The sequence below is a fragment of the Leptodactylus fuscus genome, chromosome 8 (assembly GCF_031893055.1).
Source record: "Leptodactylus fuscus isolate aLepFus1 chromosome 8, aLepFus1.hap2, whole genome shotgun sequence".
NCBI classification, from domain to species: domain Eukaryota; kingdom Metazoa; phylum Chordata; class Amphibia; order Anura; family Leptodactylidae; genus Leptodactylus; species Leptodactylus fuscus.
Genome location: NC_134272.1, coordinates 48857810 through 49001988, shown reverse-complemented (window position 1 = coordinate 49001988; position 144179 = coordinate 48857810). Strand labels below are relative to the sequence as shown.

Here is a 144179-nt window from a genome sequence, read left to right as displayed (position 1 = left end):
TTGTGTAAATGAGACATTTGGTGCACTGAGGGTGGGCCTTCAGCCCTGGGAGCCTTGCTCTTGTTGGTTGTAGGATGATTGATGATATAGCAGTGGGGACATCAACTCTCTTTGCTCAGGGTGGTGTAGTCCAGGGGTCTGAGTGGCAAGAGCAGTGCTTCAGGGATCTGAAGGCCCGCCCCCAGTGCACCAAATCCCTCATTTGCATAAGACTTCAAAGTTGTTGTTCTACAAACTTCAGCAGTTGAATATGCTTTATGAATACGTTCTCTTTATGAAATAAAAACTGATGATGTGGTAGATGAGAATAATATCATTATCCCCTTGTTGTTTGCAGGCATAGGGATATTGTCATCCCGACAAGATGAAAATCCTCATTGGTGGAATCTAAATGCAGTGTAAGTATTTCATGTCCAACGTGAGGCCGCATATCAGACTAGGGACGTTATACAAGACTATAAACTATTTTAGATGAATATAATAAGCTGGTCATGGTAGAGTGACACTTGGTTACTGGTTATATCCCTGCCTAAAGTAGACAATGCTAGAAATACTTGTAGCCTTCTTTAATGCTACATTCGCGCAATAGTGCCCACGTGGAACCTTTAAAGCAAAGGTTGTGTGCATAGGTTTATGACATTGGACTTTTGTTGTGTGAATGAGCCCTAACTGATTTATCTGAAGCGGGGGTGCATAACCTTTTCTGAACCAAGGGTCACATTGTTAGATGGCAGCAATAACATAGAATGGGGCCTTCCCATCAGACATATGCCATAAACATCTGGTGATGTCTCTTGATCTTATCCAGAGAATTGGGTCCTCCTGCTTCCCTATTTGGTGCTGAATTAATTGAAGTGAGTATGGCTTTCTCCATTGTAGTTTGTGACCATTATATAAACATCCAAGTGTTTTACATCCGCCATATACTACGGCACAATGGAAAGAGCCACATTAACACACAACCTTCTTTTCATTTCTGGAGCACTAAGCGGAGAAGAGTCCTAAAAATATGGTGTCAGAGATGGTTTGGGGCTGCACAGAATAGCATCACAGGCATTTCTAACCTATTGTCAGGAAACCACACATGGCCTTGCTTTCTCTCAGGTAGTCTTAGGCCAGGTTCACACTTGCGTTGGGCTCTCCCATTGTTCGGATCTACACCCACAGACCCCATACACTATAATGAAACCAGCAGCGAGAGAGGATCTCCATGCAGGACTTTTCTCTCTGCCAATTTTTGGAAGCGGCTCAGGGTGTTCTCCTGTGGTGGTAAAGCGACCGGGACACACTCGATCTTTTAGGAATACTTTTCGCTAGTACCCAGTAATGGCATTTCAAGTTTTTTTTTTTCTTCTCTTTTCTACAGCTTTGTACCATATTGCTCAAGTGATGTCTGGAGTGGAAATATATCCAAATCCAAGAATGGTATCTTTATTTATTTAACTTTAAAGTAATCTTATTACAATGCCATAATACTTACCAGTGCAACCTGAAGCTCCTGGGCCTCAATACAAAATATGTAAAGGGCCCCCAATTATCTTGTGCCATCTATAATACTGCTGTCGTCTTATGTTGTAGAGTCTTTTGGGCCTCCTCAGGATTCAGCACCTGGTAGCGATTGCTACCTCTGTCTCCCTGCACCCCCTTCCCTCCCCTTCACCTTACCAGGGATTTGCGAGCTTAAGGCAGCCCTGGAAAGAATCTAAAAGTGTCTCCATGTTATAGTTGGGTTAAAGTAACAGAAGGCAGGGTCAACACAAGTTGGTATGTTGTGGTGGTTTGAGTATGCCTTAAACTATGGACCCCATGGACAACTTTTTGAAGTCCATGTGATGATTATAATCTCTCAAAGAGACTGAATCCTTGGACTCTAACTATTAAACTGTGTGCCACCTGCTGGAGTAAACCTTGAAATTCAGAGGTATAGGTGGGCAAGAGTAGAAAATAGGCCATGTTCTTGTGTGTGTCACTTCTCCACATGAGATGGGCCAACCAGCTAGTCCCAAGCCAGGTTTGACCCGAATATTACAAATTGTTCAGCTTTTTACAAAATTGAATAAATGGAGATTTGTCTCGGGCAAACCTAAAATGGCTGCAGCATCGTACTCTTCAAACGTCATATCTTCAGACCTCAGAATATAATAGGTGGAGGGCCAGGGTATGTATTTATATAAAAAATAAATAAAAATAAAAATAAATTTCTTTATTCTCTTCACGGTGTTTGGCGCTCTCCTGGTGACATCATGTATCCGGAGCCACCTCTGAGGCCTGTGATTGGGCCATCAGCGGTCCTATGGGCTCAGCACGTGTAATGATGTCACCAGGAGGCTGCGGGATGCCACAAAGAAGCCCAAAAGAGGTCCGGGTAGGAGAATATGAATGTCTCTATTTCACTTTGACATAACTTTGGCTGTGTTTGCCGTAGAGAGCTAGAAATTGGATAGAGAGGTTCTTAGGAGCCCTAGGAGTGTAATAAACTATATTTTAAGATAATTTAAGGTGTGGTTGAGACTGAAATTATTTAATCCAAGAAGAGTCTTCGACCCAAAACGAATGTTGAGAGGTTCGCCCACCTCTAATAGTTCCCTATAAGTATGTAAGTCCCAGTGAGGTCTTGGTGTGGTGACCATAAAGTACATTCTAAAATGCAGTATTGGTGCCATATTTTTTTTTTTTTTTTTTTTTTTACTCAGAAAATAATGGGGGAATTTCTGAAGACTGGCAGCAATTCATTCCCCCACTGGTGCAAAATGTGCCTGAATTAGTCCTGAATTGTGCCTTTAGCTGCGGTGTACACTGTAACTCGTACATGCCGTGTATATATGTAAAGGACTATTTGAAATATTGTCTTTTCAAAATGTTTTCTACAGACTTTGCATTTATGGGCTCAGCAATTATACAAGAGGTGATTCGTGAATTGGTTCCAAGAGGAATTAAACAGGCAAAAAGTGTCATTCTCGCTGGTTCCAGGTAACTATGTATTTTATCTATCTATATTTCAGTGCATGCATAGTGCAGATCTATTTTGGCTCAACCGTCTGGTCTCCTGGTCATGTAAGGCAGCTGTGTGGACATGCTATTGTGGTAAACTATCCCATCTAGCAGAACATGTCAATAAACGTGATTGCCTGTGGGCACCTGTAATATGAATGATGACCATCCCTGTAGGGGGTTAGGCTAGGTTTACACTTTTTTTTTTTTTTTTTTCCCTTTCATTGCACTGGAGAACTGCTTGCAGCTTGTAACTGCAGTAATAAGTAGCACATGTTACTATACATGTCACCCGCACACTAATGGGCATAACATTACTGACATGGTAGCAGTTCCGCAGGCAAAGGCCCCACATGGCAAAATACAGCAGGACTTTGTTAAAAAAAAAAAAAGAAAAAAAAGTGTGTAAGGAATTAGCCAGAATCTCATTTACCTTACTGGTTCTGTAAAATGTAGCAATTTTTTTTCCCTCTTTGGTGGCCTAATATAATTTTTTTTTTTCCCTTCAAAATACATATTTAATTAATATATATTTAGTTTTGCATTGACCTCTACTTGCATTGTCCAAATGTAAAAATGTCTATACCTAGGACACAAGCTGCTACACTTTACCACTAGGTGGCAATATACTACCTGCTTTCAAATGACGCCTCCTATGTAACTACTTTTAATGAATACATTGCAACATGTGATTATCAGCTGGGTAGCTCAGGAACAAAGGAGCAGAATAACAGCTAGAGTGCCGATAGGCATTAGAGAGGCTATTCCAGACTTCAGAATTGCTGGTCTATCCATAACGTAGGCTGTCTGTATTAAACACTGCTTGAATTTCAGCCCTACTGCCAATCAGCTGTTTACATAAATTGCTTATTGCTGGTCTAACCAGAGGTGTAACTCAAAGCTCCCAGGTCCAAATGCAAAATCTGCAATGGGGCCCCTATCTACTTGTGCCATCTAGTATATTTGATGTAGCAGAGAAATCTATGCAGCCCTCTCGGGGTTCAGGGCCTAGTAGCATCTGCTACTGCTGCAACTTGCTATAGCTATACCACTGATGGCTTCTCCAGTCCCAAGAACAAGAGTCTTTCCCCCATTATCAATGTAGTGGTGGACACAGAATTCACTCCATTCACTTCAGTCAGTGTGCCGGAGATATCTGAGCACTGCCTCTTCTATATCCGATGCTCCCATGTCCCATATGGCCTAGTTATAGGGGCTGCAGTGGTAGCAGCCTCTACCAAGCCTGGACCGTGATTGGTGGGATCAGCAATGTCTCCCCTATTCATAAAGCTAAATAACTTTCATGGTATAGCCCTTTAATTAGTATTCCCTAGGCCTCACTATGTCTCTTGCATAGCAAAAGAGATAAAGAAAACCTGTATACTGATAGCTAAGACTTCAGGGGAACATGGCTGTGCTACGCTGTTTAACCAAGTCCCCTGGAATTAATCAGGCGTGGCGGGCACAGCGAGATACGCAGTTTGTGTAAATCCTGAGCATTTCTGTGATATCCACAGAATATGCTTCATTGCTTTAGGTCTTTGGCTTGCAGTCCTCTCAATGTAGTCTAAGGGAGTCACAAAAGGCCAGATGTCACCTGCTTTTCTCAAAGGGGGAGGCACTTTAAATGAACGTTAATCTGATGCTGGCCACATCATATATGATGAAAACCACGCAGAGTGATTAAATGCCACATAGTGTCAGGTCAGGTTCGACTTCTATACATCCATCAGCTTTCATCCAACCCTTTATGCTGCAAAAAGACATTGATGGGGATTTGTGGCCACCTCTGTGGAGCATGGACAGGAACCTGCAAATAAGGACACTAACCCCCCCCCCCCCCCATTCGCCAATATGTGAAGGTCACACACTGATCAGACATTTGGATTCTACCCAAGAACCTCTATAACTCAAGCTTAAACCCTTTCCTTGATAACCTTATGTATTAATCTGCTAGTGGGTTGTATTTTATGTTTACCACCCACACCTAATACATAGTTATCCATTATACTAGGCTCAACAACCACTGACTTTATCAGGCCAGCCTTGGCATCCACATATTATGTACTTTCAATGTATCCTTGATCTATAAGTGCAGAATAGAGGAGGCGGATGGATGCATGTACTGTATACCAGGTATCTGCTTTATTATATACATATATTTAGAACAATAGGGAACTGCATAGATGGCTGTTCTCTAAAGTAATAGTATTATCAGTAAACTTCTCATTTGGCTAAAGAAGTTCTCTAATCATAACAGTACCTTTCAGCAGAAGCGCAACTTGTAGCTCCTATACCATATAGGCGTATAGCTATATGGGTGTAGAGGCGGCAGTCACACCTGGACCCTTGTACCCGAGGTGGGCAAATACTCCCCTGCTACATAAGAACCCTCTAGTATTATAAATTGCACATGGTAGGTGAGGACCTGATATACACTATACTTTGGGGTCTTCCAGTTATACCTCTGGCCAGGCTTCCTAAGGCTAGGTTCATACAAAGGCCTTTTCCATTCTTTTGGAATTCTACTAGAAGCTTCCATTGAAGTGAATATTAGGAAATCTTTCTGCCGTTGACTAGAAGATCTCTGTGGCTGACTTTGAATGGCACGTACCACCAAACACTCTGCAAGACTAACCTATCCTTAGTAAGGTTTCCTTACTTGTCCTGGTCTCCTATCAGTGTTGAGTCTTTTGCTCTCCCTCAGGCTCCAGGTGCAATCAGTCTCTGTCCCCTTGTAGTTACACACCTGTTGGCCTACAGCTTGTCAATGGAATCCAGTCCTGGAGTCTCGCAGCTCATGAGATTTTTCTTATAGTTGGGAATTGCTATTTCCGCAGTGAAACTTCTTTTCTTCATTGTGTCTTTCCAAGTTTTTATGAGTTATGTTTTTGTGCTAGTTACAATATTAATCTCTTAAGACTTGAAAAATAATGCATGCGTCTCTCTTTTTGAGATTGGTATTGTGATCTATAGAAGGCAGTTCTCAGGCCTCTCATGTTATGTCTTCCATCATGTGTTCTAGCGCTGGAGGTACCGGAGTCTTGATCAACATTGACAGGGTTGCTTCTTTAGTAGAAGAGATGACTGCTGATACCGTGCAGGTCCGAGGACTAGTTGATTCTGGATGGTTCCTTGAAGCCAAACAGGGAAAATCTGACTGTATGGATGGAGCTTCTTGCGCATTAACTGATGCCATTAAAAGAGGCTTAAAGTAAGTAACAAGTAACTATTCATGCCTGATATCACACAAAACTATAGCTGTTGCCATACGGTGATCCTGGACACATCCATTTACCACTATTTGGGGTCTGCTTATGGACAGTCATTGCTTCTGAGGGAAAAGTACAGGTGCATCCAAGGAAATGGCAGTAACCGCATGTATCCTGAAGCATCTGATGGCAGCACTTCTCTGTTATGGTTTGTGGTATATAACTTTAGTATAGGGGTCATCAGGCTGCAGATCTTCCTCACCTGAACCAAGAGTTTTTTTTTACATTATAAGCCATATTTTGGAACCAGCCAGTCCAGCAGTGTGGACCGTATACTGGAAAAGTGGACAAATCTACTCTTCTGATGCTTTTCAAATTTATAGAGTCAGAAGAAGGTTCTTTAGCTGAAAAGGTTTACTCAGTATTAGAGATGAGCGAGTACTGTTTGGATCAGCCGATCCGAACAGCACGCTCCATAGAAATGAATGGACGTAGCCGGCACGCGGGGGGTTAAGCGGCCGGCCAACGTCAAAGCGGAAGTACCAGGTGCATCCATTCTTTTCTATGGAGCGTGCTGTTCGGATCGGCTGATCTGAACAGTACTCTCTCATCTCTACTCAGTATGGGTCTATGGAGCGAAATTATGCAACTTGCTGTCTGTATCTGCTCCTGCATCTTTGTTACTGTATATACATTTGAAATTATCCCCCCCCACACTCCCCGTTTTCTATTTATCTGCAGACTTTGGAATGGAGCGCTCCCAGAAAAATGTAGGCAGCAATTTAAAAAGGAGGATGAGTGGCAGTGCTTCTATGGCCCAAAGTCCTACACATCCATGAAAAGTAAGCATCATTATCATTTATGCCATGTTTTTTTGAGCTTTCCTAGATTTTAGCCAAGAGGCACAAACTTTCAGAGGACGCACAGCGATGCCTACACATCATAATATTGCATCCCTGCATAGGGGGCATTAGGAAAAATGAAAAGAGCCAGAATGTAAAATGTTGACCTATGAAGTAGACCATATTAGATGGTTGTACTTCCATGTAGCTGTTTAGAATCTTTAGACACCACGACTAAGCCATGACTGCATTCTCTGCACCCAATATAGTTGTGCCCTGGCCTGTGTTGCTGATGGGTAACGTCACAATAAGTGAGTGCACCCAAAAATATGTCTATGAAAATTAGAAGTTTATTGGTTGATCTACTTCACTATATAACACTTGCCAACTATTTTGGCTGTAACCTCTGAATTATAGACATGCGGGACAAGTGGATGTCATCCGTGTGCCGCTTGTGTACTGGCTGTGCTTCAGTGGCTTCTTTCACTAAATGAATAGAAGTCACGGAAGCAAGCGCTACAAAATGAGACAGGAATAGGACCTGTTCTATATTTTGTGGCCTAGACTGTTGGCCCCCACACGTGACCGTGTAATTCACAGTCATGTGTAGGGGTCCATAGAAATAAATGGATCAGTGTGCTATCCAGGAAAAACCCAGCGCACTGATCTCGCTCACGATTGTCTGCAAAAGGTCTTAGACAGACAGAATTAATGGATTATCTGAGATGGGAATATAAAGGCATGGGCATAGCAAGTAACCGTGGGGCTCCATAGCAAAACTCTATCATGACCACCTCAAATTCAGACCTTGAAAAGTGATTCTTTCAGTCTTTTACACAGGGGGACAAAAGCACATCGGGGGTAATGCATCATTTCTTGCACGCCAGTTTTCTGGTGTAGAGGAACAATACTGAAGTGCACAGTTCACATATGGCCTTTTCTTGCACCAAATGTTCTCCTTGCTTACCACATTTTACAAATCTGCGTAGTGCAGAACGGGAATTGGGGTGGGCTAAAGCAGAGACCCCTTAGCCTGAATGATTTATTCCAAAATACACCAGTTTTCTGTTGCGAGTTAGAATGGAAATCTATGCCTGCTCCTGCTTGGCGTAGATTTCCATTCCGGCACCGGGACACCTGACAGATTCACATCCTCTTCATAAATCTCCCATTCCCTGTGCCAGTTGTGCTGTTAAGACTGACTTACAAAACATCAGTCTTAATAAATTTTCACAATATGGTAAAAATACACACCGTCACATCACACTGCGCCTCCATTACTTTATTAACATGCTGTAAATTTTCCACATCGCCTTCCATAGCTATCACTAGTTAAAAGGGTCCCGTAGTTGGTTTAATGATTGCTACCCTGGTAGTTATACTCCTATTTAAAGGTAAGCAATATGGCTGCACTGTCTGCCAGAACAACTAAATAGAAAAATGCCAATATTTCTAAAAAAAGCTGTTGCCCTAAATTCTTATTTATTGGTGTATACAGCCATTTGTATGTTTTGGGCAGAATTTTTTTTATTTATTTATTTTTTTCCTAATGGTTTCCAAGTGTTGTAGTAATACATTTTCAGCATTGCTCCATTAAGTCTATTTTCTTTTGTTAAAATATAATTATCGTCAAACATAGTTCTACAGAAGACATTGAAATCTGACTTTAATTAAATGTAATAACGTCCTTCATTAGAGTAAAAGCATTGCATTGATTCCATGTACTAGAAAGCTTTTAGAGACTTGCATTGTTGTTTGGGAGTTTTAGTTTGGAAAGCCAAACAACCAAAGGGATGATTCACGTGCAGAGGATAAAATATATATATATATATATATATATATATATATATATATATATATATATATATACACTCACCGGCCACTTTATTAGGTACACCATGCTAGTAACGGGTTGGACCCCCTTTTGCCTTCAGAACTGCCTCAATTCTTCGTGGCATAGATTCAACAAGGTGCTGGAAGCATTCCTCAGAGATTTTGGTCCATATTGACATGATGGCATCACACAGTTGCCGCAGATTTGTCGGCTGCACATCCATGATGCGAATCTCCCGTTCCACCACATCCCAAAGATGCTCTATTGGATTGAGATCTGGTGACTGTGGAGGCCATTGGAGTACAGTGAACTCATTGTCATGTTCAAGAAACCAGTCTGAGATGATTCCAGCTTTATGACATGGCGCATTATCCTGCTGAAAGTAGCCATCAGATGTTGGGTACATTGTGGTCATAAAGGGATGGACATGGTCAGCAACAATACTCAGGTAGGCTTTGGCGTTGCAACGATGCTCAATTGGTACCAAGGGGCCCAAAGAGTGCCAAGAAAATATTCCCCACACCATGACACCACCACCACCAGCCTGAACCGTCGATACAAGGCAGGATGGATCCATGCTTTCATGTTGTTGACGCCAAATTCTGACCCTACCATCCGAATGTCACAGCAGAAATCGAGACTCATCAGACCAGGCAACGTTTTTCCAATCTTCAATTGTCCAATTTTGATGAGCTTGTGTAAATTGTAGCTTCAGTTTCCTGTTCTTAGCTGAAAGGAGTGGCACCCGGTGTGGTCTTCTGCTGCTGTAGCCCATCTGCCTCAAAGTTCGACGTACTGTGCGTTCAGAGATGCTCTTCTGGCTACCTTGGTTGTAACGGGTGGCTATTTGAGTCACTGTTGCCTTTCTATCAGCTCGAACCAGTCTGGCCATTCTCCTTTGACCTCTGGCATCAACAACGCATTTCCGCCCACAGAACTGACGCTCACTGGATGTTTTTTCTTTTTCGGACCATTCTCTGTAAACCCTAGAGATGGTTGTGCGTGAAAATCCCAGTAGATCAGCAGTTTCTGAAATACTCAGACCAGCCCTTCTGGCACCAACAACCATGCCACGTTCAAAGGCACTCAAATCACCTTTCTTCCCCATACTGATGCTCGGTTTGAACTGCAGGAGATTGTCTTGACCATGTCTACATGCCTAAATGCACTGAGTTGCCGCCATGTGATTGGCTGATTAGAAATTAAGTGTTAACGAGCAGTTGGACAGGTGTACCTAATAAAGTGGCCGGTGAGTGTATATATATATATATATATATATATATATATATATATATATATATATATATATATATATATATATATAAAAATTATATTTTTCCCCTTCAGCAGAATCCTGAAGAATATGTGGTGCTTTTACTGCAGATTTCACCTGCTGAGCAGGCTGGTCAAACAGCATTGGCTTAATGAAACTACATTTATATATACTTAAAGGCAGGGGCATAACTACCGTGGTAGCAGTGGAAGCGGCTGCCACAGGGCCTGGGACATTAGGGGGCCCGGTGACAGCCGCTACCGCTGCGTTTTTTTTTTTTTTTTTTTTTAATAGGCTGTTACCGCTGAATTTACTACAGCCCGTAACTGGCCCTATTTACTTACCGATCCTGGCTGGGCCAGAGTATAATGATCGGAGGCCTGGGAGAAGTAAGAAACATAAAAAAACACAGTTACTTACCTCTCCACGATCCGGGCAGGCCTCAGCTCAGGCCTAGTTGTCTGACGTCCCATGACTGCGTCCCGGGTCATGTGATGTCCGACGTCATTGAAGAAGGCCAACAGCATAGGAGCCGGGGGGACAGGAAAGAAACAGTAGTTTTTTATGTTTTTTATTCACTCAGGTCTCCAATTATTATACTCTGGGGTCTGAAAAGACCCCAGAGTATAATAATTATTTATGGGTGTCCACAGTGGGGCATAATACTGTGTGCGGGGGGCCACTGAGGGGCATAATACTGTGTGCGGGGGGGTCACTGAGGGACATAATAGAGCATGCAGGAATTCGGAGGAGGGGGTCGGTTGAGGTCGTCGGGGGGGGGGGGGGGATGTCAAAAGTTCGCCACGGGGCCCCGCCGTTCCTAGTTACGCCACTGCTTAAAGGGCCTGTTCAGACAACAGTAAATGAAGAGGAAGTCAGACAGACTTGCTCTCCTATCCCTTCAACAGCTTTCCCTCCATGGTCAACCCCAAATAAATGGAGCTGATCAACTGAATGTCTCACACCGTGGGGATATCTGCGAAAACACTGAACAGGATGCCTCTTGTGTTCAATGGGAGGTAGATTCAGGGCAAAATTTGGTGCAGTTTTTGAGGCAGAATATGCCCCAAAATCGAAAAATTCTTGTGTGTCAACATAACTAAAGCAAAATACCAGTAATGATGAGATTGGTAACTTAGTATGAGAAATCTAAAAATCTAAATGATGTCTGGTGAGAACAGACAGGAGCCTGCACTGCATGTGTATTGCAATCAGGAATTTTTTTTTATTTTTTTTTTTTGCTGGTCGTCTTTTGGTCATACAGCTTCAATAGCTTTTGGTCAAATCCTTGATTATCCAACATCCAATCATCAATTCCTCCCAAATTGGCCAAAAGTGTAAGTGTTCTCAAAAGGGAGAGTGGACTAAGCCACAGTCAGACACCCATAGTAATGACTTGTACCCAATCCTTTGTTCTCACTGGAAATATCAAACTTCAACTTGTCTGATCCATTATTTATTTTTAACCTTCTCTACATCCACTGTTGTTGAGTGTTGGCTCCAACACCAATATAAAGGTGGTCTGGTTCCACCAAAACAATCAGGTTTGGATGATTTTGCATTTGTTCAGGCCCCTAACATAAAGGTGGGCAAACAAGCGGCAATGCCATGTACATAGACCTTTTGTGCAATGCATCTGACGTTCTGATGGACTTGGATAATGGATCTTTAGAAAGTCCATGTCCAAAGTGGTATGTTGTCTCCTTGAGTATATACATATAATACAGTATGAATTATAGTTTGTATATATTTTTTTTTTTTTTTTCTTTTCTTGCAAATTTTTAAGACTTCTGTGGAGGAGGCATATGGTAGTATAGTCTAAAAATCTACGGATATGTATCACTCAGCCATGTGACAAGACTAATATGCATTAGACCCTAATTGGTGCTTTAGCTGTTTGTTACGTTAGTTTCAGGCTTCGTCAGGCTGGTCCACCAGAGAATCCTATGGTAGTCCAGGCTTTTATACAATGACTTCCCAAAACAGTGGAACAAAAATTTAGCAAAAAGTGACAAGTAGGGCATAGAAGGAACAATGTGTGGGGCATATTTGAGGCAAGAAAAGACTGCGCCAAAGATGTATCTCAACTACACCCATCTACACAAAAAAACTAGCACATATGGGCTGATTAAAATGAAGATACGTTACAGGGAATTTGTTTGCCCTCGAGTACATGTAGTTAATCTATGTACCTTCTTGTAAAGAGAACAATACAGAAAACAATAGATAATCTATTAAATATCCTGTAAAGTTTTTCTTGCCTTTTATATTGCTTTTCTTTATGCTTCAGCTTCTGCTATTTGTTTTTCAGCCCCCATCTTTGTGGTTCAATGGCTTTATGATGTTGAACAGCTAAGAATAGAAAATATCCAACCGGACTTCCAATTCATGACAGCAAATCAGTGGAACAACATACAAAGCATTGGAAGAGAGCTTAAGAAATCCCTGCGTGAAGTCCCGTAAGTGAGAAACCTCTTTTTAGATCAAAGAGTTGAAAGAGACTTCACTGACATTCATCCATAGTGACACATGTCACGGTTCTGTTCTGTGAGGTTCTGTTCTGTTCCTATTACATGAGGAAAAATAACCAGAAGACAACACCTAATTCAAGCCTCTATCCTTATGTAGAAAACGATGCAATAACATTCTACAGTTTCCACTAGTGGCGCTATGCATATATGTTATCTATGCAGCTCTCATCAAAGTGATTATCCAGGGCTATGATGGTGATCTCCAGTTCTCTTCACAGGAAGTGACCTCTTGTCACGTGGCCATGTTCCAGATCAGTCCTGTTCATTTGAATAGGACTGAGCTATAGCATGGTCATGTGACTACAGAATTTGATGTCATTGCTGAAGAGAGAAAGTGGAGCTCCGTATCATAGCCCCGGATAAGCCCTTTAACAAACTTGTGTGCCTTAAGCCTTCAGTGGCAGGGATGCTACTATAAGTAGTGGAAAGGTAGCATTTGCATCTGGGTTGCCTCTGAGCCCTCTCCATACCCTCTTCTTGACATTATGACAAATATGTCTGTCAAATAATGGGAAAAGGTTGACTTATCTTTTGCAGCCCACAAAACCAATCAGAGCAAAGCTTTCATATTATAATATTCTGAAAAGTAAAAGCCATGCTGCCATCGGTTGCTGTAGGCAATAAAGACCAAGTTCTTTTAAACAGTTTCATAATTCTGCCCCATTGTGTTTGATGGACCTTTGTAATGTAGATTGTAGTGTTGAGCATGAGGAAGGCAAAAAACCCCATGAGGATGATGCCAATTGCCCCACATCAGGGGAAAAAAAAAATCCCTTCCTGACTTCAGCTCTGGTAATCCACATAAAACCTAGGATCAACTTGTCTTTATCAAAGATCTAAAATCTGTAACCGGTAACATTTTTTTCATTCAGGAAAGGCCTCCAGGCCCTCTCTGAACTTGTACGAGTCCACCATCACCAGATCCTGTGCCATAATCTTACAGTAAAGAATGCCTGTCTGATGCTGGGGAAATGTTCTTTCCTCTAAGAATAAAGGATGTCCCCTTGTCACTGTCACAGGCCTAGGAGTAAAATGATCATTAGAAAGGTCTTAGAAAAGTCAAAGTGTAATGACCCCACATTTGTTAATCTTTGTTTATACTGTGTGGAGTATTGAGGACTACACCACTCCTAAACTCTTCCTTTTATCCCTGGCATTCTAGGGCGGTATTTGCTCCAGCTTGTTTCTCCCATACACTTATCACAACAAGGTAAGGGAAATATTAATATTCAAGAAATAGAATATCTGTTTCTATAGTCTTGTTCTCTTTAATGTACAGAATGTTAGAATTTGCTAACCAAACTAAAATGTGTAGAATGTAGATATTCTAGTGTACCCCGATTCCTCGCCATTGTCAAAACAGTGAGGGTCTAATACAGACTGGGTACTGAGAATAAGGGTCTGCTGGTGGATACTGCGGTGGGACCCCCAGTCATCAATCACAAGAACAGGAGTTGCAAGTGTCATGGAGTCCTCCACTTCTATGGGACTGCCAGAGATGGCTGGTCTGGAAATTCCATAGAGGTTTACAAAGGACTGCTGCGTTTTCAGGTGGTACTTGGGAGAACCTGTGGGCCCTGTTCTTCTGATCACTGAAGGTCCCAGGGGCCACACACTTATCTCCTGTGAGTCGGAGAAAAGTATGTATTGTGAGAAAATTCCTTTTTAACTATAAATAATATACATGAGATACCTTATGTATGTATCACAGTTTTGTTTATAGTGATATAATCCATAATATTCAGTTGTCAGCGTTGTTCGGAAGAGCCATACATCTTAATGACTGAGCTCCTGTAGGTGGCCCTATGAATACCTATATTTTCTTTCTTTTTTTTTTTTTTCCCTCCTCCTCCTTTTTTAAAGCAATTGGTTGGAGTTCCAGGTGAAAGGAGTCACTTTATCTCGCGCTTTACAATGCTGGACCAAAAGCTTTCAGGACCGGAAAGGCCAAAAGACTGTTGTTCGTGGATGCCCCTTTCATTTGATAGACAACTGTCAATGGCCGCACTGTAACCCCACATGTCCAGCCCTTCACGATCCAGTGACTGGCCAGGAAGTGACTTTATTACAGATGTTTCTAAGAATAAGTATTGAGAATCAGAGGCGAGGACAAGAGCCTAAAGGAGACATGAATCAGTTGATGGCAATGTTGAGGAACGGTGGTTAACTGGGACAATGAAATTTTCTTAATTTTTTTTTTCTTATTTTATAATAATTTTCAAAACAAAATTCCATTTATATTATTTCCCCCTCTATCAGACAACATGGACAGTGAATTTCAGTGACTGATACAAATTTTATATTATTTGTTACACATGGGGGTCCAGGAAGTTTGGGAAATGGTAAGATGGGAGCTTGAGGGTAGAGCTGTTACCATTTGTATATTGTTTTATTCTGTATCTGTTGTGTTCATTGTATTTACTGATAATGGAGGATATATATCCATGTGATCATTGACCCTCGACAAGGACAAATCTTCTCCACCAGTGTCTCCAGTATGTCAGCTATGGCACATGAGATGTCTATTCTCTAGGGATTCTTTATTGGGTGCACTGATAATGCCTGCTATGAAGAGTGCACTGGAGGGCTAAACCTATGGACTATTTTAAGCAAAAACTGAAAATAAATGTATAAAGAATCTCCAAATTTGCAGTAACTTACAATGATTCTGATGATATAGAGATCTTCGAGGTACTGGTCTACCTACTTTGAGTACACTCCTTTTTATGCAAAGGCTTCCCCCTCCCCCTTCCTGATCTCCAGCTGTTCTAAAATGATACCTTGACAGGCACAGGCTGGGGCGCATACTCAAGGTTGTAGCTTTGTAACAGCTGGAGAGTCAAAGATTTGAGTCCACTGCTCTACTGGATCCTGTTTCGTCAGATACATGACCAAGTGGTTCACAACTCTTATATAGATCCTTTGGTTGTCATGATTTAGCGGCCTTAGGCCAGAAGAACCCTAAGTTTTCTGCATTGGGTGATCCCAACTATGTACTATTAAGGTATGGTTCAACAAAAACTGAATCTTCAGATGTAACTTGGAGTTCAACGTAAACTAATCATATAAGACTTGAGACAGAGCCTGAACACAACACCAACATGATGGAAGCTGCAAATTCTTCTTGACATTGCAACCCTGCCAAATGGAGTTAAATAACTTGTTATAGGACCAATTTTGTTCTGATACAGTAAGTACATCAACATTAGGATAAATATGTAATTGGGCAAAAATCAGATGGTAATATAATCTGTTTAATAGGAAAAGTACAGCAGCTAGTAGGGGTTATGGTCTTGGTGTTTCTTCCCTGATGACTGGTCTTCACCATGCTGATACATTTGGCACACCTTCAGTTTAATGCAATTTTTTTTTTTGGCCCCCTTTGGTTTTTAATAATGCATATGAATTCCCATTCCTTGAATTGTTGTACTCTATTACTATTAAATAGTCATATAATAGAATGAGTTATCTTTTAGTTGACAGGCTGGCTTGCTTTTGTTCTTGATCAACGTAATGATACTACATATTATGTATTATGATGTTTTACCATTTGTATTCGTATACATTAGAGGCAAGCATGCTATCATCATTGAGTGTTGGGTACTGAAATGACGTAAGGCTGGGGACATTTGAAATAAGTTAGTTGAAGCTGAATCACTGGTTGCGATGTACAGTAGTGGTATAGTGATGGGATTTGTATACAAACACACAAACAAAAAAAAAAAAAACCTGCCATGTCAATTATTGCTGCAGGCTTGGTTGCATTTTTCATCCTTTTTGTAAAGATTCAAGCCAAAGACTAATACCTAGGAATTGTGGCTGAATTCCATGGTGAAAACTAGGCAATTTTTTATTTATTTTATTTATTTATTTTTGCTGCAGGCGTCCTGCTATAGTCTTTCTTCCTAGCCTTAAGTAGAATTGTTACCTTATCTGCCACATAAATGAGAACAGTGATTGGTTAAGTAATGCATGACCCTTTATCACCTTTAGTTTGCCCTTAGAAGAGACTCTGTTTGAGACTGCGGCCCTACGTTTTGGAAATACAGCTTTTTGTTGTTGCAAATTTTGCTGCAGATTTTTTGAGCTAAAAAAGAAAAAATCTAAGTTTCTGCAACATGGGGCCTCAGTCTAAATAGCAATTCTGTCCCTTTCACATATGTACCAAGAATATTAAAGCTCAGTGACACCTGCATAAACTATGACCATCTACTTTGAAAGTAATCTTTTGCTTCTAGATGATGATTCCATAATTTATATGGCAATACGAGGCGTTCCTACAAATCTGAAGAGATTCTGTGCTCTGCCTCACAAGGTCCTTGCATGGGGTTTTACCCAGTGAAAAATAATCTTACATTTTAGTTCTCATAGGTACAGCTTGTAGAGTGCCCTGTCCATAGATTCATATCCTCCGTACAGTATCTTCTATGACTACTGTTTGGTTTCATCACACAACAAGTCATCAGATTGACTAGAAGTCTAGAGAAAGCTTGTACGGTATGTTAGGAATGTGAGAGCTCGGCGGACCCTGTATACAGTAATACTGATGTCTCAGACTTACTCACTTGGTACGGTATATGATGGGATATCTCACCATATTTCTACAATGAGATCACTAGATGTGGAAAATTCTGAGTATACAAATGTTTGCACAACATCTGCTTCACATCTGGCTATTAGATATGAAGCTGATAAGTCTTTGCCTCTCTAGGCAGCATATTGTCGACAATAGTGAATGATTGAGCCAAATGTCTATTTCTGACTTGCACCCTTCTCTATGTCAGCAAGACCCTTCCCCTCTCGGGAAACCCCCCCCCCCCCTTACTTTCTGATTGTGCCTTCAGACTTTACACCAGCCCCTCTAGAAGACATAGGTCTCTCCTAGGGAGTTGGTGTAATGCTCCCATCTCCCTTATCAAAGGTGGTGGAAATGTCCCAGAGACTTAGTACCAGATAGAATAGGTGAAGTGAAGGTATCTGATTTTACTGTTCAGTAGCCAGGGTGGAAGATGATCTGAACCCCCCCCCCCTCCTTTTTTTTTTTTTTTTTTTGGTGTGTGGGTGTCCTGCAATCTCTCGTTTTCGTCTTTTTCCCTCCACTCAGTCTACTAAACTTTCTTAATGAGAGGACTCTGAGGATTTGGCTTGATTCTTCCCACTTCCTCATCTAGTTCATTATTTCTCAGGGTCTTTGCACCAAGGTTATCCATTTCTGAGACAGGGGTTGTCCTAGTAACCCAGGACTTGGCCAGCTCTCTTTCCCCTTTTGTCATTCATGGTACCTCTGCCGAGAAGATGATAGTTCAGCAGAGCTGCTAAAGGAGCTAGGTACATCAAACCCTTTACTCTCCTCACCACAGTTCTAAATTTCCAGCACCTGCAAATCCGGTGTATTATTTAGTTTCCCTTAGCTGATATCCTATTTTGTGTCAGGAAGCAACTATAGACAATCGCAGGCCGCACACAAGTGACACATCACAGGAGTCATGTGCTGTTTGTGAAGAGGTCACTGCTGAGGCCTGTGATTGGCTGAAGAAGTCACCTAGTACAGACATTACTGCTATCAGACAGAAGGCCTGTGAAGGGGAGATCAGATCTGCTGCCATTGGAAACTTAGGACTTGGGAGAGATAAGTAAAGTTTTGTAATATTCTTGGCTCTTTCAGTAGCCTGCAAAATGGTCACTAACTTTTTAGGAGACTAAGTTGTCTGTCATAGAACATGTGATTCTGAAGCAAATTGTATAGCACTTTCTTTAAGAATGCGGTTGCTTTCTTCCTGGAGAAAAAAACCAAAACCCTAAGGGAGCCTGCACTCTGAGTTTACGCTCGCTCTTTCTGAACGTAAAACTCGTTCAGAGTGAGCGGCGTAAAAAAAACAGATCCCATTGACTTGAATGGGTGCTGGCATATGCCCATTGAAATTAATGGGAGGCTTTTTTTACCTATTGCTTTCAATGTGATACGAGCGTCCCATTCAAGTCAATGGGATCTGTTTTTTACGCCGCTCGCTCTGAACAAGTTTTACGTTCAGAATGAGCGAGTGTAAACTCCGTGTGCAGGCTCCCTAAGGTTAAGGCCCCACTTTGCGGAAACGCAGCTGATTTTGTTGCAGTTTTTTGAGCCAAAGCCAAGCATGGCTACCAATGGGATCAGAAACCTATAGAAAGCTCTTATACTTCTAACTTCTGCTCAATCTAGTCTTAGTGGCTTTGGCTCAAAAAAAACACAACAAAATCTGCAACAAAAAAATCTGTTTCCGCAATGTGGGGCCTTTGCCTAAAGTACCTAGTATAAGGTACAAACTATTCTGTGCAAAGGGCTGAAGAGTCTGCAAATCTCACATAGCAGACTCTTCTTATACTATTTCTGGCTGCCTGTGTGATTACAGATGAGATGTTGTTCAGAGACGCCGGATTTCCTAACTGCTCATAGATTTTATTTTTTCTCTTGTGTTTTAGTTGCTTGGCTACATGTATTTGTAGTCCAGTGTTCCTGCATCTCCTGTGTTATGGTCACTTGGGTGTTTTTCAGGTGTATAGTTGCTGTTGTATATTTAATCCTGGTGCAATGGTAGACCTATATCAATAATAGGGGACAGACATGGGGGGGCAAGCTACTTCTTATTGTACATCCCCCCAGCCTCCGAGACAACTGTAAAATGTGTTTCAGTCATGATGTGTTTATTAACTGCACAAAAACTATGGCACATCATGTAAAGAGACTTGCAAAACCTGGCCCTGTTGTTAGGACAGACAATACCATCACACCTTCCCTTCTCTTGTGGGGTTCTAATAGCTACGCTGGTCCCATTTACACCATAGTAATTGGCATACTAGCTAGGACAACAACCATGCCTGATGTGGCTTGAGTCTCTCCATCCCAAAGTGTGAATGCTGTGACTCAGGCCAGATCTTTATGACTTCAAGGAAGGTGTTCTTTCACCTCCAGGCTGCAATGCCCTCCTACCTCATGCTGATTAAAAGGAGCATGATCCTGGGGCTTTCTCAGGTAAACTCCCACTGCATGCCTCCTTCAAGGGAAAAAGACTGAATTTTATTCATTTTCCTCCATCTGGTTGCTCAGTTTAGGTTTAATCCTTGACAATGTCTTTAGTTTCATATAAAACCAGGTAATGAGTAATAGGGAACTACCTTCCTAAAGCTACCTTCCATCAAACTTTTTTTTTTGAATAAAGCATGCATCGCCCAAACTCTACAAGGTGGCCTCCAAAGGCTTCCTCCATAAGGAGACCTAGTGCTGCATCTCAGTGGACACTACTAAATGAGTGCACTTATGAGTACGTTTTGCATTGTAAATGGCTTATGCTGTTATTGTGTGATAATCCCTTGTATTTGGACTGTTTCCACTGAGGAGAAACATCCCTCCCCCTTCATTTCTCATTGGCAGTACCCCGACCACTGCTCATGTTAGAGCTGCTGCTTGCATCTAGGCATATGCCGCCATTGCTTGAAGTGAAAATCCCAAAAAGTGCCACTGCTCACACTGTGGGACATTGTACCATGGCTTCGCTGGAGGACCCCAGCCAGACAGGCAGCTCGTTCCCAAAGTCAAGGTTCAGCTGGAGCATCCTAGCTAAAGTGACCACTTGCAGTGCCTCCATTGCTCATCAGGTATGCCCAAGTCCCATGATTAGGCTAGTACACCCAGGCTTACCCCTCGTTCACACTAGCATATGTATTCTGTCTGAGGAGAGTCCGCATGGAGACTCCCCGGATGGAATACAATCGCAATTGCAAGCACTGTGCTGTCAAAGCGCATGGACCCTATAGACTATAATGGGGTCCGTGTGCTTGCCGCGCATTGCCCACATGAATGCCTCTGGAGAGGTCATGGGTAGCTATAAATTTTTGATTAATTATGTTATTTAGAAAGTAGGAGGGTGTTTATATTAGTGTAGAGATTTCCATTTAACCCTTTTAAGTATGGAATATATATAGGGAAATAAATGCCAGAGCCTTCTGCGTGTGAAAACCTGACACCATAAAGGTGGGCTCTATGTTCCACTATCCCTGTATCAGCTCCACTGTTTATATACTGTAGAAACATCATCTACAACTAATTCAATGGAAAATCCTATACCGATTCTGTATCAAAACATTGTTGCATAGGACATATTACATCCTTAACCCTTCAGCATTTCCAGAAAATTGCACAGTTCACAGTTGCTTTGTAGATCCTTTCACTTAAATTCAGAAGCAAACACAACACAAATTACACATTACTATCCAGTGCTGTTGTATCTAATACAGTACCAAGTAGGACAACGCCTGTGGTGGTGTAGTAAAAGCCATAAATAGACATGTACATTAAAGAACCATTGTCCACCGCTATCGCAGCATGTGAGCTTATACACAATAACCGACTGCTTTAGGGCCAGGTAGGAAAACAGCTGCTGTGCGTGTTCCACATGATGAATGGGTTCAGTGTAAGCACAGTATCTGGAAACCGTTGTGTCATTTATCACTTACTTAACTCCATTTATACTGTTTTATTTCACTTTATTTTATGAAAATGCAAAATCGTCTACAAAATCTAAATATACTCATTGACAAATATAGAAATAGAAGTAACGGATTGCTTCAAAACTCAGCGTGCAGTTATGTCTCGGGCAGATATGTAAAGAATTACAGCTTTATAGGGTCTTTATAGACTCTGGGTCTTGCCACATGAAGGTGATAATCACTTCTTCATCTACCCTATAAAAAGGCTCTCAGAGGCTTCTTTTGGGTAATATATCTCTTGGTGAGGTATTACTGACTACTAAACATGCCTCTATCTATGACACACTCCAAGACATTGTACACAGTTGGCATGCTTTGAGAAGGTCATTTTAACAAATAGCCCATGGCCAACTGTATTTCATCTTGTATCCAGGTTAGAGGTGGTCCAACATAGTCCTAGAGCCTCCACTCAGTTGTATAGTTTTCTTATTGTTCTAATCTTTTCCATATCTCATCATTACATTGATGCATTAAAGTTTCATTTGATTCTAACAACTCCTTGGAACATTATATTTTTGACAGTGAGTGTATCTGTTTGCCACCCGCCATCAAAATGTGAATCTTACGTACTTTAGATGGAGAAAGATCCGTCTTGACAATTGTTTTTGCTCATGGAGTACCGTAGTATTAACACAATTACACCACACTTCAAGGAAGATGGCTCAATATCCAATTCCTCATTTACAGATTCAACCTTAAGTTACATTATTAAAATTGATTTTTCCTATGTGAAGACATAATGGTGGCTGAGATTGATGTTATTGAAACAGACAATTTCCTAATAATATAGATTGCTCATGCTTGGAAATTGTCATACTGGGGATAATAATACATGTCCCCAAGGAGCACAAAATCTCCAGATAATAATGGTCTGTTGAATACTAGCAATGCTGGGCAGTGCCAGTTTTACTGTGGCAACAATATATTACATTATATCAGTCTCACCATGAAATTCATTCTGTTCTCAGCTGTACTTCAGTTTGATCATCAGAAGAAACAGACTTCATTATCTTGTCCTAAGACGCTCTGTACAATCTATTTTACAGCATATTAGACCAGTGAATAATATGTGTAAGAATTATAACATTGTTCATACCAGTTAAGCCGGTCATAGGTAGTTTTCAATGTACAGAGGGGAATAAGCCACTGTTAAACTTCTCAAACAGTTGAAAGTATCTCACAGGTACAAAGGATTGGGCATGTTAATATCCATGACGTTGGCACTGAGGATGCTGGAAGACCCCATAAACCTACACTTATCGTTGCTGTCGCCTTCCTTCCCCACCCAAAATCTGCTCGTAACCTGATAATAAAGACAACACAGTAGGGAGTTAGACGACTAATTGGCCACAGCAGCTGTTTTATTAAATACAATACAAACATATGTAAATAACCATATTATAAATAATATAAACATCTCTATCCATAAATAGGTAATTAAAGACGACCTTTCACCTCCTGGGACACATGCGGTGTAATACACCACTAGAAAGCCAACACTGTACTGAATCCAGCGCACTATCGGCTTTCACATTCTGTGCCCTCGGTGAAGAGCTATCGATGCCGGTACTGTAGCTCTTCACCGTCAGAAGGGCGTTTTTGACAGTCAGTCAGGAACACCCATCCTCACATCAGCATCTATAGCGATGTACTGTGAGAGTGGTGAATAACGCCACCCTCCCCTCCTGATAGTAATTGTCTATACACACTGCTCAGGGTCATCGCTGGGTAGTAAGCAACGCACCCTGTCACAGTATAGCGCAATAGACGCTACTGTGAGGAAGGGTGTTCCTGACAGACTATCAGAAATGCCCTTCTGACTGTAAAGAGCTACGGTACCGGCTCCTTGGAGCTGCATAAATCAGGCTGCCAATCAGTTCACCACACTTATTACCATCAGACGCAAATCACAGGTTCGGGGACATCATACCAAAATAGATGGCAGTTTAATACATATAACCATTCCTCGGGACACCACCCAGCTGGAGTCCAAAAACTAGCCAGGCCCAAACCATATTTAATCAATGGGGAAACTGACCACACTGTTTCCCCACCCCTGGAATTTCAACCAACTCCAAGGACCCCCACTCCAACACACTGAGCACACTTTGACCCCCTCAAGTATGCTCACCCCCACCAACACTAAGGCTCGCTCAACACAAATCCTGTCATGCCGGACCACAAAAGCATACCCTGTTCACTTTAGACCATGCCTTATTAATCCTAGGCATCCAGGCTAACTATATCCAACCACATTACCACAAGTAATGGGACCTCCATCCACAATCGAAGCAGATCATGTTTATGTCCCACACCAGCTCTCGAAAAGGGAAAAACCCCTAAGTTATTGCTCCCCAGATGAAGCACAAATACACCACGCAGATGATCTGAATTAATGTACCTGCTAAATTCCTGTAGCATGCGCCCCCACAACATGCCCTGGAAACTGAACCAGTACCCCTCAGCCGCCATTCTGGAGCGCATGTCCAGGCAAACTTCCTCTAGTGGACGTAAGAGTGCCCCAAAATCCAAACCAGTCACAGCAAGGAACCTACGAAACAGAAAAACAACCAGGGGAGAATGCCACCAACATGGATAAACAGCACCCATATCTCCCCGCCATCAACCTCAGAGCAAATCACCACCCTTTACATCCCCCGACTGAACAAAACAACCCCAGCTCACAACAGACGAGGGCGAACATAAGAGCGAAAGTGACGCGACTCCCACTGTTCAATACGCCATACCACCTCTGGCACCAAGCCCAAAACTGACGTCTCTGCGGCTGCCACAATCCTAAACAAATGGGGAGCAATAACAGATGGATCGTGCCCCCAAAAGCAAGAGAAAAAGTGGCAGAAAACCCAGGTGAATTGGTAAAGAGACATAAAGGAACTATCTTGCTGATACAACACTAGACCATGCTGGGTCCCATAGATCATCCGAAAATCCTCAAAACAGCGAACTGGATATATGGCTGAGCCCACCACCATCTCAAGCAGAACCCATCTACCTCTACCAAGCTTGTGTGTCTTGGACTGTCGGACGACAAACTCCAAAACCAACTCCCCAACAGACATAGCCTGAAACAAAATTTTCCCTCCGCCCTAGACTTCTAAGGAGATCACAATTACCCCTAAAACACCCAAGAAAAAGCCAAGTGAAAGAGAAATATCTCAACCTGGGATGAACACACCTCGCTCAGCACTACGTCTAAACGTCCCAATAGGTGAAAAGACACAGGCCTGTGCTTGTCCTGGTGGGACCATCCCCTCCTGAAACCCCAAAGGGCCTGAACAATCAAAAAATCCTTTGCCATATCCCGCCACCCATGAATTTGCAGTGCAAAACTAAATGTCGCAACAAACAAACGACATGCGGTGAAGATGCAGTCAGTGAATTAATAGCTGCCACCCACAGATTATCACAATGGAAGTGCACTTACCTGCCCTCGCCTCATATCTAAAGCACCACCACTATGGGGAACAGCTCCAAAAGACACAAGTTTTGAACTAACCCCTTCTCCACGCAATCCATCGGCCATTATGCCGCACCATTGCCCTTCAACAATCTAAAACGCTCTGCAACCCACCTCCCTGATGCATCCATGTAAAGATCCTAATCAAAGACATCAGCCACAGGGAACATAAGCAAGGAGAGGCCGTTATACTGATCCAAAAAATTGGCCCGCATCTCCAAGTCATCCCTGTATTTCCTAGTCAACTAGATAAAATCTCGAGGCGATGACACCCCCACCGTTGCGCCAGCCAGACTTCTATAAAAGACTCGCCCCACAGGCATAATTCTGCAGGCAAAGTTGAGTTCATGCAACAACGACTGCAAATCCATGAGAACAATTTTGCGCAACCTACATGCCCTACCTACTTCCAGCCGTAGCGCTTCCACATTGTCCTCAGGTAACCTGTATTCCATTTATACGGTATCAATAGTGATACCCAGGAAACGCAAACACGACAATGGGCCCTTTGTCTTACCAGGTGAAAGAAACACCAATCCGCGCAGCCACCATCTCCAGCGAACAAAGTAGGGACAAACAGCTGGGGAAGTTGGCTGGAGCAAGGCACAAAAAGTCATCCAAGTAGTGGATCAGTGACCCAACACCCATCAAGTCTCTGATGACCCAGTCCAAGAATGAACTGAAGGCATCAAAGTACGCACAAGAGATCAAGCAACCCATAGGGAGGCAACAATTAATAAAATAGGCCCCTTCCCAATAACAGCCAAAGAACCAAAGGCTCTCGGGATGAACCCGGAGGAGACGAAAAGCTGCTTCATCATCTGTCTTCATTAGCAACGTGCCCCAACCATACTTCTGAACCCAGGCAACCGCTACATCGAAGGAGGTGTAAACTACCTAACTCAACTCAGTGGTGACAGTCTATTGTATTGATCGGTTGCCAATGGATACAACCATAAATGTGCAATCTTTCTATGATCTGGACTTCCTAGAAACCCAGGCATGATTTTGTTATTGTGGCCCGGTTATCTTCTTGCCCATGGGCTGCCCTGATTGATAACCTGTACACAATAAGGAAACCATGGCTTGGTCTCTGACCAGTTCCAAACCATAGAAAGTTCCTGCATTCATGGTCGTATCCATCGGCAACTGATCAAGGAAACAGACTGTTAACACTAAGAAGGTTAGAGAAAGTCTTTAAAACGCTCCAAAATTGTTAAATATTAATGTTTAATTACATTTGCAAATTGTTTAACTTTTAGCTTTCTGTAAATTTAGAAATGGTTATGTTCATGGGAAAACCCATTTTCTAAAGGTGAAGCATGCAATTCAACAAGAGTGGCAGTGTTTCAGGAAAAAGCTGATATTTTTCTTCTCTGTTGGATCTACTCCTTACTTTAGTGATTGTATATTGACAAGTTTTATGCAAATGATCCAATGTTAAGTATTATTTCTCATGGGTAACTGTTATGAAGGTAAGGCACATAACAGACCAGTTGGACTGGTTCATCAAGTCAACCAGATGGGAAAAAGCCACTTACTGAATGCTTTGCTGAATGCTCTGCTGGCAAGGAAAAGCAGAGTTTGTATTTACAACAAGCAAATGATTATTACTCAGTGAACAGTATCCTTATCTGGCCGGCCAGCTGACGTGAGAACGCCATGAGCTGACACAAGACGGTGCGGCTATCTACCACAACTAGTCTCAGCTCAGCTATTTCACTTTATCTGCTGTAAGTTGTTTGCTAAAATTGAGCAATGACAGTTACTATTTTGGGCTATCGCCATAGGGGACACAGCAGCAGTAGTCTACCTCAGCTTCCTGGTGCTTTGGGGAACCCAAAAACTTCTCTACCCCATCAGAAGCAACTAGTGTTAAAAATGGTAGGTAAGGGGACCTGTTACAGATTTTGCATCAAGTTTTGCCATGAGTACGTGACTAGGGGAGGAGACTATAGTTCCACTCCCGGTAGTTTAACAGTTAACCAGCTTACCACCTCATCTTGCCCCAACCTTTCCCAAATAAAGACACACACCACTGACTGGATTTTAAATTTGGCCTATTCAGGCCGATTTATTTAACACAAACTAAAATCTGAAATACTGTACCACCATAAACGGGCGGTGTATATATTACCCATCCATATATCAGTACCAATGGCGTTCAGATGAACACCATCCTGACGCAAATGATCCAAGGAGGGCATCTCTAGGTTCCTATGATGGAACACCATTCCGCCATTCCTCAACACACAACGCGCAACTTCCCGATTAACCTTTATACGCGTCTTCTCAATTCTAGCGGCCGATCTAGCATGGCGCCAAACCAGACGGGCCACAATATCGGACCACACAACGACCAGGCCCGGAAATTTTGTTAGCAGGCACAAAACATCAAATTTAATGTCTTTAATGAGGTCCCTTGAAGGCCGAGCCCCCAAGTCGTTGCCTCCAACGTGCAACACCAACACGTGTGGGGGGGGCGATCAACCCAGCTATAATAATGGAAATCGGGCAGCACCCGACTCCATGTCATGCCCCGAAACCCCCATCCATCTTACAACAGCCTCATTAGGCCGCAGTCCCAGCTGACGCCCCTCAGGTCGGACTTCTGTACGCAGGGCCCCCCACAAGACATAGTAATGGCCCAATATTCATACCAAACACGGACCTAAAAGAGAAGAAAAACAGACCACCCCTAAAAAATAAGCGACCCCCAAGCCCAACAGACCAAGACACCCATAACCCCCCCCCCCCCCACAACAACAGGGACCAATCTCAGATAAACCTTCAAGACAGCAAATGCGGGCACGCAGACCCCACCGCGATGCCTCCGTAGCCGCGTCGATCCTAAAAGAGTGGGTCCCATAATCCCCCGGCACTTCACCCACAGCCGCCAATGCCTTCTTAAAAACCGCGCTAAACTGAAATTTAGTCAGCGCACCCCCACCAACATGACACAAAAAAGACCCAGGCATAGACCCCCAGACCCCCACAAAAGCTTACACGCCGGCCACCGGACAGGAAGCATCCCCCGTTAACACATAAAGCACAACCAAACAACCCCGACCCACATGATCAGTCTTTGAGCGCCACAAGAGGCACTCCACCCAATTATCAAACAACGAAACATCCCCCCATTGTAACCCACCATCAGAGACCACAGAGCCACTCACTAACTCACTCACCCGAAAGGTCCAAAAAAAAAACGCCAAAAGGAAAGCAGCGCGGAACAATAGCAACTGATGAACCAAGAAGCACAGGCCAGGCAAAGCACCCAACAAACGGCCCAACAAACCAAAGGACACCGGATGGCGAAGGTAAGACAACGAAAGGTAGGAGAAGAATAGCCTTAAAGACTTTTCCAACGTGTTAATGAGAAAAAATTGTGATTGAATGATAGGATCCCTTTAAAAAAAAAAAAAATGTTTTTCTGTATATCAATGTGGGGGCTCACACCCTGCCTGAGTTTTTTTTCCCAGCATAGTTAACAGTGTTTAGTGATATACAGTATTTTACTGCACAGTCACAGCCATAGGCAGCAATAGTCTGGAGCAGACTCATTGTGGTCTATGAGGCTAAGGCCCCATGTTGTGGAAAAGCAGCTTAATTTGTTGCAGATTTTGTTTAGCTTTTTTTGAGCCAAAGCCAAGAATGGCTATGAAACAAATGTGAAATTTATAGGAAGCTCCCTTCTGCCCAATTTACTCCTGTCTTTTGCTCCAAAAATGGCAACAAAATCTGCAACAAAAAAAAAAACTGCATTTCCGCAACGTGGGGTTTTAGCGTAAGAGAGTTATCTAGAAATGCTGTGTACAGAAAAAAGGAGTAGACACACCGTAATATCATCTATTGTCAGTAGTGGATGCAGTTCTGGGGTCAATGGTGTTATCTGTATAGGTAATGTCTACGGATACACGTCACTCCACCAGTTGCGGTGGTGCTTGAGTAGGGTTCCACCCCTTGTAATACAACACAGGTAAAACTCTGCACTCAAGAGGAAATATTGTTCAACAAGAGATTACTTTATTGTTTCACAAAGAATACAATCCAAGGAATTTGTAAAAGTTCATTCTAAATCCGACCTTTATCAAACAAGGATTACAGGGGGGATGAAATGAAGAAATATGGTGCAGAGGTAAAGTCGGATAGCATACCAAGTTTTACCTGTGAGTTATCCATATAGGCGTTATCTGTTATTGTAATCCTATCTGTGATGTAAATAAGATAGATGCTGCAAAATAACCCCCACAGTGAGGTAGGAAAGCACGGTCAACACACTTCAGTGCATAAAGGCAAATTTACTAAAGCTTTTTCCTATATTTGTTTTTGGGATGATAGACAACAGACTTGTTTAACCTCATGTGTTTTTTTTTGTGGTTTTTTTTTGCATAGGACAGGCGTGTGCACAAGAACAGCTTCTGGGGTACAAGCTAAATCTGTTAAGGAGTATTCCATAATAATTTCCTTTTGGCATTTGCCTGGCTGGTATGTGTCCAAGCACCTTTTTTTCACTATATTAAAGTTATAGTAATCTATTTTTTCCTATGCATAGGGGCAGGCGGTATAACTCTAGCATGTCTCCACCTTGGCAAAAGTGAAGCCCCGTTACCTCTAGCATGTCTCCACCTTGACAAAAATGTATCCACGTTAATGTATCATATACTTAACAGTAGGATGTAATAGTAGGTATGTACGTACCTATCAATAATGCTGAAATAAAGTTTGGCCATTTATGATGTTTACTAAATGTACGTGACTTACCGAGGTAGCTGTGTTTTCACAATCTATGGTGTTTACATACCATAATAATTAACAGATAACCTCAGATTGTAAGTACAATATTGTTGATCCAGCCACAGGCGCTAACACGCAGTGTATTGAGGTGCATTGGGGGCATGTGAAAACCGAAATTTGAAGAAAAATGCATGGTACCTCCGAAATGTTGTTGCCCGGACGTGGCGGAATATTGGTGAGGCGTTTTTTCGAGGAGGAATTTGAGTCAGTCAGATAGAAGCAGTCAGAGGGCCGGATGTGGCCCGCGGGCCGAACATTGCTCAGGTCTGTGCTAGAGTAACGTGGCTGCACTTTTGCCAAGGTGGATACATGCTAGAGTAATACTGGGGCAGGCTGTATACTAATGGCAGACACAGACAGTAGAGGGCCTCTGTGCAGGAACAGTATATAGGCCCCTTGTCATTTCAGATCCTATTACATAACACAGCCCTTATGTTTCTCTAACAATGCATTAGTAATTGATAGCCATGAAATTCAATAGCTCAAGGATTTATATTTAATACACATCTGGGCCGTTTTAATAAATTGGGGTGCTATGTTCAAACTTTCTGAAAGTGGGCCCCCTCCCAATACTCCCCATAACCCCCGTGCCCCTCTCAATCACCAATGTTACTTTAAAAAAAAAAAAAAATTACTCACCGTTCCTGTGCACCTGCAGGCTCCGACTGTAATGTCTGCAGATCTGCGCTCACTGCACTTCCCTGCCGCAGACATTGTCAGCCAAAAGCTGAATAATGCAGTACGGAGCTAATAGCTAATACTACTATAGGATTCAACCTCTATCTGTGTCCTAAGCATATGGATAGAGGTAAAGCACTGCCTGCCGCCTGGATGAGTGGGACTTCACCAGAAATGTGGGATTGTCCCGCTGGATACGGGGCGGCTGAGGGGCCCCTGCAACGATAGGGCCTGGTGCAGCTACACCATTGGATCTATGGTTAAAGCAGTAACAAGCTACACAGGTTGCACTAATGATATTTCTGCCCCTGTATTTTACAGTGTAAGATTTTTCTACAATAGGAGTCAATTGTCAATGTATCACTTGTGAGTTCACATCACATCACAGCTCTATGTCTGGTATATGTGCCAGAAAAGTGTAAGGGTATGCAACTCACACATATTTTTTTACATCCGTGAGCCTGAAGCCCCAGGTAGTGAAACACCGCAAAAAAAAAAAAACGCTGCAGAAAAAAATGTGGCAGAAATGCTTGCCGTTATTTTCTGCAGCGTTTTTCATTGCGATTTTTTAGAGTTTTTTTCTGCAAACTGTGGAAGTTGTTAGTTGAGTAATTCCCTGTTAGGCTGCTTTCTCACAAATATTCAATTTTTGTTTCAATCTGTGTCATCCATGTGGCATCCAATTTTTTTTGTGTAGCCAGAACCCCCCCCCCCCCCGATGCTGTCGTTTTGATTTTTCAGCTTCAATGAATAGCTATCAATGAATCTGTAAAAAACTGATGTCACTCAGTCCGTACATGGATTACATCTGTTTGATGTATTTTTATCATGGAAACAAGAAGAGAAAAGAGTATAAAAAACTAGCTGTGTGGACAGCACTTGGGCAAAAAAAAATCATTACTGTGAAAGGGTTAAGAAAGTAGCTTTTACCAGAGAGGAAAAACTGGACTGATTGCTGCAAAGGGTTAAGTTTCTAGTACACACAATGAAGGTCTCCAGGGCTTAGAATAGACAAGGATTGTGTAAGAAGAAGAGAATATTTACAATACAAATATAATACAGTAGATTGTTCTGCGAGGAAAGATGCAAAAGCAAGACTAGGGATAAAGTATCAGCAATACGGCTGTGACTCCAGCAACAAACATCCTGTCCCTTTAAGGCGTCTCAGCAGTGCACAACCCACACTATACCCTAGCAGATCAGGAAGTGCTGAGCTCTGCTAAGTTAATGAAGAGTTAATGCCTCCTCCAGGCTGCTGGCTAGTGAGTGCAGTGTGGCACTGCTGGGAGGCTACTACATAGGGATCTCCTGTGACAGTGCTCCAGCTGTACCCCTCTGGTACCAGCACACACTGGCATTTCCTCTGAGCTCATAGAAAATATGACAAGACAGCCTCCCACTATTCCCTCCTCGGAAGAGGAAGTTTCTTTCTGTATAACGGTCAGCGCTTCATAAGCCGGGAAAAGACTACAGGAATCTGACACTAGTGGGACATCTGGTGCCCTCCTGCCACTCCTGCCCTCCAGCCTGAGCAGATGATGGGATGACACCACCTCCGCAACAGCAGGATGACAGTATATTCACTAAATCTTAAAGTTTTCTGGCTTCTGGTGATTGTCTTATTCACAGGCATTTGGTGCATGTTCCTTGCTTTTAGAAGAAGCAGTCATGAGGACGATGGGGGTTGTCAGGAGAACTCGCTCAGCAGCTTGCAACTTTTCTTCAAGTTGAGCTTGGTGATCCTGGTGTGCTATGTGGTCTTCAGATGCTGCAGCTACCCCCAGCCCAGGGATCACACCCTAAATTTCCGTCATCAGCACCAGCAGCAGCAGCTCAGGAAGAATCTGCTGGAATCCTTCTATGAACAGCACATCAAGCTTTCTCCACATGTTCTTGGCCACAGCAAGGCTCATGTCAGCCAGATAGTAGGTGAGCTCATCAAAGTGGGCAAAGCCAAGCAACATGATACTGGCGTCATCTTTAGAGGGGACTATCTACAGATCGGAAGTGCATATGAGCAACATAAAATCAACAGTCCGGACTGCTTTGATATTCTGGTGCCACTTAAAATGCCACAGAGTCTGAAACTGGAGCCTGTTTTTCCAGAGGTCGGTAAAGAGTCTATTCCTATGCTTCATGGATCTATAATATGCGGGGTGGCGGCACCTAAAAAATCTGAGTGGGTTAAAACCTATAAGCAATTCAGTGATTGCTATTGCGTAGAAGTAGACCTCAGGCACCAGCTTTCTGCTGCCCTAATCCTCAAGTGGTTTCATTGGAAAATACAAAGATGTCTCAATGTGATCAGGTACCAATTTGAGGAACGTTGCCATATTACTTTAACAGTATGGGATGATAAACTCATTCTTAAAATTCTCCCAAGGTCGGATTATGTCTGCTGCCATATCTCCATGTCTGTGAGACTTATCCCTGCATTTCATCTAGGGGATTCAGTGTATGTTACTGGCCAACCTTGGGGCACCACTTCCCACCAGGACAATTTACATCTGGATCCATATTGGGGCGTTAACTTTTCAAAATATGAGCAGAAGTTTTTGGCCTGGTTCAAGGATCAGGCTCCCTCCAACTCATGTCACTTGAAGTGCCTCCAGATCATGAAGAGCTTGAGGGACCTGAGTGCCAAGACCTTCCAGCCTTCCTTCACACGTCAATGGAGAGCAATCTTCTGCTCCTACAACTTGAAAACGGCACTTTTCTACCTATTGCTTCAGATTTCTTTCGAAAAGTGGGATGACTCACTCCTCATGGAGAGGATAGCTGATTTTTTCATGTTCTGGAAGGAATGTTTGCAAAAGGAGGCACTCATGCATTTCTTCCTGGGCAACAGCACCCTTCCTAACTTCATTACTCTGCCAAAACTGTTCAAAGAAGCACGGCCTGTAAATCTGCTGGAGGGTTATGGGTCTGAGATCTTGGATCAGGCCTGTTTCCAGTTACTTAACTTGTGGGTTCAGATGCCTCGGATCCTACGAATGAGTTCTCCTCCGAGGAACCTTATCAGGGAATCACTGAGGTGCAAACACACAACTCTCTGAGTGATATAATATTACTATGGCTTTATTGCACCATTGTGGCATTGGGAATATTACCAGGGTTAAATATTTGTTTAGTACGTTCTATGCAATGCAGAAAATGTATTAGTTATGCCGATACGAGCCTCCATTTAGCTAAATCCTTATGCATACTTGTGCTATTAGATCATTGTGCTCCATGCCAAAGAGGCTAATGCCATTATTTGCTCACTTTTGTAGTACTTTGTATATGTTTTTCCACGTCTCTGTAATTTTGCGATGTTGCGTTAACTTTTCAGTATTACTGCAGAAAATTACCAAGCTGTGGGGAAACTTTCAGGGTACTTTGTTGTTTGTCTTGAAAGTCCAGAATATTTCATTCATGAGTTGCAGCTATGCTTTATAATGTGTGTATGGAAGCACTTACTGTCTAGTCATCGTGACGTTACGGTAGTACTAGTATATATCCTTTGTTCAAACTTCCATTGGTTTCCCCCAAAACCTGATATGTAGCGATTCTGTGGCATCAAGAAAGGTTATTTTGCTTCTGAAGCTTATAAGGTTGCTTTTTTAGTACAGTAAATCTATGAATCATTGAACAATTTCTTACTTTATAGATATTTTGTATGTTTTTTTTAGTAAGGCTGTTATGTATAAAAAAGCAAAAGCCACATGATTTTCAAACTGCTACTAGTAAACGTGCGTGTATTTTGACAAAATACATGTGTAAAAAATACATGTGTAAAATAAGACTCCCATTGACTTCAATGACATTTTTTTACACGTGTAAAAAAACACGTCAGAATACACATCAAAATACACATGTAAAATGTCATTGAAGTCAATGGGAGTCTTATTTTTACATGTGTATTTGTTACACGTGTATTTTGCCAAAATACACACACGTTTACTCTGTGTGAACGGGCCCTAAGGCTATGGCCCCATGATGCGGAAACGCAGCTTTTTTGGTTGCAGATTTTGTTGCGTTTTTTTGAGCCAAAGCTAGGAGTACAAGTGGAATCAGAAATATATAATGCTGAGTTCACACGGGGTATTTTGGTCAGGATTTTGAGGCTGTGTCAGTTATTTTTTCCGGCAGCTGGAACAAACAAAAAGAAGCGACATGCTCATTCTTCAGGCGGATTCGCAAGAAGACACTCCCTCGCGACTAGGCCTATTCATTGGGCTTAATCCGGAGCAGAGTGTGTGACTGGATGCCGGTGCGACTGGATGCCGGTGCACTGCACTGGCATGCAGTCGCAGCTATCCATTTTTCGGGCCCAAAATACCCTATGTGAACCCGGCCTTATACTTCTAACTTCTTCTCAATCTAGTCCTGGTTGTAGCTCAAAAAACTGCAACAAAATCTGCAACAAAAAAAGCTGTGTTTCCCCAACGTGGGGCCCCAGCCTAAAGGAGTTATCGGTATGTGGACAAATTTATTTTTTTTGCAGAGTTATTACTGCTCGATATGAAGAGACTTAGGCCTCTTACACGACCATATTGAATGTACGGTCCGCAAGTTGCTGATCAGCAACATAGGCTCCGCAGATGTCCGTGTCCTGCCGCACTCGCCCATAGAATTCTATGGGCGAGTCCTTGCAGTGCCGCAATTCACGGCCATTACGGACATGTTCTATAAATTGCGGACCATGGTTGCGGCCCGGCCACACTACGGATAAAATATTGAATATAATGTGTCCGCAAATGGTCCGCAATTGAAAACCCTCAATTGCCGACCATTTGCGGACTTACATTACGGCCGTGTAAGACCAGCCTAACTCTAGGTTCAAACTTACGCATCGGTTTTTGTTCTTTCGATCCACTTGGGGACCCGAAAAACAGAAACCCAATCTATTGGCAAGGTGTTTACCTGTGGAAACCCGCGGATTCCATAGAATATAATGGGGTCTGCCAGGTTTCTGCCCAGGTTTTCTCACGAAAAATGCACTTTTAAAGCATAGTGGGGAACAGAATTCCTGAGCACTCATTAAGTGCTATTTACAATGGGGGTTTTTTCCAGGGCAGTACAAACTAGGACTACATCTAGCTGTTTCTGCTCTATAGAGTTATCTACAGATCAAACTTAACTTTTTAAGAATATATAGGAAAATTCCTTTAGCTGAAGGAGACACCCAGTACCCCTACCAACCAGCTGTTCTCACCAGCTGCCAACATTGGAGCTAGTTTTTTGCATTTTGCAATGTGGGGCTTCAGCCTCAACTAGCTACAGTAATCCTAATATTGGAATAATTTGCTTTACCTCATTGCAGGGCTGCATATTAATATTAGTGTGGGTTCCCACATAGTGGCTGCCATACAGTCACAAGCTCCCAGTTGGCGCATAAGTAAATGAATTGGTTATTATCTGATTGTTAATGGGCGCACAGATTTGTGACTGCACAGCCATTAATCCGGCATCACTCAATTCACTTGCAAACCCTGCAGATGTCCTGGTTCATCAGGTCTGGATTTTGGCTGTGCAGTGACTGCTATCTGGGACCCCCACCCCTGGAATTAAAACAATTAAACACATTTCTTAGGCTAATATCCCACATAGCAAAAAGCAGGTAGAAAAAAGTGCTGCTGAAAAACAAAAACAGCAAAATAATTGAATTTTTCACAGTTTTGTCTATGGGGAAAACATAATGTGTTGCATTTTTCAGAAACTGAGCATTTTTCTGCAGCATTTTTCTTTTCTGCAATCTCATTCATTTTACTGCGACTGTAAAACACTCCATTTTATTCTGCTACATTTCTGCAACAGCCAAGAAATTCTTCATTTCTGCAACGTGTGGCTTCAATCTAATTGTTGGAAACACACGTGCAGTGTTTGTGTAGTTTGAGGACCTGTTTTTGATGCAATTTTGTGTTGGCTAGCCATATGTAGACAACTGAGAAGCAAAAGAAATAGCATCAAAAATAGACTTTGGTGATGTGAAACCACCCTCAGAGGGTTTGTCTAAGAGAGCCTTGTTCAATATGCAGTCACTTCATCTTGAGTCTGCCTGAACAGCATTGGCCCTTAGGCCCCTTGCAGACGACCGTGGTGTAGGTCAGTGTGCTATCTGTGTATTTCCCGGATAGCACACTGACCCATTCTTTTCTACGGACCCATACACACGACCATGAATTTCATGATCCCATGTGTGGGTCCACAGTCCTGACTGCAAAATATAGAACAGGTCCTATTCCTGTCCTATTTTGCGTCCCTTGCATCCATGGCTTCTAGTCATTTAATGGAGGGAGCTGCGGACGCAAGGTCCATGCACGGGTGGCACATGGAAAACATCCCATGTCCCCTGTGTGCAGCGCGTGCTTTTAATTCATGCAGGCCAGTTTCAGCATGGTTGTCTGCAACCGACCTTAGAGTGGGATCTAGAACAAGGGACTTCCTCCCATAATGTCCGATTGAATTAATCTGGTATTTGGACAGGGGTTTATATTATTTTGTTATCCATTATTTTTGGGTCCCATTCTTAAGCTTTTAGAAATGCGTGCACTCCAGTTCTGCATAGACTAAGCTATAGCATGCAGAATGTTATCTTCCTGGAAGCTGCTGGATGTGGTGAAAGAGTTATTATCTTATTGCATCACTGTACTGCAATAACTCAAGTTTCTTTCATTTCATGCAAGTGACTATGTTCAGTAGAGATCTATTGCCAGCACGCTATAGTACCACAATGAGATTCCTAATGGTAGCCATAGGCATTCCCATTCTTTGTTTTTTTTCTACAAATGACTTGCATCTTCTGCCTCAGCTGAGTTCTCAAAATATGACCCTTTTCTCCATTGATCCCTACCTGCATGGCTGCTGCTACACCACCCAGAAGTTAACTTGAAGCTCCTGGGCCCCAATTCAAAATTGAAATGGGGTCCCCACTTACTGCATGCTAGCTACAAAACTGGTGTTTTAATTTGGGCTCCCTGAAGTTCAGAACCGGTAGCGATTGTCCACTATAGGTATGCCCCTGATGCCTCTTAATAGAAGGTGGACTCTTGCTTATATAGCATTTGGACTATTTTTGTTCCAAGCTGCCAGAGCAAGACATGCAGACCAATGGATGCCAGACGGCAGTAATGAGTGTATTAGGACCTCAAATCCTGACTGCGGGTCAAATGATGTAGCCCCTTTAAACAGCCAATCTGAAGCACTGAGACTCAATAGCATAGTCCAGGGTTAGGCAACCTTTGGCGCTCCAGCTGTTATAAAACTACAACTCCCAGCATGCACACTTTCTCTGCTGTTTTTTGGACCTCCCATGGAAGTGAATGGAGCATGCTGGGAGTTGTAGTTTCACAACAGTTGGGCCGAAGATTGCTGACCCCTCGCATAGACCATCAATGCTGTGAACCTGGTAGACATCTTTAGTTAATTAAACCTTAGGGTATGTTCACACAGTGGTTTTTGGAGAGGATTTTGAGGCTTCAAAGTGTTGCTATGGACCCGAGACCCAAAGCGCTTTTCACAGAAAGTCCACAGAGTTTTCCTCTGCTCATGCACATGGATGCATTTCTGACACACATTGTGCTACGGTCATATATGTAATAACCCTGAAATTCGTAGTCTGTGGCTAACCTTATCAATGGTAATTTGGTACATGATGGATATGCAAAGACATATATTTTATTTCTGCACTGTCAGCAAAGTATGGTACACATGTTATTATAAATTTATGTAAAGATGTCTTTTCTTGAAGATTCACTTTACCAATTTTGCCAATGGATGAATTTTAGAGATGAGCGAACAGTGTTCTATCGAACACATGTTCGATCGGATATCAGGGTGTTCGCCATGTTCGAATCGAATCGAACACCACGTGGTAAAGTGCGCCAAAATTCGATTCCCCTCCCACCTTCCCTGGCGCCTTTTTTGCACCAATAACAGCGCAGGGGAGGTGGGACAGGAACTACGACACTGGGGGCATTGAAAAAAATTGGAAAAAGTCATTGGCTGCCGAAATCAGGTGACCTCCATTTTAGACGAATAGTGGATTTCAAATCCGGGTCATATGAGAATGTGAACTTTGTGACTATGAGACAGGGATAGCTGTACAGGCAGGGATAGCTAGGGATAACCTTTATTTAGGGGGGAATGTTATTAAAAATAACTTTTTGGGGCTCTATCGGGTGTGTAATTGTGATTTTTGTGAGATAAACTTTTTCCCATAGGGATGCATTGGCCAGCGCTGATTGGCCGAATTCCGTACTCTGGCCAATCAGTGCTGGCCAATGCATTCTATTAGCTTGATGAAGCAGAGTGTGCACAAGGGTTCAAGCGCACCCTCGGCTCTGATGTAGCAGAGCCGAGGCTGCACAAGGGTTCAAGCGCACCCTCGGCTCTGATGTAGGAGAGCCGAGGGTGCACTTGAACCCTTGTGCACCCTCAGCTCTGCTACATCAGAGCCGAGGGTGCGCTTGAACCCTTGTGCACACTCTGCTTCATCAAGCTAATAGAATGCATTGGCCAGCGCTGATTGGCCAATGTATTCTATTAGCCTGATGAAGTAGAGCTGAATGTGTGTGCTAAGCACACACATTCAGCTCTACTTCATCGGGCTAATAGAATGCATTGGCCAGCGCTGATTGGCCAGAGTACGGAACTCGACCAATCAGCGCTGGCTCTGCTGGAGGAGGCGGAGTCTAAGATCGCTCCACACCAGTCTCCATTCAGGTCCGACCTTAGACTCCGCCTCCTCCGGCAGAGCCAGCGCTGATTGGCCGAAGGCTGGCCAATGCATTCCTATGCGAATGCAGAGACTTAGCAGTGCTGAGTCAGTTTTGCTCAACTACACATCTGATGCACACTCGGCACTGCTACATCAGATGTAGCAATCTGATGTAGCAGAGCCGAGGGTGCACTAGAACCCCTGTGCAAACTCAGTTCACGCTAATAGAATGCATTGGCCAGCGCTGATTGGCCAATGCATTCTATTAGCCCGATGAAGTAGAGCTGAATGTGTGTGCTAAGCACACACATTCAGCACTGCTTCATCAAGCCAATACAATGCATTAGCCAGTGCTGATTGGCCAGAGTACGGAATTCGGCCAATCAGCGCTGGCTCTGCTGGAGGAGGCGGAGTCTAAGGTCGGACCTGAATGGAGACTGGTGTGGAGCGATCTTAGACTCCGCCTCCTCCAGCAGAGCCAGCGCTGATTGGTCGAGTTCCGTACTCTGGCCAATCAGCGCTGGCCAATGCATTCTATTAGCCCGATGAAGTAGAGCTGAATGTGTGTGCTTAGCACACACATTCAGCTCTACTTCATCAGGCTAATAGAATACATTGGCCAATCAGCGCTGGCCAATGCATTCTATTAGCTTGATGAAGCAGAGTGTGCACAAGGGTTCAAGCGCACCCTCGGCTCTGATGTAGCAGAGCTGAGGGTGCACAAGGGTTCAAGTGCACCCTCGGCTCTCCTACATCAGAGCCGAGGGTGCGCTTGAACCCTTGTGCACACTCTGCTTCATCAAGCTAATAGAATGCATTGGCCAGCACTGATTGGCCAGAGTACGGAATTCGGCCAATCAGCGCTGGCCAATGCATTCTATTAGCCCGATGAAGTAGAGCTGAATGTGTGTGCTAAGCACACACATTCAGCACTGCTTCATCACGCCAATACAATGCATTAGCCAGTGCTGATTGGCCAGAGTACGGAATTCGGCCAATCAGCGCTGGCTCTGCTGGAGGAGGCGGAGTCTAAGATCGCTCCACACCAGTCTCCATTCAGGTCCGACCTTAGACTCCGCCTCCTCCAGCAGAGCCAGCGCTGATTGGTCGAGTTCCGTACTCTGGCCAATCAGCGCTGGCCAATGCATTCTATTAGCCCGATGAAGTAGAGCTGAATGTGTGTGCTTAGCACACACATTCAGCTCTACTTCATCGGGCTAATAGAATGCATTGGCCAGCGCTGATTGGCCGAATTCCGTACTCTGGCCAATCAGCACTGGCTAATGCATTGTATTGGCTTGATGAAGCAGTGCTGAATGTGTGTGCTTAGCACACACATTCAGCTCTACTTCATCGGGCTAATAGAATGCATTGGCCAATCAGCGCTGGCCAATGCATTCTATTAGCGTGAACTGAGTTTGCACAGGGGTTCTAGTGCACCCTCGGCTCTGCTACATCAGATTGCTACATCTGATGTAGCAGTGCCGAGTGTGCATCAGATGTGTAGTTGAGCAAAACTGACTCAGCACTGCTAAGTCTGCATTCGCATAGGAATGCATTGGCCAGCCTTCGGCCAATCAGCGCTGGCTCTGCCGGAGGAGGCGGAGTCTAAGGTCGGACCTGAATGGAGACTGGTGTGGAGCGACCTTAGACTCCGCCTCCTCCAGCAGAGCCAGCGCTGATTGGCCGAATTCCGTACTCTGGCCAATCAGCACTGGCTAATGCATTGTATTGGCTTGATGAAGCAGTGCTGAATGTGTGTGCTTAGCACACACATTCAGCTCTACTTCATCGGGCTAATAGAATGCATTGGCCAGCGCTGATTGGCCGAATTCCGTACTCTGGCCAATCAGCACTGGCTAATGCATTGTATTGGCTTGATGAAGCAGTGCTGAATGTGTGTGCTTAGCACACACATTCAGCTCTACTTCATCGGGCTAATAGAATGCATTGGCCAATCAGCGCTGGCCAATGCATTCTATTAGCGTGAACTGAGTTTGCACAGGGGTTCTAGTGCACCCTCGGCTCTGCTACATCAGATTGCTACATCTGATGTAGCAGTGCCGAGTGTGCATCAGATGTGTAGTTGAGCAAAACTGACTCAGCACTGCTAAGTCTGCATTCGCATAGGAATGCATTGGCCAGCCTTCGGCCAATCAGCGCTGGCTCTGCCGGAGGAGGCGGAGTCTAAGGTCGGACCTGAATGGAGACTGGTGTGGAGCGACCTTAGACTCCGCCTCCTCCAGCAGAGCCAGCGCTGATTGGCCGAATTCCGTACTCTGGCCAATCAGCACTGGCTAATGCATTGTATTGGCTTGATGAAGCAGTGCTGAATGTGTGTGCTTAGCACACACATTCAGCTCTACTTCATCGGGCTAATAGAATGCATTGGCCAGCGCTGATTGGCCGAATTCCGTACTCTGGCCAATCAGCACTGGCTAATGCATTGTATTGGCTTGATGAAGCAGTGCTGAATGTGTGTGCTTAGCACACACATTCAGCTCTACTTCATCGGGCTAATAGAATGCATTGGCCAATCAGCGCTGGCCAATGCATTCTATTAGCGTGAACTGAGTTTGCACAGGGGTTCTAGTGCACCCTCGGCTCTGCTACATCAGATTGCTACATCTGATGTAGCAGTGCCGAGTGTGCATCAGATGTGTAGTTGAGCAAAACTGACTCAGCACTGCTAAGTCTCTGCATTCGCATAGGAATGCATTGGCCAGCCTTCGGCCAATCAGCGCTGGCTCTGCCGGAGGAGGCGGAGTCTAAGGTCGGACCTGAATGGAGACTGGTGTGGAGCTATCTTAGACTCCGCCTCCTCCAGCAGAGCCAGCGCTGATTGGTCGAGTTCCGTACTCTGGCCAATCAGCACTGGCCAATGCATTTCTATGGGGAAAAGTTAGCTTGCGAAAATCGCAAACTGACAGGGATTTCCATGAAATAAAGTGACTTTTATGCCCCCAGACATGCTTCCCCTGCTGTCCCAGTGTCATTCCAGGGTGTTGGCATCATTTCCTGGGGTGTCATAGTGGACTTGGTGACCCTCCAGACACGAATTTGGGTTTCCCCCTTAACGAGTTTATGTTCCCCATAGACTATAATGGGGTTCGAAACCCATTCGAACACTCGAACAGTGAGCGGCTGTTCGAATCGAATTTCGAACCTCGAACATTTTAGTGTTCGCTCATCTCTAATGAATTTCACATTGCAGAGTTGTAATGATGACATATCCAAGTTTCAGTCTCAGTTGTTCTTTATGTAGGAATTACAGCTCTGAAGTGGAAAATCTGCCATGTGCAAAAGCACCAGTGAAGTAAATCTTCACAGATTTAGGGCCCGTGCACACGGGGTTAACGCGAGCGCATTTTAGCATAATAAACGTGTATAGAATACACGTGTAAAAATAACACTCCCATTGACTTCAATGAAATTTTTTACACGTGTAAAAAATTCCACTCCATGTGCACGGGCCCTTACTAATTTTATATACTGATATGTAAGGGTATATATGTGCATAAAAATTTCTAAAAGAGAAAAGACGTTATTTGATGATGATGGCACTTTAAGAAGATATAAGGTCTTTGGAAATAAATATAATGTTGCTAATACCAATGGCAACCAGTGCATTCTGAGTAGCAGAATTTTTGGTACTAAGGTTGAGGGTGCAGTTTTGACCACTCAATGTCCTTTAGAAGTGACAGACAAAATATTGCTACATATATATATATATATATATATATATATATATATATATATATATATATATGATGGCGTTTGCTCCTTTTCCCCTGAAATTATGGGTGATATTTATGAAGACTGGTGTACTCAATGTCAGTCTAGATAGCTCTGGCGAAAAAGAAGCCTCATTTATAATGATGCAGCCGCCATAATAGTGGCGGCTCCTCCTCATGGCGGTGAAGCCTTTGCTGTAATTGTGCTTGTAACTGGCAAAGATTTCAGTGAGAGGTGAAAAAACGCCAGCTTCAACAAATATCATCGCAGCTGTCATCTAAAAGTAGTGAATCTGAGGTATGCAACTTTTTTTACACTAACTTTTTTAATGATAAATCTACACCTCTGACCTACAGAATGACAGATAATGGGATTGGTAGATATGATCCACCAAGTTGCACTGTGCCCCACCCATGGCAGGAAGTGAAGTCTGTAAAAATAGCTCCCTCTACTGGTCATAAACTGGGTATGACCATGTACTTAGGACAACTAGACAGTTCATTCTGGTAGCCTGAGTTGCAGCCAGGTATACACAAGGTTTGCCAAGAATGTTTCATAGGTGTCTCCGGTCTCTCTCATTCGTCTCCCTGTCTTATTTTTTGTGGTCGCTGGCACCTTCTAGGACCACAACACACCATTTTTCGCTTAATAGATGGCACCCTCACCTATCACATATCTATGACATTTTCTGTGGATGTTCAACAACTGCCTTTAGAATACCCCTTGGCTGTCCATATTGTTGATCTAGAATTTTGCCAACATCCTGACAATGGATGTCCTATGTAACACGGATCCATGGTAGGTTGAAAGAGGTCAGTTTAGACAAATCCACCCATATATGGCAAGACACAATTGAACTGTGAGGATGAAGGCGGTATGGTATGCAAAGCTGCTGGATAAGACCATGCAACTAAACATTGGTGGCTTACACACATTATTTCCAATCAGTCAGTACTTATATTGACTTATATTGCACCACAAGGACCAAAGCATTAAATGTTAGTAGGTTACTCTTTTTTTACTTTGGAAATGACTGGACTGTCCTTCCGTTGAATGATACTTGCTTCCCTGCTTCCCAGGACCTCGTTACGTCTGCTCCTGCTGCTATCTGATGTCATTTCTATGGTATTTGTGTTCTAAGATACCTCATTATTATAAAACATATCCTATTTTGAATGTCTAATATATTTTGTATAAAATAAAAATATATTATTTTCCAGACAGATTCCTTTCTATATATGTAACTAAATATTTTTCACGTTACATGTCACCTATGATGTTTTATATGATGTTTATATATGTATATATCACACATTGGAATAAATGTTTGTGTCGTTGTGACTTGTCTGATGTCTCATTACAATTAGATTGTTGCATTTCTTCTGTGTAAAAAAAAAAAAAAAAAAAAAAAAAAAAAAAAAAACAAAACCTGAAAACCTAAGGCCTGGTTCACATCTGTGTTCGGTGTTCCATTCGGGAGGTCCGCTTGGGGACTACCCCCCAACGGAAACCTATACTGTACTGCAAGCAGCACTTTTCTCTCCGCATGTTTCATGTGGACACAGCAGAAACCACATGGACCCTATTATAATCTATGGGATCCATGTGGTTTCTTAGCTAACCACTTTTTAATGCGTATAGGTTTCCGTTGGGGGGTGGTCCCCAAGTGGACTCCCTGAACGCAAAACTGAACACAGATGTGAACCAGTCCTAAGGTTGGATTCACATTAACGTTTGTCTCTCTGTGAAAAATCAGTTTTTGAAACCGTGTCAAAATCCTCAAAAACTGATTTAGAACAGTTTGTTTTTTATTTCAGTGGGTTGTTAAAAACCATCCATAGGTGTCTGTTAGCACCATTTCTGTCTGGTATCGTCGGACTTACAAGACTTTTTCTCCCCCACAAATTAAGTATACTAGAGGAACAGCTACAAATCCGTTTTTTTAACATTGAGGTCTATGGAAGGTGGACAGCAGGGCCGGTTCTAGACAAAGTGTAGCCCTGGGAAAAATTTAAAGCGGAGCCCCCATATCCTGACATACCAACACCATCATATTCAGTTATTTCAGAAGTCAGGGCTGCACTTCCAGCGGCAGTGATATAGTCTCAAAAGATAAGAAATACAAAAAGAATTGTAAAGAGATATATATATATATATATATATATATATATATATATATATATATATAGTGACAATTGGGGGTAATTTAGCACCAAAGGTAGCGGTTTTCCTGGACTTAACAGAGGTGTTGGTGGCGCTGGGTGCCAAATAAACAGCGGATCAGGTAATGCAATCCAAATTAAGTGGCTTTATTCAGCTTAAAACAGAACAAAAATAACAAATGGCCTAACCCACACACACAGGGCACTACCTCACTACTTGAACCCTGAATAATCTATTGAGGGCAAGAGTCTTTACTGAGGTTTCTTTCTCAGCGGTCTGGCTCACGCTGAGCTTAACCAAGTCCTTTAAGGATACCAGTTCTCATGGGACAGACCACCTGTCTGTCTCCAACTGCTCCACAGTCCACTTGCTCCTGCAGGTCACTAACAGCACTCTCCTGCTGTGTGCTCTCCCTCTGGAGTTGAGCCCCTTTCTCTGGTATGGGTGTGGTCCAGGTCCTTTTTAACCCTGCTTTGGGTCGCTCTACAGCACCCTCTAGGTTCACACCCTCACGTGAATCTGCTATGTGTGTACCACTATACTGGATAGAATTATTACCATTATACAGACAATTAACAAAAAAAAAATACATCATGTTTAGACCAACACCACCTCTATACAGATAGTAAACGACCTCCACACTGTGACGACCTCCATTACATTGCATAGTGAACCAAAGACAATAGTCATATTGGTATAATAGTCAATAGTCGTATAGGTGACCACCGGTGCACATCTGTGGCCTCTCTGAGGCTGGACACAAAGTCGGACATGCAGAAATTTGTATCCGGCCAAAAAAAAAAATGGTTTCCTCGCGGAGAGACCGCAAGTGGACACCGACGGTCACCTTTAAAAATCCATTCAAGTGAATGAGTTTTAAAGCTGACCGACAAAAAGCCATCCCCAGTCCAGTTTTGCGGGGCTGAGGATGGAAATCCGGCAGAGAGGCACAGGGTGGACACCAGGCGCAAGTGTGAACATCCCCTTCTAAGTACCGTATTTTTCGGACTATAAGACGCACCTAGGTTTTAGAGGAGGAAAATAGGGAAAAAAAATTTTGAAGCAAAAACTGGTAAAATATTTAATATATGGGAGTTGTAGTTTTGCAACAGCTGCAAGGCCACATTGACAGGTGACCCTGCAGCTGTACGGGGACGCATAGTGTTTTTTTTTTGCGGGGCCAGAAGTACTTTTTAGTTATACCATTTTGGGGAATGTCTATTGCTTAGATCACCTTTTATTGAAAAAAAAACGGTGGTTTATGACATATGATCTTCTACTTTTATATATATATTCTAGGGACAGGAGGTGATTTAGAACTTTTATTTATTTCATATTTTTATTATATATTTTTAAAGCTTTTTTTTTTTTTTTTTTTTTTACTATTTTATTCCCCCCCCCCCCCCGGGGCTTGAACCTGCGGTCGCTTGATTGCAAGTCCCATAGACGGCAATACAACTGTATTGCCGTCTATGGGACATTCTGTCTATTAGTATTACGGCTGGTCATAGAGACCAGCCGCAATACTAATACAGCAGTGACAGGCCGGGGAGCCTCATTAGGCTCCCGGCTGTCACCCGAACAGGTCGGCTCCTGCGATATCGCCGCGCAGGAGCCGGCCTGCATCTTTACAGGTACGGGGGAGGCACAGGTTCGGGGGAGAAGGGGCCGCTGATACTGACCCGGAATCCGCTGTACTAGAGAGGCGGATGCCGGTGAGGGATAGACGCCGGGGCCTGAGACATCGCTGCCCTGCCCTGCATGAAGCCAGCTCCCGCTGCTGGCTTCATGTAGGGCAGAGGAGCGCAGCGATGTCTCAGGCCCCGGCACCTGTAATGGCGTCTATCACTTGCCGGCTTCCGCCTCTCAATTACAGCGGATGCCAGGCGCCACATTCGGCCTATAAGACGCACCCTTCTTTTCCCCCCAAATTTGGGGGAAAAAAAGTGCGTCTTATAGTCCGAAAAATACGGTAATAGTTCCTGCTTACAAATAGACCCCCCCATAAGTTATACTTTCCTCAGCCTCATTATTAATACTCCCTCCTTATTGACTATAAATCCCCAGCTGGCCTTTAATTAATAGGTCCTCCTTATAAATAGCCCCTTTATTAATAGTTCATATACTGTATATTATTAGGCCCCTTTATTATTTATATGTATATATGTATATATAAATCCCCCCCCATATATTATGACTAGTTCATTTTTATATATACCCCACCTGCGGATCCTGGGGCTCCTTTGGAGTCGGGGCCCTGGGCATTTGCCCAGATTGCCCCCCCTCCCCCCCCCCTTCCCCCCAATGCCCTGGTAGACAGAATCGGATCACCAACAGATAGTGATCTCTCTTCATGCTCAGAATGAAGAAGGGGAAAAAAAAACAAAAACGGATTGTTAAAAAACTGACATTTTTTATGGACACCCATTGATTAATCCTTCAAAAAAGACAGACTATGGTATGCGTTGTGTAACAGTTTGAATCCATTTTTCGGCCAATCCTTTTTTTTTTTTTTATATGGATTGGCAGCAGACGGATACCAGGCGCAGATGTGAATCTAGCATTTTGTGTAGCTTTTAGTGACTGTCAATGTATGAAAATTTCTTATAAACTTGACTCAGTTTTTCTCATATGGAGCCAAAATTACCCGATGATTCATTTCCTTTTGTTGTGTATCGTGGTTTACAGACAAAGGAAGTGATCCTGCAATAAGTAAACCACATGGAAGACGAGGCCTGCGATGCACAATACATGGTGTGCAAATGCCTGGTATCCCAGAAACCTTCCATTATCAATTAATGAAATTGATCTGAGCATGTGCTGTGCTGTGCTTTTTAGTACTATCTACATTATAGGGGTGCGACTGCATTACGGCCTTGGTGCCTGAGGTTGCCTAAAGACCTCTCTGGTACATACTGATAGGGGTTTCCTGTTACAGAGTTTCAAGTTAGGCCACTGTAAATTACTGTGCAGTTTACACTAGGTTCACATCTTCACCCGGGTGTCCATTGTTCTGGTCTGTCGAAGGACACCCAATGGTGACTGACAGAACCCGCTGACTATAATGGGTGCTGCCAGGTGTTCATTGTTTTAAATGGAAACCGTCAGCTGAAAAAGCTCAACTTGCATCTCTTTTTCATCTGCCAATTTTCAGTAGTCACTGCATAGCTCCCAAACATCCCAGATCCGGCGGGACACTCCGTTCTGTATTTTACACTGCTGTCCTGCCGTCTTGGATAGCTTATGGTGTTCTCCTGCTATACTCCTGAAGTGTTTTGCTGATAAACTTTGCCCCTATTGGGAATCTGCACAGGTTCCTTGTTCTGAGTTCCATGATTAAAGTTCACTTTGGTTTCACTGCACCACTGAGTCGTTTCTGCTCTTACCATCAGGGCCCTTCTGAACACCACCACATAGCTCAGGGTGAAAGAGGACCCCTCTCCAACTGGAAGTACACTGGGGGTAACAAATACCACCATCAGGTACCACGCAGGCCCCCTCATCAGTGTCTGGGCCTGGGTGTTGGGCTGGATGAGTTTTGGCTGAGTATACTCGGGCCACCCTGTGACAACATCACTACTCCCATCCTTCGGTTCTCTCCATTGGGTTGCAGCAAGTATATAACTATTGGATTGAAAGTTAAAGTTAATGTAAACATTTTAACATTTTGTCCTTTTTGGCCCAAATTTCTGTGTTAATAAATTTCTCAGTGTATATTTAGATCAACCAGAGCTTTGTTTTTCCGGTACAGAACTCCAGTTTCCCTGCAAAAACATAGTGACAAATGCTAAACTTCTGTCTCTCTGCATCAACCAGTAGAGGGAGCTTTTAATCTTTTTGTATACAATTGTAGGTTGCACTGAATAATAATGCAGTACGTAGTAATCACCAAAGCTATTTTTAATGGTGGATGAAAGGAACCAGAATTGTATCATGTAACTGTATCACTATGCAGCAGCCGGTTTTGGGGCTCTGTTTTAGAAAAAAATCACTGTAAATCTGTATTATAATACCCACATCTAAATCATGTGGTCAATATAAAAATTATTACATGCAGTTACTGCCACAAACCTGAGAGTGCATAAGTGGTTTTCATAAGAAGCTTTCCCTATTATGTGGATCTTCCCATTTAAGTCAATAAGGAAAAACTTCCCAAAAATTCTGATTACTGCAAATAAGGAAGATGAAGTAATGTACATGACAAACTCCCATACACTATTCCTGAACATCTGGCTGCCGCTGTGAGAGACTGAACCAGAAATAGACTGTAAAACAAACTCTAATCCCCTCAGAGACTCCAGACCCATTCTGAATAGACTCTGACCTCTCCATGGTTCCCTCTTCTGTCTTCTTACTAAGTGCAGGATGCAGAACTTCCTTGTTCAGTTCCCCGCACAATAATGTGTTACTAAGGCGCTTATGTACCTAAAGCCTTTGGTCATATGTTTGATTCAAAGGATCTGGTATATAGTTACACGACAGTAATTGTTCTCTATATTTCCTATCATTGGAGGGGCTCAGGAGTCTGGGTCTTTTAGATGGATGACTTATCCTTTATCATAGGTCATTAATATCTGATCAGTGAAGGTCCGACACTCGAGGCCCCCACCGATCAGCTGTTTGAAGAAATCCGAGCGTTTCGCTGTGCACCGTGTGCATTCACTAAATATCAGTCACAGCAGTGTACATTGTATAGGGACTTGTTATTGGAGCTCATCTCCATTCACTCAGCTAAAAAATGGGCATACGACAAATAAAGATGACATCACTGGCCTGTGAAACAGGAGCGCAACTCAGATTGGGTTCACAGTAGTGCCAGGTGTCTATCTAGCACAGATCCATCTAAAATTGCTGGATGAGAGTCCTGCAGGCCTAACTTTCTCATTGAGAATTTTCTGTTAGGCCCCGTTCACACGGGGAGCGGAAGGGCGGATTTTGGCACTGAGAGTGACGCAGAGAGCCGTGTCACTCTCAGGCCAAAATCCACCTGTCGCGACTGTCGTGGCTCCCGACAGTCACGGCTTTTCACTCCAGAGTAGGCTTAAATGAATGGGCCAACTGCGGAGTTTGCTGCCGCGAGGCGGATGCCACGGCTCAATGAGCCACGGAATCTGCCTGAAGAAAGGGCAGCTTGCTTCTTTTTTCCGCTAGCAGCAACATGCCTAGCGGAAAAAAGAACGCTAGCGGTCTCCATAGACCACCATTGTGAGGGGGCAGATTATGACGTGGATTCCACGCCATAATCTTCCCCCTCTGTGCCCATGTGAATGGACTCTAAGGTAGGAAGGACCTTCGACGTACACCGCAAAGACCTCATTATAATCAATGGGGTCCCTCATATGTTGGGTGTCTGAAGAACGGACATTTGGTGCTGATGTGAACTAAGGATCCCCTGACTGCCACTCCTGCTTCAAGCCTCTGATCTGTGGGGTTTCTGGGTGTTGGACTCCCACAGATCAGAAATGATCAATGTTTACCACCTGAAATACCTTTCCATCTCTTGAGCACAGTAAGGGGGCGTTCACACTACCGTCGGTGTCCGACAGGTAGTGTCCGCTCCTAGTGTCCGCTCAAAATCTGGCACGGACATTAGGAGCGGACACTAGCTGTTTCCGTGACACCTGTCATTTATTTAAATGGGCATCGGGTGCGTTCTTTTGCACTCCGTGCCCTTCCTTCCCTGTCCGCAAGTGAAGATGTCCGACTTCTCAAGCGGACAGAAAAACCCGACATGTCGGGTTCTTCTGTCCGCTTGAGAAGTCGGACATCTTTACATGCGGACAGGGAAGGAAGGGCACGGAGTGCAAAAGAACGCACCCGATGCCCATTTAAATAAATGACAGGTGTCACGGAAACAGCTAGTGTCCGCTCCTAATGTCCGTGCCAGATTTTGAGCGGACACTAGGAGCGGACACTACCTGTCGGACACCGACGGTAGTGTGAATGCCCCCTAACTGTTTCTGATGTCTATTGCAGGCTGAAGTCTTTTTGCTTTGGGCACAGGGGTGTAACTACCAGGGTAGTAGCTGCCACAGGGCCCAGGACATTAGGGGTACCGGCGGCAGCTGCTACAGCTGTTTTTTTTTTTTTTTTTTTTTTTTTTGTTAATAAGCTGTTAACTTCAGCTGTTAACAAGCCCTATTTACTTACCGATCCTCATGGCCGCCGGCCCTTCCCCTTCTGCCTAGGCCGCTGAGAGCAGGAGCGGGGATCGGTAAGTGAAGCCGCAGGCCCACGAACCTCACAAACACTATCATTATACTCAGGGGTCTTTTCAGACCCCCAAGTATAATAATCAGAGACCCAGGAGGGGTGAGGAAACATAAAAACCACTGTTACTTACCTCTCCTGGCTCCAGAAGGCTTTGGGCCTACTTGGCGGTCTCGAAGGGGGGGGGAGCCCCGCTATTCCTAGTTACACCACTGTTTGGGCATATTGTATTTGCCTACTCTCCTGAAGTGCCTGCAAGTTTCCTGAAGAAATAGAAAACCTCCAGGACTATCTGAATAAGTCTCCTTGGTGTCCGGGACTTGACAAAACACTCACCTTTTGCAATTTCTACCGTCCTCTTCACTCGCAGCCCTGTCACAAATAATACCACAATACCAATGTCCAAACAGGGACCAGAATTGAAGATGACTGCAAGCTACAGGAGGAAGGGTAAGGATCTAGTCTGGGGTCTATATTTATTTAGGGGGTCTAGATTAATTTAGACAGTCATCTCCATTAGTTTAGGAGTCATGGTCTGGAGATATTTATTTAATATGGGGGTCTGTATTTATTTAGAGCTGGATTTATGTAGGGATCACTGTCACGGAGCAAAGGTATACGTCTTCCTCCGGATGGTCTTTTGAATCAACACGGACGCCAGAGGTCGGGAGACAACAGCAATTTATTGTAATCCACAAAGTTAGTAGCCGGCAGCGGTCACATCAACCGTAATAACAATAAGTCCACAGAAGTCACAATCCAATGATAACTTTGGTTCCTTGGTCCTGTAACTATATCCTGGCTCTCTGCAGAGCTGTGCACAGGCCGGCTAACACATACTAACTCCAGCTACAACTATATACTAAGACTGTTACACCTATATCTGTGGGTGGGAAGGGCTGAGTCACAGATCCTTCCCCCCTCACCTATACCAAGGAGAGCAGACTCCCTGTCTACTATGGACAATGCACCATCCAACATCTTCTTGGAGACACTGATCAGATTATCTCCACCCATTGTCCTCACTGGTCCTCACTAGTTAGAGGTATTTGCATACAATGTGCTAACACACTAGACCCTAATCAGCCAACTACACATTGATGTATATAACAGGTTAGAGAATACATTCCACATGAAATATATATTACACATTGCCTATAGTATAGACTCTAACCATCCCGTGACAATCACTATTTATTTAGAGGATCTTTTTAGAGATTTGCATTAGTTTAGGACTCCTGGTATGGGAATGCTTATTTAATAAGTTGGCCTGTATTTATTTATAAGGTCTGGATGGGGGTTTGCCTTAGTTTCGGGGGTCTGGTCCAGGGATCTATTTAATTATGGGTCTCATCTGGGGCCTGTAATTGGGATGACTATTGTTGTTTGGCTATTGAATTTACAGTATGTAAGCCATCTGTAATTACTTTGAGAGGTCTGTATCTATGGGGTCTGCATTCATTTAAGTCTTGTGAGATCTGTATTCATTAAGGGGGTTCCGCTGAGCATTCCGGATTTGGGGTGTGGAGAAGGAGGTCATATGTATTTTTTGTGACTTCAATGCCATAGGCTGGTGACATGGTCTGTACATATGGATGATATTTTGCTGCTTCTCTACTTTATCCGATTTTTGTTGAATCTCTCTTCCATCACTTATTAGAAGTATAGGTATAGGGCCTCCATAGTCACTAGTTAGTCCCCGGATGTCTTGTATATTTCTCTCGTTTCCCTTTTTTTATTAAACATTTAATTTTGGTCTTCTGCACCCGCTATAATAAGGCAGTAGCAGCAGCAGCTCCCTGCAGACACTGCCTAGGCTTGTATAATAACAGTGCGCCGCTGTGAGATGCAATCACTTCATTAGGCAGCGCCGGCCCACAGTATTATTAATCCAGTGTGACAACAAGTCTGCATGTAAACCTTGGCAGCTCCTGCTGCTGAGCTGAAAACCTTCTGTTTGGTCTCATGTTACTGAAGTCTGTTATTTGCCCTGTAATGGGACAAAATACAGGCGGCATCTCATTGTAAGTGTAGCTTGTCACCAGGCTCAGCTTCTGCAACGTCATTATTGTTGCTTCTGTAGACTTCAGGAAACGCGTTTCATCATCTCGCAGAGCACAATTAACTCATTGTTGTCTGCAGATGGCCCCTTAGGCATTGTTCCAGTTGTTCCAAATCTGACAATGATATTTCACATTTTTATTCTTTAAATTAAAGAGATCCATATTTAAATTTGTCTACAAATAAAAGTTAAATGTTTTTGTAAATATAAGTAGGGGTTTTTTTTAGCAGAATTTCAAGATTTTTTCTAGCGACAGTCTATTGTCTTGGTAGGTTGCCAGTGGATAAGACCACAAATACAGGCACAAAAACTTAGCCATGATCTCCTTAGTGTTTCTGGGTTATCTTCTCATACATGTAATGTTGCTGCCTAATAACCTGTCCACAATAAGGAAACCATGGCTGGGTTTCTGGCCAGTGTCAGACAATAGAAAGTTCCTGCAAATGATAAAATCATCACTCTGGACAGTGGTTGGATGAGGATGTACCTCTCAGAATATAGAAATGGCCAGTATGTAATATAATGTGTTTTCCTTGTATGTAATACTGTCTCGGCCCGCGACTTCGTCTGCGTGTTGTTGGCGTTGATGATTTGCCTGCTCCAGCGTTTTGGCAGCTCTTAAGCTTTCCTGCTGCTGAACTTGTTCGTCACACCGTGCCTGTGATTGTTCTGGCATCTCAGCATCTCGGTGGGACACCATATAATGAGCGTATTGTTGGCGTTGGTGATCCGCCTGCTCCGGCATTTGGCAGCTGTCAAGCTGGCCTGCTGCTGAACTCATTCCTCGCGCAGCGCCTGTGATTGTTCTGGCATCTCAGCAGCTCTCTGGGACTCCATATAATGAGTGTTTTTGGCATCGATGATCCACCTGCTCCGGAATTTCGGCAGCTGTTAAGCTGGCCTGTCACTGAAATAATGCCTCACACTGTGCCCATGATTGTTCTGGTATCTCAGCAGCTCGCTGGGAATCCATATAATGAGCGTGTTGGCGTCGATAGTCCACCTGCTCCATCGTTTGGGCAGCTGTTAAGCTGACCTGCCACTGAATTCATTCCTCATGTTGTGCCTGTGATAGTTCCGGCATCTCATCAGCTCGTTGGGACACCATTTGATGAGCATGTTGTTGGCGCAGTTGATCCCCATCAGCTCCGCTTGAGCAGAGCTCTGTGACTTCTGGCTACCATCATAGCTGTCGTTTTAGAATTTTACAACAAATTAGATTTTCTTTTTCCCCGCATGTTTAATATTAGCAAACTGCCAATTTGGATTAAAGGTGTTTTCCCATCCAGTGTGTCAGCCTGGAGCAGATCAGATAATATGCAAATGTATGTACACAAACCACTGAGGATTAGTGTGTTTAGACAGAGAGCTAACAGCCCTGGCTTTCTCAGAAGCTGAGATAAGAGCAGTGTAATATAGTATGTGAAAATAAATTCATAACAATCATGAAGCCATGTCATTTACCAGGATAAAAAGTATCCTATGTGTTAATCCTGGTTACAAACTATCTATGTGCCAAATTTTATTCATTCCATTCAGCCGTTTTTGCATGATTGAATAGCAAACACACAAACATCCAGACATCCAAACTTTCACATTTATAATATTAGTAGGATAGGATAATGTGTTAAACCTCTTTAGTGGGTGCTGAGAACCTTTACAGAAACTCCCATTTGCACAATTGTTACCATCAAGGGTGGGGGAATAAAGCCAAGTTTCATGGAAAGGAAAAGGAGGAAAACAAATGTTGTTATATCAGGCGGTGAGGAGGATTGTGGAAGAGGCACAATTACATTTCACATTGTGCCTCAGGCTGTCCCGTGTATAGTATTATAGTGTAATGGAGACAAAGAATAGAAGTGTCTATGTTTTACATTATTAATGTCCTAGAACAGAATGATTCTATGTGTGATCAGTAATCTATTTATGTTTTATATATCTATGTCATGTCTATCTGTCTATTATCTATCACATCATGCGTCATATCTTTCTATCTACAGTTAGGTCCATATATATTTAGACACTGACACAAATTTATTTTTTTACCTGTTTACTGAAACATAATGAAGTTATAGTTATATAATGGACATGGACATAAAGTCCAGACGACTTTCAGCTTACATTTAAGGGTATCCAAGTTAAAATTAGATGAAGGGTTTAGGAGTTTTAGCTCCTTAACATATGCCACCCTGTTTTTAAAGTGACCAAACATAACTGGACAATTGGCAGTGTGGCTGTTTCATGGACAGGAGGAGGCAATTCCTTTGTTATGTCATTCTCAATCAAGCAAATAAAAGGCCTGGAGTTGATTTGGAAGATTTTGCTGTGAAGAAAACATGTGGTCAAAGGAGCTCTCCATGCAGGTGAAACAAGCCATCCTTAAGCTGCGAAAACAGACAAAACTCACCTGAGAACATTCTTTGGACAGATGAAACCAAGATCAACCTCTACCAGAATGAAAAAAGGATGGCGGAGGCGTGGGACAGCTCATGATCCAAAGCATACCACATCATCTGTATAACACAACAGAGGCAGTGTGATGGTTTGGGCATGCATGGCTGCCATTGGCACTGGGCCACTAGTGGTTAATGGCGAGGTGACACAGGACAGAAGCAGCCGGATGAATTCTGAGGCTCAAATCCAGCCAAATACAACCAAACTGATTGGCATTTTATAATACAGATGGACATTGACCCAAAACATAAAGCCAAAGCAACCCGGGAATATTCTTGAATGACCAAGTCAGTTTCCTGATCTCAACCCAACTAAGAAGCATTTCATTTGTTAAAGACAAAACTTCAGACAGGAAGGCCACAAACAAACATTAACTGAAAACTGTGGCAGTAAAGACCTGGCGGAGCATTAACAAGGAGGAAACTCAGCGGCGTCTGGTGATGTCCAAGACTTCAGGCAGTCATTATCAACAAAGGGTGAACAAACGAGTATTAGAAATTAACATTTTATTTACAATTATTTAATTTATCCAATTACTTTTAAGCCCCTGAAATGAACGGATTGTTTTTATCTATAGGCTTTAGTTCCTCACATTTTTATGCAACAATAATATTCAACCCACTGAATTAAAGCTGAAAGTCTGAACTTCAATGGCATTGTGATAATGTACTGAACCAAAATTAGAAAAATGTTGTCTGTGTCCAAATATTTATGCACGTATCTATCTATCTATCTATCTATCTATCTATCTATCTATCTATCTATCTATCTATCTATCTATCTATCTATCTATCTATCATCTCAGAAAACAACCAACAAAAGTCAATCTAATAATCTGATTATTACCTTGTGCCAGGCTATGACATAGTACTGAAAATAGGACTGACAAAGCGTGCGCTATATTTGGGATGTGATGGGGTGACCTGTATAATCAGTTATATAATGGTAATTACATATGGTGATAGTCCCTTAGAAGCTTGACTTAAAAATGATCAGTTTTCCCATATTGCACCATAATAACCAACAATTGGGCTGAATGGAGGAGGACAGGCCTGTAATGGTGTGATCATAATTATGCATGTGAATGTGGTTAGAGGAGGAGGCCACTTCACCATTACATGAGCAAGCCTTGTGGATGTGCTGGCAAGCAGATGTTATACCAACCTCACAATTATGATAATACCCTAGTGAAGTCTTCAGTACAGGATCTTGTGTGCCAGGAAACTATGTAGATTACAGTCTGGGGAAAAACAATGGGTATTAATTAGATAATAATATTATATAAGTAATACATAGATATTAGACATTTTTCTTTATTACCCACTCCATGTGGTGCTCATAGAAATGAGGCAATAAAGTCAGCATGTAACCTTCTCCTTCCTTCCGAGTCTGTGCTATGTAGGAGACTCAGAAGATTTCGCTGTTACAGCAGACCTTAAGAGAATCATAATTTAGAGCACATTTAGATAAACTGTATATGAGGCTAAATCTAAACATAAAATAATCCCATCCCCCCTTTAAATATAGGGACGGTCAAGCATTCTTGCTATGATAAAATTCACTTATATAGGACTGTCGCAGTTGAGCACCATACAGAGGTCCCTCAAGTTACAGTAGCCTTAGGATATAATATTTCTACATACAATGGTCTTTTATGGACCATTATAACTTGACACCAGATAAAACAATACAATGTTTGGCTGATGGGTCCAAAAACTCAGTATGTTCATTTCACTGCCACTTCATTCATATAATAGCACACCAAAACCTCAACAGTCAAACTCTCCCTGATCAGACACTTACAACATATTCTGTGGACAGGACCACTGGAATCGTAGTGCAAATGATGCAACTGCATGTGGCCCTATGGTAGTGGGGGGGCCCCCCTCAGCCGACCTGCATCAAGCAGGAAAGCCCACCATCCTGTTGTTCCAGATGAAAGGTCGCAATTTCTACCCTTTCTGTGTCAACATTGGGACACATAAAGTTGAATACATGATGATGTCTTCGGCAGGGGAGCCCGATAAACACGGACATAGAGACATCACTCCTGCTGAGTCTGCAGGCAACTCTGTGGATGTTGTAAAATGTTAACAACAAGTCAATAATTCTACATGCTATGTAGCCTAAATAAAGGACAAAGCATTAAAATAAAAATGATCATCAAAGCTAATTGAATTTTGTCCACTAGGTGGCACTATAAAGTCAATCTTCATACCTGGCTGCAGTGACAGGGAATTCAATTTTAATTTACTTCTTTTTAAGGTTTAAAATGACCTTTAAGTTTTAGTTTTTGTTTTTTTATCCCAAAACATGTATTATTTACATACCAAACAGTTTTGTAATTTACAACACTTATAATACCAATGATAACTCCCTGTGGTTTCACATAGGAGAATTCCATGTCCGCCAATCTAAATAGGGTTGCATCTCTAGGGGGTCCAGCACATACATATACCACTATCATAAGTGCCACAATGTAGGTAGTGGCCCCATTACAGATTTTGCATTGGAACCCAGAAATCTAAAGTTACATTTCTGCCCACAATATGTTATCTTTACTTTACCTGTACTAAATGAGAGTACATTAGAGGGTAAGCGGAGCTGTCTATGCAAAGCCGGGCAGTTTTCATACATTCTGGTGTCTGCTGGGAACAACTGATCAGTTGCGAACTTGCAATAACTGTTGTCGGACCCCCACCGATCATACTGATCACTATTCACAATCTGGCACCCGATTACAGTATTGCAACAAAGGCGGAATATGGCAAAAGCATTTGTGTAGGTCCCTCACAATTGTACATACAGACCCTGGATGAACATTCTAATGATGGTCTCAGCACCTCCATGGGGGAGGCAGACCTCCCCTTTAATACATTGGTGGCCAATAAATAACAAGGACTCAGAAGCCCCCTTTAATTCCTGTAACAATGTAAAGCGTAGCGTTATTAGAATGTATTACTGTTATTGTTTTTGTTATTATGATAAATATAAAATAATAATATTATTATAATATTAACGATAATTTTATTTATATATTGTCTACATATTCTACAGCACTTTACAATATTCCTAGTATTTAACGTACACTGAATTACTTAATAATACACACATAGAAGGTTCAATATATGCCAAATTGTATTATGGAGCAGAACTCCTGCATCTAAAGGATGGAAACACAACACAATTACATCTATGCCCATCTTTACATTGCCTTAGGGCTTATACTAAGTAAAAGAAGACAAAAAATACTGCTGGTGGCCACTAGGTGGCGACTGTGAGTCTGTGTTGGAAAGATAGGCACAATTCAAAACAAAACAGGGAGAGCAGGCAAAGAGGGCACTTCTAATCAAAGCTACACAGTGTCAGGGACAGGGAGGAGGGAGCCGTCCCCACAAGCAGGCTCACACATTGAAACTGCCCCCCAAAGAAAGCAGGGGACATCTGATGTGACATGCAAGGCACAAGTAGGAGTAGCCTCCTGTCCACTGATGGGGAAGTGTCACTATGAAGGAGAAGAGCCATCCAGGTCTCTGATCATCAACTAAGCAAGTCACGTCTCTGTCATTTCTGGTGTTTTTTTTTTTTTTGCTTTTTTTTTTTTAAGGAAAAGAGGGGAAAGAGAAAGGCCATGTACAGGCAACCCGGGCACCTGCTGGCACTGTGAGAGAAGATGGCATATATACAGGTAGGTGGCATTCACACTTCTACTCATGGTTGAAAATCAAGTCTTTGGTTGGAACTTGCAAAGCTTCAGCCAATGAACAAGTCATTGGACACAAAGGATGGGCTGAGACTGCGAGGTAACAACATGTGTGCGAATTAAGCCAAACTAAGACAAAAATCTGTTCTTTAGGATATCGGAAGCAGAACTTTATGTGGCATGTATACTAAAATATATGGAGCATCTAAAGATCTGTACAAGTTTGGCAGAGTAGAGAGAGTTTTCATGTGTTGTCTGGTATAGATATTACATGTATGAGCCATAATATTTTATTAGTATATTCTGATGTAGCAGAGCCGGAAATGTCATTTAGGTTGGTTTTGTGTAGTTGATAATGAAGTAGGAATGTCTGTCGTACAATACAAAGAATATACCGTGATGTCACTGCGAGGACCTGCGAATGACAAACACTACTACAGTGACACATTCATTTCTACTACATCTGTGTTTGTCATCTATCTCCTATCTATCTATCTATCTATCTATCTATCTATCTACGTATCTATCTATCTATCTATCTATCTATCTATCTATCTATCTATCTATCTATCTATCTCCTATCTATCTACCGTATCTATCTATCTATCTATCTATCTATCTATCTATCTATCTATCTATCTATCTATCTATCTATCTATCTATCTATCTAGTAATCTGATATTTATAAGATTTAATATATATATATATATATATATATATATATATATATATATGTATCATATATATGAATTTGTGTTCATACATATTTATGTATATAATGTATATATTATATATAAAGTTTCCATATTTATATACATGTGTATATAATGTATCTATTATCTATCTATTTATATGATATAACACTTTTTTGATACTTTTTTTTTTTTTTACTGCAGACTGCAGATGACATGTCACTGTAAACTTTGTTATATGAAAAAAATCTGCTTCACCCCTACCCAACCCCTGTAAAACCAGTCTAATAAAATAATAATCGACATGGACAAATACATGATCCTGCCGGTTCAAGCATCTGTTGCTAAGCAACAGATGAATACATTTGCAATTCTCACAATCAATAATTTCAATATTTTTTTTTAGTAGAGTTCCCCTTTAAGCAGTTTCCCTCTGTAGGGACCAGGGTATAAGAAGACGAGTAATGTAGGGCACTGCTCCTGATGGGGTTAATGATGCTGTGACTTGTACACAGGTTGTTTTCTGGCTCCTGTGAGTTTGGATGGCTGCGGGCGGAGCTGACACCTCCATTGGTTAGGCTTTATTGCACACAGGAGCTGCAAAGCAACAGTTGAACATGTCGGCAGCAGATGTTGCTCACTTGTTACAAATGGGCGTCTGTGTCAGTGTCAGGTTACCCTGTGCTAGCCATAACTAGACGCCTCAGCATATTCTAGTATTCTACATGCTGTATCTGTGTTACTCTCCATCTATCTGTCACATGAGGATTATCATCATGAAATAATCTGGATTACTCTGACATGTTGCCGATAACAGCATGTTTCATCATACGCTGCCGCCTACAAATGTGTGTCATAATAATAGAAATCATAACTTGTCGATATATATACATCGATCATCACTAATAGAGATGAGCGAACACTAAAATGTTCGAGGTTCGAAATTCGAATCGAACAGCCGCTCACTGTTCGTGTGTTCGAACGGGTTTCGAACCCCATTATAGTCTATGGGGAACAGATACTCGTTAAGGGGGAAACCCAAATCCGTGTCTGGAGGGTCACCAAGTCCACTATGACACCCCAGGAAATGATGCCAACACCTCTGGAATGACACTGGGACAGCAGGGGAAGCATGTCTGGGGGCATCTAACACACCAAAGACCCTCTATTACCCCAACATCACAGCCTAACAACTACACACTTTACACACTCAATACCACCTCTCTGACAGTAGGAAAACACCTTGAAACATGTGTATTTGGCACTTGCAGTGAGGAGAGCTTGTCACCAGCAGTGAATTTGGCCCTTGTAGTAAGTTGAGGTTGGCACCAACATTTGTTTTGAAAATCAGGGTGGATTGAGCCTCTAACCAGCAGAGTTTGGGCAAATTCATGGTGGAGGGAGCCTCTAAAAACCCCAGTTTGGACCAATTCATGGTGGAGGGAGACTCTAAAAACCCCAGTTTGGACCAATTCATGGTGGAGGGAGCCTCTAAAAAACCCAGTTTGGACCAATTCATGGTGGAGGGAGCCTCTAAACAGCCCAGTTTGGGCAAATTCATGGTGGAGGGAGCCTCTAAAAAACCCAGTTTGGACCAATTCATGGTGGAGGGAGCCTCTAAAAAACCCAGTTTGGACCAATTCATGGTGGAGGGAGCCTCTAACCAGCCCAGTTTGGACCAATTCATGGTGGAGGGAGCCTCTAAAAACCCCAGTTTGGACCAATTCATGGTGGAGGGAGCCTCTAAAAACCCCAGTTTGGACCAATTCATGGTGGAGGGAGCCTCTAAAACCCCCAGTTTGGACCAATTCATGCTGGAGGGAGCCTCTAAACAGCCCAGTTTGGGCAAATTCATGGTGGAGGGAGCCTCTAAAAACCCCAGTTTGGACCAATTCATGGTGGAGGGAGCCTCTAAAAACCCCAGTTTGGACCAATTCATGGTGGAGGGAGCCTCTAAAAAACCCAGTTTGGACCAATTCATGGTGGAGGGAGCCTCTAAAAAACCCAGTTTGGACCAATTCATGGTGGAGGGAGCCTCTAAAAACCCCAGTTTGGACCAATTCATGGTGGAGGGAGCCTCTAAAAACCCCAGTTTGGACCAATTCATGGTGGAGGGAGCCTCTAAAAAACCCAGTTTGGACCAATTCATGGTGGAGGGAGCCTCTAAACAGCCCAGTTTGGACCAATTCATGGTGGAGGGAGCCTCTAAACAGCCCAGTTTGGGCAAATTCATGGTGGAGGGAGCCTCTAACCAGCCCAGTTTGGGCAAATTCATGGTGGAGGGAGCCTCTAAAAACCCCCGTTTGGACCAATTAATGGTGGAGGGAGCCTCTAAACAGCCCAGTTTGGGCAAATTCATGGTGGAGGGAGCCTCTAACCAGCCCAGTTTGGACCAATTCATGGTGGAGGGAGCCTCTAAAAACCCCAGTTTGGACCAATTCATGGTGGAGGGAGCCTCTAAAAACCCCAGTTTGGACCAATTCATGGTGGAGGGAGCCTCTAAAAACCCCAGTTTGGACCAATTCATGGTGGAGGGAGCCTCTAAAAACCCCAGTTTGGACCAATTCATGGTGGAGGGAGCCTCTAAAAAACCCAGTTTGGACCAATTCATGGTGGAGGGAGCCTCTAACCAGCCCAGTTTGGACCAATTCATGGTGGAGGGAGCCTCTAAAAACCCCAGTTTGGACCAATTCATGGTGGAGGGAGCCTCTAAAAACCCCAGTTTGGACCAATTCATGGTGGAGGGAGCCTCTAAAACCCCCAGTTTGGACCAATTCATGCTGGAGGGAGCCTCTAAACAGCCCAGTTTGGGCAAATTCATGGTGGAGGGAGCCTCTAAAAACCCCAGTTTGGACCAATTCATGGTGGAGGGAGCCTCTAAAAACCCCAGTTTGGACCAATTCATGGTGGAGGGAGCCTCTAAAAAACCCAGTTTGGACCAATTCATGGTGGAGGGAGCCTCTAAAAAACCCAGTTTGGACCAATTCATGGTGGAGGGAGCCTCTAACCAGCCCAGTTTGGACCAATTCATGGTGGAGGGAGCCTCTAAAAACCCCAGTTTGGACCAATTCATGGTGGAGGGAGCCTCTAAACAGCCCAGTTTGGACCAATTCATGGTGGAGGGAGCCTCTAAAAACCCCAATTTGGACCAATTCATGGTGGAGGGAGCCTCTAACCAGCCCAGTTTGGACCAATTCATGGTGGAGGGAGCCTCTAACCAGCCCAGTTTGGGCAAATTCATGGTGGAGGGAGCCTCTAAAAACCCCAATTTGGACCAATTCATGGTGGAGGGAGCCTCTAAACAGCCCAGTTTGGGCAAATTCATGGTGGAGGGAGCCTCTAAAAACCCCAGTTTGGACCAATTCATGGTGGAGGGAGCCTCTAAAAAACCCAGTTTGGACCAATTCATGGTGGAGGGAGCCTCTAACCAGCCCAGTTTGGACCAATTCATGGTGGAGGGAGCCTCTAAAAACCCCAGTTTGGACCAATTCATGGTGGAGGGAGCCTCTAAACAGCCCAGTTTGGACCAATTCATGGTGGAGGGAGCCTCTAAAAACCCCAATTTGGACCAATTCATGGTGGAGGGAGCCTCTAACCAGCCCAGTTTGGACCAATTCATGGTGGAGGGAGCCTCTAACCAGCCCAGTTTGGGCAAATTCATGGTGGAGGGAGCCTCTAAAAACCCCAATTTGGACCAATTCATGGTGGAGGGAGCCTCTAAACAGCCCAGTTTGGGCAAATTCATGGTGGAGGGAGCCTCTAAAAACCCCAGTTTGGACCAATTCATGGTGGAGGGAGCCTCTAAAAACCCCAGTTTGGACCAATTCATGGTGGAGGGAGCCTCTAAAAACCCCAGTTTGGACCAATTCATGGTGGAGGGAGCCTCTAAAAAACCCAGTTTGGACCAATTCATGGTGGAGGGAGCCTCTAACCAGCCCAGTTTGGACCAATTCATGGTGGAGGGAGCCTCTAAACAGCCCAGTTTTGGCAAATTCATGGTGGAGGGAGCCTCTAAAAACCCCAGTTTGGACCAATTCATGGTGGAGGGAGCCTCTAAAAACCCCAGTTTGGACCAATTCATGGTGGAGGGAGCCTCTAAAAACCCCAGTTTGGACCAATTCATGGTGGAGGGAGCCTCTAAAAAACCCAGTTTGGACCAATTCATGGTGGAGGGATCCTCTAACCAGCAGAGTTGGGGGAAATCATGTTGGAGGGAGCCTAGTATTAGCAGAATTGTGCAACGCTTATGGTGGATGAGTATGAGGATGCGGAGGAATTGGAGAGGTTGAGTACAGACATGGAGTTTCATGTTGGGGTGCTTTACACAGGTGGGCACAAAAATGAAGGCTCTATCCAGTGGTGGTTCATTTTTATCAAAGTGAGCCGGTCGGCACTCTCAGCTGACAGACGGGTGCGCTTGTCAGTGATGATGCCACCGGCTGCACTGAACACCCTCTCAGATAGGACGCTGGCGGCAGGACAGGACAGCACCTCCAAGGCATATAGGGCAAGTTCAAGCCACAGGTCCAACTTCGACACCCAATACGTGTAGGGCGCAGAGGGGTCGGAGAGGACAGGGCTGTGGTCGGAAAGGTATTCCCGCAACATGCGCCTATACTTCTCACGCCTGGTGACACTAGGACCCTCTGTGGCGGCACTTTGGCGAGGGGGTGCCATCAAGGTGTCCCAGACCTTAGACAGTGTGCCCCTCGTTTGTGTGGACCGGTGAGAACTTGGTCGCCTACTGGAGGAACTGTCCTCCCTGCCGCCAACGTCACATGCTGGAAACATCTCCATCATATTCTGCACCAATTGCCTGTGGCAAGCATTGATGCGATTGGCCCTCCCCTCTACCGGAATAAAAGACGAGATGTTGTTTTTATACCGGGGGTCAAGGATAGCAAAGATCCAGTACTGGTTGTCCTCCATGATTTTGACAATACGCTTGTCGGTTGTAAAGCACCCCAACATGAACTCAGCCATGTCTGCCACAGTGTTAGTTGGCATGACTCCTCTGGCCCCACCGGAAAGTTCAATCTCCATTGTCTACCCATCCGCGCTGCAACAATGGGACGATTCGAAGTTGCCCGGAAGCCTCCTGTATCACCATCACATCATCGGACAACTCTTCTTCCTCCTCCTCCTCCTCCTCCATTAAACGCGATGAAGCGGACAGATGTGTGGACCTACTCTCCAGCTGTGACGGATCGGATGCTATCCCTGACTCCTCTGTGTGATCTGAGTTATCCCTGATGTCAATCAGGGATTCTCTCAGAACACACAAGAGCGGGATTGTAAGGCTCACCATCGCATCCTCAGAGCTCACCCTCCTTGTGGACTCCTCAAACACCCGTAGGATGTCACAAAGGTCTCTCATCCATGGCCACTCATGGATGAGAAACTGAGGCAGCTGACTTTGTGGCACCCTAGGGTTTTGTAGCTGGTATTCCATCAAAGGTCTCTGCTGCTCAACCACTCTATTCAACATCTGAAACGTTGAGTTCCAGCGTGTGGGGACGTCGCACAAAAGCCGGTGTTGTGGCACATGCAGGCGTTGCTGGAGAGATTTTAAGCTAGCAGCGGCTACTGTCGACTTGCGAAAGTGGGCGCACATGCGCCGCACTTTCACCAGTAGCTCTGGAACATTGGGGTAGCTCTTTAGGAAACGTTGCACCACTAGGTTGAAGACGTGGGCCAGGCATGGAACATGTTGGAGTCCGGCAAGCTCCAGAGCTGCTACCAGGTTCCGGCCGTTATCACAAACGACCATGCCTGGGCCCAGGTGCAGCGGCTCAAACCATATTGCCGTCTCATCGAGGAGGGCATCCCTCACCTCGGAGGCAGTGTGCTGTCTGTCCCCCAAGCTGATCAGCTTCAGCACAGCCTGCTGACGTCTACCAACGCCAGTGCTGCAACGTTTCCAACTCGTAGCTGGGGTCAATCTAACAGCGGAGGAGGAGGCGGTGGCGGAGGAGGAGGCGGTGGCGGAGGAGGAGGCGGTAGAGGAGGAGGAGGAGGGGGGTGTTCTTCTCGTGTCCCTGCCAGGAATGTTAGGCAGGGAGACGAGGTACACCGGGCCAGTTTGGGAAGCAGTCCCAGCCTCAACTACATTCACCCAGTGTGCCGTCAGTGAAATGTAGCGTCCCTGTCCGCATGCACTTGTCCACGCGTCGGTGGTCAAGTGGACCTTTGTGCAAAGCGCGGAACTAAGGGCCCGCCTGATGTTGAGTGACACGTGCTGGTGCAAGGCGGGGACGGCACACCGGGAGAAGTAGTGACGGCTAGGGACGGCATAGCGAGGTGCCGCAGTTGCCATCAGGTCCAGGAAGGCGGGAGTTTCAACAAGCCGGAACGCCAACATCTCCTGGGCCAGCAGTTTAGCGATGTTGGCGTTCAAGGCTTGCGCGTGTGGGTGGTTAGCAGTGTATTTCTGCCGCCGCTCCAATGTCTGAGAGATGGTGGGTTGTTGTAAAGAAGCGCCTGATGGTGCCTTTGATGGTGCAGGAGAAGGAGATAAGACAGGAACAGGGGAGGATGAGGGAGAAGTCAACAAAGTGGCGGAGGCAGATGAAGTGGTGTCCTGGCTCGTCCTCTGGAGTGCATCGCCAGCACAGTCAGCAGTGGCAGTGGCAGAGGCAGAGGCAGTGGCAGTGGCGTGAACGGCAGGCGGCCTTTGTCCTGCCGTTGCTGCCTGCCACTGATTCCAGTGCTTGGATTCCAAATGACGGCGCATTGAAGTGGTGGACAGGTTGCTCTTCTCAGAGCCCCTAATCAATTTCGAGAGGCAAATTGTGCAGACAACACTATATCTGTCCTCGGCGTATTCCTTGAAAAAACTCCACACCTTCGAGAAACGTGCCCTCGAGGTGGGAGTTTTTCGGGGCTGGGTACGAACTGGAACATCTTGGGAGATTCCGGGTGTGGCCTGGCTTCGCCTAAGCTGCTGACCTCTGCCTCTGCCTCTAGCTACCCTTTTTGGTGCTGCACTTGCCTCAACATCCACACTACTTTCCCCGCTTGACATCCCCCCTGTCCAGGTCGGGTCAGTGTCCTCATCATCCACCACTTCCTCTTCCAACTCCTGTCTCATCTCCTCCTCCCGCACAATGCGCCGGTCAACTGGATGCCCTGACGGCAACTGCGTCACATCATCGTCGATGAGGGTGGGTTGCTGGTCATCCACCACCAAATCGAACGGAGATGGAGGAGACTCTAGTGTTTGAGCATCTGGACACAGATGCTCCTCTGTTAGGTTCGTGGAATCGTGACGTGGAGAGGCAGGTTGAGGGACAATGAAAGGAGCGGAGAACAGCTCTGGGGAGCAGGGACAGTTGGGGTTATTGTTCTGTGAAGCTTGGGAATTTTGGGAGGAAGGAGGACAAGACTGTTGGGTAATAGGAGGAGAGGAGGCAGAGTCTGACTGGCTGCTGGACAATGTGCTGTAAGCGTTCTCTGACAGCCATTGCAAGACCTGTTCCTGGTTCTCGGGCCTACTAAGGTTTGTACCCTGCAGTTTAGTTAATGTGGCAAGCAACCCTGGCACTGTGGAGTGGCGCAATGCTTGCTGCCCCACAGGAGTAGGCACGGGACGCCCTGTGGCTTCACTGCTACCTTGCTCCCCAGAACCATTCCCCCGACCTCGCCCACGGCCTCGTCCACGTCCCTTTCCGGGAGCCTTGCGCATTTTGAATTCCCAGTTAGAAATTGGCACTATATACCAGTAGCAAAAATTGTGGGTGCACGTAACCCCAATATATTCTTTGAATTCCCAGTCAGACAATGGCACTATATACCAGTAGCAAGAAATGAGGGTATTTATAACCCCAATATATTCTTTGAATTACCAGTCAGAAACTGGCACTATATGGCAGTAGCAAGAAATGAGGGTATTTATAACCCCAATATATTATTTGAATTCCCAGTCAGACAATGGCACTGTATACCAGTAGTAAAAACTGTGGGTGCACGTAACCCCAATATATTCTTTGAATTACCAGTCAGAAACTGGCACTATATGGCAGTAGCAAGAAATGAGGGTATTTGTAACCCCAATATATTCTTTGAATTCCCAGTCAGAAACTGGCACTGTATACCAGTAGTAAAAATTGTGGGTGCACGTAACCCCAATATATTCTTTGAATTCCCAGTCAGACAATGGCACTATATACCAGTAGCAAGAAATGAGGGTATTTATAACCCCAATATATTCTTTGAATTCCCAGTCAGAAACTGGCACTGTATACCAGTAGTAAAAATTGTGGGTGCACGTAACCCCAATATATTCTTTGAATTCCCAGTCAGACAATGGCACTATATACCAGTAGCAAGAAATGAGGGTATTTATAACCCCAATATATTCTTTGAATTCCCAGTCAGACAATGGCACTGTATACCAGTAGTAAAAATTGTGGGTGCACGTAACCCCAATATATTCTTTGAATTACCAGTCAGAAACTGGCACTATATGGCAGTAGCAAGAAATGAGGGTATTTGTAACCCCAATATATTCTTTGAATTCCCAGTCAGAAACTGGCACTGTATACCAGTAGTAAAAATTGTGGGTGCACGTAACCCCAATATATTCTTTGAATTACCAGTCAGAAACTGGCACTATATGGCAGTAGCAAGAAATGAGGGTATTTGTAACCCCAATATATTCTTTGAATTCCCAGTCAGAAACTGGCACTGTATACCAGTAGTAAAAATTGTGGGTGCACGTAACCCCAATATATTCTTTGAATTCCCAGTCAGACAATGGCACTATATACCAGTAGCAAGAAATGAGGGTATTTATAACCCCAATATATTCTTTGAATTCCCAGTCAGACAATGGCACTGTATACCAGTAGTAAAAATTGTGGGTGCACGTAACCCCAATATATTCTTTGAATTCCCAGTCAGAAACTGGCACTATATGGCAGTAGCAAGAAATGAGGGTATTTATAACCCCAATATATTCTTTGAATTCCCAGTCAGACAATGGCACTGTATACCAGTAGTAAAAATTGTGGGTGCACGTAACCCCAATATATTCTTTGAATTACCAGTCAGAAACTGGCACTATATGGCAGTAGCAAGAAATGAGGGTATTTGTAACCCCAATATATTCTTTGAATTCCCAGTCAGACAATGGCACTGTATACCAGTAGTAAAAATTGTGGGTGCACGTAACCCCAATATATTCTTTGAATTACCAGTCAGAAACTGGCACTATATGGCAGTAGCAAGAAATGAGGGTATTTGTAACCCCAATATATTCTTTGAATTCCCAGTCAGAAACTGGCACTGTATACCAGTAGTAAAAATTGTGGGTGCACGTAACCCCAATATATTCTTTGAATTCCCAGTCAGACAATGGCACTATATGGCAGTAGCAAGAAATGAGGGTATTTATAACCCCAATATATTCTTTGAATTCCCAGTCAGACAATGGCACTGTATACCAGTAGTAAAAATTGTGGGTGCACGTAACCCCAATATATTCTTTGAATTACCAGTCAGAAACTGGCACTATATGGCAGTAACAAGAAATGAGGGTATTTATAACCCCAATATATTCTTTGAATTCCCAGTCAGACAATGGCACTGTATACCAGTAGTAAAAATTGTGGGTGCACGTAACCCCAATATATTCTTTGAATTACCAGTCAGAAACTGGCACTATATGGCAGTAGCAAGAAATGAGGGTATTTGTAACCCCAATATATTCTTTGAATTCCCAGTCAGAAACTGGCACTGTATACCAGTAGTAAAAATTGTGGGTGCACGTAACCCCAATATATTCTTTGAATTCCCAGTCAGACAATGGCACTATATACCAGTAGCAAGAAATGAGGGTATTTATAACCTCAATATATTCTTTGAATTCCCAGTCAGACAATGGCACTGTATACCAGTAGTAAAAATTGTGGGTGCACGTAACCCCAATATATTCTTTGAATTACCAGTCAGAAACTGGCACTATATGGCATTAGCAAGAAATGAGGGTATTTGTAACCCCAATATATTCTTTGAATTCCCAGTCAGAAACTGGCACTGTATACCAGTAGTAAAAATTGTGGGTGCACGTAACCCCAATATATTCTTTGAATTCCCAGTCAGACAATGGCACTATATGGCAGTAGCAAAAATAGTGGGTGTATATAGCCCCAATTCTATTGCTAGGGGACTTGCAGGGTATTTCTGGGGTGAAGGTGGGGGGGCACACCGTTGGAACGGGTATCGGGGGTATATATCGGGTATACGGGAATACACTGACAGTGTATTCCATTCAGGATCCTGGGAAAGCTGGGTTGCGGCGATTGAGCCCGTCAGTGCCACGTTACACTGACAAGCTTCTCCCTGGAATTTAGCTCTTACAAGAGCTGTTGTGGTTGTCTTCTCCTTCCTATCCTAGCCTGTCCCTGCCTACCCAGAATCTAAGCCCTAGCTAGCTGGACGGAAACCTCCGTCCTCGGTGAATTGCAAGCTCAGAATGACGCGAACCTGGGCGGCGCTGTTCTTTTAAATTAGAGGTCACATGTTTTCGGCAGCCATTGGGTTTTGCCTACTTTTCTCAACGTCACCGGTGTCGTAGTTCCTGTCCTGTTATTGGAGCAAAAAAGGCGCCAGGGAAGGTGGGAGGGGAATCGAGTAATGGCGCACTTTACCACGCGGTGTTCGATTCGATTCGAACATGCCGAACAGCCTAATATCCGATCGAACATGAGTTCGATAGAACACTGTTCGCTCATCTCTAATCACTAACAATAGAACCAAATGTGTAAATCCCCATAATCCCACCAAAATAGATCTGACTCTTGTATTGACTCTACAAGATCTCTGAATGTATCCAGGCGTATATGGCAGCAGATCCTTTAAAGGGGTTTTGTGGGACATTCATATTCATGACCTATCCCTTTAGGATTCTGTGGGCCAGGACCCCACTGATCACATATTGATTACCTGTCCACAGGTCATTAGTATGTAAATCCTGGAAAATCCCTTTAAGTTGATAGGTGGGGCCCTCCATGGATCAGGTTTATTTTTAGAGGCCAAGTTGGTCTCTTTTTTGGGATTCCTCAAACTATTCCTGAACAATGTATGTAGTGGGCAGAGTGCATTTGTAGGGGCCTGCAGCCATCTTCAATGACACCAATAAGTACTCCACTGGGCCAGGAACAACCTCCACACGGTCACCAATCTACCCAAGGATAGATCAACCAAATTCCTACTACCCTGTGTGGTAGTATTGCAGCCAAGAAACACATTTCACCAACACAGCCTAGTGGTCACCACCATTTGACTGAAGTAGCAGATATTTGGCAGAACAGAGGTTAATAGCAGTTGCTCAGCCATAAAGAACAGCCAAGATCAACATCAGTAGTCCAACACAACAGAAAAGGCCAAGTTGTTCAGCATGAGAATAGTCCCATAGTGGCTTTCCACTTCTTACTGGAGTTTACACCTGTGATAACCATTTCTCATGCACACCAGGATTGCTATGTCAACCTTTGTATACAAACAGGTTTGACTCCAGAATTGCACTGCATGGATAGACAGTAAAACTAGTAGCCACAGTGGACCAGATGAAACGGCTTGAAGATGTTGGAAAGTTTCATTTTTTTTAAGAGACTCTTACTTCCCTGCATAACCACAAGGCAACTGACCTGAGTGCATAAAAACTGCATACATTGATAGCGGACTTAGTCCTCATGAGCACTCTTAAGATCAGTCTATATGGTTCTTCTTGAACCTCTTCTCCTTTAGTTGACTTAGCAGCCTCCTTGTCAAAAGATCATAGTCTACTATGAGCATTAGCGGGATCCACTGGTCCACTGGTGAGATTTCCTTTAGGGGTTTCGCTGTCTCTTTCACTTCAGTGGATGGCTCTTTAGACTGGCGCTTATCCTCCCGCTTTTCATCCATTGCCAGAACCTCTGAATCCAGACCAAACAGGTCTTCACATAAACACTTCTCAGGGAAACATAAGGATTGATAAGTTAGCTATTAGATTCAAAGAAGCCCAGCTCCAGAAATGGTCCACACAGACGAATATTCAGACAGGTAGCAAAGGAGGGCCAGATGGAAAGACACAAGACAGCCTCACTGTTATATGAGAGTTTTCCCACCTAGCGCGAATACAAGGTGTCTGGCCATAGTGGGATGGACTGGTCATTGAGTGGTGCCACATGGGCACATCCCACTTCAAAGCCAATGGGTGCAACTAGGTTCTGCTTGTTTAGAGAATCATAATGTCTCCCTTTATAGAGAGTTCCAGATCAAGGTAGATGCAATGACTCAGTAGTAAGCATAGTTAAAGTGGCCAGTGGCTTGCACCATTATACTGCTGAAAGTGGGCACTGCCATTGGGAATACCATTGCCGTGATGGGGTGTACTTGGTCAATACAATGTCTGGGTATGTGATATATTTAAAAGTATCATCCACATAAATGTCATCACTACCCCTTGGGGTAAATGACACATACCCAACAATCCACATGGTGTAAAAGAAAATGCTCAGTGACCCAGTTCATGTGCCTAATATCGGCACTTTTATGGACATGAATATTATGGTTATTGTAGGCATTCTAATCAGGTACACAGCCCATAAACCGCAAGCTGCAATCCATTATGGGTTGAGTTTTTTAAACCGCTTATTCCAGTTTTATCATGTAAAAAAAAGTCACAATGTTCATTTGGGGACTGGTTTGATAGGCTGGATTCTGGTGAGCATTTTCCCTAAAGAGCACAGCTCCCTGGCTTCATGTTTGATGGACTGTACCACAAAGGCTCTTTTACTGACTTTTAAAGAAGTTATCAACTTTCTATAATTGATTGCCATCAACATTAGATTTTTAGGAGTCTGACACCTGAGCCCGCCGCAGATAACCGGTACTGAGGCTGCACGGAAGAGTTGTGATGGTCACTCAGCATACAAACTGTAGCCGCGACAGTAGGTACCAATGAAGTTCCATGAAGTCTCTTGTAGAAAATGGATAGCCCCTTTCAGTACTGATGAGCAGACATTTCCTGTCACACAGTTATAACGGAGGCGATTACAGTTCTTGACTATATACTTATAGTCTTTTGGATGTTTTACGAGAGAATAGAGAAGGAAAATTATGAGAGAAGGATAATGACATTGCTCCAGCAGGTAGATACAGCAAAGTCTATAGCTGCCCAGGTCATGCTGTGCTGATACATCATGAGATTAATAACACAACGAAGAGAAGGAGAAAGATGGCAGCCAAAATGGAGTGTGATCAGATGCTGAGGAGAAGCCAAGGGATGAGTGGTCTCCATAGCTGAAGGGTCTCCACTGTATTGTACCCAAGATCTGAGGGGCTGGGGATTCATTATTGTGACAGCCAGGAACTTATTAAAGGTTCCCAGGCTTTGCTAGGTAGTTTGTAATAGTACTCTATGGATTTTACAATACACAGCAATGCAGTTCAATAGCATTGCAATGTACTGTAGTAATGATCAGACCCCCTGAGGTTCAGGACTCCTTAGTGAGTCTAAAAATAAAAAATAAATGGAAAAAAAAATATTAAAAGGTCAAATCATCCCCTTTCCCTAGATCAGATCTAAAAATGAACAAAATAAAACAAATACTCATTAGAAATTCCTGCATCCAAAAATTCCGAACTACAAACCTGTTTAAATATTTTTCCCATGCAGCGAATGCCGTCACGGAAAAAAAGCCAAAAGAACAGTTTTTTCATAAATCGAACATTCCCCAAGAATAAATAAAAAAGAACATATGGCCCTGCAAAAAAAGATGCTTTAGCTACACCCGTGTATGGAAATATACAAATGTAGCAGGTGTCTGCATATGGCGACTCCAAGAATTTTTTTTTCAAAGTTTTGTATTTTGTTAAGTTGTTAAAAAATATCAAAAATATATAAATTTGCTATCGTATTGTAATTGTAACGACCTGTAGAATATAGGTAACGTGTCATTTGGGCTACACATTGAATGCTGTAAGACCAAGACCAATAAGAAAGTGGCACAGACACAGTTTTTCTGTAATTCCACTCCATTTTGTTTCAGCTTCCCAGTACATTGTGAGGGATATTATATGGTAGCATTATGAAGTTTAATTTGTCTTAAAAAAATAAAGCCCTCACACGCTCTGTGAATCACAAAATAAAAAGCTATAGCTTTTGGAGGGAGTAAAAAACAAAAATGAAAATTTGTCGCATCATGAAGAGGTTAAAGGGGTTGGTCCTTTCCAGGACCTTTGGCCAAATGAGCCTTATTATTGTGGGCCTCTTGAGGATGACATATTAGTTCAGACGGGGGCAGGAGAAGAACTGAACAGTGATTTTACTCAGGATTAGATAACAAACATGATGATTACAAAGAGTATTACAAGTAGCAATACAGAGCAATACACAGAGTCTCCCAAGGAAGGCACAAGCCTTGGCAGTTACACGTCTTTGCAGAGGCACAGTGTATGAGAACAGAACACAGACCTAGCACATAGACTTAGAACATAGTCCTTTACAGAATATGATCCTACGTGTCGTTGCCTGTAGCAACAAATGTAATCCAACAGTTGTAATACACAGGTTGGATACCCACGCTGTCGTAATCCGCAGATTCCATGCTCACACAGTCCACAGTATTTCACTTAGGCAGCAGCAGCATTATATCAGTGGAAACTTAGTTGTATGAAAGCATACAGGTGGCATCAAAGTGTAGTCTGCTATATACACTTAGTATACAACTCTCTATATTCGTACACATTGATTACTCTGCACAATGGTCTTCAGGTCTTGAGTATTTATCTCACTGGAGATGGTCTCTCACATTCAGTACTTCAGGAAGGATAGTCTTGGCTTCTCACTTGACCAGTCACAGTTATCATGTAGTCAGATGTGTGATTCTCCAGTCTCCATAGTCTTTAGTGGCACACTAGGATGCAGTTTCTTTCACCCTCTAGGGTCTTCAGGGTTAAGCTTTGAGATGCCCCACTCCAGTGACACATGTTACTGTGTATCTACAGTACTGTGAGGATATGACCCCCACAGAGCCCTCAACATTATCCAGTTTATCTGGTACATGGACAGGGAGAAGGACCTTCATTGGGCCCCACGGTAGTGAGGCCCCCTTAGCTGACCTGGATTGAGCAGGACAATCCAATATTTCAGATGCTGTTCCATTGTTCCAGACAGCTCTATATGTATCCTTAGGATGCAGATAAAGTTTAATAGAGTGGTAGAGCACAGCGATCAGCTTTGTGCTTCACCATTCAGGCTTTGGCTGATGATGTCTGCAGCATTTTGTCATTCACAATGAGTGGTTCTCTAACATGTTAAACATCACATTTGACTGGATAAACCTTGACATAGCATATATAAAGTGACAGAAACATAACATGGCCACTATAAACTTTAAATGTAGAGAATCTGTACCTCAAGTATTTTATGGGCTCATTATTTCCATTTATGCATCATTTACATCATCTCTTTCCTTTTCTTCCTTTAAGAAGTATACCCAGCCAGTTCTGTTCTCGAGACCCAGCCTGTCAGGTGGCACACGTGCCCAGCACATGTCTCTAGCCAATCATGACATGGGTCTATTACAACCTAATTTGTCCTGCTACTGTTGCCAGTTTTAGTCGTTCATACCTTGCTATTGCATTGCCTATATTTGCTTATCACATACCTTTTGTTTGACTAGGACAACTTTCACATCTGTGTTGGTGCCCATCTAATGGAGAGCACATCTGAACTTGTAACCAAAAAAGTCCTGCAAGCACAAATCTCTTGTCCTGCAATGTCAGAGAGAAAACTGGACACCAAATAGTACCAAACATTATAGTCAAAGGGGACCCTCGAGACCCATGACCTGTCAGTAGATTATTATTGTTTAATCCATTCTTCTGGTTCTACGACAGATGTGAATAAACACATAGACTGTGGGGGTAGACTTAATCTACCATTGAAAAGTTTGGTATCTGGCAACTACTGAGGCCATTGCTCAAGTGATCCTCTAGTTTTTACCCTAATTACTGTGCAAGGACCTGGTCTACACTGCAGGGAACTGCCAGGTTGGTACTTCTAGGAGAAGATCGGTGGCTGCCAACTCAGACAGGTGGAGAGATGAAAATATAAGGTACCAATGGCAGAGACATAGTCAGTGGTCAAGACAAAGTCAGGACAGGTTTAGTTCATTTGTAGCAGAGTTCAGGAATGGGCAAACTCAACACAGTGAACTGGCAGGAGAAAGAAGTGCAGAGCTAGGTAAACAAGCAGTTGAATATTTGGGTGATCACAATGCTCAATAGATATAACACCTTTACAGGACACTAGCAAGCTAGGAACCTTATTGCTCAAGGATCTTCCTGTAGTAGAAGATGCCTTATATACCCTAAAGCAGAAATAGAAAGTAGTAAGATGGGTTTGGATGGGGACTTTAAACAAAATGTGCATGCTGTTTGGTGGAAAGGGCTGCTTTTTTTAAAGACATTTGTAATGCACTCTTCTCTCACAAAGTACAGGAAGTGTTATGGAGTAGGGGAGTTAGTGGCTGGCATACAGGTACTCATTCCCAACACCCACAATGATTAGTTGTTTTGCAGGAAGCCAATCAGTTAGCAATAGTGATAACCACTGAGCCACCATTGTCCATAGGCAGAGTCTGGTATTGCAGAACATTGTTAATAATCTTGGACAACACCTTAAAGTACTTGGTACCATAAGAGTACCAAGGACTGCCATAAAGGGGATGAAATGTGGGATTTTGTTTAATTCCTACTTATACTTGCCAACATTTTAAAATCAGTGTCTGAGTTTGCGGCTATGTTTGCTTCTGTTCATGGCCATGCCCTATGTGAATGTGGCACCAACCCCTTCCATATGGTGTGGATACACTATATACTGGGCACACCCTTTTTTGGACATGATCATTACATAAACTGTCCAAGTCAAGCAAAAAATGATGGGCCTAGGAAATGTGTCAGATCTTCTAGAAGTCCAAGTGCTCACTCCTTTTTTGAGGAGAATTGGTGAGTATATTCTTCCTCTTAGTATCTAGGCATCAGAGACCTTACCCTTTGGCTATTTGGGCTTATTGTGTGCTTACTGTGTTTTTCATGGCTAGCACATTGACCCATTCATTTCTATGGCTGTATACAAGTGCCCATGTATTATCATGGACCCATATATGTGGCAGTTAGCAAGTGGGAAATTTCAAGATAGGCAGTCTATTTTATTTACTTATATAGCACCATCATATTCTGCAGCACTTTACAGATGTTGTCAATCACTGTCCCATGTACGGCTCACAATTTACATTCCTTATCAGTATCTCATTGTAATGTGAGAGTAAACCCATGCAAACACAGGGAAAACATACAACCTCAACATTTGCAGGTGTTATCTGCAACCTAGGACTCTGGCCCTGCAAGACTGTAGTGCTAACCACTGAGCCACCGTGCTTCCATATCTGTCCATTTTGTGGGTTTCCTGAGAGCAGTAAATAGGGTCATCCATATACCGCCCATGCCATTCAATCCCAGCCTGGCTACATGTTGTGTGCATGTAGCCTTGATGTATTCTTCTTGTTCTTACCCTATGCTTTTTCCTCTACATCTTCAAAGTTGTCTTCTACATTGTCAGTTTCCCCGCCTCCTATCACATAAGTTCTTAACAATAATTTCTATACCACACTTGTTCTGACCTTCAGTATGTTGTTATTCTCCATTTCCCTCCCACACTCATTTCCTCTATAATACTTCTCCTCCCTCCCTCCACTTTTTTCTTTCTCTATTATCCTTAGTCATTATTCTACATATATATGAAGGATTTTGTGGTATAATCTAGGAGCAAGCACATACTTAGCCATTGCTACGCAACTATCTGACTATAATCAAGTGTAATCTAATATATCAGTGGGTCTGAAATATCAGTGCAGCTCACGCACAGTCTGCCCTGCATCGATTACCAAAGACAATGATTGTAAGTATTCCAATCGCATCGAAAAATGTATCTATTATGTCATTATATTCTATCATCTATGTGGAATAGATTTGTTGAGAATGTTTTTCCTAATAATAATGTGATATAAATCGATACAACGAACTTATAGTCATATATTATAAAATGTTATAGAACTTTATGGTCATTGTATGACCACCTACTTTATTACATTATTATATATCTGACCAGATCTTGATGCCTTATTGTTGTTTAGTCTCTTTAAGAAACTATGTATCTTTGTGGGATTAAAAGGGTGTGTATGATTGTACGGTGGTCATTGATCTTGTCTTCCTATCTTTATAAAGGAGCTTCTTGATAACAGATATACTGTGGCCACCTAGGGTTTGGTATATGGTACAGAAAGTTAGTTTTTTCTACCTTGATGTTTCCAAAGTGCACAGAATTTATCTTGATACAGTGAAACCTCTTTGAGTTGACCATCAAAATTGCATCAAAAAGTGGTCTTCTAGGTGATCTTCTCAAAGAAGATGGCCAGTCTGTATAATATATAGTGGATTGGAAATCTGATCTAGATAAGGAACTGGTCTCAAAGAGGTGGTTGTTTACTGAGATTTCACTGAAGACATTTGGAAACCTAAATTAATGAAAAATAGAATTAGAGAAAGTTATTTTTGTGAAGAAACAATGAATCAGCCTTCTATGTTGTTTATGGTTTATAAGTAATGTATCAGCTTATAATCTTCGTTATACTATGTATCAGTCGTTGTTCTGTGTTAGATGTTGCTATTATGACCTCAGTATTTGCAGCTCCTGTTATAACTATTATACTGTACAGTCCAGGATCAGATACATATTTGTATCTATATAATTTCTAGTATATTATATTACATTATAAAATTTATAGTATTATCTATAAATGAATATAAAGGGAAATGTTTAATAAAACATGTGCACATTCATATATTATCATAAATTAATGCTATCTCATAAATGAATATTATCTCTTGCTCAGTGAAATGTGCGGACTATTTACTAATAGTATTATAACAAGCATACTCCATGTAAAGTATATTGTCTTGTAGAGCTAAAGTTAAAGTCGTATTCTTAGACATAATAGTTTTGTCTATTGTTCCATGGTGGAGTCTCTAGGGTTATAGTCTGCATGTGTTGTAGCTATTCAGTGACATCCACAGTGTATTGGAGAGGATAGGGAACCAGATAAAGATGTCTTCATTCTCACTGCCTGGTTGTTTTGCTTCATCCTCGTCTTGCAGCATTATGTGTCTGACTTAATTTTGGGGTCTGAAGGAGGAGTCATGTGTAGTACTCAGTATTAGGTTGGGGGTGTTGGGGTGTTGCACATAAGTTTTGGCTGGCTCTAATATTTAGCTAAGTGTTGGTATATTGCCTGTATGTTGACTAGCTGATGCCCCCCACCGCTTCCAGTCCTGAAAAGATTGGGTCACCACTGCTTACCTTGTAACTTTTTGGCCTGTCACATAGAGGTGAATATTAAAAACTGTTTCCCTATCTATATGCTTGGATTCTTTTTAAAATGTAAGCACAAACAACATCTGAATATAGACATTTTAAGATCTAAAATGCACCAAATTAAGACATATTATAAACATTTGAGTATAATATACAGATATGGACCAGATAAATAGTTCCAGAACAATAGAATTATGTTTATTAAAAAAGAGGGACAGGATCAAAGAGAGACGTGGGTGAAATGTAGGGACTGTCTTGTCAAAAAAAGGACACTTGGGAGGAATCCCATCAGTTTGCAAGCAGATGGCAGATGTAAGCCATTGTTCAGGTGTCTAGTTTTGCATAGTTTGGATCATAAGTTGACGACCCATAGATTCCATACCAATTTTCTATACATCTGAAAGGGTACAGTTTCACCTTATAGCCATGCAGTGCTCCTTAGGGGCAAGGGTAGGTAAATGATCCCTTAGTGATACCTGTTATAAGGTAGTAATCTTTCAAGTCAATGCTGACGCTTCAAACATTGCATTGGACATTGACTTGCAGGGTGATGCTACACAGTTTGTTTTTTTTATGGAATGTATCAAAACTATCTGTAGAAATCCATTAATGTAGAGATACATTGAATATGTTTGTATTAGAGATGAAAAGCCCTTTTCCACAATGCACAAACTCCACCCATGATGTGACCCCGAGCATGTCAATTTATAGGCTGCAACCTACTATTTAGCATCCTAATAGGTCCTCGGCTGTCTGTCCTCCTCTTGTATGACGTCATCCCTCTTCCTTCCAATACCTGATATAAAAGAAATTTTCTATAACCTTGCCAATAAGACACGACGGACTTCTCTCATTTTCATCAAGACGGGCTCAGTGAGAGTCTTGTATCCACTATGATTAAATTTATGCCCACCAGCCTGCTGGGGATTTATGTGATAAAGCAGTGTACATCCAGAGGAGTGTCTGATTTTTTTTTTTTTACTTGTTGCAAATGCTGAAGGCACATGGGAGGATTCATCTGTGGTGTCTGATTCCCTGTCTCCCAGGAGAGGTGAGAGGGTCTGCAGCCGTGCCATCCTTTGCAGATGTTTCTATGGTTACAGTCTCAGTTAATTTCTAAGCGAAGATCTGTCCTCCGATGGAAAAACAATACAACAATCACCCATCCCCTACTACTAGACAGTGTACTGGCAAGCCAGGGCCGTCACGAGAAGGTCACAGGCTACAGTGACAATTTCCCTAGACCGAGCTACAAAATCCATACTGCACCTCCTACCTATTTGCTGCTGATGAGTATCGGTGTCACCTTGCGCTTACTCACAGACACATTAGTAAATTAGATACATTTTTTGTAGTTTTTTTTTTTAGTTTTTCCCTGCTTAGATTATACTTCTAACAATAACACATTTTCTAATTTGTCTGTGCTCAATATGCGCTTTTACTTTTTTTCATGTTTTATTTTTTATATTTTTATCTTTACATTTAAATGATTTTATAATTTGTTCTTTATCTAGATTTAAATCATTTGAATTTATTACATTTATCAATCATTACATTTATATTATGCATCACTTATTATATCTTTATATAATTTATTCTTGACATTTATCTGTGTCTATATTCATATAATTTGTCACTTATTCTTTATATTTATCTTCTGTTACATTTATGTCAATTATCCGAACGTATCCGAATGTATCACTTATTCTTTACAATTCTGTAATTTATCATTTATTCTTTACAATTGTATACTTTATTCTCTACATTTATAAAAATGAGAAAGTAAAGTAATTGTATAACAATGATCTGCAATAGAGATGAGCGAACACTGTTTGGATCAGCCGATCCGAACAGCACGCTCCCATAGAAATGAATGGAAGCACCTGTGAGGCTGACTTTGCCGGCGTCCGGCCGGCGTCACAAGTGCTTCCATTCATTTCTATGGGAGCGTGCTGTTCGGATCGGCTGATCCAAACAGTGTTTGCTCATCTCTAATCTGCAACCTATGGCTTTCCTGACGTTTGGGTTCTATAATACTCAGGATTTGAGATGAGCGAGTACTGTTCGGATCAGCCAATCCAAACAGTACGCTCCATAGAAATGAATGGATGCACCTGGTACTTCCGCTTTGACGGCGGCCGGCTGCATAACCCCCCGCGTGCCGGCTATGTCCATTCATTTCTATGCGAGCGTGCTGTTCGGATCGGCTGATCCGAACAGTACTCGCTCATCTCTACTCAGGATTACCAATGCCAAACATTTGTAATGCGTCATACAGATGCTCATCCCCATCAAGGGTCAGGTATTTTATGGGCAGTCATTTTTATCTAGCAGGATATCTTAAGCATGTGGGAAGAAACCAGAACAATTGTAGGAAAACCACAGAATCATGGGGAGAACAATATGCAGATGTTGCTGTTGGTTGGATTTGAACCAAGGACCATAGTACTACAAGGCAATGGTGCTAACCACTGAGCCCCGCTGCTCCAGACCGACAAAGACTACTGACCACTTCTTCTTAGTAACTTCAGGCATTGGAGCCAAGCCCATTGATAAAGAGTGGATAATATGAAGGATGGACAGGCCCATCTTACATAATATTGATTCCAACAGTGGACATCCCATTTGGAGTTGACTTTGGAGTCAATGGGGCATATTTATTATCATGTCTAAATGTAAAACTGCCTTTGTCGCCCATAGCAACCAATCACAGCCAAACATCTGTATTTTGCTTTTGAAACTGAAATCTGTGCTTTGATTGGTTGCTATGTGTATAGACCTATTAAATCTGCCCCAATCACAGGCCTCAATGGTCCCATAATATCACAGAAGGAGCCTGAAGTGGACTGAAAATGTCGGGGAATGTAGATCAGGCACCAGAAGAGGTTAGGAAAGGCCTTTACAATAGTAATACAATAGTAGTTTGTGGGTGGTGAACCTAAAAAATCAGGGGTTCGACTGGACCCAAGATTTTTGGGAAATTCATACCAAACCCAGCTTGTTACAAATTGATTTGCTCATCTCTAGCCTTCACATTATGATCCATGATGATTCAACATGTAGGATATCCATCTATGCTTAGAATGAAAGGGTTCCAGTGCCAATAGGACTACATTCCTATATATTCATATTGCAATTTTCCATGCACAGCTTTCTTGACACCCAGCTGTGTAGCAAACCTCAAATGAATGGGGCCACTACACAGTAACTTTCACAATGGCCCCAGTGAGTGCCCACTAAGTGGTCAAAGGGATGCTGAACAAAGTATGCAATAGACTGGTGTGGTGGGGTACCGGGTTTTTCACAGTGGGATAGGGTCCCAATCCATATCAATAAGGTAAAAAGATGATCCCACTGAGGCGTAACAATCTCATTAAGGTGAATTTATTCAGAAGATGGAAACACACAAGTACAGAGCAAGTGTAAACGTTTTCGGCCTAAACAGACAGGCAGCCTCTACGCCACCAACCTGTATCCCTGGCAGACTATCAGCAAGATAGAACGAGGACACCACATGTGACCTCTGAACGGATTGTCCAGAGAGTAGACATTCCCAAAGACAAGATTCCCTACTGGGAGATACAAAAAGGAATTATAGAGCTACGTCTGGGGTCCTGAATACCTAACCAAGTCTGAGGAAGGCCTGTTTAGGCCGGAAACGTTTACACTTGCACTGTACTTGTGTGTTTCCATCTTCTGAATAAACTCACCTTAATGAGATTGTTACGCCTCAGTGGGATCATCTTTTTACCTTGCTGAACAAAGTAGGGGAGGCAGGTCTTTCATTTTTAGGATTGGGGGGGGGGGGGTGCCAGAGATTGGATTTCCACTAATCCTAGCCATATGCCATCACCTTATAAATTGGGAATAACCTTTTAAAAGTGAATATGCACATATTCTGCTTAGATGGAGGATTTGCCTTAGAATCTCCCCCAATCCAACATTGTATATAAATAGGCACATAAGAACAGAGTCTACATAAGCAAACCATAGAACTAGAATAGGTCATACGCATGACCTTATGGGATGGTCATAGAGTACCAAGTTATTTTCTACTTTCTGCTCTGCTAGAGCTGCCCAAAGTCATTTGCACATGCTGTTACTTTGAAGTGGAAAAGTCAATTTATCCAGGAAACAGTAAGCCGCATAATCTCACAGAAATGGAAAGCTGAGTGCTACAATTCATTGCAGCCTTTAGAATCAGTCGTAGCATAAGAACTGTCCATAGGCAGGGTAAACCCGAAAAGCTTTGACAGGCTTGAGACCACTATAACCAATGGCTAGTATAAACTAGAGTGGGGTAAAGCACACTTCATTGGAATTTGGAGCAGTGAGAAAATGTTCGATAGACTGAAATGTGACCCTTAACCAGCAGATTGCTAGTGTGCATGAAAGGGCAATGCAAAATGTAAGAGACATGTAGAGACAACTGTCTAATATTCACTTGTACTATTGATTTATGCAAAGTTTGTATGGTGGCATTATATACGGGTTGAATACCAGTATTTTGTAAAGGGGTTGGCCACATGACCAAGGACTGTATATCACATTGTGAAGGTTGCAATTTCATAATGTATGAAAAATATTGTTATCCTTAAAAGTTGAATGCTAGAAATAGTTGTTTATGCTTGAACTGAAATACAAGATGGTGGCTGCACCCAGGATAAGACCCCATTGTGGAAAGAAGAGCACATGCTTGGCTCACTGCCAGGAGACCTCTCCCAGAAGACCTCCACCAGAAGACACCACCAGGGGCAGAAGTAACTGACCATATATGGAACTGTTTAAACTTTCTTTTTGTGTGATTAAGATGTATTACAAACAATAGCATTTGTCTCTCAATATTGGTCTGACAGTGGCCAACCCCTTTATGTACTACTCGTGAGTATGAAGTGGACTACATATGTCAGTAATAATAAGCATTATATAGCAGTGTTATGTGGATACTGTACATTAATATAATTTGGGTATGATATGGCAGTATTAGTTGGATCACACTTGTAGATATTGTGGAAATGACTGACAAGTAGGTGGGGACCTCACTTCTATTAGTTTGTAGGGCTCCTTTATCTGTAAAACCTGAAGTGTGGGGGTGCCATCCAAAAAGGGCCCCATTTTAATCATTGCTTTCATTACTGCTGTTCCTCTGTGTATACCTCCGCCTAGTAAGGATAATTCACAGTTTACATCACTATGTACTAAACTGTAGTAAAATAATTATCAGCCGTCTTATGGCGCACTAATTCCCACCGTGAATTGGCTTAATCTCCGGTCATTATTAGTTAACAAAGGAGCGTATAGCGACACTAAACTTAACATTCACTAATTTGCCTGTTATCTAATGTGCCTAGAGTTTTAGTCATCAGAGTCTCATGATCAATACTTCTGGCTAATTTACAATTACTGTCATTAATGACTTTCTTACTAATGAGCAGCACAGACCTATCTGCTAGCAGCACTGCTTTCTATATTCTGCAGTCTCCTGATATATCAATGAGCCTTTCCATCATTTGGCATGCATCTTGTGTATCTGCCATTACAAAAATATCATGTCAATGACTAGTTGTAGCCATATGTGTAACATCCTGAGTCTTTTATATTCCCTATTAAGTGGGCAGCTTCCTGATGTGATGTAACTTTGGCCTAAACAGATCTCTTCCTATTACGGCTTTCCCTCCCCTCTCATAGCATACAGTCTAATATAGAGAGAGAAATATTGACACTCCATCAAGGTATATAGAGTTGTTGATATAGAGTAATTAATTATATAATAGTAATAATTGCATAGTATAATTAAAAATAATTAATAATTTTATTTTGAAGCCAGAGTTGAAGTTTGTATCTTTATTTCTACCCTGATTCTACCCAAAATTGGTCCCGAATCTGTCGCTGACTCCTAAGACCTGTATCATCCTATATGGACATCCTATATATATTTTCTGCCTTTAATACTTTTAACTGCAAATACACTATAGCAACTCTAGACTGGTGTACTTAAGTGTCTGCCAATAAGGACAACTTATCCTGTGAATAGGGAATAATTTGTAGGTCGATGGGACCGATCATAAGAACAAGAATGCTTTGCACCCCCCTTCTGAATAGAGCAGCGAGTACACAGGCAAACTGTCATGCCATTCATTTTTATGGTATAACCAAAGTACGTGCTCAACTATCTCTAGTGGTCCCTGTAATCTGCACCCTCCGCTGATCTACAACTTATTCCCTAACCTGTAGTTAGTAGATAAGTAACTGTCAGGGGCTACATTTTATGCTGTTCTGACAACATTTTGATAAAAAAAAATCAAAACACTAAATTGGTTTTATTCTTTTTCTTGATGCTTTGCAATTTACTTCATTGCGGATATCAAAAAGGACAGTTGGAGCCAATAAATGAGGTGAGCGGTTGAAATTCTACCGTGTGATATTATATTTTATAATTGATTCATACATATATATTGTGGGGAAGGTAGCTTGGTAGAAGCGGTGGTGCGGACCCAAACAGTCAAGACAGGGACACAAAAATGTGCAGCAAACTGGTTTATTTAGAAAAAAACAGGAAAATAAATAAACCTTGACTTCAGACACAAATAAGCAAAACAAAATACAATACATTAACCTCAGGCAAAAATAAAACAAATTCCTGCTCGTCCGAGCGACTAACTAAACAGACGTTACAACCTAACTATACTTGTGGCTTACTACCAGCCACACGAAAAACACAAGCACAACCGGACTCAGGGTTACAGGACAGACCCAGTCACTTCCTCTCCTCTTAGGATCTGTCCCACAGTGCAGCCTCAGCAGGCCCAATAATGAGTCTATCACCCACACCTAGGGCTGAGGCCTACTCCAGACCACACATAAGTCAGGAATCTGCGGCTGATATAGCGTGATTCCAGCACTTTGCCTTTCACTTTCTCACAATATTTTTACCCTTTATTGATACACCATAGCTGACAGCAGACAGATTCATGAGAAGAAAAGCATCACATTGACATGTATAATATGATGTATGGAGAGATGTATTAGTAGTAGTGCCCTGTGTGGTCAACATTTGCCTAAAAAAATTACAAAATATCTGACCACATGTTGTGAGTTCTAAGTATAAAAGTGGTGGAAAATCTTAATAAATGAGAAGTATAAAGTGTTAGACTGGGGCCCCATGTGGCGTAAACGCTGGCCGTGTCCCTGTAGGTATATTTGAAACCTCTGCTGACTTTCTGTGTAAAGAGCTGCAGGGAAAACCGCAATGTGTTACTGCCGCAGTTTTTCCCACAGTGCTTTTTTGCTGTGGCCTGCCACGTGGGGCCTCATCCTTAACGTGATAATGTTGGCTGTTGGCATGTCTAAGTGAATCTTGCCACATTTGACTGCCAATGAAAGCTGAGTTCTCTACGTAACAAATTGCTACTTGTTGCTATGTCTTGGCACAGGGGTTCCTGTCCAAAATCTCAGATCTGCTGCTGTGTCGGTGGACGTGCAGAAACTGCTGTCAAAAGTGTTATGAATGCAGCTGCTGCCAGTCAAGTGAAGATGAAGTGGAGATCCTGGGGCCCTTTCCTGCTCAAACACCACCATGGCTGTTAGTATAGCGGAGACTAGTTACTGCTGTATAAATTGTTCTGTTATTTTTTATTTTTCCATTTTTTAGGTGAGGCATTTTTAATATTCAAAGATTTTAGATAACCAATAATAGAACTCCTTTTTTGTTTTTCTGGTAGCATTGTTGGGTAAATATTACATTAAAATAAAATGCATGCAATGGCTTTCCCCCCTGTCCTTCCTCCTGATTCTCAGAGGCTACTTTTAGGTAGTATACCACTTGGTAAGAGATTGCTTACTGCTAGTATAGAAGACGTTCTTCCCAGTTGACAGTCTATGGTGCATCATTGGACTGAGAGAATCAAAACGAACGTTTTGACAAATTCTCTGTATCTAAGCTTTATTGACCTAGCTATTATTAGGTGTTGGGAGTCATGGTTATGTGAAGTCACACACACACAGCAAACAGGCTTCAGATGGCCCAGACAGACCACCAGTAGAGAGGATTGTTTGATCCGTTGACAATACAAAACCTGTTTGCTTCCATGCCCAACTGTATCTCATCTTGTATCCACTCTAGAGATAGCCCAACAGGATACTTGAGACTCCTTCAATTGTACAATTATTCCCTATAAACTTCCCCTTTTACTCTAATAAGGTGATTTCTTACATTTATCACCATCACATTCACAAATTGAAAGTTTTGTTGCATTCCAACAACTCATTCTTGGTGTGTGATTTTTTTTTTTTTTGGCCAGTGAATGTACTTATGTAAGCTAGAAGACGGTTTTAGTGTTAGAAGTACATGTAAAACATATATAAAATGCTGTGCAATACACTCCATGAAAAACTTTTACACTGTAATGGCAACTGTCCCTTTAGACATAGCACAGCGTATCAGTTGTTCCTGGAGTCTTCTTTCTTACAATTATGTATCTGTGTACCAAAATGGTATTTTTTTTTATTGTTTACCATTGTTCAATGTACTTACTAGGATAAATAATCGCAGTGAGGATAAGGAAGGAGATTCGGAGAATGCAACAAGTGAGCCTCCTCCTACTCCACAGGAGACATCACCTGACAGAAGACGATCTTCTTCAGATACATCCAGATCTACATATAGTCTTACAAGGCGTATTTCAAGTAAGTTTTCCAAATACTATAACCTGTGTATACAATATTTCTTATTACTGAACCCTCTATTAGCACAAAAGTATAAAGCTGTCATATTAAGCTTAAAGTTGGCCACACAGTTTCAGTATCTGTAGGACCAATGCTCATTTGGTGAGAGTAATCTCTTCTGACTCCCCTATACACATAAATGCTTGGTTCAGCCAAGTATGTGTGTGTGTTTTAATGGATAGTACCTGATCCTCCATTCCTATGACATCAACTGATGGGGACTAATTGGAGGTTCCAAAACACATTGGATAGTTGTCCACTTGGTACTTCAGAGTTTGGTGAGTTTGGCTGGCTTTTACAGTTTTATGTAGGTCATAATGAGGGACTTAGTTGCAAAGTTATTTTTTGTTGGGCCTTCACAGATGTGAATCTTCATAAAGAAAACCTTAGAAGATGAAGAAGATGGTGACAGCTACCAAAGCTATAGAGACAAGAGATGGTGATTTTGATGATCAAGCGCAGAGAGTTGTTAACTAGAGATGAGCGAGTAGTATTCGATCGAGTAGGTATTCGATCGAATACTACGGTATTCGAAATACTCGTACTCGATCGAGTACCACTCGCTATTCGAATGGAAAAGTTTGATGCAGAACCAGGATTGATTGGCCGAATGCTATACAGTCGGCTAATCAACGCTGGTTCTTCTCCTACTTTTAGAAGTCTTCTCCGTGCAGCTTCCCCGCAGCGTCTTCCGGCTCTGAATTCACTCTGCCAGGCATCGGGCCTGGGCAAAGCCGACTGTGCATGCCCGTGCTACAAGAAAATGGCCGCTTTGACTGTAAGCGGCCATTTTCTTGTAGTGCGGGCATGTGCAGTCGGCTCTGCCCAGGCCCGATGCCTGGCACAGTGAATTCAGAGCCGGAAGATGCTGCGGGGACGCTGCATGGAGAAGACTTCTCGGAGGATCCAGCCCGACCCTCACTCATGTACTTGGTAAGTTTAATTTGATCGAATGTTGCCTACCCCTGAAACGAACATTTTCCCCCCATAGACTATAATAGGATTCGATATTCGATTCGAGTAGTCGAATATTGAGCGGCTACTCGAAACGAATATCGAACATTTTACTGTTCGCTCAACTCTATTGTTAACCGGTGGTACATTCTTGACTACACTGTGGCTGCAACTGTGGGGAATTATCTAAAAATATTGAATACATGTGGGAGCTGAGCTGTAGTCACTATATAGAGCATAGCGCCAACTACTTCTGTCTTCATTCTGTGCATAGTATGGGCATTAAAAGTAGCCTTGTATGGCTGATTTGTATAGAAGCTGGCTATTGACCTGTTTCACCAATCGCGTATTTATGTCTTGTTCTTAAAATAGACCATAAAATAATAAATCCTAGACAATTCCTTTAGAAGCATACATTGGATTTGAACCAGAAGTGGGTATTTACTGAATGCTTAAAGGGGTTGTCCAGAATATCAAATGTTAAGGCCTATCCTTATAATATCTGTTCAGTGGGGAGTGTCAGCTGTATGGGGTTGCTTTTGGTGCTCATACTATATACAAGACCTGGCTGGAAGCAGTTAATTTTGTGCCTTGTATAGTGGCCAGGTACAGTATAGAAGTCATTGGGAGCTGAGCTGCAGTAACGATGCTTGGCCTCTATGCAGGGACTACAAAGTTTTTTGCTTTGCCTTCTTCACCGATCAGATATTTACAGGCCTATCTTATGAATAGGCCAGTAAATCTGATATCCTGAACAATACCTTTAAGCATGCCAAGACTTTTTTTTGACAGGGTTTAATTTTCTTTGTTATTTATTTATATTGTTAAATATATTAGTGTTCCCATATTTGGTCTTTATTTATACACATTGCTACATCTTGCTATCTCCTAGGTTTAGAGTCCAGAAGACCAAGTTCTCCTTTAATTGACATTAAGCCAATTGAGTTTGGTGCATTAGGAGCAAAAAAAGAAATTGTGCAACCAACTGTACTAAGAAAAACGTATACCCCTGAGGACTACTTTAGGAAATTCGAACCTCATCTGTATCCTGTCGATTCCAGTAATGATGATGTAGACTCATTAACAGATGATGAAATTCTAACCAAGTATCAACTAGGTATGCTGCATTTTAGTACTCAGTATGATCTACTTCACAACTATCTGATTGTGAGAGTAATAGAGGCTAGAGACTTACCGCCACCCATATCTTACGATGGTTCTAGACAAGACATGGCTCATTCAAACCCATACGTAAAGATATGTCTACTGCCAGATCAGAAGAACTCTAAGCAAACCGGAGTCAAACGTAAGACCCAGAATCCAGTATTTGAGGAGAGATATACTTTTGAAATCCCATTTTTAGAAGCCCAAAGAAGAACATTGCTCTTGACAGTGGTGGATTTTGACAAGTTTTCACGACATTGTGTTATTGGTAAAGTCTCCATGTCATTGAGTGAGGTCGACCTTGTGAAAGGAGGACATTGGTGGAAAGCTTTAATACCAAGCTCTCAGGTAAGGTGACCATTCTATACACATTAAATACAGAAGACTAAAAGAATGGAAGGGTGTGTTTTGAAAGATTTTAAAAATTCCAGATCTGTTGAAAGTGATTACTTTTTGGGACATAAGGTTGATGTGTGAAGCGCTAATGCTTGAACAAGCCAATGATTTATTTCGAAGACTGCTATAAATTCTCAATGAGTGTGGTGAACCCATAGAAAGATAAATTGGCCATGTTCAGATAATGAATACTCACCTTCCCTCATCTCTTTTGGGCTTCCTTATGGCGTTTGGTGCTCTCATGGTGACATTATGCACCTGGGGTCACTGCTGAGGCCTGTGATTGGGCTACAGCGGGGACATGGGCATGGAAAGCATCCTGACATCACAATGTCTTCATGTCACCACTGAAGTCCAATCACAAGCCTCAGAGGTGACCCGGGGTGCAGGTCCTCACCAAGGAGAATAAGAGACAACGGGGTATGCCACAAGGAGGCCCAAAAGAGGTGAAAGGGAATATAAATGTTTGGTTTTTTTACACTTTCCCTGGGCCTCCACCTAATATATTCTGAGGTCTGAGACCCCAGCATATAATAACTTCACTTCTGGTTCTATCCAAACTTATTCGACACAAAACAAATCAGGGACTTGAGCCACCCAAACCCGAAACAAAATGAATCTTGGGGGGGTTCGCCCATCTCTATCCAGGATTAGAAGACATAGATGATGGTCACATGGCCATGCTGCAGCAAAATCCCATTTGTTTAAATGGGACTTAGCAACAGCTACTGCACCATTTGCGGGTAGATAGACCTCACTGATTAACTCTTTCTGGGAAGGAATAGAAAAATATAGCAATTCTGCTGTAGCCTTTTTATGTTCTAAATTTTGCACCAATCACTGTGCAGCTTAAACAACCTGAAAAATTTATTCACTGTGTCGATATGGTTAAATTGATACTAAATTTGTGTAGTTTTTTTTTTTTTTCAAGTTTTATTACTTTTCCAAATTACCAAAGACTTTTTGTAATACTTTTTTTCCCCAAAACTTACTTCCCTTATTGTTAAGGGAATTGTGTAAAGACTTATTGTGTGAAGACCTTTTTGAATGATGCCATTTTAGGGATTGCCACACTTTTTGCTTACTTCTTATAACTTTTTTCTGTGTCAAACAAACAAAACCCAGCAATTATGGCACTTTTTTTCAGTTTTTTGAATGCCACTAAATGTGCAGGGAAAATAACATTACAGTTGTATTCCTTGTGGTCCTTATGAACATGGCAATACCCAAAAAGTGTGTTGTTTTTATGATTTATTGAACATTTTGGCATGTGCGATTAATTTGTTGTTGTTTGTTTTTTTTTTACTTTTTTAAAACTTTATTTAATTTTTTTTAAATACAATTTTTATGTTATGACTTTAACTTGCAATCTTTTGATTGTTTTTATAATAAACTTTAACAACTAATAAGTATGTAGTGTACATTATACTGTCTGTAATTTTTTGACAGATAGTTTGTTAGGCTGTGTTTTTGGCATGGCATGGCCTAACAGGATTATACATTCATATGCTTCATTAGGTCCATTAAATCCCTTAGGCCACAAAAAACCCTTAGATACCTTGTACACTATTATCAACAACATCTAAGGGGTTAAACAAGCTGGAATCAGTGATTTGCTGATTCTGGGGTGTTAGGAGTAGGTGCCTAGCTTTGCGTCTGCAGGAGTCCCCACATTATTTTGCCGGAAATAAGTCTCATTGATGACTGATGTATAAAACCTATGCACTGGTCACTAATGGGTTAAAGGGAGTGTTACCAGAACAGTCCCTATTGAACTATAAGCACAATCAGATAGATGGAGGTTCACATGATACTACTCATTTTTTGGCAACTAAGGAAGTTGATCAGAAAGCAGAAAAAAAGTAATATTTTTTTTAATGTGAACCCTTACTATTTGGTTGTGCTGAAATTGTAGTTTAATAGGGACCATCTCCGAGCCCATATAAGTGACGTGGAGTAAATCTTGATCTGGAGGAATTGGTTAGCTGCAGAGTTATAAAACTCCCCTGATTCACACTGGCTATATAATCTGTGTGTGCTGTGTGCAGAACCTCCAGTGTATTCTTTGAAATAATACTTCACACTGTTTTCTCTGCCTCTTAGTTTTAAAAGTTGACAGGGAGAAACCCATGACAAGCAGGAGGCATAAGGGCAGGATAAATCTACTTCATATAGGATTATTCTGAGAATCTGCACCCCTTAGATAGTACACAGAGTATGTGCAGTATAATGAAACTGCCTTTCTGCCTTTGGCAAGTTATAGAATGTATAGAAAGTGTAGGTCCCATTAGGAGAGGGGAAGATGACCCCACTCTGGCAGACAACCCAATACCTAGAAATGCTTCATAACACATGTACATAATGCATGCACAAAAGCCTGTTTTTTTTTGCTAATAATAGCTTATGTTGCATTTATAAAGCCAAAAAGAACATTTTGTCAGAGTGCTTCTTTAAAGGGCTTTTCTAACCTTAGATAACTATGACTAAAATTAAAGTGCATTTGTGATTCCCTATGTTTGTAATATGGTTTGCACTATCTTTTGCATCCTGAGGAATAACTTTGGGAACATGTATAAGAGGGTAAGATGTACACAATACCTAAAACATCCACATTTTATATCAATTACATATTTCTGCATATTGAAAAGCAGCGTATGATGCACATTGCCATACCATCTAGGAAAATTTAGTCTTCCTGGTTCTGTGCTTGGTCAGTGAGGAGCATGTCAAGATGAACCTGTTCATGTTGTGAAATAGACTTGAAGAGTTTTCCATGGAAGTATTAGAAGAACCAATTGGAATTCCACCTGCTTGACTCATTTGTAGCAAATGATCTTGAACATCGTGTTCTGCATGGATTATGTTGTGCTCTTTCCACTGCATCGTAAACAGGCTTGAGCAGCATATGCTCCGGCCATGGCTAGAATGATGAAGCAGTTGTGTCTGATATGAGAAGGACTCTGGGTACTAGTCTGACCAATGCAGTATCCAGGGCAACTAATGTACAATTAAAGTTTCCCATGCAACCAGCTGTTTCTGTACAATTATGTTCCGTTAGTAATCCTGCCAAACACTGCAGTGTATCCTACTGGTGCTTATATACAGGAAAATCATCTAATCCCCAATTATAAGACTAGTGTGACATTATAAAATACAAGGCCAGGGGCTTGTACACAGGTCTCGGAGGCAACTCCTAATATTCTTAGGACAGTACAGTGCCGGTTTATTAAGTCTTGTATTACTGGATAATGCCCGAGCATCAGAGATGTCAACCTGGGAAAGGCCTTTACGAATGGCAAGTCACTGCAAGAGTGGCCTTTATAAGAGTCATGACCATAAAAACAGTTACACAATTCCAAACCCCATATATAAATATTAGACCCCAGATTGTTACTAATTAATTAAGATAAACAATTCCTAAAGCCTTATGTTAATAATTTTTTCATTAGGTGTGTTTTTTCACATACCAAGCTTTTTCATTCCATGCATATCTCTCTATATTATAAAAATGAATTCTAGTCTGTCTGTCTGTCTGTCTGTCTTTCTGTTCTCTATGCGTGACCAAACGACTAGACCGATCTTCACCAAATTTGGCACACAGATACTTTAGGTGTCCGGGAAGGTTTAAAACGAGAATCCAACTCACTTGGACATAACGTTCTGGAGATACAGCTTTCCCAACACCCTGACCCCCCCATTAGCCAAAACAAACCTGCAAGTCTTTCACTCATATTCCAACTGCAATACACACAGTCACTCCACAAGAATGATCCAACACTGATATACAAACTGAGATACACACATCAGAGGATTAGATACACAGATCAACACACAGTATCAGATGTCAGAGAATTAGATATGCGCATCTGTAGACAGTTCCACATGTCAGAGGATTAAATATGCGCGTCTGCACACTGTTCCACAAGCTGAAGGATTAGATACACGCGTCTGCACACAGTTCCACACACTAGAGGATTAGATACGCACGTCTGCTCAAAGTGCCGCACGCTGAATGATTAGATACACAGGTCAGCACACAGTATCACATGCCAGAGGATTAGATATGCATGTCTGCACATAGTTCCACAACCCAAAGGATTAGATACGCACGTCTGCACACAGTACCACACGCTCAAGGATTAGATACACAGGTCAGCACACGGTATCACACGCTAGAGGATTAGATACGCGCATCTGCACAAAGTACCACACGCTGAAGGATTAGATACACAGGTCAGCATACAGTATCACACGCCAGAGGATTAGATACGCGCGTCTGCACACAGTTCCACATGCCAGAGGATTAGATACACAGGTCAGCACACAATATCACACGCCATAGGATTAGATACGCGCGTCTTCACACAGTAGCACACACCGGAGGATTTGATATGCATGTCTGCACACAGTACCACAAGCCTGAGGATTAGATGCGTAAGTCTTAACACAATATCACACGCTGAAGGATTAGCTACGCACATCTGCAGACAGTACCAAATGCTGGAGGATTAGATATGCACGTCTTAACACAATACCACAGACAGAAGATTAGATACGCAAGTCTGCCCACAGGTCCACACACCACAGGATTAGATACGCGCCACTGCACACAATACCACACACCGGACGATTGGATACACAGGTCAGCACACAGTACCACACGCCAGAGGATTAGATACGCAAGTCTGCCCACAGTTCCACACACTGCAGAATTAGATACGTGCCACTGCACACAATCCCACACACCGGAGGATTGGATATGCGCCAATGCACACAGTTACACATGCCACAGGATTAGATATGCCCATCTACACACAATTCCACATGCCAGAGGATTAGATACGCAAGTCTTCATACAGTACCACATGCCAGAGGATTAGATACGTACGTCTTCACACAGTTCCACATGCCAGAGGATTAGATACATGTGTCTATACACAATTCCACATGCCGCAGGATGAGATACGCACGTCTGCACACAGTTCCACACGCCGGAGGATTAGATCCACACCACTGCATACAATACATAGCGGAGGGTTAGATACACACTACTGCACACAATACCACACGGGGAGGGTTAGATACACGCGTCTGCATACAGTACCACATGCCAGAGCATTAGATACGTGCATATGCACACAGAACCAAGCGCCAAAGGATTAGATACACGCGTCTTCACACAAATCCACACGCCAGAGGATTAGATATGCGCCACTGCACACAATACCACACACCAGAGGATTGGATACGCACCACTGCACACAATACCACTCGCCAGAGGATTAGATATGCACCCATGCACACAGTACCACACAAGGGAGGATTAGATATGTGCCACTGCACACAGTATCACACGCCAGAGGATTAGATATGTGCCACTGCACACAGTACCACACGCTAGAGGATTAGATACGCACCACTCCACACAGTACCACATGCCAGTGGAATAGATACGTGCATCAGCACACAGTACCACACGCCGGAGGATTAGATACATGGCTCTACATGTTAGAGTTTTACTCCAGGTTTCCATAGCAACCCAGCCATTTTTCTTCACTATTTTATGTCAGCCTTAAAGGGGCAGGGCGCTGTGAATGACACTGTTACACAAGGTCACATACACACAGCTTTACTCCAGGTCTCCATAACAACCGATCGCAGGTTTTTCACTGATATTCGAAATGAGATACACATGATCACATGACGCTTATGGACACACACAAACAATATACAAAATACACCAGTGCAAAATTGGACAATTCTTATGGGGCCACTACACAAACAAAAAATCAAATATGCCCGTGCAAATCTGGGTCCTCCTGCTAGTGTGTGATAAATAGAAAAATATCTCCACATGCCAGCACATTATCTGCTTAGAAATTATATTGTCATGTATATAATGTACTGACTTATAGACATCTCTCTATATACCAATACATTATATAAGAACAGCACAATACTATTGCTGCTTGGTATAAGAAAAGGATGTGCCTATTTATAGGTACCGTACCTATAAACAACTGGCTATTTATAGTTACTAGAGATCAGTTAACACCGTTCAGTCGAATACATATTCGATCGAATATCAGGCCGTTCGAGGTATTCGATTACAATCGAATACAAGGCCGCAAACGCAGTAAAGATTTGTATCCCCTCCCACCTTTCCTGGCGCGTTATTTGCACCAATAACTGCGCAGGGGAGGTGGGACAGGAACTGCGACAATGGAGGCAGTACATTGGCTGCCGAAATCAGGTGACCTTCAATTTAGACGAATGGTGGATTTAACATTCGATTAATTTGGGACTGTGAACTATGTGACTGTGAGACAGGGATAGATCTACAGGCAGGGTTAGCTAGGGATTACCTTTATTTAGGGGGGAATGTTACTCACCCAGCTCTTTGGGGCTCTATCTTGTTGGGATCCCTGTCAGCTTGCGATATGCGCGAGCTGACTTTTTCCCATAGGAATGCATTGACCAGCGTTGATTAGCCAGTGTAGAAGGAGTAGCTGGAGGGATGGTTGGCAGTAGCGCAGAGCTGTGTGTGTGACAGGAGGAGTAGCTGGAGGGATGGTTGGCAGTAGTGTAGAGCTGTGTGTGACAGGAGAAGTAGCTGGAGGGATGGTTGGCAGTAGAGCAGAGCTGTGTGTGTGACAGAAGGAGTAGCTGGAGGGATGGTTGGCAGTAGCGCAGAGCTGTGTGTGTGACAGGAGGAGTAGCTGGAGGGATGGTTGGTAGTAGAGCAGAGCTGTGTGTGTGACAGGAGGAGTAGCTGGAGGGATGGTTGGTAGTAGAGCAGAGCTGTGTGTGTGACAGGAGGAGTAGCTGGAGGGATGGTTGGCAGTAGTGCAGAGCTGTGTGTGTGACAAGAGGAGTAGCTGTAGGGATGGTTGGCAGTAGAGCAGAGCTGTGTGTGTGACAGGAGGAGTAGCTGGAGGGATGGTTGGCAGTAGAGCAGAGCTGTGTGTGTGACAGGAGGAGTAGCTGGAGGGATGGTTGGCAGTAGTGCAGAGCTGTGTGTGTGACAGGAGGAGTAGCTGGAGGGATGGTTGGCAGTAGAGCAGAGCTGTGTGTGTGACAGGAGGAGTAGCTGGAGGGATGGTTGGCAGTAGAGCAGAGCTGTGTGTGTGACAGGAGGAGTAGCTGGAGGGATGGTTGGCAGTAGTGCAGAGCTGTGTGTGTGACAGGAGGAGTAGCTGGAGGGATGGTTGGCAGTAGAGCAGAGCTGTGTGTGTGACAGGAGGAGTAGCTGGAGGGATGGTTGGCAGTAGCGCAGAGCTGTGTGTGTGACAGGAGGAGTAGCTGGAGGGATGGTTGGCAGTAGTGCAGAGCTGTGAGTGTGAGAGGAGGAGTAGCTGGAGGGATGGTTGGCAGTAGAGCAGAGCTGTGTGTGTGACAGGAGGAGTAGTTGGAGGGATGGTTGGCAGTAGCGCAGAGCTGTGTCTGTGACAGGAGGAGTAGTTGGAGGGATGGTTGGCAGTAGCGCAGGGCTGTGTGTGTGTGACAGGAGGAGTAGCTGGAGGGATGGTTGGCAGTAGAGCAGTAGAGCAGAGCTGTGTGTGTGCAAGGAAATGGAGAAATGTCTGATTTGCCACTTTGATTTGGGGAAAAAGTCTAAAAAATTGACAACTTGGTTTTCTTGTTGTTCCACACTACATGAAGATTGTTATAGAGTGGATGGATGTCCGCAATGCGAGGAAGACTAGCCATATTCATTGTAACATAAATGTCTTAGGTTTATAGGCACGGTACTACCTATAGATAGCCAGTAGTTTAAAGGTATGGACAGCACCTAAAAATAGCCAGTTGTTATAGTTGTTAAGATTGTTATAGAGTGGATGGATGTCCGCAATGCGAGGAAGTGGGGAAAAAGTCTAAAAAATTGACAACTTGGTTTTCTTGTTGTTCCACACTACATGAAGATTGTTATAGAGTGGATGGATGTCCGCAATGCGAGGAAGACTAGCCATATTCATTGTAACATAAATGTCTTAGGTTTATAGGCACGGTACTACCTATAGATAGCCAGTAGTTTAAAGGTATGGACAGCACCTAAAAATAGCCAGTTGTTATAGTTGTTAAGATTGTTATAGAGTGGATGGATGTCCGCAATGCGAGGAAGTGGGGAAAAAGTCTAAAAAATTGACAACTTGGTTTTCTTGTTGTTCCACACTACATGAAGATTGTTATAGAGTGGATGTCCGCAATGCGAGGAAGACTAGCCATATTCATTGTAACATAAATGTCTTAAGTTTATAGGCACGGTACTACCTATAGATAGCCAGTAGTTTAAAGGTATGGACGGCACTTAAAAATAGCCAGTTGTTATAGTTGTTAAGATTGTTATAGAGTGGATGGATGTCCGCAATGCGAGGAAGTGGGGGAAAAGTCTAAAAAATTGACAACTTGGTTTTCTTGTTGTTCCACACTACATGAAGATTGTTATAGAGTGGATGGATGTCCGCAATGCAAGGAAGACTAGCCATATTCATTGTAACATAAATGTGTTAATAAAGTGAAAATTTACTGGGATAAATATGATACATCTGCAGTTCATTTAAGTTTATAGGCACGGTACTACCTATAGATAACCAGTAGTTTAAAGGTACGGACGGCACCTAAAAATTGCCAGTAGTTCATAGGTACGACCTAAAAATAGCCAATAGTTCATAGGTACGGTACCTATAAATAGCCACATCCATAAGAAAAACCTATTTAAAAAAAACTATACCCCATTGAAACTAATAGAGATTGTGGCTCAGTCAGTAGACTTTGTATTTTGGTTTTTGGGTTCAAATCCCTGCTCACACCTAGTAAAAAAATGAATAAAGTTAAGCTTTAAATATTTGTATCCACTGCATTGAGGTGACATCATAGAGCAGTAGTACTAGTGATTCGGCAGCAGGGTGACAGACGTTATTGCTCAGGTAACTGTGTGAGGGGACTTGAAAACTGGGAGACTCCTGGGGTGGGTTGATATGTCTGGAGCATACATGTGTATGAGTGTGCATAGATGTAACTACTAAGGTTAACCAGTGGACCAAGGGGTCCAGCAACTAAGGGGGCCCATTGCCAATGAGACCTAGGTGCAATTACTGATGGATGATGGAAAACTGACCACACGTCCATTTGTTGATTGCATTTGAAATCATCATAATTATTTTCTTCATATGCTGTGTTGTCACAGTATACATAGAGATATTTTGATGTGCCTACTCCCTGTGCTATGATGTCATATTGGGCATCACTGGTTATGGTATGTGACATCACTGTGTTCATTATACCTGTACTGTGATATCTCTGTGTGCATTATTCTGGTGCTGTGACATCACGGTGTGCATTATTTCTGTTCTTTGACATTACTGTGTGCATTATTCCTGTAGTATGACATCACAATATTCATTATTCCTGTTCTGTAACATTGCTGTGTACAATATCCCAGTACTTTAACATCACTATGTGCATTATGCCAGTTTTAAAGGAGACCAAAATAATCATCTACTTTTCAAGTTCTGAACTTGCTGCTAAAGTTAATAATGGTAGAGTTGGGCCCCATTACTCATTTTACTTTGGGGCCCCATGGTAACTTGTTTCACCCCTGATGGCCATCTTAATGCACAGGTCAGATCTTACAGATGCCCTTTGCGGTCAATTACTCAGTGTTTAACATCTCTGGCATAGGGGTCACAATGTTTGCAGCCACAACAAGTCACCCTCACTATGCTAAGGCAGATTAGGGGGCGTTCACACTACCGTCGGTGTCCGACATGTAGTGTCCGCTCCTAGTGTCCGCTCAAAATCTGTCACGGACACTAGGAGCGGACACTAGCTGTGTCCGTGACACCTGTCATTCACTTGAATGGGCATCGGGTGCGTTCTTTTGCACTCCGTGCCCGTCCTTCCCTGTCCGCAAGAGAAGATGTCCGACTTCTCAAGCGGACAGAAGAACCCTGCATGCCCAGGCTATTTTTTTATATCAGTGTCCGCTCGCGAGCACCGGAGGAGGACGGGACCAGAGGACATCGGAGGAAGAAGAGGCGGGGATGAAGAAAACGGCGCGCCCTGAATGCCCGCCCAGCGTGCATGTTCGTTAAGTAGATCACATTCTTTTTTAGGTTATTATTTTAAAACGGGGGGGTAGTTTAGTATAACATTTACGGTGCCTGAATAGCCTTTTTAAAGGCTATACACGCATATGTGGGGCTCTATCAGCATGATTTTGCTGATAGAGCCCCTTTAAAGGGATTCTACCATTAAACTACTTTTTTTTCTAATTACCACGTCGGAATAGCCTTAAGGAAGGCTGTTCGTCTCCTACCTTTAGACGTGGTCCCCGCTGCGCCGTTCTGTAGAAATACCGGTTTTATCCAGTATGCAAATGAGCTCTCCGCAGCAATGAGGGCAGGCCCCAGCGCTGAAAGGCCGATGAGCGCATCTCCATTGCTGCCCAAAGCTCTTTCCTGCGCCACCTCCTTCTTCTTGTAGTTCGATACAGGAGCATAGAGAGGCCACTCCAAAATGGCCGCTGGCCGCCTCCTGAATTGAACTGCAAGAGCGGCCGCCGGCCATTTTTGGGTAGCCGCTCTTGCAGTTCAATACAGGAGCCGGCCGGCGGCCATTTTGGGGTAGCCGCTCTTGCAGTTCAATACAGGAGCTGGCCGGCGGCCATTTTAGGGTAGCCGCTCTTGCAGTTCAATACAGGAGCTGGCCGGCGGCCATTTTGGGGTGGCCTCTCTATGCTCCTGTATCGAACTACAAGAGCAAGAGAAGCCAGAAGAGGCGGAGTTGCTGCAGAAGAAGGAGGTGGCGCAGGAAAGAGCAGCAATGGGGACGCGCTCATCGGTGTTTCAGCGCTGGGGCTCGCCCTCATTGCTGCGGAGAGCTTATTTGCATACCGGTTAAAACCGGTATTTCTACGGAACGGCGCGGCGGAGACCACGTCTAAAGGTAGGAGACGAATATCCTTTCTTAAGGCTATTCCGACGTGTTCATTAGAAAAAAAGGTAGTTTAATGGTAGAATCCCTTTAAGGTTATTCTGATGTGGTAGTACTGAAAAAAGGGATTCTAATGACAGAATCTGTTTAAGGTGGTCTGGGCTCAGAAAGACAAGAAAATGGAAATGGAAATGCTACTACAATGTGCGGAAGGGATGCAGGTGACATAATCAGGAGAAGTTATGGAAAGGAACTCAACTGAGCTTTGGCACCAGAGACAGTGAGCTGTAGTTACGCTCCTGATTAGCTTAAAGAATCCTTTTTCTTCAGGATGTTCAGCAGCTTGGACTATATAGCACACGTCTTTATTCGCTGCAGAAAGTTTGATTGAAAGGAGGATGAGAAGAGTAAGAGATGGAATTAAGCTATGGAGAGACTAGCTAAGAGACCACCCCTCCTGCTCTCCTGTAAAGATTTGCATTTAATACCTTGCAGCTACACTGACAATGGACATTGTGTATTCTGCTTTGGTCTAATACTGTAATTCCTTATTTTTGTGGTTGGAGTTGGAGGAGTAAAGCATATTTCATTTCAGATAACACTGGTAATTAGTGTTAAAAGCTATGACGGATTACCAGTGCCTAATGGTGGGAGCAGCAGTATGGATCCCGGTGACCCTGGTTTCTATGTGCAAGAAGCAATTTTAAATCGATATTATGCTCAGGTAAAATAAAATAAATCCAGGGAAATATCTATTAAATCTTCCTTTAGGGACGGGAAATTGAAGCTGGCAGCTACTAGACAGTGTGCTGTGACAGGAATACAGTGGAATCTAATTAAAAGAAGAATGACCAGTGGAAAATTCCCAGTCACGTCGTGTACTAAGCCTGCATGTGTGCGCTGCCACTTATCTATTGATGGCTGGGACTGGAACTGACCATCAGTGGAAATAAGCAGCTACAATCCAATCGCTGTCATGAAGTTGGCAAAACTGGGCAGAATCCAAGTCTCACCAAGTTGAGGAGCTCACGGTCACATGGATGCATATGCTCTTTTATAGAGACTGTCAAGGATTGAGGGTAAACTCTGGAGCAGCCGGGGTCAAAAAAGAAAAAGACCCCCAGTGCTCCATTGTCCTGTCACAAGAGCTCACCGCGCCAGAAGTTGAAAGGTTCACATGACTATTGATACCAATAAGTGGCCTCAGTGATTAGACTTAATGGTCAAGTGAACCTTTCTGATTCCATCATGGTGAGTTCCAGCGCGGGAGAGAAAGAGGACTGAGACATGATAACAGAGCGCTGCGGATAGTTGAATCTTTTTTTGGTTTTACACCCACTGTGTTGGCATGAAATCTTGGACAACCCCTTTAGGCTAAAATCCCATATTGCGGTTTCAGAGTTTGCTGTGTTTTTTTTTCGCTAAAGCTAGGAGTGGATTGAACAAAAGGGATGTGTATACCGGTAAGTGTTTCCTAGATATTTCTTATTCCTTCTGTAGTCATTACTTGGTATGACTCAAAGAAACGCAGCAAAATCTCTAATTAAAAAAAGGTGCGTTTCCGCAGCGTGGTTGGGGCCTTAGTCTTAACGCACATTATATTAATGCTATGTTCACATGGAGATATTTGCCACGTATTCGGGGGCAGATTTTGCTCCCGAATAAGGAGCAGATTCATCTTGGAATCCGCCTTCCATTGTTTTCAATGGAAGGTAGAGATCGCAGCAGAACGCAGAAAAAAGAGGCATCCTGCTCGATCTTGCTAATTCAGCAGCTCAAGACTCCCTGCAGATTAGGCCCTTTCATCTGGGTCTAATCAGCAGCAGGATGCCGTGACGGTATACTGATGAAATGCATCTGCATCCTGTGCAGCTAGTCTGCAGTGAAAATTCCGGCGGCGGAAAGTAAATAGGGATTTCTCTTCATTTTCCGTCGTGTGAACATACCCTAATACTCTCAGTCTTATACCAGCAGGGGCTTGGGAAGGTGAGGGTATCCTCCAATATTTAAAAACCTATTAAACCACCACCTATTAGTCAATATAATTTACTACTTGGCAATATAATGCTGCCTAAATGTTAAAGAAGACCTACATCCACCTCCACAAACTCCAGCTCTTTGCATCTTCCAATAGAGGTCACTCCACTGATTGTGGCATCAGTTGGAGTTTTTTCTCTAGCCCCCATCATTCCTGAGCACACATTTCTCTTGGTTTCAGCACAATTATATGTTCTCTACTGTCAAGTAGACGGTCTTGCACTGGAGCAGAAAGATATAGACCGACACATGGACTGCCCATGACATTCTGTATTTGGCTATGTTTTAGCATCTGTATCGCGGGCATAATTATTCGATTTGACAGCAGGTCTCATTGTAAGGTGGTAGGAGCCTTTTCTGCGTGTCTAGTTTAGGTCCTGTTCCAAGATTGGCCTGTTCAGCTACGTTGTGTATTTACTTCAGCTTTTTGAGAGGACAGCCCTATTTAGAGCTAGCAAAGATTCTTATTATTTCCATCACTAGATTCTATATCACCAATTTGAGAGCTGCACAGAATAGCATTTTGGCTGCACATTGAGCAGTCAATGGCAGAGCTTCATGTTTATAAATACATGTCAACTCTCCCAGAACTTCAAGGAGGCTTCTGGAAAGAGGAGTGACTTCTTGAAGCACTGAAAGATGGGAAAATCTTTTTACATATGACTTGGCCATTTTATGTGCTGTTCACATCCTGAAAAAAGCGCATGGCCAGCACATTTGCGGAGTGTCACAAAAGGAGGCAATGCCATATCATAGGTGGTGTGACCTTGCCTGAAACATTTTGCAGCAGGCTTGTCTAATGCAACACATACTGTATTTATTCATACTACACATTTATCTATAGGTACAGTAGAAATAGCAAGAACTACCATGGTTCCATCAAAAGATAGATTTTAGAATTTTAGAGGTTGCAAAACTATGGTTGGAATAGTGTTCATGAAAATAGATGGAAAATGACTATTACAGGGGTTCAGCTGGATTATGATGCTGCACTCCACCTCCTCTTCTCAGGAAGTGCCATCATGTGAAATGGCCAGGGTGCAGCTGTCCCATTCTTATTGACTTCAAATGGACTGACAGCTTGCTCTTGGCAAACCCTTTAAGAGGTTGTCTCATCAGAGACACCCCCTTTCATATTGTAGCTGATTGTCACAGATTTTGCACCCCCAGTAGACAACTAAGTTTGTCAAGAGAGCCTACTTTAGCAAGATATGTAGTATATGAAAGGAAGCTCATAAAATACAGTCCTTTCCTACGGAACATGAGATTTGCTCTCCATTATAGCTCATGCGAGGATCCCCCCCCCTTATGACATCTTTTTGCTCTAATAGAACATATGGACAGGGGTTGAAACCAAGAAAAGACATATACCGTATTATAAATCACAAATAAGTGTGGCCCTGGTACAGATTTTTCATCAGGAGCAGGCGCTTCATATTACCTCTCTGATTGGCAGAGTCAATTGAATATATGATTGACTGTGGCTGATATAAGGGCATCAGACGTTTGCTTATATACAGATTATTCCTCTTAGGAACGCTGCGGTGGATATAAAGCATGTGCTGTCATGTCCTAATGCATAATTGTTATTGTGCTTTGTGTCTATCTCTGCTGTAATGATATTTTGCTGCTGCGCACAATAGGACATTCCCATTATATGTGAACATACAGAAGATTGTATTTGATGCATTAACATTTTGTCAGTTCATAGCACAAGGTCAGACACACAAATCTGTAAGAAGCCAAATGAATAATTATATAGTGTTATATATATTGTTTGCAAGGCAATGGCCCACTTCGTAGAAGTGTAATCTATCTATAGCACCCCCTGCTAAACTTTAGAAGCAATATAATATTATATATTTATTATATATCAGCCGTGCCTACAACATCTGCATCTTAAATACTTATTCTTCACCTGAAAACACTGTGACATACAGTCCTATGAAAAAGTTTGGGCACCCCTATTAATCTTAATCATTTTTAGTTCTAAATATTTTGGTGTTTGCAACAGCCATTTCAGTTTGATATATGTAATAACTGATGGACACAGTAATATTTCAGGATTGAAATGAGGTTTATTGTAATAACAGAAAATGTGCAATATGCATTAAACCAAAATTTGACCGGTGCAAAAGTATGGGCACCTCAACAGAAAAGTGACATTAATATTTAGTAGATCCTCCTTTTGCACAGATAACAGCCTCTAGTCGCTTCCTGTAGCTTTTAATCAGTTCCTGGATCCTGGATGAAGGGATTTTGGACCATTCCGCTTTACAAAACAATTCAAGTTCAGTTAAGTTTGATGGTCGCCGAGCATGGACAGCCCGCTCTCAAGTGATCTGAAAACAAAGATTGTTTAACATAGTTGTTCAGGGGAAGGATACAAAAAGTTGTCTCAGAGATTTAACCTGTCAGTTTCCACTGTGAGGAACATAGTAAGGCAATGGAAGACCACAGGCACAGTTTTTGTTAAGCCCAGAAGTGGCAGGCCAAGAAAAATATCAGAAAGGCAGAGAAGAAGAATGGTGAGAACAGTCAAGGACAATCCACAGACCACCTCCAAAGAGCTGCAGCATCATCTTGCTGCAGATGGTGTCACTGTGCATCGGTCAACAATACAGCGCACTTTGCACAATTAGAAGCTGTATGGGAGAGTGATGAGAAAGAAGGCGTTTCTGCAAGCACGCCACAAACAGAGTCACCTGAGGTATGCAAAAGCGCATTTGGACAAGCCAGCTTCATTTTGGAAGAAGGTCCTGTGGACTGATGAAACAAAGATTGAGTTGTTTGGTCATACAAAAAGGCATTATGCATGGCGTCCAAAAAAAAACAGCATTCCAAGAAAAACACTTGCTACCCACTGTAAAATTTGGTGGAGGTTCCATCATGCTTTGGGGCTGTGTGGCCAATGCCGGCACCGGGAATCTTGTTAAAGTTGAGGGTCGCATGGATTCCACTCAGTATCAGCAGATTTTTGAGAATAATGTTCAAGAATCAGTGATGAAGTTGAAGTTATGCCAGGGATGGATATTTCAGAAAGACAATGATCCAAAACACCGCTCCAAATCGACTCAGGCATTCATGCAGAGGAACAATTACAACGTTCTGGAATGGCCATCCCAGTCCCCAGACCTGAATATCATTGAACATCTGTGGGATGATTTGAAGCGGGCTGTCCATGCTCGGCGACCATCAAACTTAACTGAACTTGAATTGTTTTGTAAAGAGGAATGGTCCAAAATCCCTTCATCCAGGATCCAGGAACTGATTAAAAGCTGCAGGAAGTGACTAGAGGCTGTTATCTGTGCAAAAGGAGGATCTACTAAATATTAATGTCACTTTTCTGTTGAGGTGCCCATACTTTTGCACTGGTCAAATTTTGGTTTAATGCATATTGCACATTTTATGTTAGTACAATAAACCTCATTTCAATCCTGAAATATTACTGTGTCCATCAGTTATTAGATATATCAAACTGAAATGGCTGTTGCAAACACCAAAATATTTAGAACTAAAAATGATTAATAGGGGGGCCCAAACTTTTTCATAGGACTGTATGTCACAGTGTTTTCAGGTGAAGAATAAGTATTTAAGATGCAGATGTTGTATAAATAATTTATTATACCTGTGTTATGACAATGCTGTATTATTGTCATACAGTCCTATGAAAAAGTTTGGGCACCCCTATTAATCTTAATCATTTTTAGTTCTAAATATTTTGGTGTTTGCAACAGCCATTTCAGTTTGATATATGTAATAACTGATGGACACAGTAATATTTCAGGATTGAAATGAGATTTATTGTAATAACATAAAATGTGCAATATGCATTAAACCAAAATTTGACCGGTGCAAAAGTATGGGCACCTCAACAGAAAAGTGACATTAATATTTAGTAGATCCTCCTTTTGCACAGATAACAGCCTCTAGTCACTTCCTGCAGCTTTTAATCAGTTCCTGGATCCTGGATGAAGGGATTTTGGACCATTCCTCTTTACAAAACAATTCAAGTTCAGTTAAGTTTGATGGTCGCCGAGCATGGACAGCCCGCTTCAAATCATCCCCCAGATGTTCAATGATATTCAGGTCTGGGGACTGGGATGGCCATTCCAGAATGTTGTAATTGTTCCTCTGCATGAATGCCTGAGTCGATTTGGAGCAGTGTTTTGGATCATTGTCTTTCTGAAATATCCATCCCTGGCATAACTTCAACTTCATCACTGATTCTTGAACATTATTCTCAAAAATCTGCTGATACTGAGTGGAATCCATGCGACCCTCAACTTTAACAAGATTCCCGGTGCCGGCATTGGCCACACAGCCCCAAAGCATGATGGAACCTCCACCAAATTTTACAGTGGGTAGCAAGTGTTTTTCTTGGAATGCTGTTTTTTTTGGACGCCATGCATAATGCCTTTTTGTATGACCAAACAACTCAATCTTTGTTTCATCAGTCCACAGGACCTTCTTCCAAAATGAAGCTGGCTTGTCCAAATGCGCTTTTGCATACCTCAGGTGACTCTGTTTGTGGCGTGCTTGCAGAAACGGCTTCTTTCTCATCACTCTCCCATACAGCTTCTAATTGTGCAAAGTGCGCTGTATTGTTGACCGATGCACAGTGACACCATCTGCAGCAAGATGATGCTGCAGCTCTTTGGAGGTGGTCTGTGGATTGTCCTTGACTGTTCTCACCATTCTTCTTCTCTGCCTTTCTGATATTTTTCTTGGCCTGCCACTTCTGGGCTTAACAAAAACTGTCCCTGTGGTCTTCCATTTCCTTACTATGTTCCTCACAGTGGAAACTGACAGGTTAAATCTCTGAGACAACTTTTTGTATCCTTCCCCTGAACAACTATGTTAAACAATCTTTGTTTTCAGATCACTTGAGAGCGGGCTGTCCATGCTCGGCGACCATCAAACTTAACTGAACTTGAATTGTTTTGTAAAGCGGAATGGTCCAAAATCCCTTCATCCAGGATCCAGGAACTGATTAAAAGCTACAGGAAGCGACTAGAGGCTGTTATCTTTGCAAAAGGAGGATCTACTAAATATTAATGTCACTTTTCTGTTGAGGTGCCCATACTTTTGCACCGGTCAAATTTTGGTTTAATGCATATTGCACATTTTCTGTTATTACAATAAATCTCATTTCAATCCTGAAATATTACTGTGTCCATCAGTTATTACATATATCAAACTGAAATGGCTGTTGCAAACACCAAAATATTTAGAACTAAAAATGATTAAGATTAATAGGGGTGCCCAAACTTTTTCATAGGACTGTATGACAATAATACAGCATTGCCATAATACAGGTATAATAAATTATTTATATAATATTAATATACAAGGTGATGTCACAGTACAGGAATAATAAACACAGTGATGTCACAGTACAGGAATAATAAACACTGTGATGTCACAGTACAGGAATAATAAATACAGTGATGTCATAATACAGGAATAATAAACACAGTGATGTCACAATACAGGAATAATAAACACAGTGATGTCACAATACAGGAATAATAAACACAGTGATGTCACAATACAGGAATAATAAACACAGTGATGTCACAATACAGGAATAATAAACACAGTGATGTCACAGTACAGGGATAATACACACAGTGATGTCACAGTACAGGATAATACACATAGTGATGTCACAGTACAGGAATAATAAACACAATGATGTCACAGTAAAGGAATAATAAACACAATGATGTCACAGTACAGGAATAATAAACACAATGATGTCACAGTAAAGGAATAAACACAATGATGTCACAGTAAAGGAATAATAAATACAGTGATGTCACAGTACAGGAATAATAAACACAGTGATGTCACAGTACAGGAATAATAAATACAGTGATGTCACAATACAGGAATAATAAACACAGTGATGTCACAGTACAGGGATAATACACACAGTGATGTCACAGTACAGGATAATACACACAGTGATGTCACAGTACAGGATAATACACACAGTGATGTCACAGTACAGGAATAATAAACACAATGATGTCACAGTAAAGGAATAATAAACACAATGATGTCACAGTGAAGGAATAAACACAATGATGTCACAGTAAAGGAATAATAAATACAGTGATGTCACAGTACAGGAATAATAAACACAGTGATGTCACAGTACAGGAATACTAAACACAATGATGTCACAGTACAGAGATAATACACACAGTGATGTCACAGTACAGGAATAATAAATACAGTGATGTTACAGCTTCCGGAAAAAAGAAGTGAGATGCTCATTCATCAGGCTGTTTCGCCTCATGATTCGGCCTGCAGACACTCCCCTCCTCCAGACTAGGCCCATTATCGGCCTAATACGGAGCGGAGTGTACGGCTGGATGCCGATGCAGTGCACTGGCTTTCAGTTGCGGCTACCCGGCTTTTGGACCGAAACCTGAGGCGGCCTCTGCCTCAGGTTCCGGTCCAAATAACCCAGTGTGAACTTACCCTAAGGAATTTACCTACTAGCACTCAGTCCACTGATGAGACCATATGGTAAATTGAACTTGTTAAGATATGTTCACATTGTCCGGTACTGCATGGTGGTTGCCATTGCTGTGAAGCTGTGCCTGTGGGGTGGCTCAGAGCCTGGGAGTTTACGAAACAGAACAAATGGAGATTTGTCTCATGCAAGCTAAAATAGCCGCCACATTATACTGACCCATCTTTATTGTTGATCTTGCTAAAAATGTAGCTTGTGAGGGTGGCTAGAGGACTGGGGGGGGGGGGGGGGGGGCGGGGTCATGAAGTCAGTTTAGGCTAAGGCCCCACGTTACATAAAGAGTCCATTCACACGGAGTAAACGCGCGCTCATGTTGGCAAAATACACGTGTAAAGAATACAGGTATAAAAATAAAATTATGGTGACAGAGAGGAAAAGCTATTTTTAAAAGTATTTTATTAGGACTTTGTGCTGTTAAATTTTAAAAAATTAAAAATGAAAAAACAGACATGTTTTTCTTGCTGTTTTGTTTATATTTTCTGCGGCAAAAAAAAAGTTTTTGGGGTCGATTGACACGGAGTAAATGTGATGCGTTTTTGATGCGTTTTTTTTTACACGTGTGAAAAAATGTCATTGAAGTCAATTGGAGTCTTATTTTTACACGTGTATTTTGCCAAAATGAGCGCGCGTTTACTCCGTGTGAATGGACTCAAAAACAGGGTTTTTTTGCTTAAGAAAATATAAACAAAACAGCAAGGAAAACATGTTTGTTTTTCTTTCTTTTTTTTCATTTAATAGCACAAAGTTCTACTAAAATAATTTTAAAAATAGTTTTTCCTCTCTGTCACCGTAATTTTAATTTTGTATGGTATCGTTGGGAGTGGAGCTAGAACTTGTGATAAGAGTGTTATATTGACACATTATTTAAATTTTTTTTAATTATCAAATTTTATTGATTTATTTTTTTTACATTACTATTCATTTCATTTTTTTTTTTTTTTTTTTTTTACATTGTGTCCCTATAAGGTTGTAATAGACCTTTGGGACATCTGCCCACTATTTTATTTGTGGGGGAGGTTGTTTTCCCCTGTAACTGGAGCTGGTACATATAACCAAAGTTTCAGGAGGAATACAGTCTCCTGCTCCTGTCCTGTAGGACCCAGGAGCTCTAAGGGTCCATTCATATGTAGTTTTTTGGCGAGGATTTTGGCTTGAAGCTGTTTCAGAATCCACGTGGAAAAAACACCTCCCCATAGAGTTCTATGGGTTCCACTAGCTTTTTTTTCTGCTAGCAGAAAAAAAGCTTTCTTCAGATGGAATCCGCCTGCAAAAACCAACGCAGTCAATGGGAGGTGAAAAATCCACGTGGAATTGGCAAAAACCGTGTGAAAAAACCACTAGCATTTTTTTCAAGGTCCATGCACTGTGCTGGAGGAAAAAAACATTTCCTAATTCCTGAAGTGGATTTTTTCCTCACCAAAATCCTCAACAAAAAACTCTGTGTGAATGGACTCTGATCCCAGCTGATCATGTGACCACCGGGGTCAGAGGGAGGCTCATCATGTCGGTGCCCATAGCTCTGTATACAGTGCTCATTGAGTGCTGTGTACACAGTGATCGGGAAGGTAATAAATCGTCCCTGCCTTCTTTAGGGGAGCTCCAGCTGTAGATACAGCGGCTCCCCACTTCAGCAGTTGCACAAATTCGTGCAGCTGCTGAAAACTGCAAGGACATACCAATACGTTCTTGCAGTACTAGAGAGGGACCGCGCATGTATATAGTCTATGGGCAGTATTGAAGAAGCTAAAGCCACTCTTGACTTTGGCTCAAAAAATTGTAGCAGAATCTCAACAAAGAAAGCAGCTTTTCTGCAAAGTGGAGCTCGAGGCTAAAGCCCCATGTTGCGGAAACCACTTAAACATTTCCTTTCTGTTAAATACACTTTAAATAAATAGACTTTGGCTCAAAAAACCACAGCAAAATCTGGAATCAAAAAAGCAGCTTCTCCGCAACGAGGGCCTTAGCTTTACTTTGGCATGGTAATTTTTTGACAGTCCGTTTTAACAGACTGTCAAGAATTAGTTCTATTTTTACCAATTTTCACAGATCCCATAATAGACTCCAATCTATGAGGAATCCCTGAAAACAGGTGCAATATGGCCATGAAAATGAACAAGCGGCATATTAGTCAGAGTCGTCAGTACAGGTCAGGGCTGTTTACATAAACCTTCACATAATGTTGCAGAAAATAGATTTTTGGCTTGGCATTGTGTTTGGATGAATATAATAAAGGTTGTGCGAGCAGTTTAGTCCTGATTTATCCTACACGGCCATGTTAATAGCATTTTCTTTCATTTTTAATATTTCCTGGAATAACTCTCATACCACATCTCATTCTATGTCTAACTTACCGGCGTTTTCCTATTGACCACATTGCGTTTATAGGATTTTCTGATTTGCGTTCATTAGTTTACGTACAATTATTGATGGATTACATATATAGCTGTAGTTTACTAATGATGAAACATTCATCCTAGAGAAAGCAACAGCATCCCCATAAGGATATGTTCACACTAAGCTCTTTTCATTTGGATTTTAGCATATTTTCCCTTCTGAAATCTGCGCATAAAACCCCCATATTAGACTCCCATTGATTTCAATGGGAACCCATGTTGCCTGTACACGCTGCATGATTTTTTAACATATGCTTTGGAAATCTTCAGTGATTCCAAAAAAAGCCACATGCTCTTTCCTGGTGTGTTTTGTGCTTTGAGAATAGTTTAGAAACCATGTTGGGAGGCTGTATGTGTATAAATCCCATTGAACTGGACTTTATCTGTGCCTGGACCTGCTACCGAAAGGCACGGCCGTAAACCGCCAAAACTTACATACTTAGGTCAGGGGTGTAGTTGACTTTTTTTTTTTTTACCACTGCTTTCCCAAACCAGGAGTATAGGGGTTAATACATTGTATCTCCACAAGCATAGTGTGGTTAGGGGTTAGTTTTAATTTTCAAGGCATTAAATACATAATATTTCTATTGGTTTAGTGGTACATTTTAATATCTGTGATAGTCTAGGGTTGTTTAATACCTAGCAGCCTAGTATTATTAAATAATCCATTTTAATATTCCAGGCAGACAAGGATAACTTAGGCATTGTTCACACTCGGTTTCATGAGTTTTGAGTATAATGAAAAGTTTAATGAATAGATGGACCCCATTGATCAAATGGGTTCCATTGCTGAATTCTATCGTCTAATTGGAGACAGGATATTTTTCCTGTTACATATGATAAGGATTGTCAGCAGTGTGGATATAGACCAACGGCGATACATATTAGATAAAAAAAAAAAAAATAGGCTGATGGCTGAATAACTGCTGAACCAATGATCACTTTGTAATCCAGACTATGGCAGAAACCAATATTGGACAGACGATAGTTGCTGGCTTTACATATGGCAGTCACAATAAATCCCTGGATCACTGTCCAATCTCCCAAAAATCTAGTACCTATAACTTGTGATATTATATTTTTCAAGAAAGGCAACCAAATCTCTCTGTAACTTGTTCTGTGACCCACCCATCACAACATCATGTAACACCATAGTCTCACTGCTCTTACTGCAAAGAAGCCTTTCTATGATGATATGCTTAAGACCCCCACATAGCAAAAAGCAGATAAAAAATGCAACTGGAAAAATAAGTGCTGAATGTTTTTATGCAGTATTTTTCAATAAGTTTGTGCTGTGTTTTTTCGCCCTCTATTAATTTTATAGGGAAAACATTTTGCAATTCTGTTTTTGAAAATGCAGGTTTTCCGCTGCTTTTCTTTTATGCAATGTGTCGAGGTTAAAGGGATCCTATCATTTAAACTCAATTTTTCTGCCTATCATGTAGGAATAGCCTTAAGAAAGGTTATTCTTCTCCTACCATTAGATATCTTCTACGCGCCGCCGTTTGGTATAAATCCTGTTTTTTGCCGGTATGAAAACGAGTTCTCTCGCAGCACTGAGGGCGAGCCCCAGCGCTCAAACAGCCCTGGGGGCGTCCTCAATGCTGCAAGAGAACTCTCCAGTGCCGCCTCCATCTTCTTCAAGAATGGGGTCTTCACGCGTCTTCTTCTGGGGGTTGGCTTCAAACTTCTAGGCCTAGGGCAAAGCCGACTGCGCATGCCCGCCGGCCACAAGAAAATGGCTGCTTACACAGTATTGTACGAGGCCATTTTCTTGTGGCCAGCAGGCATGCGCAGTCGGCTTTGCCTGAGGCCTAGAAGTTTGAAGCCAACCACCGGAAGAAGTTCACACAGGTTTTTCTGGATCGGAACCTGAGGCAGAGACCGCCTCAGGTTCCGATCCAAAAACCAGATAGCCGCGACTGAAAGCCAGTGCACTGCACCGGCATCCAGCTGCGCACTCCGCTCCGGATTAGGCCCAATGAATCTCGAAGCGACTCGGCCTGAAGAATGAGCATCTCGCTTTTTTCCGGGAGCCGTTTTCCTGAGCGGCTCCCATTGATTTCAGTAGGAGTCATCTTTTTGGTCAGGATTTTGAGGTGGATACGGCCTCAAAATCCTGACCAAAAAACTATGTGTGAACTTACCCATAGCATTTGAATTTGACCAAGTCCATCCAGCAAGACGACTGCTTGACCACACAGAAACAGCTGCTTATAAGGGGTCCCTTTGCCCCTCGCTAGATGACAGCTGCCAATCAAAAGAGGGAAAGATAAAATGTGCCCAGGGATAAGAAAATTCCAGATCAACTGTGACATCAAACAGCTGATCACAGGTGAATCCGATGATGGATGGGGGGGGGGATTAACAAAAACTGGCCCTATAGAGCCCAAATCATATAAAGAACAACAAATAAATTATACCCATTAAACCTAAATTTAAAGGGGGCCAAAGAAAAGCAGTGGTGGGGGAGGGGCTGTGCAGCCTTGTGTCCTCCAAGCTAGCTACTATGGGGGCCCCCTGTCATATATCCTACATTGTTGGCTGATCAGATAAACATAATGTATATTTTATATGGGTTCTTTTGTGTGCTCAGCTTTCTGCAGTTTATTCCTTTATACTTTTTCTAAAGCATCGTATGAACAATGATATAAAGGTCACAGACGCTGTTCATATAAAGCAAATGTGTCAGGCTTTGTATTACATTTCTTTATAAATCTTTTGTACAATGCTTCTGTAGCGACCTGTATGAGTTAAAGGTCAAACAGCTTTGATATGTGGTGACTTTATAAACCCAAAGATAAATGGATACAATTATTAGCATGTTTTTAGGGGTCATGTAATATAAAACAGAAAAGTATAACATTTGTGACCTGACGTTTGCTGGTTGTAAACCTTTGTTATGATACTTTAATGCAGTGTTCTTTTTTATGTGCAAATTGGTTACAAATGCCTCACAATGTAGAGTACAGCACCATAGACGAGGATGGCGCTATATTAATATATCATAATGTATACAATGATACAAGTTGTGTCTCAGGGTTATAGCACAATAAGTAATGTAAAATGTTAGCAAAGCTGTAAGACCTAAAACTGAGACAAAATGTCCAATGTGGTTGTGTACAGAGCAAAGGTCTTAAGAAGTTTACACTATAGAATGGAAGAAAAGTATACAATATAAGGGCTCTAAGACTCGGAAACCTTTGTAGCTCTGTCATGCACACTATTCTCATTTGTTCTTGTAGAACATTTTATTCCTCATGCACACAACTGAGTGTGCAGATCGATGGGGATCCGATAACGGAATGCACTCGGATGATGCCCAAGTGTTCTCTGAGTGCCTTCTGTCCTCCATTGACTTCAATGGGGGGTTCCATTACATTCTGATCTGTTTTCACTGCGGCAGGAAATGTGTGGTGTATACACTACATGGGATTGTGATAAGTTAAGACCTTTTAGGACAGTGCTTATTACTATTTCTCTCTGGGATCCAATGTTAATCCTAGCAGGCTTCAGGCCTTTATGGTAATGTCCCAGACGTCACATGGTCTGGAATATTACCATACAGGCCCGAAACCTGTGCTAGCAGTATCATACGGCCCGAAGCCTGTGCTAGCAGTAATAGCCTGTTACCACTCAGGCCCAAAGCCTGTGCTAGCAGTAATAGGTTGTTACCATACAGGCCCGAAGTCTGTGCTAACAGTATCAGGTTGTTATTGCTAGCACAGGCTTCGGGCCTGTATGGTACTGCTAGATTAGGCTTCGGGCCTGTATAGTACTGCTAGATTAGGCTTCGGCCTGTATGGTACTGCTAGCACAGGCTTCAGGCCTGTATAGCAATATCCAAGACCACGTGACGTCTGGGACATTACTATGCAGGCCTGACGCCTACTAGGATTAACATTGGATCCCAGAGAGGTGAGTTAACACTGGTTATTATGTTCCCTTCCCCTGAAAAGACCCCTGAGTATAATAATAGTAGTAGTGGGATCGCGGCTTGGGCCCGGGCCTGCTCAAAGCCACCCTCTGCTTCCTATAGCAGAAGGGGAAGCTGAGGGCGGCCATGAGCAGGCCCGGGGAGGTAGGGAAGTAGGCCGCTACCTGCTGGGGATACTCCAGCAGGTAGCAGCCTATTAAGTGTGTTACTTACCTAGCTTGCCGCTGCTCCTGCTGCCCCCGCCTCCTCCTTTCACCTGGCAATAAGATGTCTTCATATCAGCGCAGGAGTTGTGATGATGCCGCCTGCGCTGAGACGCAGAGGTCTAATCCAGCACAGGAGATGGCCGCTCAGTTTGTTTTCAGAGTGGCCCTCTCCTGCGCTAGTTTAGAATTTATAAAAAAAATCAAGTTGCCGTGGCTGCTGCCCCATCCAAAGTGTCGCTTGAGGCTTGAAGCGGCCTTCTCACCTCGCCTCATTAGAGGTGCGGCCCTGGGATAACCATAGTGGCTATATAATAGTGTATAGTTATGAATGTGATGAGTGGGAAGAACTGGAGTAGGAGAGTCCTGAATCAGTCTTAGATTTTACACAAATACTAAACGTTAATTCATTTAGCTCTAAAATCTGCTAGGTTTGCTGTAATTTATATATATATATATATATATATATATATATATATATATATATATATATACTAGGGAGGCTGTACTGCATATAAAATCTATTAGAAATGCTGTACTGCATGTAAAATCTATTAGAAATGTGGTACTGCATGTAAACTCCACTAGGTGTGCAATACATTATATAAAATCCACTAGGGGTTCATTTTGTATATATGTGTAAATAACAACTGTTGATTTAATCAAGAGCCACCTAGTGATTGCCCCCTAGTGTTGGCAGCAGGCAGCTGTGGTCGTATGCATGTATGTGTTTGCATGGACCTTAGCAAAGGAACACCATAACCTGACTTTTTTATTAAAAGAAATATATGTAAGGCTAGGTTCACACCTGTGCCTGACCTCTGCTTGCGAATTCCGTTCCCCATTCTGCATTTTTTGGGTGGAAACATGGGAGACCCCATGATAATGTATGGGGTCCGTTGGTTTTCTCAGGTAACTGCTTTTTTAAGCAAGTGTGAACCTAGTGTAAGGACGGTTACATTTCACAAGACATGATTCAATAATATGATATCACAAAATGAGATGCAAATCGCATAAGTGTTGTATATACTGTACATTGCACAGCTCATGAGGTACAATAGACAGTAAACGATAGATAATAACCCCACTTATCAGTAATAGCCCCCTCTTATAAATAATAGTGCTACCTTATAAATAGGTCCCCTTATAAATAATAGCACCCCATCGAAATAATATTCCCTTCTTATCAGTAATAACCTCTCTATAAATAATAGTGCTCCCTTATAAATAGTTCTACTTATATATAATAGCCCCCACTGATAGACCCTCTTATAAATAATAGTCCTCCCCTTAGAATAGCCCTCCTTCATTATAATAGCCCCCTTATAAAGTGAAATATTATTTTAAGTAATGGCCTCCCTCTTATAAATAATAAGTGCATGTTTATAAATGAGTGTCCCCTCATCAGTAATTGTGTCCTCTTAATCAGTAATAGTGCCCCCCATCAGTAATAGTGCCCACTTATCAGTAGTAATGCCCCCTTACTAGTAATAGTGCCCTCCAGTCCAGGCCACCTATTTTGGTGCAGGTGGCGCAATGCGGTGATGTCATCATGCCTCATGTGACGGGACACTTGTGTGTCATCGTCAGTCTACTTTGGCAGATCAGGGTCTTATAGCTAATTTTTATAATGACCTTATCTCAGGATAAGTCCTAATAAGAGATCAGTGGGAGTCCAACACCAAGGACCCCTGGTGATCAGCTGCTTAAAGGGTCTGTGTTTCTTGTCCACGTGTCATGGCCCCTTCACTGATTATATAACACACTGTCATTTTCATAGCGACCATGCCATATAATTGCAGCTTTGTCCCATTGATTTCTATGGGATGAAGCTGTAATTACATCCTCAATAAAAATTTGTTGTAAAACCCCTTTAGCAGCATATATAAGAGTATGATAATAAGGTAGCGTATACTATACACTTACCATGTACCCTTTAGACAATGTATTGCCTCCACCACCGAGCACTGGTTATGCTGTTTTGTCTGTACTGTAGAGTTAACATATAGATGTACAGCTCCTACCCACTAGGCTTGTAAATGACAGATACACAGTGTGGGGCTGCGGTAAGAGACTTGTGATATGTATGTGACTAGATGTCTCGCTCATATATCTTCTTGTTCTAGAATGAGGTTGAGCTGGGCGAGCTGCTTCTGTCTCTTAATTACCTGCCAAGTGCTGGAAGATTGAACGTGGATATTATCAGAGCAAAACAGCTTCTTCAGACTGATATGAGCCAGGGATCTGGTAAGGCTTGTGCTTGTCCATGCGCCTGTCTTAGCTCAACCTGTGGAATAGAAATTTTAATTGGCGCAGCATACATGGCAGCGAGGAGATGCCAGTTATTTTATATCATTCACACTGAATGGATTCAGCTTTCAAGGGCTATTTTAACCATAAAATGTATTAACCAGAGAACATACACAATGTAGATCAGGATGGCGTCCCATCCTCACTAATATAACAGCTGTCACTTATGTATTAGATACATGATCAATAACGGGGTCTAGAATTCCCTTTTATATGGAGTCTGACACCAAAATCCAGAATATCAACTCAGCCCTGCAAATAGATAGGATAGGGCCACCTGAATCCAACATTGTTTCAACCTTGTGAATCACGGTCCCTGTTTCTTCAGTATGCAAATGAGCTATTAGGAACAACAATGGCGTTGCGGCTAAACTTTGTGGAGCATCAGCAACACTTTTGTTGCTCCAAAGAGCTTCTTTGCATTTTGACAAAAACATCCAAATTTCAGCAACAGACGCACCAATTTACAAGGGGAAAACGCAGTTTGATTCAAGTGTCCCTAGCCTAAGGTAGGGTTGATATACTAGATTCTGGTAACAGACACCTTTAAATATCATTGTATGTTGCAACCATTATTTTATGGCAGCAGAATAAAAAGTAAGATGGTGTCTTACATATAAGGGAGCCTTCACACACAGTAAATGCACGTGTATTTTTGCAAAATAGGGGAGCCTTCACACGATGTAACGCTGCGCTCATTCTGATCGTAAAAACACATTCAGAATGAGCGCGTAAAAAGCAGCTCCCATTGACTTGAATCGGAGTCGGCATACGTGCGCTCCCCATTGAAATCAATGGGAGGCTTTTTTCCCTATGCTTTCAATGTATTATGCGTGTAATTCAAGTCAATGCGAGCTGCTTTTTACGCGCTCATTCTGAATGTGTTTTTACAATCAGAATGAGCGCAGCGTTACATCGTGTGAAGGCTTCCTACACACGCGCGTTTACTCCGTGTGAAGGCTCCCTAAGAACAGAAAGATCAGGAATATTGATCCTGAACATAACCCACCATTCTCTCTTCCCCAACATTTGCCATTGGAACCCTCACACATAACATTGATGTCTGTGTAACAGATAACCATGAGTTTTCATCTGTTTTTTTTCATCCGTTAAATGGATATAAAAAATATGAGTTGAATAAAACCTTAGATGGTTGAGGAGTTTTAACAATATATCTCTGGGGGTCTATTCACATCACGTTTTTTACTACATTGACACTAATGGAGGGCCGTCCATTTACATAAATATCAGTGTATGCTACATTTTTGTGTTCCTATTTTTTGCATATGCTAAACAGATATTCTAAATGGATGAATAAAAATTACGTGAAGGGATCCTTATGTGTATGGCCAAATTACATTATCTGTGAATCAAAGTTGTATCTCTTATAGAAATATGATTTCTCCTCAAGAAAGACTATGTGTAAAGTTGCTTGGATTTTCTTTATATTGTAGAAACAAATAAATATAAAAGTGCGCAAACCATTAAATACAATGTAATATTTTAGAATGAGATAGTAAGCAAATGCTGGAATTTTTATCATTATTTAAAGAGGACCTTTCATGTTCTCATGCATATTCGGTTTTATGTACTGCTAGAAAGCTTTCCCATTAAGTGTCCCTGGGCTGGAGATATTGGTGTCCTTAATTTCGGCACTGATCTCTTCCCACTGTCTGAAAGACATTCCTGACAGTCTCGTTGAGCTTTGAGGAACACCCCTGTTCCTCACAGCCTAGCTAGACTGTCAAGAACACCTTTCTGACAGTGGGGAGAGATCGGTGCCGAAATTAACGGCACCAATATCTCCTGTCCTGGGACACATACCAGTACTGAATTCAGCACACTGTGCATGAGGACAAGAAAGGTCCTCTTTAAGGGACAATCCTATACTGAGGTCTAGCTTGCATGTCTGATAATATATTTGTGTCAAAAATGCTGCAAAGTAAGTAAATGTTTTAAAAAACAGAAGTATTAATTGTTTACTTTTGCCAACAAAATTTAAGTGAATGAACACAAGAGACATCTTAATCCCATCAATATTTGCTGAGACCTTTGCTCTTTGGAGGAGGAGCCCTGGAAGTGATGATATGGCCCCCACAGAGCCCTGATCTCAATATCATCCAGTCTGTCTGGGATCACATGAAGAGACAGAAGGATTGGAGCAAGTCTACATCCACAGAAGATCTGTGCTTAGTTCTACAATAGGTTTGGGACAACCTCCCTGCTAAATTCCTTCAGAAACTGTCTGCAAGTACCTAGAAGAATTGATAGAAGGCAAAGGGCGGTCACACCAAATATCGATGGGATTTAGATTTCTCTTCTGTTTCTTCAACTAAATTTGTTAATCAGTGAAAGTAAACTATTAACACTTCTATTTCTGAAAGCATTTGTACTTTCCAGCATTTTCTCCACATCTGCCTAATCCTTTGCACAGTACTGCCTATACAGTATACAGTTTGTCTTTATGCAGGTGTAATCTGTATATTTATCATATAATAACATAAACTGTATTTTTTCCAGATCCATTTGTAAAAATCCAATTGGTTCATGGGTTAAAGTTAGCAAAAACCAAAAAGACGTCTTGCATGAGAGGTACCATTGACCCTTTTTACAATGAGTCCTTCAGCTTCAAGGTTCCTCAAGAAGAGCTTGAGAATGCCAGCTTGGTATTTACAGGTGGGTAAAAGTAGTAAAATGTTTCTACAAGACTCTTAGCATACATTTCGGAAACAGCGCCACTCCTGTCCAGGAGGATCATCCATACAGTCACGCTAAGTACTTGGTTCTAGGTTACGTCATACAGCTGGCGCACAACAACACAATCATATAAAACGATGAAAAATAATAATGTGTGATGTATAGTAGAAGGCAAGAGCTGATCTAAAGCTGAAGGTAATTTCAGGACTGGATAATCATCCATATATACTGGTCACAGGGTTAAACAGGGCCAGACAGCAGAGGGCAATTGCTTCTGGCCTTAAAAGATTGGAGTATTTTACTGTCTATTTTTGTCAATCACAGAGGAAGGTGCTAGAAAGCCTTTGGCTATTACTGGGGCTCTCCTGTCAGTCACTGACATGTGTCATAGTGGAACAACATAGGAAGTGACACGTATGTTACATATTCTGGTTATCCCATCAGTAGTGACTATTACAGCACATGATACCTCTACAATGACCGTTCCCATTGGGAAAATATATTGTAAGACAGAAATGTGAAATATATTCTGGCTTTAGCAAACTAATCCTTTATGGCTTATAGTAGGGAATTTAAATAAGCTACTTCTAGAGGTTTTCTCAGCATAACACGTCAATATTGGATTCTGCTACTGTATAAAGATATTACGGCAGGATCAGATTACTATATAGAAAACAAAGATACTTAGGCACATATACAAACCTCATAGTGGTAACATGGTGCCTATAGAATGGTGGGATATTACTATATTGTCACTTGTATCTTATTTCATATGGAGGTTCACCAAGATTGTTTCAGATTCTTATATAATACAAACTGAGTAACTTGTTGCAGGTTCCATGCATATTTCTATGCCAGTACACTTTTAATATGTCCATCCGCTAATTCTAACAACCCCCCTTCTCCTTCATACGTGTGCATGTTTGATTTGGCCGGGCGTGTATGTGTTTTCATTGGTGTGAGTGGAGTAAGCCTCTGAAAATCACCTCTGCAGGCAACTAATCTACTGTGTGATCATGAGGAGTGGGTATGTTGGAAGTAGAAATGGGCAAACCACTCAAGAATTGTTTTGTGTTTGATTCGGTGGCTTGGGTCCTGGTTCGTTTAGGGAAAAACAAGTTTGGTGAGAACCACATTTTATATTGGCTTAAAACTTAGTGCAGAATAGTCTTAGGGTTCCTAGGTACCTATCTATCCAATTTCTAGTTCTCTAAGGCAAACATAGTTGATTTATGTCAAAGTGAAAAATGACCCCAGAATATAATGGATTGAGGCCCAATCGAAATGTTAAAAAAATATATATAAGGAAATGAATGGTCACACAAAAGATGAGATCACACTTGTTACTACTATGTAAAAGGGCCCGTTGGCCTGGTTTTACAAAGTAATGGTTCACATGCCCAACGTCACACTCCCGACCCTACTCCTGTACACAGATGATTATAAAACATGAATTATGACATTTATACCCTTGATGTTCTTTTTTTCCTTCATTCAATATCCAGAGTTTTGGCCTGACAGGATTCTAGGCTTCAGCTGGGGGGGGGGCAACACGGTGGCTCAGTGGTTAGCACAGCAGCCTTGCAGCGCCTGAGTCCTGAGTTCGAATCCCCCCAGGAGCAACATCTGCATGGAGTTTATATGTTCTCCCTGTGTTTGCGTGTATTTCCTCCCATTCTACAAAAGACATACTTAAAGGGATTCTACCACTAAAACACTTTTTTTTCTAGTTACCAAGTCGGAATAGCCTTTAAAAAGGCTATTCGTCTCTTACCTGTGGAAGTGCTCTCCGCCGCGCCGTTCGTTCAAAATACCGGTTTGTACTGGTATGCTAATTAGTTCTCTCGCAGTAGCAGCGATGGGGGCGTCCCCATTGCAGCTCGAAAACCGACCGCAGCGCCGCCTCTCTGGTCTTCGGTGTCCTCCCCTTGCCTCTTCAGCGTCTGTCGGACGCCTGCGCAGTATGCTCTCTGTTCGGCGAAGATTGCCGAACGTACTGCGCATGCGCGAAAGTGCGGTGCCCGCACTATGGCTGGGACCGCACTTTCGCGCATGCGCAGTACGTTCGGCAATCTTCGCCGAACAGAGAGCATACTGCGCAGGCGTCCGACAGACGCTGAAGAGGCAAGGGGAGGACACCGAAGACCAGAGAGGCGGCGCTGCGGTCGGTTTTCGAGCTGCAATGGGGACGCCCCCATTGCTGCTCCTGCGATGGGGACGCCCCCATCGCTGCGAGAGAACTAATTAGCATACCGGTACAAACCGGTATTTTGAACGAACGGCGCGGCGGAGAGCACTTCCACAGGTAAGAGACGAATAGCCTTTTTAAAGGCTATTCCGACGTGGTAACTAGAAAAAAAAGTGTTTTAGTGGTAGAATCCCTTTAAATGAAAAAGATTAAAAAAAAAAAAAAAAAAAAGAAAGTACTTTGTGATCCCTATATGGGGCTCACAATCTTAATTAAAAAAAAAAAAAAAAATGGATTCTAGGCTTCAGCCCTCTAGCTGGAATATCTCACCTGTCCCCACACAAAGTCATTTGGCCTTTTCGTTTCTACCTGAAAATGAGTTGACTGTTTACCATTGAATTAACATCTTAGAACTAATTCATTCTCTGCATTCTGGGATGTGTAATGTGACTTTGACATTAAACCACATGGCAGATATACTCAGACTACCAATGACGAAATATTCATAGCGGCACACTTTGGTATATACATAACTCATCACAAGGAGTGTAAACAAGGGTTCAATATAATCTAGAAGATTACTTCTCTTCTTTGTATTCACTCATGAATACAAGGCCTAAAGGTGGAGAAAGGACAACCCCCCCCCCAAAAAAACATATGACAACACGGTCATGGTCCTATATGTTTGGAGACTAAGAAAAACAATCTACCTGACTCTGAATCACAAGAGCAAACAATGGGAAATAATCTACGTTTTCCATGCAAGTTGTGAGAATATTGGTGGAAAATATACTTAATTTTGTACTCTAACATACATAATTTCTTTTGGGGTGAACCTGACTTGCAGAGGGGTGAACTACCTGTTGAGGTGGTTTGTCCTGGTCACATGGTACTTCAAACATTGAGCGATGTGGTGTTAGTGGATGGGCTATGATAGTTGTACAATGGATGTAGTGCAAATAAGTGTCATGAGCCTCTGGTTTATGATGGCATATAGTATGTTACTCAGTATGCAACATGACTTCTTATACCTGTCAACTTCACATGGATGACATGGCTTTAAATATAGCAGGTATGAAATGTTATGACTGGCAGGCATCTTGCAGACAGAGATGTGTCACCATGTTCAGTCTTAGGTTAAAGGAGGTGATTCATATCTAAGTGGTGAACTGTTTAATGCCATCGGCAGAACAAAGTATGAAGGCTTTTACTCTCTGTCCTGTACAAAGGCCTCTGTGCATATTAATGACTATGCCAAAATTACATTGCTAAAGTGCAGCTGGTGACTCATTACCCTTTAAGATCTGAGATCTGCCTATATAATAGCTGAAATGAGGAGCTAGAGGTAGTAACAAATATAATAAAACTTCTATTTAACCATGTACACAGGTAGCAAAATTAGCTTAACACATAACTTTCGCCTCTCAATAGTTGGCTTAGTTTTCAAGCAAAAAATGCACCAAAATTTTGGCACATTTTTTTGGTATATGGAGGTTGCTTCCGAAGTCCTGCCCCCTTTTTTGGTAAGAACCTTCTCAAGGGTTTGGCAAAAAATTGTTTTGGTGTATGGTAGGTAGCATCTGAAGCCCTGCCCCCTTTTTAGCAAGCATCTGCTTGGGGGTTTGGCATAAAATAACAAGGACCTTTTCACGCTGACTAACTCTTTCATTTCACAGAACCTGTTTAGGGGAGAACTTGATAGATATGATTTGGAAACTCCTGAAAACCGATGTATCAAGTTTAAAGTCCTGTCTGAAAATAGCAGCACCCTTGTAAAGGTGCTGTTGTATTTGCCACTGTGTTTGCACATGTCAACACCCTAAACACTGATATTCCTGTGAGTAACTGCTATGGTTGACATTAGTTTTTTTTCTAAGTGGGAGCTCCCGAGATATGGTGGTAGACACTGCATGATTGTCAACCTTCATGACAGATTCTCTTTGAAGTGGCTTTCTCCTTTGGCACCCCTATTTCAGGAACCGACTATGAGCAAGAGCAGAAAACTACTGAAAATGATGTCTAGTTATTCGGATTCTACATCTTCCTGGCATTGACTCCTGAACAATAGGGTTAAAGCAGTTAAATTATGGTGGTCTCATTCAGAAGAAGAAGTAGATGTCCAAAGATATCCGATGGATATGTATACAAACTCAGAGACCTGCATCCATCTTGAAACAGAGGTTTTCTCCTATCTCAAAGACACTGTGAATAGAGAGGCTGCTCTGCATGCTCTGTCTCCATTGACCTCTATTGGAGTTCCAACAATAGCCAAGCAGGCTTGTTCAGTTATATCTGGAACTCCTGTAAAAGGGAATGACATACCCAAACACCTCTCCATTACAAGGGACCCCTTTTTTTTTTTTTTTTTTTTTTTTTAGATAGGTTTAGGTTCCAGAAGTGTGGCTAGACATTTATGAGTTATCTGAGATGGGACTACTCGTGGAAAGATTCTTGGCAGATTATTTTCATACTGGCATCAAGATTTCATTTCATAAGAGCCACAACACATTTAGGGTACATGCACATCTTGTGGATTACACATGGATTTGCCATGTGGAAAATGAGATTTTCTTAATCTCATGTACGCAATGCAACATGAAAATTCCTGGTCTGGTGGAGACCTTCTCTGTGTATTTCATCCATTTCAACAGAAGGCTGAAATTAGTAGCAAAATCCATGACAAGGTCCAGATTTGGATTTGTTACAGATTTTGGTGCTGAAAACCAACAGCAAACATGTTAAAGAGGACCTTCACCACCTCATCAACTCCAGCTATTACATTCTTTATTAGATTCCATTCCACTTGGGATTTTTTTTGTTAGCCTAAATTGTTCTTGAGCAATAATGTTAATTAGGCTCTCTACTGTCAGGTGGGCGGTCTCGGACTATCTGCTCCAGCCCTCTGACAGTAGAGCACTTAGTTTATTCTGGAAAGGTGGGGGCTAGAGAAAAAAATTCCAACTGTGCTGGAATCAGTGGAGTAATGCCTATTAGAAGATGACAAGAAATGGATTTGGTGAAAGGTCTTCTTTAAAGGATCCATTATGGTCCATTTTGTAATGGATCCTGAAGATTCTGTTGACTTATCATGCGTTTCTAAGGGTATCCATCAGGTTTCTGATTTTTTCCCCAGCTATGAATGGCGCAGCATGCCACACTGTTTGGTGCAATGAAAAGTATAAACAGGTGCTGCCATACATCACGTCAATCACATTTCTAGCATGTTAACCGATATGCACTTAACGTGTTTTGCACTGTTTCTCTTGAACAAAATAAGGACAAATCCTTAATGTATGTTCTTGCTTTTTGCCTCTGGTCATGATCATTATTTTCTTTTGTCAGCTAAACTAAACCAGAAATTTCAAAGAAAGGTACTGATCATTGCGAGCGAAGGACTGTGTGTTTGCCAGCAATACAAAATCTGCCATTTGAAAGGCGCTCACCAACCGGGCACTCACAAAGGATTCCTGGATTGACAGCGGCTTTGCTGCGAGTGAAGTACTTGGAGCATAGGTGGTCAGCATGAGGCCCTGGAAGTAAAAATTCAGTTCTTCATATTAAGGGTTTTATTGTGTATAACCAGGGTGATTAAAGCCTTGTGTTCTGTTCTCCTTAATGCAGTTCTCTTTTCAGGATGGGAAATGCATCATGTATTTCTTGCTGTTAGCTTTTATAAATTCTGATTAAATATTTAACAGCAACCTGAGGCTTAGCATAATTCATTATTTCAGTGTTGTAGGATGTAGCCGACCTGTAGCACTAGAATTCTTCTTGAACCAAGATGTATATTTATGTAAAATAAATGCCATTAGAGTTGTATATAAAATCCAAAGACGTAGTACAGTATATTCAGCTCCTTCTGCATCACTGTATCCATGTTTCTTTATGATAATCCATAAAAAGTGGCTGCATGCTCATATATGTTACCTTGTTCATTCTCCTAGGGAATCTTTTACTAGAACCCAGCATAGCAATCCAAACTGCAAAAAAATAGGTTATGGTCACCTGGATCAAACAGCGTTTTCCCCTTCTCGGTGGCTCCATTGCCAAGATATCGCTGTTTATGTCAATGCACACATTCACTCCTTGGAGGAATTAGGGTGTTGCCGCTTACATCTTTGGAGGAATGGCAAGGCCATCATTGCCCCAAATAGATCATTTGCATATTGACATACCTCAGTAACAGAGGCTCCAATTCACAAGGGAAATACTGTTTAAAGAGGATCTTTCCCGTCCTCGGGCACATGCAGTATTATATACTGTCAGAGGGGGCGATCCTTACTGCCCAGCGATGACGTGACGCTGAGCAGTAAGGAACGCCACGCCAGTACTAGCCTATGGACGAGTAATGTCAGGAGGAGGGGCATTCCTCACCACTCAGTGTCATTGCTGGGCGGTTAAGGAACGCCCCCTCTGACAGTATGGCGCTATAGACTCTACTGTCAGGAGGGGCATCAGAAACGCCCTTCTGACACTGAAGTGCTATGGTAATGGCACCAATAGCTCTTCAGCAGGGGCATATAACAGGAAAGCGGATTTCAGGCTTTCTAGTGGTATATAAAACCACATGTGCCTGAGGACGTGAAAAGTCCTCTGTAATTCAGGAGACCCCCACCTATCTATCTATAGGGTCGGGTTGATATCAGAGAAGGCAGAACCTCTGAAGATTTCTTTTTATTTTGGGTTCAGGCAAGTTGGCACCCTGATTTGTTTCTGTCTGAACTTGAACCACAAGTGAATTTATTATACTCCGAGGTCTCTTCAGACCTGGAGTATAATAGGTGGAAGCCAAAGGGAGTAGAATAGGTGAAGGCCTATGGAAGGTGTTAAAAAATACCTTACAGTTCTAGTTATCTTCCCTCATCTCTCCTGGTCCTCCTTGCAGTGTCCGGCCTTTTCTCTGGGTCCTCTTCTGGCCTCTTCTAGCTTCCTAGTTGATGTCATGCACCCGGGGTCACTGCTGAGGAATGGATTAAATAAAAGAAAATGTGTTCTGTTGACTGTAATGGGGTCTATCAGGTATCTGTTGTTTCTTCCCTGACATCACAGGACGAAAAAGCCATGCTTGCAGGTGTTTTTCGTCTATGATTTTAGATACGCTGAGTAGAGATGAGCGAACAGTGTTCTATCGAACACATGTTCGATCGGATATCAGGGTGTTCGCCATGTTCGAATCGAATCGAACACCGCGTGGTAAAGTGCGCCAAAATTCGATTCCCCTCCCACCTTCCCTGGCGCCTTTTTTGCACCAATAACAGCGCAGGGGAGGTGGGACAGGAACTACGACACCGGGGGCATTGAAAAAAATTGGAAAAAGTCATTGGCTGCCGAAATCAGGTGACCTCCATTTTAGACGAATAGTGGATTTCAAATCCGGGTCATATGAGAATGTGAACTTTGTGACTATGAGACAGGGATAGCTGTACAGGCAGGGATAGCTAGGGATAACCTTTATTTAGGGGGGAATGTTATTAAAAATAACTTTTTGGGGCTCTATCGGGTGTGTAATTGTGATTTTTGTGAGATAAACTTTTTCCCATAGGGATGCATTGGCCAGCGCTGATTGGCCGAATTCCGTACTCTGGCCAATCAGTGCTGGCCAATGCATTCTATTAGCTTGATGAAGCAGAGTGTGCACAAGGGTTCAAGCGCACCCTCGGCTCTGATGTAGGAGAGCCGAGGGTGCACTTGAACCCTTGTGCACCCTCGGCTCTGCTACATCAGAGCCGAGGGTGCGCTTGAACCTTTGTGCACACTCTGCTTCATCAAGCTAATAGAATGCATTGGCCAGCGCTGATTGGCCAATGCATTCTATTAGCCTGATGAAGTAGAGCTGAATGTGTGTGCTAAGCACACACATTCAGCTCTACTTCATCGGGCTAATAGAATGCATTGGCCAGCGCTGATTGGCCAGAGTACGGAATTCGGCCAATCAGCGCTGGCTCTGCTGGAGGAGGCGGAGTCTAAGATCGCTCCACACCAGTCTCCATTCAGGTCCGACCTTAGACTCCGCCTCCTCCAGCAGAGCCAGCGCTGATTGGCCGAATTCCGTACTCTGGCCAATCAGCACTGGCTAATGCATTGTATTGGCGTGATGAAGCAGTGCTGAATGTGTGTGCTTAGCACACACATTCAGCTCTACTTCATCGGGCTAATAGAATGCATTGGCCAATCAGCGCTGGCCAATGCATTCTATTAGCGTGAACTGAGTTTGCACAGGGGTTCTAGTGCACCCTCGGCTCTGCTACATCAGATTGCTACATCTGATGTAGCAGTGCCGAGTGTGCATCAGATGTGTAGTTGAGCAAAACTGACTCAGCACTGCTAAGTCTCTGCATTCGCATAGGAATGCATTGGCCAGCCTTCGGCCAATCAGCGCTGGCTCTGCCGGAGGAGGCGGAGTCTAAGGTCGGACCTGAATGGAGACTGGTGTGGAGCGATCTTAGACTCCGCCTCCTCCAGCAGAGCCAGCGCTGATTGGTCGAGTTCCGTACTCTGGCCAATCAGCACTGGCCAATGCATTTCTATGGGGAAAAGTTAGCTTGCGAAAATCGCAAACTGACAGGGATTTCCATGAAATAAAGTGACTTTTATGCCCCCAGACATGCTTCCCCTGCTGTCCCAGTGTCATTCCAGGGTGTTGGTATCATTTCCTGGGGTGTCATAGTGGACTTGGTGACCCTCCAGACACGAATTTGGGTTTCCCCCTTAACGAGTTTATGTTCCCCATAGACTATAATGGGGTTCGAAACCCATTCGAACACTCGAACAGTGAGCGGCTGTTCGAATCGAATTTCGAACCTCGAACATTTTAGTGTTCGCTCATCTCTAACGCTGAGAACTTGGAAGAGATGCAAGATTAACAAAAAGCAAGAATGACAAAATGAGAGTATACTGTATAACAACAAAAAATTATACTCGCCTGTTCAGTGAATGACCCCTGCCAAGCTCTATTTGGCAGAGACCAGTGGCGACTACTGGGGTGACAATGCTGGAGCGCTGGGATTGAAGTAGTGAGTGTAGTTTTTTCTTTTATTTTAGCTCATTATCTGCTTTTACCGGGTTTTTGGGTTTGTTTTTTTTAATATACTAAACAACCCCTTTACAACTTAGCCATGAATGTCTTCCCCATCCAACTTTTCAATTTCATAATATATTGAAATATATTGACATTTTACTTTTAAAAAACCAAACCAAGCAAAATCATGGCCGCAAAATCACGGCCGCAAAATAACGCGGCGTATACGATCCGAACTCCCATTGAAATGAATGGGAGCATTTTGAGCGTGTCATCTGCCGGCACGTGTATACGTGCCAGATTGCGCTCCACTTTCCTCCATGTGAACTTACCCTAACAGCGGTTACACACGGAGCCCAGTGCAAAAATGCAAACATTTTTACATAGAGTTAAATTATTCTAAAAAAAATGTACAGATACCTTTTTGTATTACTAAAGTCTATATAAAACAGATACACACAGATGCCCCCTTTCCACTCCATTTATTTGCATACATTTTTTTTATATAGGTTTTTTTTTTTCAAAAAATTGTATTGTAAAAACACAAGCCTTATGGAAATACTGTATAAATGTTGAAATAGGTAATAAAGGGAAAAAAGGTATGCATTTCCATTTCATTATAAATGTAATTGCCATAAGCCATGCCATGGGCAGGTATGTCCTAGTTAGCCCTCACATGCTATATATTTCAAGTAATATTAATGTCTAAGTTCTCCACGTCCAGGGGAGGTTTCTCGGCATGGTACCGTATACACGTCATTATACAGAGGTCCCCGCACATTAGTACTGTGGGGAGAGACATAAGTAGAGCAGAGTGATGAAACTGGTGAGCGTGTACACAACTATTTATATCACTACTGCGTATATACACATATCTTATCACAAGACAAGCAGTAACAGGTCATCTATTTCCAGGGACCCATTGATCATCTTGTTAACAACATCTTGGAAAATCTTGCTTTAGTGCAGTGATGACCAATAGTAATTGTATATAAGAAGAGCAATACTTTTGTAAGGGCTTTATCTCTTCGTATTAGTTTTGATTGCTTAGTATTCCATATTTGAGGTGCTGGAATAAACAAGAAGTGAATTTTTGGCATTATTTAAAAATTTTATTCCAATTGTCATGCGGGTGAAATGATGTAATATAAGTCAGATTTTATGTATGGGGTAATAGCAAATATGTGTAGGGGTCTTTATTTTTTTTAAATATGCAAAACATTATAATGAGGACAAAGGGTGTTGTCTAGTTTTCTTTTTTGCGTTATTTTGTGTACATTTTTTTCACGTCCCCCAGGGTAATTTATCACATGATCACTAGTGCAATACACTACAATATATATAACACGGTACAATATATATAACACGGTACAAGGATATATTTTTTCATATATATATATATATATATATATATATATATATATATATTGCAGTGTATTGTGTGTATAATAACTTGTTATATTGTTGATCAGTGCAGGTTATGACAATGTAATCAACTAAAATCAGGGCAATGATAGGAACTGCCATAAGACCACAAGTCTTCGTTGCCTGTGCTGTAGGACTATCGTCATCTTGACACACATGGTTCCTGCAACTAGTCACTGGCCTAGTCAGTACTGAGACCATTGATTGGCTACAGTGGTCACATGTGTCAACATTTTCTGTTTTTGGTTGATCCTGGACAACCCCTTTTACTTTGCATTTCAGATATAGTAGCTCTTCTCTAATATCAGATCAGACAGGCTAGTCCGACTCCCCATGTGCATCAAGAAGCCTCAGGCTCTCACGACCCTGTTGTTAGTTCACCAGTTGTCCTTCCTTGGACCACTCTTGGTAGGGGCTATCCACTTTATCCTGAGAACACTTGACATTTTGGAGATGTTGTGATCCATTCATCTACCCATTACAATTTGATCCTTCTCGCAGTTGCTCAGATCCACCCCCACTTCTTTTTTTTATTTTGTTTCCTGCTTCTAACACATAAGCTGTAAGAACTGACTGTTCACTTGCTGCCTAATATATCCACCCCCATGACAGGTGCCATTATCATGTGATACCTGATCAGTATATAATAACATTCCATAAGCTCCCTCTAGTGGTGACTGCAGGCAGGTAGTTTGTCAGTTTTATATCTATGTGTGGCAGGGAACTTTAAGCTTTGGATAAGAAAAACAAAGCTCTATAGCAGAGAATGTAGAATTTTCTTAGAATAAAAATAACAAAACGGTCTTTTTAAAATGAGGCGTACATTCACTTTAAGAGTCTATCACCAGAGCCTAGCATATCAACCCAGCCCTGCAGATAGGCTAGGGTTACCTGAATGAAATGGTGTCTTCCCTTGTGAATCGCTGCCTCCATTGTAGAGATATAGTTTTTTTTCTGTCAGTATGCAAATGAGCTCTTTGGAGCAACAATAGTGCTGTTGCTTACTTCTTTGTAGCAATAACAATGTTCATGTTGCTCCAAATAGCTCATTGTATATTGAATACAACGTCAACAGAGGCAGCAATTCACAAGAGAAGAACTGCAGGGTTTTGGTGACAGACTCCCTTTAAAGAGTCATTTACTAATATATGCCACAAAGCCTCTTTCCTAGGCTCATCGGTATGCATGGACAAACCTCCAATGATTACCTTCTCAAACCCAACTGAATAATAAGCTCCAATATGCTTGTCCTGGGCACTATGAATGGTCCTGCATACGTTTCTAAGGAAAATAGCATAGTTATGTCTGGCACGAAAAAGTAAACATACTGCGAGGAGGGAATTGCCAGTCATACAATACACCAAGAATGGGCAATCAGCACTGCTCAATCTGCTGCCGAATTATATCTTCTATGATGCAGATGGCAGAGCAACAGGCTAGGTTTGTCCGTGCCTGCCCTCCATTTATATTTTGTTCAATGTTACAAGCAACAATCTCAGATAAGAGCCATTTGAACATTGGCGACAATTGTTCTTCCAAATTCTGGGCTGCCAGCTGCCCATGAGGGTTGTCATTGGACGCTCTCCACAAAATGAAGAAAATATATTCATCTTTGTTTTCTATTGTGTTTCTTTGAAACGCTCCTTGCTTTTACAAACCAAGGACAAATGCTTGGCATGAAAATTCGGAGGCTTTGCACAAATAATTGCTTCATGTTTTAATTTACAGATGAGGTGACATATCAGCTTGTGTATCCCCCTAGAATACTCTTCTGCAGAGGCACTGTATAATTCAATTACATTGGCTCTTAAGAGCTTGTAATGCAAAGTGATAGACTGGCCCGCCATCTAGATACTGTGTATGTGAGAGTGTGAACACACTTGGGATTCGGAGTGTGACAGTGATATTGCTTTAAAGTGGTTGTGCCTGACCAAATATTACCAAATATTACTTTTTATTGCCTCTCAGAACCTCCACCTCATGTGTCCATTGCTTCAAGTGTTCTGATTCATATTAGCTGCACAATAGCATGAATCAGTTCACCGTGTAGAAGAAGATCAGGACTGGGCTAGTGGGCATGTGTGATCACCAACATGCAACACTTTAGGTGGACATTCTGTCAGAAGCTCAAAAGAACACCAATTAAAGGGGTTGTCCCATCACAAGGACCCTATCCATACTGCTGGTTAATGTGGTTCTAAGACTTTTCCTAAATACACTGCTTCAGCAAAACTGCTTTGTTTGTCCACTATCTTACTTTAGTAAATTCATTGTTGACCCAGCCCTTGACTTATCTGCTCAAAAGTCAAGTGATGTATCTGGCTGTTCTCAGGGGGGAGGGAGGAGGGGCTAAGTGCACAGGAGCCAGCCTGTGTTTCTAGCTATTCCTGTGTCTACACCACGTGACCTAGCTCCTGCCCTCAGATAGGGGAGAGGAGCTGCTTTCATTTCTGAACTCGTCTTCTGTTCTCCCAGTTATCAGGCTAGCTAATTCAATTGTGTTCATTATGGCAGAGACAGGCAGTCTCTGTATGTAACACAGAATGGAGTTGCTGCTGCCTGTGCTTCATAGCCCAATATGGGTGGGCGGAGCTACACGCTAATTTGGAGGTGGAGCTAAATGGCAGGTTGCATGTGAAACCCCGTCCAACAAATGATGCAAGAAACCAGGAAGAAAGAAGATTTTACAGTAGTGAAGACTGGTGAGTATACGACGTGGGAATACCCCTTTAAGTGTAATAACTGGTTACATTAGGCCTGGTCCTTGCACCTATCTGAGACTAAATCCATAGGAAGCTGTAGTGCTGTAGTTTTGTAGAGGAAGTCACTGAAAAAAACTGTGTTCCCTAGGATGAAAAAAACATAAATAGCAATAATAACAACTTGAGGAGCCTCCTGACTCAAAGAGAGCGGAAGCAAGCACATTTTCTTTCTGTAGAATCTAGAATACCAGGTACACTGTCAGATTGGACCACCAGATTATCAGAGGATCCAGCTCTTAGCACAAGGATGGTCCAGCTGTAGATACCCGAATTCGAAGGCTGCTATTGTTTATTTCCTGGGGGGGGGGGGGGGGGGTTGGAGATTGGATCCCTAGAATCATTCTATCTGGTGGGCCCAAAGTCCAACACTGGCCAAGAATTTACTGTCAAGAAGTAATTCTCCCCATTAATTCTTAATTCCTGTAGGTTTATAGTACAATGTCTACCAAAAAGTATTTGGACACCCATGCAAATGAAGATATCTGCGGTCGTGATGTACGTCACACCTTGGTCCCAGTGCATGGTAAACTGAACGCCGATGCCTATTGCACTATTTTAGATAAAATTATGGCAGTTCTATGGGTCGGACCAATGTTACTTCCAGGATTACAATGCCAGCTGTCATGTAGCAAGGTCTACCATGGCTTTGTACAGTGACACTCAGGTTAACTGACTGGACTGGCCTGCCCAGAGCCCAGACTTGAACCCTATTGAGTTGGATCGCTGAACTAAGGGGTACAGCAGCCGTCCAAAATCGGTGAAAAAAAACTTACCTGTCTTCTCCAATTCGAATGGAATAAAACACCACTAGCCGTCATACAAGGACTTGTGGAAAAGCATGCCCCGCAGGGTTGAGGCTGTAATTGCCTCTTGTGGAGGCTCTGCCAACTATTGAATATGAATAAATGTTTTTCTATTCTACCACAGGTGTCCAAATACTTATTGGTAGACAGTGTAGCAGTGGGAAAACAGTTTTAATAATAAAATAATTCAATTTTCACACAAAAACAATACCTGGAAAAGATATCTATCTGGAAGAAGAAAGGAGTTGTCCATCAACAGAAGAGTATGCTGGTCCTTGGACCCACATCGATCAGTAGTAATCGACAGGTAAACTTGGCAGTCTGTGCATTTCCTCTGCAGCGCCACTACAGGGGAAATGAAACATTACACAGAAACCAATAGGCAGTCATTATAATACACATATCTGCCAGGTCCTCCAGAGCAATGTTCTTTGTGGCTTCTCTCTATTTTAGCTAATAGGTAAGGGTCTTGATCTACCTCTATTTACTCTGAAATTGTTATCTGTGGTTTTACATAGGATGCAGATTATTTTCATTTAGGTGGTGATACATTAACAATGTCGCCCCTAAGACTTAAATGTCAATTAAATCAGGTTTGGGTTTTAAAAACTTTAGAAAGTAATTTTTTTAACGATGTGTTTTATTTGATTCTGTAGCAGATATTTGTGTAGAACAGCTCTGTGTGTGTTTCCTTGAATTGAATGTTAATCATTAATCCTGTTGAGGGCAGCAAAGTTCTTGTTTGTTTCCAATTTTTTATTACACTCTTTTGTTCGGAACGATTGTAAAAGGTATTTATATTAGGACTCCCATAGGCAGAAACTACAAGGAGTCGTTCAGTGCATAACATACTATTAAAATAGAAAATACCATAAAAACATTCTACAAAGTACTTTAATAACCTAATAAACAGACGTAAACTGCAGACCAGAGTATCTACAGTAAAGGATCAGACTGCAAAGATTGGAAGCTGATTCACCGCTAATATTACAGAGATATTCACTATGATTTAGCATCAAAAGACTTTTGTATATTCAGATTATATGCCTCCTCAAATACTAGCTGCATCCTCTGCCAGGACATGCTTGCACGTGGCATAGATTTTGGAGGTAATTTATTCCAGGAAACTGGTATAAATAATCATAAAATTAATGATTCTGGTGGCCTTGCTTACTTAAATATGCAGCAAACTGGTTTATTTAGAAAAAAAAAACCAGGAAAATAAATAAACTTTGACTTCAGGCACAAAATGAGCAACACAATATCCATTAACTTCAGGCAAAAACAAATAAAAAACCTGCTTGTCTGAGCAACTAAACTAAACAGAACGGATAACCTAACTATACATGTGGCTTACTTCCAGCCACACAAACAAAACAGGTGCAATATAGTCTCACCGGCCTCAGGGTTACAGGACAGAACCATACACCTCCTTTCTCCTCATGGAACTGCACTGCAGTGCAAGTGCTGCAGCCTTTTCTGGCCCGGTAATGAGCCAAGGATCTAGACCTGGACTGAGGCCTACTCCAGATCCACCCTGGACCACACATATGTCAGAAACCTGGGGCTGATATATCTGGACTCCAGCACTTGGCCTGTCACCTTCTCACATAAGATATTGTACGTCATGAACAATGTCCTCTTTAGAGTGTTTAGCAGCCCGACAGAGTAAATAATAAAGTGTGATCATTTTAATAGGGTTAATATATAGAGGTTAAGCATGCGTCCTCTACTTTATCCTGTGGCAGACGTTCGTGATGAGAAGTGCTTACTTGCTCTCAAAACAAATGTCTAGAATTAGCTCTTGTCCTAAATGGTTGAATTACTCATCTAACATATTTGGCTGGTGTATACTATGATGTACATAAACCCACGGGTGCTTATACAATGTCAGTTTTTTGGCTTATGTAAAATCTTCCCACTCAACATCTGAGAAATTAGGTCTAGAGTCATGAAAGTGTAATAATTTGGTAAAATTGGATAATAGGTCAATTATCTGACAGTGTGATCTATATGGAATGTTTTGAAGCTTACAGAATCCATCCATATGCAGCTGTAGATGAATACTATACGTAGTGCAGCTGGAAATGAAATAATCTGCATATTTTGGATTTTCATCCCCATTACATAATTTCTGCATATGTACATTTTCTCTCTGTAACTATGCTTAACTGGCGGGTGTGATGTCAGAACTGTGCTGTGTTCTGGGCCAATGAGATGCATGAATCTGATATACCGGGTAAGGAAATGAGACTGGCATCCTATCCCTCTTTTACCTCCCCCTTCTGTGTCTTCAGTTTTAAAGGGGTTTTCCCATCTCACTGTTTCAGCAGTCTGCCTGTTGTCTCTTCTTTTCACTTCTTGTATTCCCCCCCTTCTGAACGGATACTGAAGTATCACAATACGTATGCAGATCATATGCACATGCTTGTAGAGAATGGACTCAGTTTTATCTGCGAGTTTTGTCAGGGTCTGGGGTTGCTAGGTGGAGTGGCCTAGACACAAAAGTCCAGATTCTTTAGTCCATAACAAAGGTAGAGTTTATTTTCACTCAAAAAGGTAGTGCAGCAACAAAAGGAAACAATACAAAAATAAATACCTGCCCGGCTAGGCTCTAACTAAAGATAGAATAGGTTACCTCACCTAGAATAACAGAAATCCAAAAGCCAGTAGAATCATTCAGGACACAGCTCCAAAAAATATGACCTCTCTCTTTGACTCTCCAGCCAAGCTCTGCCAAAGTCTGCTGCTGGAGCTGGCTTCTTAAGCTCCCTTGGTGAGCAGACTCTCTGCAGCTGAGTCGCTGCCGGAACATCCCCAAAGTGTGGACTGGAGGGGGGTGGAATGACAGGTCCCACTACCAAACCTACCTGTCATTCCTAAAAATCCAGTCCAGTAACCGAAACTTTGAAATAACACTCAGCAGACAATAGTTATCTGCTGAGAAACATTCTTCCTGGAGTTTTCTTATCTCACCCACCTTAGTAGTCTGGGTGAGATGTACACCCCCTCCATTACCTGACCAGCCATCGGCTTACAGTTTTCATAGAGAGATAACAGACTGGGCTTTATCAGCAAACTGCAATTAGCTGAACTGATTGTGCTGCCGCCAGAGCAGTGAGTGACTTATCCTATCTCATAGGTCCAAGGTTATGGTAACATTGTGTAAACAATGGGAGGAATAAGTTCACATAGCAGGTAAACAAAGCAGCATTTCTAGAGCAATATATTTAGGAAAAATCTTCAATGTACATAAGCTATCAGTATAGATAAGATCCTTGAGATGGGGAAACCCCTTTAGAAAATCATACAACCCCAATTCCAAAAAGGTTGGGATGCTGTGTAAAATGTAGATAGCAAAAATGCAATGATTTGGAAATCTCATACAACCATATTTTATTCACAGTAGAACATATTCGAACAAAGGTGAAAGTTACACAATAGAACATAAGAAGGTGAAAGTGTGTTCGATGTCAGAACTGGGGGGTTGTATAAAGGTTTAGTAAATGACCAGTGCAAACACTGTATAATTCAGTTCTTTATGCTATACAACTTTCAACAACGTGGAATGTCTATGAGCATTGCCCATGTGTTTCCAACATAGGTTTCTAGTTTTCCTCTTTGCCCTGCCAAGGCCATAATAGTCTGTAGAGCTAAGCCAGCATTCCCCAGTGTTAGTGAGTAGGGCTGTCCAGACAGAGTAGCTCACCATTCCTTCAGTAGCCTTTCCCCATAGTAAAATACTCAGATCTGTGTATTGAATAATGCATAGAGCAGAGCTATACGGGTAGGCAGACATAGTGGATAATTCAGTGGCAAATCCACCGAAAAACCAATATGTTTTACATGTAGATTTTGTCACAGATTTGCTTGCAGATTTCATGTAATGCATTGCAAAGGGTAAAAGCCACTGTGAAAATCTGCACAAAAGTTTGTATGTTATGGATCTGAAAATTCACAGCATGGCAGATTTTTGTGCTACATGTGGATGGGGTGTTGGAATATCCAGTCACTTATACTGCACTCCAGTCTCCATTTCTGGTGTGTATTCTATCCAGCAAATCCACAACAAATTTGCAGGGTCTGAGTCTGGACCCATCCTGATTCTTAATTCTGGGATTATTAGCTTGGATGGGACCCCGTAATGAACCCCATGCCTCAGATCCTGGAAAATGGGTTATAAAGACTAGAATGTGCGGTTGCAGTAAAATGCATCACCACATTCTTAAGTCAAAAACAAACATTTATCTGTTTTAGGAATTGACTTTACAGTGAAATTTCGCAATCTCCTCTTTCTGAGGATCATGTAGGGGGCGTTCACACTACCGTTGGTGTCCGTTATGAAGGTGTCCGTTTAAAAGAAAAAAAACGGACACCTATCATAACGGACATTAACGGACACTAACTGATGCTAACTGATGTTAATGTGTCCGTTTTTTTAACTGATCCATTTAATGGATCAGTTAAAAAAACCCGGACACATTAGTATCAGTAACGGCTCGTTCACATCAGCGTTGTGAACTCCGTACTTCAGGTTTCCGTTTCCTGCCTAAAACACAGGCAGGATACGGAAGCCTGCAGGAGTCTCTCTCACCCATTCATTTGAATGGGTGAGAGAGATGTCCGGCCGTGAGCGGCGGTGAGCATTTTAGGCTCTCCGCCGCGAAACCAGGTTTTATAATCCGGACACAGAGTCGGACATGCAGTACTCTGTGTCCAGATAAAAAAATCCGGTTTCGCGGCGGAGAGCCTAAAACGCTCACCGCCGCTCATGGCCGGACCCGGTCTGTGGTTTCCGTCTTCTGGCATGCAGAAGACGGAAACCACAGAACGGACAGGAGAACGCTAGTGTGAACCTAGCATTAGCATCAGTTAGTGTCCGTTTTTTATACTGTGCGTTTTTTCTTTTTTGCTGTTTATGCTTTCTGAGCATGTGCAGAAAATAAACGGACAGAAAATAACGGACTGCAACTGATGGCCATCAGTTACTGTCCGTTATATGTCCGTTGCCCATAGACCTCAATGTTAAAAAGAAACGGACACTTTCTGTCCGGTTTTTCAAACGGACAAAAAAATCCTGTATGTGTGATTTCTTTGTCCGCTTGAAAAAACGGACATGGTTGTTAACGGACCCTTAAGGACACAAACGGACAACAGATGAAATCCCATTGAAATGAATGGAAATTGTAACGGACACAGCTAGTGTCCGTTGCTAAAATCTTGAACGGACAGTAGCAACGGACACTGCAATCGGACACCAACGCTAGTGTGAACGCCCCCTAAGCTTCCAGTATATTTACCTTCGCCTTAGGCTACGTTCACACTACTGTTTTAATGTTCATTGTTCTGTTGCACTTATTTCTTCATTCAAAAACAAAAAACCCAACAGAGGAGACATAATGTTTGCATTTTAACATTGCACTCAATAAAGTCATGACTGAAGCTTTCTTAGAATGATACAGATGGATGGTGTTCCATTTGTGACTATCTTTCTAGCAGATCCTTCTGCAGACTGAGCCAATGGGCATTAAAATATTACTAGGCAGATCAGAGCAATGGACATTAAAACTGCCTTATACTGTATTCATCTACCTTTTCATTGCAGGAGTTTCTCACAACCTTCTAATGTTTTTATCTGATTGGTAATGGAAACGAGATTTCCGGTAAGGCCCACATAGCGGCCCACAGCAAAACAGTGCTGCAGTAAAACCGCGGCGGAAATGCACCGTGGTTTTTCCTGCAACGCATTTTACAGAAAGGTCACAGAAATGGTGTTTATACACACTTGCTAATTCCTGCTTTTCCAGACTCTCAATAGACTTTTGAAAAACATAAGTAAATTGTTTAGGGCTAAGGCCCCTCGTTGCGGAAACGCAGCTTTTTTTTGTTGCGGTTTTTTGAGCCAAAGTCAGAAGTGGGTTGAGCAGAAAGTAGAAGTATAAGAGCTTCCTATATAGTCCCCATTCCTTTTGTAGCCACTCCTAGGTTTGGCTCAAAAAAACACTGTAAAATCTGCAACAAAAGAAGCTGCTATTCTGCAACGTGGGGCCTCAGCCTAGAATATTTTTTTTTGTGAATTCTACATGGTTTGTAAAATTGTGAGATCTCTTAATATTTTGCAGTGTATGGACACAACATGAAAAGCAGCAACGACTTTATTGGGAGGATAGTGATTGGTCAGTATTCATCGGGCTCTCCGGAATCCAACCACTGGCGTCGCATGTTGAATTCGCACAGGACATCCGTGGAGCAGTGGCATAGCCTGAGGTCCCGTGCAGAATGTGACAGAGTATCTCCAGCGTCCTTGGAAGTGACGTGAAATCCAAAGGAAGCAATGTCACGCAATGCTTACTTACAAGGAACCATGGGATTGGGAGCAACTATTCTGCTGCATCTGAATGGATGGCAGCATTAGCCTATGTGCCTCAGTAAATATTCATGATGCAAATCATTTGTTACATGTTGGTCTAATCAGCTTGTTCTGACCACGTCTCGCAATATGCTGATTATTCTTATACCTGTCAAGGCCTATCATATCTGTTACAATCCCTATTTCATCCATCATGAGAAACTAAAGCTCTATATCAGAACTCCCAAATCTGATCTAAAAACTATTAGTGTTACGATAGGCCTGCAGCAAGCCTATGGGACTCTGCCATTCACTCAATCTATTGTATTCCATTTAAAGGAGATATTGGTATCTGTGGTCTAATATGTGAGTGTGGTAAAAACTCCTGAAAACAAGAAAAAAATCTAAAAATATGTGGCGCCTATATGAAATGCTGTTAGGTCCTTCTACGTTGAATTCTATATCTGTTAACGTATGTGCGTGTGTATGTTTGTGTATGAACACATATCTATATTTATATACTTGTTTATACAGTCAAAATATACATCTGTATAGATATTGATTGAAATATATATTAATATACCCAGAGATGTATATAATAGTAAACTAAATCTATAGAATTATAATAAAGCATATAGAATTATAATTAAAAAAAATCTCCCAGGATACTGTAATACAGGTCCTTAAAAGACCTCCTTGAGGTCTGTTCACACTACCAGTAAGAAAGTCTGTTGCTTTTATCCATCTGATGAGAATGATGACTTAAATGATGATGGAGAGACTGATGCAGATAGAGCCCATTCGCTGTAATGTAAAAAATCACGACTGAAGTTTCTTCCATGGAAGAAAAAAATTCTGCATTCATGGATGAGAGCAATGGACTATAATGGCGGTAGTGTTAACCCATCCTAAATTCCTGTGACTGTTTTAGTCTTTGCACCACTTTTCAGTGAGATTTTGGGTAGTCATCTCAGAGGTTTCACTGTATTTACCCCACTTACTAGTTTGTTGGGGATGTCACACAACTTTTCTTGTTGCAGATTTTGCTGTGTTTTTTTTATCAGCCAAAGCCAGGAAGGGATTGAGCAGAAGGTAGAAAGTAGTTCCTATATATTTCCCATTCCTTTTGTAGCCATTCTTGGCTTTGGTTTGAAAAACCGCAGCAAAATCTGCAGCAAAAAAGTTGTGTTTCCACAATGTGGGGCCTCAGCCAAAAGTGGGCATTCTCATCTGCTTAGGGGCAACCCTGGGGTGGGACTTCAAGCCTCATGCACATGGGCAATCCAGGACAGAAATCCTAGTCTGTACATCGCCAGAAGACTGGGGATCTATGATAATGGAAATCACTGCCCCCTCGCAACTCTACCATGCTATGCTATATACAGTATGGGGAGAGTAGAGCCATGGGGAGGGAGGGTCTCTCGGCATCATAGATCACTATGGTGCAAGGAGTCCTGTTTGGACTGGGAAACCCAACTGATGGATTGTCCCGTGTGCATGGGGACTAAATGTTCCTATCTTGCCAGCTAAAATGTTGTTAAATCTACTGTATGTTGTGAAGTAAAGTTACACCTCACACATGGCTGGTATGGAATAAGTGAGTATTTTTGCACTTCAGATGCACAGTTGTCCTTCTTTGAATAGTTGTCATATATGTTATACTTCTTTAAAGTGGAGCTTCACTTTAAAAATGGCGCTTCAAGTGCACAACGGAGTCGGAACGTCGAATGCTTGTGCTTTGAATTGCAACAGAGATTACTATTTCTTTTACAATATGCATTTCAATAGCAGTCCCTGATACTGCTAAATACTGTATTGTATATTTCATAAAAAGTGTAGTCTAAGAATGTATATTTATTAAAAATAAATATATATTTATTTGTGCCATCCATATCTTGTATGTGGAATTTACCTGCAATGTATGAAATATCTGCATAACATAATAATAATTGGATTGTAATTAGTATTTTCTACCTACGTTAAAGAAGACCTCCAATTATAAAGCCGTTTTTTTAAAAAAATCATAGTACAAGTG

At 42.3% G+C, this 144179-nt stretch overlaps 3 protein-coding genes across 3 annotated transcripts in view; all 3 read left to right on the top strand.

The window, feature by feature from the left end:
* Positions 1–14850, top strand: part of LOC142216762 (palmitoleoyl-protein carboxylesterase notum2-like) — a 16788-nt gene extending 1938 nt beyond the window's left edge. Inside the window, exons 4-11 of the mRNA XM_075284795.1 lie at positions 338–398; positions 1367–1425; positions 2871–2970; positions 6017–6205; positions 6945–7045; positions 12464–12611; positions 13846–13893; positions 14547–14850. Of these exons, the coding sequence (XP_075140896.1) occupies positions 338–398; positions 1367–1425; positions 2871–2970; positions 6017–6205; positions 6945–7045; positions 12464–12611; positions 13846–13893; positions 14547–14850 (1010 nt within the window). The remainder of the gene's footprint in view (positions 1–337; positions 399–1366; positions 1426–2870; positions 2971–6016; positions 6206–6944; positions 7046–12463; positions 12612–13845; positions 13894–14546) is intronic.
* A 16770-nt stretch (positions 14851–31620) lies between these two features.
* On the top strand, positions 31621–33334 carry ITPRIPL2 (ITPRIP like 2). Its single transcript, XM_075284793.1, has one exon. It carries the CDS (start codon positions 31728–31730, stop codon positions 33213–33215), a length of 1488 nt encoding a protein of 495 aa, XP_075140894.1. The 5' UTR covers positions 31621–31727; the 3' UTR covers positions 33216–33334.
* A 25485-nt stretch (positions 33335–58819) lies between these two features.
* On the top strand, positions 58820–142526 carry SYT17 (synaptotagmin 17). Its single transcript, XM_075285542.1, has 8 exons — positions 58820–59172; positions 85680–85697; positions 86736–86884; positions 87839–87987; positions 89873–90492; positions 118719–118839; positions 121423–121578; positions 141918–142526. The coding sequence occupies exons 1-8, from the start codon at positions 59158–59160 to the stop codon at positions 142112–142114; spliced, it is 1425 nt and encodes a 474-aa protein (XP_075141643.1). The 5' UTR covers positions 58820–59157; the 3' UTR covers positions 142115–142526.
* The last annotated feature ends 1653 nt before the right edge of the window (positions 142527–144179 follow it).

Bases quoted from the DNA above. Each gene is read 5' to 3' on its own strand.
- SYT17 (XM_075285542.1), top strand. The intron at 86,885-87,838 runs GTTAGTATAGCG...TGTACTTACTAG, and splicing joins GCTCAAACACCACCATGGCT to GATAAATAATCGCAGTGAGG. The intron at 121,579-141,917 runs GTGGGTAAAAGT...AATATTTTGCAG, and splicing joins TGCCAGCTTGGTATTTACAG to TGTATGGACACAACATGAAA.
- ITPRIPL2 (XM_075284793.1), top strand. From the start codon at position 31,728: ATGACAGTATATTCACTAAATCTTAAAGTTTTCTGGCTTCTGGTGATT.